This window comes from Canis aureus, unplaced genomic scaffold (assembly GCF_053574225.1).
Source record: "Canis aureus isolate CA01 unplaced genomic scaffold, VMU_Caureus_v.1.0 ptg000132l_RagTag, whole genome shotgun sequence".
Lineage (NCBI taxonomy): Eukaryota > Metazoa > Chordata > Mammalia > Carnivora > Canidae > Canis > Canis aureus.
The window spans coordinates 153,423-258,210 of record NW_027554443.1 but is presented as its reverse complement, the minus strand read 5'-3'; the positions used below and the strand labels follow the sequence as shown (position 1 = coordinate 258,210).

The following is a 104,788-nucleotide window of genomic DNA, read 5'->3' as shown; positions in this document are numbered from 1 at the left end:
GAGGCTGCTTCTCCCTCTGCCTGTGTCTCTGCCTCTCTCTCTCTCTCTCTCTCTCTGCCTCTTATGAATAAATAAATAAAATCTTTTAAAAAAAGATCAGAAGGAAGAGAAAATACATTTACAGTACTGTGTTTTTTAAAAATTGGCATATAAGTACACCCATTCAAACTATGTTAGGTATACATTATGTTTTTAAATTTAAATTCAATTTCCCAACATTTAGAAGGGTCATCGTTTTCAGATAAAGTTTTCGATAATTCATCAGTTGCATGTAACACCAAGTGCTCATCACGTCACATGCCCTCCTTCATGACCATCACTGATTTACCCCATCTCCCCATTCACTTCCCTTTCAGCAACCTTCAGTATGTTTTCTGGAGTTGAGTCTCTCATGGTTTGTCTTCCTCTCTGATTTTTCCCCATTCAGTTTCCCCTCCTTGCACTATTTCTTATATTCCACCTATGAGGGAGACCATATGATCATTGTCTTTCTCCAGTTGACTTGTTTCACTCAGCCTGATACCCTCTAGTTCCATGCCCATTGATGTAAGTGGTAGGTTTTCATCCTTTCTGACGTCTGAGTAATATTCCATTTTGTATGTATATCACATCTTTTTTTTAAAAGAATTCATCTATTTACTCATGAGAGAGAGAGAGAGGCAGAGACACAGGCAGGGGGAGAAGCAGACTCCATGCAGGGAGCCGGACATGGGACTCTTCCCGGATCCCAGGATCATGCCCTGAGCCAAAGGCAGACACTCAACCGCTGAGCCACCCAGGGGTCCCATACCACATCTTCTTTATCCATTCCTCTGTTGAAGGACATCTTGGCTCCTTCCACAGTTTGGGTATTGTGGATATTGCTACCATAAACATTGAGGTGCAGGTGCCCCTTCATTTCACTACATTTGTATCTATGGGGTAAATACCCAGTTGTGCAATTGCTACGTCAACTATCCCCTCTATCATCTAAACCTCATATTCTGGGCAGCCCCGGTGGCGCAGTGGTTTAGCACCGCCTGCAGCTCAAGGTGTGATCCTGGAGACCGGGGATCGAGTCCCACATCAGGCTCCTTTCATAGCATGGAGCCTGCTTCTCCCTCTGTCTGTGTCTCTGCATCTCTCTCTCTCTCTCTCTCTGTGTGTGTGTGTGTGTCTCATGAATAAATAAAATCTTCTAAAAAAATAAAATAAACCTCATATTCTTTTAAAGCTCTGACATTTGTCTGTAGTATCCTTTATAGCAAGGAAGGTCCTATTCAAAACCATGTACTGAACTAAGATGTTGTGTTTCTTAGTCTCTTTCAGTTTAGAACAGTTCCTTAGTCTTTCCATTGATTTTTGTGACTTTTAATCCTTTGAAGAGTTCATTCCAGTAACGTAGAATGTCTTTTCAGTGTGGGTTTTTCTTACGTATCTTATGTTTCCTTATGATAAAATTAAGATTATATTTATATACATATACATATATGTATTTTAGCAAGAGCACAACTGAACTGGTCCTCTACTCTTCTCATTGCATCATATCACGTGACCTACAGTTTTGATTTGTCCCATGGTTGGTGACGTTGATCGCTGGAGTAGTATCTTCAGTTTTCTTCCCCAGAATGTTAACTTTGCACTTTACAATTAGTATTTTATGGAGAAGTACTTTGAGATATATAAAAACCTCCTTTCTGAGATACCCTGTACCAGGCCACTTCTGCAGATGATGTGCCTCACTTACAGGCTCTGAAAACCCATGCTGGGCTGTTCTTTCCCTGTGTGGATGCCTCCTGAACCTTTGAAGTCTGTGATACCTCATCCTAAGTTACTCACCTTTCAGAGATGCTATGTCTTGAGCTCTAAGACTGTTCAGGTGGCACTCCTACATTTATGCCTTCCCAATTCTGTGCCAGGCTCCAATACCTCCCTCTGGGACACCACCGCTCCTTGTTTCTGTTCCTGTGCTTTTGGACTGAAATCTTTGGGAACGGAAAGGATAAAGGGGGAAAGGGCTCCATAGGTCTTTTATAATCAACTTATGAAGCTTTACAATGCAAAGATTTGGATTGGGATTGCATTGAATCTATAAATATTTTGAAGGGAAGAGACATTTATAATACTGAGTTTTCCAAACAATATTTTAATTGCTCTACTCTCAGTGTTTAAAAAAATTTCTTATAAAGATCCTGCAAGATATATTTTAGATTTATTTTCAGTTATTTGATACTTTTGATCCTATTTTAAATTATTTTTAAAAATCAACTTCATTTCCTGTTTATAGATTATAGAAATAAAAATACTTTGCATATTGAGCTTCTATCAGCTCAGCTATCTTTTTTTAAGATTTATTTATTTATGATAGATGTAGAGAGAGAGAGAAAGAGAGAGGCAGAGACACAAGAAGAGGGAGAAGCAGGCTCCATGCCGGGAGCCCAATGCAAGACTTGGGCTTGCAAGATGCTGGGACTCCAGGATCATGCCCTGGGACAAAGGCTGGTGCCAAACCGCTGAGCCACCCAGGGATCCCCAGGATCAGCTATCTTGATAAACTATCTTACTATTTCTCATAGTTCTGGAGTCTAGGAAGTCCAAAATCAAGGCACTGACAGATTAGTGTCCAGTGAGGGTCTGCTTCCTGGTTCTGAGTGCCTGTCTTCCTCCTATGTCTTCATAAGGGACAGGGTCAAGGGAGCTCACTCCAGCCTCCTTTAGAAGGGCACTAATTTCAAATCAGGAGGACTACACCTTCATGACTTAATCACTTACCAAAGGCATCACCTCCAAATATCATCACATTGAACACTAAGACTTAAAACCTGAGTTTGGAGGTGTGGGTATAGAAATATTCAGTGAAGAGCAAGGCTGTTCCTTGTTCTTGGCCATATAGACTTCACAATATGGGTGCTTGCAATATGGTTCACAATAATCTCTTGTGATACTTGTATATCTGTGGCATCAGTTCTTTTATCTCCTATTTTATTTTATTTTATTTTATTTTATTGAGTTAAAAGTTTTTTCTACTTGAGTATAGTTAACCCGTTACAGTAGTTTCAGGTGTACAGCATAGGCATTCGGTTTCTGTATGCATTATACTATGCTCACCACAAATGTAGCATCCATGGATTTTTTTAAGCCACTTTTAAAATAAAAAGGATTTTACTTAAGAGAGCACAAGGAATTCGGCCTGAGATTTAAAGAGAAAACAGCTGGAATGCTACAGTGAAAAGAGTTTTCACTTCTATCAAAGTAGGAAGACGGAAAAAATAAAAAGCATCCAAGGGGGAGGAGGCCCCGCAAAGAGCCTGGCTCAGACCTGGTGGCAAGTGACCCCAGTACAGGAAAGGCCAGTCCCAGAGATGCAGGTTTACCAATCTTCCCGGAAGGAAAGGCACTTGCAGGGAGTTCGGGCAGGATCCCAGGATGGGCAGGGATGCCCTCAGGCTCCCAGGGGCACTAACAGAGGAACTGCGCCCCAAGGGAGAGGGCGCCACATACTATGGGCCGAGCTCCCTAAAGGGCTGCAGCATGCGCCCGGAGGGGCCAGGAGCGGCTCAGGCGGCGGCTCCGCTTCGAGGGGGCTGCATGGCCCAGGAGCATGATTCCAGCGGCACAGGCCCCAGATCCCAGGGCACCAGGGGAAGCAGCCCAGGATCTGGCACTCCCCCCGGAGACAGGCGGAAGCCGAGAGAACACAGGGCAGTAAGGAGGCTCCTGCTCTGGGTGCAGCCCGCCTGTGGAGCACCCAGGCCCCTTCGGACTGGGAGCTGTGGTAATTACTGCGGGAGCTGACTCCAGGGCTGGAGACCTGGCCGCCACCACTGTTGTTCCTCCTACTGTCACTTTTTACCAGGGACTCAGCAGGGGCCTCATAGGATAAACAGCTCCCACTGAGCCCTGCACCTGGCAGGGGGCTGGGCAGCTCCCCCAGGTGCACACACCTCTGAGAATCAGCATTGCTTGTAGAAGCAGGCCCATGCCCCAGAAGACCAGCTGGAAGGACAGGGAAAGCAAGTTCTTGACCAAAGCAGTGCTGGAAACTAACAGGGGAAGTCGAGGGATTTACAATATATAGAATCAGAGGATACTCCCTCTTGTTTTTTGTTTTCTGTTTCCGCCTCCCCCCCCTTTTTTTTCTCTCTCTATCTTTCTCCTTTTTCCAGTACAACTTGTTTCTGGCCACTCTGCACTGAGAAAAATGACTAGAAGGAAAAATTCACCACAAAGGAAAGAATCAGAAACATCCTCTCTCCCATAGAGTTACAAAGTTTGGAATACAATTCAAATTCAGAAAGCCAATTCAGAAACACAATTCTAAACCTACTGGTGGCTCTAGAAATAAGGATAAGGGATTTAAGATACTTCATGACTGCAGAATTGAGATCTCATCAGCCTGAAATTAAAAATCAATTAAATGAGATGCAATCCAAACTGGAGGTCCTAACAATGAGGGTTAACGAGGTAGAAGAACCAGTGAGTGACATACAAGACAAGTTGATGGCAAGGAAGGAAGCTGAGGAAAAAAGAAAAAAAAAAAAGATCACAAGGAAAGGTTAAGGGAAATAAATGACAGCCTCAGCAGGAAAAAATCTACGTTTAATTGGGGTTCCAGAGGGCACCGACAGAGACAGAGGACCAGAAGGTGTATTTGGACAAATCATAGCTGAGAACTTCCCTTACTTGGGAAGTGAAACAGGCATTCAGATACAGGAGATAGATTCCCCCCTACCCCTGCCCTGGGGAAATGAATAAAAACCACTCAACACCTTGACCTTTAATAGTAAAACTTACAAATTCTAAAGATAAAGAGAAGATCCTTAAAGCAGCAAGAGACAAGAAATCCCTAACGCTTATGAGCAGAAGTATTAGAATAACAGCAGAGCTCGCCACAGAGGCCTGGCAGGCCGGAAAGTGCTGGCAGGATATAGTCAGGGTCCTAAATGAGAAGAACCTGCAGCCAAGAATACTCTATCGAGCAGGCGCTCATTCAGAATAGGAGAGATAAAGAGCTTCCAAGATAGGCAGAAACTGAAAGAATATGATGAGCACCAAACCAGCTCTGCAAGAAATATTAAGGGGGACTCAGTAAAAGAAAGAGGTAGTCCAAGGAAACAATCCACAAAAACAGGAACTGAATAGGTATCATGATGACACTAAATTCATATCTTTCAATAGTAATTCTGAACGTGAATGGGCTTAATGACCCCATCAAAAGGTGCAGGGTTTCTGACTGGATAAAAAAGCAGGCCCCATCTACTTGCTGTCTACAAGAGACTCATTTTAGACGTAAGGTCACCTACAACCTGAAAGTAAAAGGTTGTGGAACAATTTGCCATTCAAATGGTCCTCAAACGACAGCAGGGGTAGCCATCCTTATATGAGATGAATTAGTTTATCCCAAAGACTGTAGTAAGAGATGAACAGTGACACTATATCATACTTAAAGGATCTATACTAGAAAGGACCTAACAATCATAAATATATATGCACCTAATGTGGGTGCTGCCAAGTATATCAATCAGGTAGTAACCAATGTTAAGACATACTTAGATAATAATACACTTATACTTGGTGAGTTGAACACAGCGCTTTCTATAATCAACAGATCTTCGAAGCACAACATCTCCAAAGAAACGAGTGTTAAATGATACACTGGACCAGATGGATTTCACAGATATTTATAGAATCCTACATCCAAACACAACTGAATACACATTCTTCCCAAATGCACATGGAACTTTCTCCAGAATAGGCCACATACTGGGTCACCAATCAAGTCTTAACCGATACCAAAACATTGGGATTGTCCCCTGCATATTTTCAGACCATAATACTTTGAAATTAGAACGAAATCACAAGAAGTAGTTTGGATGGATTTCAAACAGGTGGAGGTTAAGGACCATCTACTAAAATATGAAAGGGTCAACCAGGAAATTAGAGAAGAATTAAAAAGATTTGTGGAAACTAGTGAGAATGAAGATACAACCATTCAAAATCTTTGGGATAGAGCAAAAGGAGTCATGAGGGGGAAATACATCACAATACAAGCATCCGTCTCAAAACTGGAAAAAACTCAAATACAAAAGCTAACCTTGCACCTAAAGGAGCTGGAGAGAAACAGCAAATGAAACCTTCACCCAGCAGAAGATGACAACAAAGATTCGAGCAGAACTCAATGAAATAGAGACCAGAAGAACTGTGGAGCAGATCAACAAAACCAGAAGTTGGTTCTTTGAAAGAATTAATAAGATAGATAAACCATTAGCCAGCCTTATTAAAAAGAAGAGAGAGAAGACTCAAATTAATAAAATAATGAACGAGAAAGGAGAGATCACCATCAATACCAAGGAAATACAAACGATGTTAAAAACTTACGCCAATGAATTAGGCAATCTAGAAGAAATGGACGCATTTCTGGAAAACCACAAACTACCAAAACTAGAACTGGAAGAAATAGACAACCTGAACAGGCCAATAACCAGGGAGGAAACTGAAGCAGTCATCAAAACCCTCCCAAGACACAAAAGTCCAGGGCCAGATGGCCTCCCAGGGGAATTCTATCAATACTTTAAGAAGAAACCATACCTATCCTACCAAAGCTGTTCGGAAAGATAGAAAGAGATGGAGTACTTCCAAACTCATTTTATGAGGCCTGCATCACCTTAATTCCAAAACCAGACAAAGACCCCACAAAAAGGAAAATTATAGATCAATATCCCTGATGAACACAGATGCAAAAATTCTCAACAAGACAGTAACCAATAGGCTCCAACAATACATTAAAAAGATTATTCACCATGACCCAGTGGGATTTATCCCCGGGATACAAGAATAATGTCATGAAAATACTTTGTATGATACTATATTGACAAATAGATTTTACCACACATTCTTCCAAACCCACAGAATGTATAACACCAAGAGTGGATCATAATATAAACTATGGACCTTGAGTAATAATGATGTATCAGTGTTGATTCATCAGTTGTGACAAGTGCCCCCCTCCCCTGCCCGCTGGAAAATCTTGACGTAAGAGAGGCTCTCTCTCTGTCTCTCTGTCTCTCTCTCTCTCTCTCTCTCTCTGTGTGTGTGTGTGTGTGTTTTGGGTGAGACAGGTATGTGGGAAATCTCTACTTTTTCCTCAACTTTTCTGTGACTCAAAAACTGCTCTGGAAAAAAAAAAGCCCTAATAATTAATTAGTTGAGCTGCAGAAGAAAAGTCTGAGCTAGCAGAGGTTATTTCATGAGGTTTAAGGAAAGAAACTATCTCTATGACATAAAAGTGCAAGGTGAAGCAGCAAGTGCTGATGCAGAAGCTGCAGCAAGGTATCCAGAAGTTGTAGCAAAGAGAATTAATGAAGGCAGCCACACTGAACCGCAGATTTTGAATGTAGATTAAACAGCCTCATAGTGGATGTTAGGACTTTCATAGCTAGAGAGAAGTCAATGTCTGGCTTTAAAGCATCAAAGGACAGGCTGACGCTCTAAGTTAGGGGCTAATGCAGCTGGTGACTTTAAGCCAAAGCCAATGCTCATTTACTATTATGAAATTCCTAGGGCCCTTCAGAATTATGCTAAATCCCTTCTATCTGTGCTCTATAAATGGAACTGCAAAGCCTAGATGACCGTACATCTATTTATGACATGGTTTCTTGAATGTTTTAAGTCCACTGTTGAACTGACTGCTCAGAAAAAAAAAAGATTCGTTTCAAAATATGACTGCTCACTAACAACGCACCTGGGCACCCAAGGGCTTTGACAGAGAGGTACAGTGAGATTAATGCTGTTTTTCTACCTCTAATACAACATCCATTCTGCAGCCCATGGATCAAGTGGTCATTTTCAACTTTCAAGGCTTAATATTTAAGAAACACATTTCATACAGCTATAGATGCCATAGATACTGATTTCTCTGATGGATGTGGGAAAAGTCCATTGAAAGCCTTCTGGAAAGGACTGACCACTCTAAATGCTATTAAGAACATTTGTGATTCGTGAGAAGCATTCAAAATATCAACAGAAATAGGAATTTGGAAGAAGTTGACTCTAAACCCCAGGGTTGACTTTGAGGGGCTCAAGACTTCAGTGGAGGAAATAACTGCAGATGGGGTGGAAACAGCAGGAGAACTAGAATTAGAGGTAGAACCTGAAGATGTGACTGAACTGCTGCAATCTCATAATAGAACTTGGATGAAATAAGTCAGTTAGATAAAGATCAATACCATATCATTTCACTTATATGTGGAATTTAAGAAATAAAATAGATGAACATAGGGGAAGGGAAGACAAAAAAGAGAAGCAAACCACAGGAGACTCTTATCTACAGAGAACAAACTAAGGGTTTCTGGAGGGGAGATGGGCGAACAGGGTGATGAGCATTAAGGGGTGCATTTGTGATGAGCACATGATGTTATACATTAGTAAGGAATCACTGTACTCTACTCCTGAAACCAATATTGCACCACATTCTAACCAACTAGAATTTAAGCAAAAACTTAAAAATTTTTAAAAGTACTAATGCCAAAAATGATGGCTTTAAAAGTGGGGGGAAAAAAACCTCAACCGATAGTGAGTTGCTTCTTATGGATGAAAAAAGAATATGATTTCTTGAGACGTAACCTATTCCTACTCCTGGGAAAGAATCTGTAAAGACTGTTGAAATGGCAATAAGGGATTCAGAATATTACATAAACTTAGTTGATAAAGCAGCAGCAAGGTTTGAGAAGACTGACTCCAATTTTGAAAGAGGTTGTACTGCGGGTAAGATGCTATCAAATAGCACCATATCCTACAGAGAACTGTTCATGAAAGGAAGAGCCAATTGATGTAGCAAATTTCATTGCTGTCTGATTTTAGCAAATTGGCACAGCTACTCCAACCTTCAGTGACTACCAGATGCGGACTTTAAAATAACTGTGATTGGGCAGCCCCGGTGATGCAGCGGTTTGGTGCCGCCTGCAGCCTGGGGTGTGATCCTGGAGACCTGGGATCAAGTCCCACGTCGGGCTCCCTGCGGGGAGCCTGCTTCTGCCTCTGCCTGTGTCTCTGCCTCTCTCTCCCTCTGTGTTTCTCATGAATAAATAAATGAATTCTATAAAAAAAAGTCTCTTTTCTTCTCTCTTTTTATTTTCTCTTCAAATATATTCATCTCTTTTGTTTCTTAAATTCCACATAAGTGAGATCATACGGTATTTGTCTTTCTCAGACTGACTTATTTCACTTAGCATTATATTCTCCAACTCTGTCCATAGCATGACAGATGGCAACATTTCATTCTTTTTCATGGCTGAGTAATATTTCTCGCTCTGTGTGTGTGTGTGTGTGCACGCGCGCACACACATACACACACACACACACACCCAACACCTTCTTTATCCATTAATCCGTTGATGGACATTCGGGCTTTGTCCATAGTTTGGCTTTTGTTGATAATACTGCAACAAACATTGGGGAGCATGTGCCCTTTCTGATCACTGCATCTGTATCTTTGGGGCGAAAACTCAGTAGTGCAGTTTCTGGGTCATAGGGTAGCTCTATTTTTAACTTCTTGAGGACCCTCTGCATTGTTTTCCACAGTGGCTGCACAAGCCTGCGTTACCACCTACAGTGGAAAAAGACTCCCCTTTCTCCACATCCTCACCAACATCTGCCATTTCCTGATTTGTTCATTTTAGCCATTTTGACAGGTATGAGGTAAGTAGCTCATTGTGGTTTTGATTTGCGTTTCCTTGATGCTGGGTGATGTTGAGTGTCTTAACATGGCTGTTAATTAGCATATTTACACCACTGATATTTAACATGATCCTGAGTATAGTTAGATCAATATCTACCATATTGGTTACTGTTGTCTGTTATTGCCCTTGTTCTTTGTTTCTTTTTATGTCTTCCAGTGTTTTCCTGCTTCCTTTGGTTTTAATTCAACATTTTGTGATTGCATTTTCTCTCCCTCCTTAGTATCTAGATTATGCTTCTTTTCTTATTTTTTAAAGAGTTTGCAGGATGCATTTGTAAAGAATCCAAGTGCCCTCACAGGCTTCACACACAATACACATTCCTCAGAACAGAGTATTCTCAATTCCTCCTTCTCATGCCGTAGGGCCCTCATCTCACTTACTCATAAGCTGTGATCGCTGAGTACTTGGTTGCTGGTTTTTGAGCAAACCATTGTCTGTTGGGTCAATTAGGAATTCAAAAATTGTTTTATTTCACTTTTCTTTACTCATTTTCTTTTTTTAATAATAAATTTATTTTTTATTGGTGTTCAATTTGCCAACATACAGAATAACACCCAATGCTCATCCCATCAAGTGCCCCCCTCAGTGCCCATCACCCATTCACCCCCACTCTGGATAGTACATGTATTTTAGAGTAACTTTATTATAGATTCCAATGGTAAATTGGAACATATTAACGTTGAGAATTGAGAATTAATTTTGAGACTTGAATTTGAGAATTTGAACTATTGAAATTTAGGGAGCCTTTCTCAATCTTAATTACATGTATGAAGAAACAACCTGAGGATTAATTGTGAGAACAGGTGCGAGAATATCCAGTGTACCGTTTTGTGTAAATATTTGCATATGACTTTTCTTTTATGGAATTAGCCCGTGGCACTTATTTCAAGCAAAGGATTGGCATTATGCATGGAGGAACCCACTTTCTGTGATCATTTATTATTTATTTATTTTTAAAGATTTTATTCATTTATTCATGAGAGACTCACAGAGAGGCAGAGACACAGGCAGAGAGAGAGAGAAGCGGGCTCCCCACGGATGTGGGACTTGATCCCAAAATTCCGGGATCACGCTCTGAGCCAAAGGCAGAAGCTCAACTACTGAGCTGCCGAGGCGTCCCTCTGTGATCATTTAAATTTAGATCTGCATATCATTTTCCATTCATGTCATGCTATGTTCTAACTCTTCTCCAAAGAGTTTTTTATAATAGAAACTAGCTATGGCTGCTTGTTTAAGACAGGTGACACACATACAGTCTTCTTTCACTATTGTTGTTACCGGTTTCCCTATATTTCCAGAGAGAGCTATCCACCTTCAAGGGAGTGGACATTTTTATGAACATTCTGTGCAGTGACTGTTGTTATGTTTTGAAACAGTAAAGAGATATTTCTCTAATTTCATGAGTTGGTTGAAGGCTATTAAGATTCTATTGATTAAAACTAAAAAGCCACCATCTTAATCAAGTGATCAAACTTATCTGACCCATAATTGGATCCAAGCAATAGCATGCACCTCCTGGCTGATCACTAAGAAGGGCACAATATCATCTCTGTAGTAATCCACCAAATAAAGTTTGTCTTTAATTCAATCTTGAAGAAACAAGCAGAAAAATTTCCATTGAGGAACATCGTAGCTGGCTTAGACTCTTCAAAAAAAGTCAAGATCATGAAATGACCAAAAAAAAAAAAAAAAGACTGATCTATTTTAGATTAAGGAGACAACAGTGATATGAAAAATGAATGATTCTTTATTGGATAGCAGATTTTGAGGGGAAACGAGGTTCTATAAGGGCTGTAAGAAACAATTTTGTGGGAAACAGAAATATGAAGAGGGCTTATATGATAGATAATAATTTCACATTAAGGTAAAAATTCTTGGGAGTGAAAACAGAACAGCTTTATGGGAGAATGTCCTGTTCTTTGAAGATATGTGCTGAATAATCAAGAGGGGAAGTGTCATGTCTGCCACTTCCTTTTAAGTGTTTTAGTGAAACTGTGTGTGTGTGTGTGTGTGGGTGATATATAGAGGGAAAATGATATAAGCAGATGTAGCAAAATATTGACACTGGTGAATATAGGAAAAGGAACCTGTGGGTGTTTACAGTAATGTCCTTGTAATATTTTCAAAGACTTGAAAGTTTTCAAAATAAAATGCTGGGTAATGAAACAAATACCAGGTTTACATTTATGTATGAATACTTCTCAAGAGAAGAATGTTAACTCTAGTAAGATGAAAGAAATATGATCGAGAATGATTTTTGGTTTACGTATCCATCTAGTTGGTCAACAAAAAAATCACAATTATCCTTCATTATTCTTTCCTGATCTTACTCTGACATTCTATTTATCAGCAATCCCATCCACTCTCCCTTGACAGCAGTTACATCGCCTCCCTCTCTACTGCTACCACCTTAGTCCAACCTCCACCATCATAGGTAACCTGGTAATAGAGGTGACTCACCTGGAAGCTTCCCCTCCTGCCCTCCCTCGATCCACTCTCCCAAAAGCAGTTAGAGTAAATTTTTAAAATTATAAATTAAATCATGCTCCCTACCTCTGCTTATAACTCTCTGATGGCTTCTAATCCCACTTAGAAAAATAAAGTTCAAATTCCTATCTCCATGACCAGTCTTCTACCTCCATCCCTGACCTCTGCTCAGGAGGAGCTTTTCCTTTCTGGCCTCGCTGTCCCTCCACTATTCTAAACTTCTTCCTGCCCAAGTTTCCCTGTCTCTACCTGGAGTGCTCCGTCTCTTCTTTGTGACATAGCTGGTCCCTTCTTGTCCTTCATAGCTCAGTTCAAATGGCACCTCCTCTGTGAGGCTTCCTGTAACTCTCCAAACTAAAGTAGTGCTCAGTCTCTCATCCGCACATTGCCTAGCCTTCTTCCTCTGAATTTTACATATTATTATCTGTCATTTTACATTTTTGTTTATTGTCCGTCTTCATGAAACTTATGGAGCTTCACAAGAACAGGCATACTGTTGGCCTTGTTTGCTGCTGTACTTTTAGCCACTCAAGCAGTACCTGCTACATTTAGATGCTCTAGAATTGTTGAATGAACTAAAGAAAAGGTAACAGTCTATAAATTACTGTGGAGGTATATCAGGAAGAGGCTAGCCAGAAACACAGAGTCCATGCTAGTTATTAAAACAAAAAGGAATGTGTTTCAGGGGATCGTGTCTAGGGGTGACGAACTGAGAAGCCAAGCAAGCTCCGTGAGATTATTAGCCACCATCACCCCTAGACTGGGGGCAAATGGAAGAAGTTATGCAGCTGAAGCTCCAGAAAGGTGTCGACTGAAACTGAAACTACAGAGAAGCATATTACTGATAGAGAAGCCTCCGAAGGCAGGGAAGAAGGAGGGGATAACCTATATATTCCTTTTCTTTGCTGTCTAGTCTCTGCTCAGTTGGAACCCAGGCAGAAGCTAGCAGACCCAAGAACTTGGGAAGCATAATCTGTGTACCAGGTCCCCTCCCTAACAGGCGGCAGGATGGGGGGCAAGGTTGGAATGAGGGCAGACTGAGCAGATCCCTCCTGGAGCAGGAACCTCTCATTGGGACGCCTGGGTGGCCCAGCGGTTGAGTGTCAGCCTTTGGCTCAGGTCGTGATCCTGGGGTCCCAGGATCGAGTCCTGCATCAGGCTCCCTTCAGGGAGCCTGCTTCTCTCTGTGCCTGTGTCTCTGCCTCTCTCTGTGTCTCTCATGAATAGATAAATAAAATCTTTAAAAAAAAAAAGGAACCTGTCATTGAATGAGAAAAATAAAAACCCATCCCAAAGCATTTATTCTTTTTTTTTTCGCCTTTTTTTTTTTAAAAGATTTTATTTATTTATTCATGATACAGAGAAGAGGGAGAGAGGCAGACACACAGGCAGAGGGAGAAGCAGGCACCATGCCGGGAGCCCAACGCGGGACTTGATCCCCGGTTTCCAGGATCACGCCCTGGGCCAAAGGCAGGCGCTGAACCACTGTGCAACCCAGGGATCCCCTAAAGCTTTTATTCCTTATCAGTGAAGGACGAGTTCTATTTAGGGGATCGGGATTGCTTGAGAATATCCAAAACATCTGGTAACAGAAAAAAAAAAATAGACTATTTATTGTGGTCTTTTTCTGGGTGAACTGTTGACCCCTTGTTTTAATTTTTTAGCTATTTCAACTGTCTGGAGGTTAGCAAAAATTGTGTTACCTTACTATTAAAACATAAATAATATATTTTAAATCCTGTGTTTCCTGACTTGAAAGATACTGAGTAGTGTTCTGGCCCACATCTTTCTGGATTTTTAAGTATACACATTATTAGAAAGTAAAAATCACCAAAACATGCTTAATCATAAATTGCATTGATCCCAATCCACTTAAACTCTAGAATTCCTTAAAATTTGCAAAGATAGGAATCAGCAATTGAAGGAGGCCATGTCTATCTGGTCAATTGTGTCCTTGAAGCCACTGGCCCAACTGTGAGGTTGTGAAAGCAAGCCAGCTTGTGGACCTGCAGCTCCTTCTAGCAGGGTCAACCAGTTCTCCTCTTCCCACTCTTCCTCTACATGCCTGTCGTTTTATTTATCTTCCTGTTCCCTTCAGATGCAATAGGGATAGGAAGTACAATATCTCAGTACCTCCTCATGCCTCTGTCCTTCTCAAAATATCATGAAAGAAAACACAAAACAGAAAATATCGCAGATAACAGCTGTCCTAAGGGAAGCTACACTTCTACAAAATGAAAGTAAATGACTTTATATTTTGGTATATAAATATACCTGTGATGTTATATGGAACAGGCCAAGATTCTACTTAGGGTTCTAATCCCCCCAAGCTCATTAAGTAAGGGAAGAGGGAGGTTAGAGGAGGCACTGTTCAAAGGGTATGTCAATGTTCTTTTAAAAGTAATGGGTTGGACATATAAATCATAGGAGTAATGTTGTACAAAATAGTGAATGAAATATTTATACATTCCATTGAAGCTTAGCATGTGTTCCAGAGGGAGATGTCCTAGAGAGATGGGTTTTCCCCTTTGTTCTGAATCTATTTTTCCAATTGCTCTGACACAGCTGTTGGCTTCACAATCATTCTGAAGTTGATTAGATCAGAAAGCAAAGGCTTGCCTGCTCAGCATGACCAAAGATAAACATCAAGGTTGTGGGTATTCCAGGCTTGTAGTCTATATATTGAAGTTGTTTTTGGTGTTTTGTGGGTCTCCGAGTGGTTCTCTAAATTTTCATCCTCCTGTATTTATATATCATTTGTAACTGAAAGAGTACAGCATAATGTGCATTGCATACACTTGCATAAACTCTACCAATCAAGTTTGAAAATGGCTGTCAGATTTATGGAGCACAACTACAATTACATTCATACACATGTTCAGCTACAAAGCAGAAATAGAACCTTGTTACCTTTGTTTTGTTTGTTTTAATAAAACAAAACATTTGAATTTCACTTCAAGGAAGTAAATTCCTACCTGCTGAGAAATTCTTTTGACTTGCTGTTGGAATGATTTAATGTTTCCAAAGCATGGTGTAGGTGAGCCTGAGTGCAGATTCTTTTATGTCCAAAGGTCAGAGAGGTTTATAAAAATTCCTAAGAATAATCAGAGATGGGGATCCCTGGGTGGCTCAGCGGTTTGGTGCCTGCCTTTGGCCCAGGGCGTGATCCTGGAGTCCTGGGATCGAGTCCTGCATCGGGCTCCCAGCATGGAGCCTGCTTCTCCCTCCTCCTGTGTCTCTGCCTCTCTCTCTCCCTCCCTCCTTCCATGTCTATCATGAATAAATAAATAAATAAATAAATCTTTAAGAAAAAGAATAATAAGAGATACTATACTAAGTGCTTTGCAATCACTATTTTATTTAATTTTCACAAAAACTCAAAGAGGGAAATACGGTTTTTATTTTCTGTTTTATAGATGTGGAGATTGAGGCTTTTAGATGTCTTCCTGAGACCTGGGTTAGCCTTTAGCACAGGTTCTGACCTCAGGTCCATCTGAGAACAAAGCTGCAGGTAGGGTAGTATTTTAGTGAAGTGCTTTTCTTCTTTTTAAAGAATTCTCCCAAGTGAGTATTGGTCTCTGGGTCTCTGTGACTATGAGCTTGGTCTGGAATGATTTGAGGTGGCATGGAGAACCAAACCTGGGTCTTTGCCAGCAACAGCATTGCTTCCACTTGCCTTTCTCAAGTCCCATTGCCAGCTTGGCTCCTTGAATGCTTTATCTTGCCATAGGTACCCAGTCTCGAAATGTAGGCTCTAAAGTCAATGTCATTTTAACTATGTCATCGGGAATAGCCAGCTGAGTTATTGAGTCATACAATTGTAGGGTTGGACATGACCTTATAGACCATCTGATGTAACCTCTCTTTCTCCAGGTGATCAGGCTGGTGGTCTCTAGGGAATGAAGAATTTGTCTAAGTCAAACTAGTGGGGTGGGGGCAGTCTGAATGAGAAACCACATATATTCACTCTTTCAACCATAAGGTATTAGTACACGCCATGTACTTTACCTTGGCAATAGATATTTTCCTCTTGACACTATAGTATACTATGTTGAGACGCCATTAAAGAAATAAATATTGAATAAGATTTTTTTTTACTTTTTAAAAATATTTTATTTTTTTATTCATGAGAGATAGAGAGAGAGAAAGAGGGGGGAGGGAGAAGCAGGCTCCAGGCAGGGAGCCTGACATGGGACTTGATTCCGGGTCTCCAGGATCATGCCCTGGGCTAAAGGCGGCACTAAACCGCTGAGCCACCTGGGCTGCTCAAGATTTTGTTTTTTAATTTTTAGAGAAAGGAGCTGTTTTTCATTTATTTTAAAATCCTTACTTGAAAAATCATTGATCATTCCTCATCAAAAAGAGAAACAGAAAATGAAATCGTTGTCTTAGAATATCCAGCAATAAAGATAAGCTCACAGGAGACCAAGACAACTCTTAAGGGTTTTTTTTTTTCTACTCATTCAAATATTACTACTTTGTAGGAATTTGGGTAAGAATCTGGAGGCTAAATCTCGATACATAGTTCCTTTAAGCTAATATAATTGCAACAACAAAAAAATGAGGAGTGGGCACGGAGGAGGATATCATATCCTAGATACTGACATTTCAAATAGCAGTAGTTGTGTGTTTCAGATGGGTACAGGCCGATGGGACACATGCCCTATAATAACCAGTACATTGCGGGTGTGTTTTGATGTCCTCTGCTCTTCTCACAAAATTTAAATCTGTTTATATAGTTCTTTGGCACAGTCATAGGACAAGAAGGCTACCTCCCCTGAAAGACCCTTCCTAATCACCAAAACTAAATTTAACCATCCTGTCACTACCAAATGGTTCCCTCTCAATCAACTCACCTTCTTTATTTTCTGCCTAGTGCTTATGGCTATCTGGAATTGTCTAGTTAGTCTACTTATTTACCTGCTTCTTGCCCATCCCAGCCACTCACATCCAAATGTGAAAGTGGGGATTTCATCGGTTCTGTTCACCACTGCTTTTCTGAGTCCAGCTGGGAGCCTGACACATTACCACCAAGCAATAAATGTCTGTTCAATAGATGCATGAGTTTGCAATGGCACAGACTTGACCTGAAGTATTTTCTCTGAGGGAGATAGAGTAACATAGGGACTGGGGAGGAGAACTTGGAGCTCTAAGTGGCTAAACAGCAAAGTGCGCTGTCCTGAGAATGTCGCAGCACCTCGGGAACCTGCACTTGATCTCCAGAATACCATGGGCTTACATTTCCCTGGACCAGGAGCTGCCCTGCTGAGAGTTCCATAGAGACTCTGGTCTCTTTGCCTACCGAGTCTAAGCATACTAGCATGTAGGTTAGCAGTGGGACAGCAATATGGTAATAATATGTGTGGGATGGATAGAAGGTATGTCTAGAAGGGATACTCCCCTGAGCTGTGAGAATCATCCTGGTGTGACTCAGGATCTGGGATACCCTATTAATTCCCCTTTGACAGATAAATAATAGATACCAGAACATACTCTATGGGATAGTACATTGTTAATTTTATAGTGATTCATCTGTAATCAGAAGTTCTGGGATACTCTCCTATTCTACCATAATTTAGTTATGATTTGATAATATCATTAGTACTTACCGAATACTGAATCTGCTAATATATTAGTAGGGATATTATAATCTGCTATTGTATTAATTTTTAGTTTGAGAAGGGGCATATGTTTTAAAACACAAGTGAAACATGAAAGTGGCATCGGGTTATCTGAAATTTATCATCATGTGTAATATATTTCTAATGTAAAACATATTTAATTAAGATATATCATCCATTGGTGTCAGAACTAGCAAATGATCCTATATATAAAACATATATATTTATGAATAACCGCGATATTGATCCCTTCAAATAAAATTGAGAATGTTCTTTTCTTCTTCTTCTTCTTCTTCTTCTTCTTCTTCTTCTTCTTCTTCTTCTTCTTCTTCTTCTCCTCCTCCTCCTCCTCCTCCTCCTCCTCCTCCTCCTCCTCCTCCTTCTTCTTCTTCTTCTTCTTCTTCTTCTTCTTCTTCTTCTTCTTCTTCTTCTTCTTCTTCTTTTCTTCTTCTTTGCTTTAAAGCATTCCACTTTAGAATGTAAAGTCCTAAGTCCATCTTTAAAGATTTATTTGAAATTCTTGAATTTTTTTTTAAATTTAAGCATCACTGTTTATAGGGCTCATTTGGTGGCAGGCAACAGAGACTATCTTTGGCTAACAGCAGTAGAAGCCATTTATTGAAATGATAAGTAGATTGTGAAATCAAAGGCCTCTCAAAGAAGAGCTGAATTTGAGAGATCAAGGAGCAGGAACTAATGAGGATTTTGTTCAGAGCATCACTGTGATGAGGAAGAAATGTCAACCATTTTGCATCCTGTGGTCACTCAAGACAAACAGTTTTGGGAAATACATCTGATTGGTTCAGCTGAGTCAGATGCCCAGCCCTCCTATGGGTGGGAGACCATCTTTAATAAAAATTTAGAAATACAGAGGGACTTCCCCAGGGAAAAATTAGCATGCTGCCACCACTAAATAAACATGAGAGAGAGAGAGAGAGAGAGAGAGAGAGAGATATGCTGGGCAAGCAAAAACACAAATATCCACTATAGTAAATGAGCTAATCCTGTCAGTTTCCCATAATTTGTTCTCAGAAGCATGGGAAATAATCTCTCATACTGATCACATCACCTTGAACAATGATAAAACAATAAACTTAGATTAAATCTTAGTGTTGATTACGGTACAATACAGCCAGTGCGTTAAAAAGAAATATTAATTGATGGTGACATGGTAGGAAAGTGGAAGGAAATTAATATTTGGAGAGAGCCAAGTGTTATGCTAATTGCTTTGCTGGAGCCTCTCATTTAATATTCATGATGATTACAGGAAGAAGGCATTTTAAACTTATCTTGCTGATAGGGAAACTGAGGATCAGAAAGATTAAGCAACTTCTTTTCAAGGTCACATACTTAATGGCATACAAATAGAACGATGTGGTACAAGTGTTGTATTACTGTCAATACAATTCCAAAGGAAAACAACATGTAATTGTTAGTCTGCCTTGCTGATGTGATGTTGCTGTTGTCACGGATAATTACTACATAACTCCTCTTTGTTGGACCATCATGTTATCTTGAGACCTAATGAAATATAAGCATCTCTTCTCTTTTGCCAGTATTGTTAGGTTTATGAATATTACCACCAAATAGTGTTCTCCCTCTCTTATTTTGCTGAAAATCTCAGTTGCCAATTTTTTATTTTAGGTCAGCCATATTATTGTTAAGCCTTTTATTTTAGGTCACGTTTCCTAAAAGCAGGCCTTGGGGGAGACATTTGGGTCTCAGTGATTTACTGTAAGAGTGCTTTTCAGGAAGCAAATGGGAAAAAATAAATAAATCAGGGAAGTGAGGGAAGCAGAATAGGAAAGAGAAAAGAGTCAAGCAAGGATGTGCTCTCAGGGGAAAACAATCAGCTCTGTCCTGATCTTTGGGGGTCCTGGAACCTAAGTCATATTAGAAAGTATTTCTCTCTGGAAAGTGGGGACTCTGGGTAATTATCCAGAGGCAGGGCAGCTGTGAGCTCTTATGCACAGGAGCTGGGGGATGGGTGTACCGGCTCTATAAAGGGGATCTGGGTTGTTTTGTTTTGTTTTGTTGTTTTGTTTTGTTTTTTAAGATTTTATGTATTTATTCATGAGAGACCTAGAGAGAGAGGCAGAGACACGGGCAGAGGGAGAAGCAGGCTCCATGCAGGGAGCCCGACTTGGAACTGGATCCAAGAATACTGGGGTCATGCCCTGAGCCAAAGGCGGGCACTCAACCACTGAGCCACCCAGACGTCCCATATAAAGGGGATCTGTCTACACTCATGTGCATTCAGGAGAAGAAGCATTGCCAGGCACTTCCCTTGGTCAAAGGGGGAGTATCTTTGCTTCCTTTTCCCTCCCTCCTAGTAAGATAAGTCACTAACAACTTGCTTACAGGAGGATACAACTCACAGCTGAGCCTGTGAATTTTTGGCAGGAGGGCATGGGTCATTGGATGCCTAAGACAATGTTTAGCCGTTGGCTGGGCTCAGACCTGCTGTCATAACACAATGGCATAGTGGCCTCTCCCAGAGGAGACTAGAGTAGCGTAGCATCAGTGCCATGTAGCTATGATTCATGGCCATTGTTAGCAAACCCAGAGTTTAATGATGAAATTTTACAAGAGAAAAATGACACCTTTTTTGTTGTTTTCCTAGCTTTCAGACCTAGCTAAATGTTCATATCTTACTTTTATGATTTAGGAAGATAGCTTTTGTTTATGTCTCTCTCTATTTCCCTTTTCCTTATCTGCCTCTCTCGAATTGAGTTTTGCAAACTGATACACTTTTGTGGTTTAACAAACAAGAAGCTATTTAATATTATTTTAGTGTGCTAACACTGTGGCATTTCTGAGCATGAAGATTTTTAAGGTGGCATAAATAGGTATTTTCTACTTTAGCCTATCTTACTTCCAAAGGATAGCCAGTTTGCATTTATTTTATTTTTACCAAATAAATCTTTCAGTGCCCCATCGTGATCCTCCCATCCCTTTCTCCTTCCCTAGATCATTGTCTTAGTTTAACCCTTATCACTTCTTCCCTGGGATATTGTAATGGGTTGCTGTGTGCCTGTCAAAAGCATAATGGTGATTTACAGAGAAATCAAAGAATACAAGTCCCTTTAATATAAAGAAAAGATGGAAGATATCAACTGCGTGGGAATGGTTTCACAGAGCTGGAGATTCAGAAACATTCACCCCATTGGAGAGACAAATGTCTTTTTTTTCACAGAGGGATCCTGTTGCTGATAATAGGACCTGACGGATGACTGAGAATTTTTCTTTGCCATTCTCACGTGGAGTCCCATACTCTCTGACCTATCCTGAAAGATGTAGGGGGTCTGGCTTTCCGCCTACTTACCTACTAAGTGCAAGAAATAGAATGACCCCAACACATCTGAGTGTATAAGTAGATTTAATTACAGACCAGTTCCTCTAGAGCCTGCATCCTCCCAGCCTGCAGAGTTTCTGGCACCTTTACTCCCATCGTTCAAATGGTTTTTCCTCCTGCAGATCCACTCCATTCCCTTACATTCTCTATATTGTTGCTAGAATCTTCTTTAACTAAATGTTTATATCATGTTATACATTTTGAGTTTTTTTCTCATCCATATTTCACCTAAACTAAAATAATTAATTTAAAAATTTTTTAAAGAAATCTATGTCATTTTCCTACTTATCTTTCTCCGGTTCTCCATCATGTAATTGATCGAAAATTCTATGTAATTCTATGTACGTGCATATGCACAGACACACATTCATCTTGTACCAATTTGCACCTTATTCCCTCTTAGCACATTACGTGCAGATTTGTGAACACAACATGTTTCTCAAACCTCTTTTAACTAAACATGACATTTTCTCTCTGGTTCAGCCTTACCCCTTGTCTACCTGAGCAAATCTCAGCCACTTTCATGTCTTCATGATTGAACCCAAATTTAACTCTCTCAACAGAGCTTTCAGTGACTTCCCAGCATCATTATTCACTCTTCTCTCCGGTATTTCTTAGCACCCTTCATCTATGTGCATTTTACTAATTTGTGATTGTTCATTTACGTATCTGTTTCCCCCTGAGGCCGTGAGGGCAGCCGTGTAAATCCCTAGGTCTGGTTCCCTAAGGCTCAACTGGTTGTTTTCAGACGATGATGCTGGCCAAACCTCTTGTAGACACCAGTAGAAAACCTCACCCAGCCGAAACCTGCGCAAACATGCTCTTAGGCAGGGCTGTCTAGAAGCTCTTGTGATTCGTGTAGAAGTGACTCACTGAAGGTGTGCTCTCACGGAAAAGCTTTGAGTCAGGGAAGCTGAGTAGGACGGGGAGGCGTTAGGCAAGGGCCTGCTTTCAGAAGTCCAGTTTAGCTTTCTCCCTGGGGAAGAAGCTCTGAAGCAGTTGCATCGCCTGCCTGTAGGCAAAAGAGCTGGGATTGTCTACTCTGGTCACGTGCGCGCGCCCACCCCCCACCCAGGGGGGCAGATAGTTGCAACCTCCCAGGCTACTCTGGGTAAAGGGGGTTTTTTAGACCAAAGCACGCCTCCAGAAAAGAGAAGGGCCTGGGGACAGGAATTTAATAAAGGAGATTAGCAGAGTCAGGATCGGCATCTGCGCCACATACTCAGATATTTCATGCCAAAGAAGGCAGTTGTTCTCATTGGTTGAAAGCTTGCTTTTTGCCAGGCGAAGTGCTAAGTACCCTCGCGTGTGGGACCGGGGACCCATCTGTCCTGGAATATAGTTAACCAACTTTCGGCCAGGTATAATATCATACGACAAACCTAGTTAGTGAGCCAGGGAAACAGTGTCTGTTCCTATAGTTCATTGAATTCAAGAAGCAACGATTACAAGAAACATCATCATTTTATGTTTTATCGCTCCAACTGGGAAGGAGAACAAAAGGCATCCTATTAAGCTAGTGTGCGGTACTTTCATATCATCCATTATGTGACACAACCTGCTCTCAGAGATGCGGAAATGAAAATTAAAAATAAAAGTGCGCATGAAATTTGGAAATTTATGAATATTGATGACCAAATGACAAGTAGAAAGATGTTTATATTTAGAATTTCACAATATTAGATTATTAATAAGTTTAATCTCTTAGAAATAAATTCTATAATGGGTTATTTAAAATGATTATTACTAACTTTATTTTATTTTATTTTAAGATTTTATTTATTTATTCATTAGAGATGCAGAGACATAGGCAGAGAGAGAAGCAGACTCCACGCGGGGAGCCCGATGTGGGACTCGATCCTGGGACTCCAGGATCACTCCCGGGGTCGAAGGCAGGTGCTCAACTGTTGAGCCACCCAAGGATCCCGATTAATACTAATTTTATTTTATTTATTTTTTTTTTTGATTAATACTAATTTTAAAATAATATAGTACATGCAAGTGTTTGTAAGAATTATATGTACTTGTGAGTTGATCAGAGGGATGGACTTTTGATAGAATTTACAAATAATTTTTGAAACTTATATCTAATTGAGGGCAATTATATGATGTTCTCATACACAATCATTATGTGTCCTAAGAAAAGATTAATTACATTTATCAATTGTTACTCAATGACTACTATGATTTGCAAGAATGATATATATGGTATTGAAAATAGTGTTATCACCTGCATACTTAAAAAATCTGCAGCCATAACATACAACCAGTGAGACTATTGATAATTTCAAGATTTTTAAATAAATGGGACCACTCATGTGTACTTTTGTATGACACACCATCTTTCATTCCTACCCATTGCTTGCCTGGCACCTGCCACATTTCTAGAGGTAAAAAGCCAAGGACAACACCATTAATTCAATAAAAACAAGAGTTTTAGTTGGTGTAATGGCCCTTCTATCTCAGATTTGTGTTTTTCTAATTTTCCAATATTAGTATGAACATTATAGTATTAGTTATAATGTTTATGTTAGTGTGAACTTTATAAATATTAACAATGAAACTTTTTTGAGTGAACATTCTTTGAGCAACAGCCAAATGAAATGAAACAGTCATGCTCTTTATGATTTGGTTCAGTTAGTTAATTGAAATATGAGAGATTTCTTTATTTAGTCTTTGTTAAAAAGGGCTTATTGCCTTAGCCAGCTGGTTGCTATTACCAAAATTAAAAACTATATAAATTATATAAAGCTATCCACTGAGGCTAGAGTAAAAGTGATTCTCCCTCCTACGGACGGAATGATGTCTTTGGTTGAACTGCCAGATACAAAATAACAGCACGAGATAAATTATTTTCTGGACCATTATTAAAGGATTAAAGGTAGGTCCCATATTTCTGCTGACCAGACTCATTTTCTCCTCCATGGTTGGTATGTCTTTGCTCGATTTTGAGTTGTTTATTACAGAGGAAATTGCTGCAATATTAAATAAAGCAAAGAGTGGCAAAGGATGAATCTCATATATGGTTTTTGTTTGTTGGCTTGGTTTTATTTACCATTGTCAGAGAGTCAGGTCGGAGATATTTTGCAAATTATCAAAATTTTCAGTGGGTTAATACCTTAACTGACTTTAAAAATACTTAAAAGCAGATTTAAAGATGGGTTCAAATGCACTTGGTCATTAACATTTTTAGAGCTGAAAGTCTGAGTCTTCAGAAGGTTTTCTGCCACGTGTGAGGGTAGGAGGACTCGTAAAAGAGAAAAAGTTTCATCGTATAGTATGTCCTTAGATATAAGCTTCAATTTTTCTCCTAAGAAACACTATCTTAAAAGAAAGCCCAAAGGATAACCTTTTAAGAGAATGTGAGAGCATCTCTCTGCTGGACCATTCGACTTGGCTCATGATGGAATCATATCATAGAAAAATTGAATAGCTTCAGATGTTATGAAATTGGGTCATCTCCTACCATCGTGACTGATCAGAAACTACACCAAAATCAGTGGGAGTGAGGAAAACCCATGGAAATAACTGAAGAGCTTAGAGATGCTTTACTGGGTATTTGATTCAATGATAGTTTAAACAGATAATCTTCTTTAGTTGTTCTTTAGTGTGAGTCCAGAAGAAATTTACTTTCCAGGCTAAGAGCAAGAGAAATGAAATGAGTAGTAGTATACATTTTTCTTTTTACTAATTATTTTCTAGTTAATATAAATAATAGGGGAAACAGAGATCATTTACAGAAGAAAATAAAAATCACTTTTATTCCTACTATCCTGTGATTCATTCATCCAGTAGCAGGTGCTACATGCCAGCATTATTCTAGAAACTGAGGTGAAAGCCATAACTGCTAAAGACATTTCTGCCCTCATGCAGCTGACAGTCTCACGGGGGCAGGGGGGGAGAGTAAAATAAAGTGAGGTCTTTACATTGCTCACAATGTCAGAGGGCATGGTTCACATTCTACTTTATGAGAATCTCATTCCCTGTAACTTTGCAACATGGCCCCAAGAAAGTAAGTTGTGGAATCTTGCTTACAGGAGGGAGGAAGAGGGTGTTTGGGGCGATGGCTAGGCTGCTAGGAAAGGAGGCATTAAAGACTTGAAGATGGTGCTATTGAAAGGAAGGGTGTTCTAGGCAGCAGGAACAGCCTGTGCAAATAGAAGGGGATGTTTGGCAAGTCTGAAGACTGGAAAGAAGACCCATCTTATCTTACTAGATTCTGTACAAGGATGATAGCAGGAGAAATATGTAAAGTAATAAAGAGGTTTATGAAATGAGCATGATATGCAGCCACCGGAGAGTTTTGAGCAGAGGAATCTGACTCACATTTTTAAAAGCTTACTCTAGCTGCTGTGTAGTGGATAGACTATGAGAATGGAAGCCAGGAGGCCTATTAGGAGGCTAATGCACTAATCCAGGTGAAAAATGATGGTGCTTCTGACCGGGGTATTTGCAGTGGTGAATAGAGTATAGGTTCTGGAAATATTTGGAATGAAGGGCCAATTAAATTTCTTTTCTCATAACATGTAAAATAGAAAGAAAAATAAAGATAACTTCAGAATTTTTTTTTGGTTATTATTACCATAATGGAGTATATCTTTCTACTACTTTTGTATGGATTTATGTGTGTGCTGTATGTATAAAATATTGTGAAGTTGTAATCCAATACCCCTGACTCATGTATGCACTTTTTCATTCACTTAATACAACATATATCATGACATGAGGATATTCTGCATCATATTCTGCATCCTTGAATATTTAGTTGAGAATATGGCATTTAAAATGAAAGTTATATAGCATTCCACAAATAGAATATATTACCCAATACATGGAACTGAGAACTGGGTTGGGTGCCATCAGAGATTGAGGGGTGACCTACAGAAGTCTTTCAGAGAAGGGACCAGCTTCTGCATGCTATGCTCCTATCTTGCCACTCTAGAGCCCCTTTGCCTGGAGATTTGCTGAGCAGTGTACTCCTCAAGTTTGTGAGGAAGCCAAGAGTTAGCTGATCAGAGCTCTGTTCTTTGACAGGCAAGGATACCCTTGTTCTGAGGTCAAAGTCTGAGGTCAGGGTACCCCGATCTCCCTTCAGCACTGACTGGGCTATGCTAGCATAACACAAGCCTAGGAAGGCTGCTCACGAAGGTGTCTGCTATCTTAGTCTTCCCAGAGATGCTGCTAGAGTCCAGACATACACTACCATCACTGTCTCCACACAGGCAGTGAGTGTGATCTAGGTTCTGCTGGAACCTCATTCTTATTTATCTTAGTTTTTTTCCCTCTCACTTCCCTGTCACGGTGGTGTGGTTGCCTTTCTTTTAATCTGGCATATTTACACCAAAATGACCAGAAATCATGCCTGCTCTCTGGTACATCTATATGGTTCCTAGCGTGTCCTTTTCCCAAGTCAAATATAGGCTTTTTCATAGTTTCATGTGGGTGATTATGTCCACATATTCATATCACCATTTTGCCTGAAAGTCTCTAAAACAGTGTGGGGAGGGGATCCCTGGGTGGTGCAGCGGTTTGGTGCCTGCCTTTGGCCCAGGGCGCAATCCTGGAGACCCGGGATCAAATCCCACGTTGGGCTCCCGGTGCATGGAGGCTGCTTCTCCCTCTGCCTATGTCTCTGCTCTCTCTCTCTCTGTGTGTGTGACTATCATAAATAAATTTTTAAAAAATTAAAAATAAATAAAAAATAAAACTCTGTGTGTGTGTGTGTGTGTGTATCTGTCTCAACCAGAGCATTAGATGGGAGCTCCAAGTCACATGGTAATGTACTTCTTAAGTTATTGTTGAATAATTACATTACCTTATTTCCTTGTAGCTTTTAGATATGCTTTTATGAGTATTTCTGGCACTCAAGATAAATTTTAATCAGAATTGAAACACATTTTATTAATTAGATAGTATTACAAGTTATAGGATGTGTCTTAAGTTGGGACTTGCCTTTTATTTCATAGTAGAGAGATAGATACTGTTCAGATTTCAAGACATACACAGCTACACAGTGCATCCTGGAAAATGAAGGTCTTGCCTACAGGGAAATAGGTGAAAAAGAAAATATGACCTCCTTAGACTTACTGTGGGCATCAGAGTTATGACAGAAAGATGACTACACAGGATTAGGTCCCATTGGCTTCTATTCTTTTTTTTAATTTATTTTTTATTGGTGTTCAATTTACTAACATACAGAATAACCCCCAGTGCCCGTCACCCATTCACTCCCACCCCCCGCCCTCCTCCCCTTCTACCACGCCTAGTTCGTTTCCCAGAGTTAGCAGTCTTTACGTTCTGTCTCCCTTTCTGATATTTCCCACACATTTCTTCTCCCTTCCCTTATATTCCCTTTCACTATTATTTATATTCCCCAAATGAATGAGAACATATAATGTTTGTCCTTCTCTGATTGACTTACTTCACTCAGCATAATACCCTCCAGTTCCATCCACGTTGAAGCAAATGGTGGGTATTTGTCATTTCTAATAGCTGAGGAATATTCCATTGTATACATAGACCACATCTTCTTTATCCATTCATCTTTCGTTGGACACCGAGGCTCCTTCCACAGTTTGGCTATCGTGGCCATTGCTGCTAGAAACATCGGGGTGCAGGTGTCCCGGCGTTTCATTGCATTTGTATCTTTGGGGTAAATCCCCAACAGTGCAATTGCTGGGTCGTAGGGCAGGTATATTTTTAACTGTTTGAGGAACCTCCACACAGGTTTCCAGAGTGGCTGCACCAGTTCACATTCCCACCAACAGTGTAAGAGGGTTCCCTTTTCTCCGCATCCTCTCCAACATTTGTTGTTTCCTGCCTTGTTAATTTTCCCCATTCTCGCTGGTGTGAGGTGGTATCTCAAGATAAGAAGCTTTTGCACAGCAAAGGATACAGTCAACAAAACTCAGAGACAACCTACAGAATGGGAGAAGATATTTGCAAATGACATATCAGATAAAGGGCTAGTTTCCAAGATCTATAAAGAACTTATTAAACTCAACACCAAAGAAAGAAACAATCCAATCATGAAATGGGCAAAAGACATGAACAGAAATCTCACAGAGGAAGACATAGACATGGCCAACATGCACATGAGAAAATGCTCTGCATCACTTGCCATCAGGCTTCTATTCTGATGCAGCTCAATCAATGTTTAGCAATGGAATGCCTGCTTTTTAGGCACTGTGTCTAGGCTCAGAGGAACGAACAATGAATATACATAAACTCGGGGATCCCTGGGTGGCGCAGCGGTTTAGCGCCTGCCTTTGGCCCAGGGCGCGATCCCGGAGACCCGGGATCGAGTCCCACGTCGGGCTCTCTGCATGGAGCCTGCTTCTCCCTCTGCCTGTGTCTCTGCATCTCTCTCTCTCTCTCTCTCTCTGTGTGTGACTATCATAAATAAATTAAAAAAAAGAAATCAATCTAAAAAAACATAAACTCTAGCCTCATAGGATTTACTCTCTATTTAGGAGAAAGATAGTAAACACCTACATACCATGTCAGGTGGTTATAAGTGCCAAATATGTGGAAAGTAGGTTAATAGGCTACAGAGTGAAGTGAAGGTACTATGTTATGTAAGAGGATCAAGGAAAGCCTCTTTAATAAGGTGGCATATGGGTAAGAAAACTATAAGAAGCAAGGAATTAAGCCCTGAGGCTATCTAGAGAAAGCTTGTTTCAGGCAGCGGGAAGTCAAGTGCAAAGGCTCCCAGGTGTAAGTATCCTGGCTTCCTGGAGAGACAGCAGGGAGGCCAGTGTGAGTGTAACAGAGTGAGGAAGGTGAGCAAGGTAGGAGGGTCACAGTGGGTCTTGAATCCTTTCTTGCCTGCCATACTACCATTACTACTTTGGTCTTATAGATCGTGAAGATGATTATATCTTTCAGAACTGCCTTTTAGAACAGAAATGCCCCCAAGGAGAGCAAGACCTTAAACTCATTATCATTATGATGTTAATTTTTCAGTTAACTTTTTAGAGATTCATGGATAACCAGCACACATTTGATTAAAAAGGAGTGTCTAGCTGGTAAATTAAGGAAGGACAATGTTATCGGGGAAGAGAGCGTGATAATGTAGGTGAGAAGATAACGAAACAAGTTTAATTTATATTGGAGACAATTGCTTCTTGCCTCCCTGAATATAGTTCCTCTTTAAGTCCCCCTTTCTTTTCAGGAGGACTCCACTTCTTGTCCACAGCACATGTTCCATTCTCCAGCCATATGCCGCTGTTTGCTTGGAGCCAATGATCTTTTGCCTAGGCTCAGAGGGAGGTGTGTCTTACGTAGTCTAAACCAATCATTACCCTTCCATCTGCATCAGTGAATGAGTTGGGAAATTGCACGTGACCCGTTTTGTCCAATGAACTGTGAGGAGCAGACTGTTGGGGGCACGAGCCTTTAGTAAGATTTCTTACATTTTTAAAAGATACCAGAGGAAGAAGAAACCACTTGAGGTGGGCGATTATAACGTGGCCAACACTGCTGTGGTCATCTTGTGACCATGAGACTAGATATCAACACACAGAAGGTGGCTTGTCATGGTCATGTGGATGACCCAGACACTGCCCACTGATGGATATCTGGCCCTTGTTGCAGAAAGGAATCCCAGAATCCACACTGAGGGGGGGGATTTCAAAACATGTATATATGAAATATATATAAATATAAGGTTATACATAACAAACATTAAGAAACCTTATACATCCCTAACAGAGAATTACAAAATATTATGATTATATATTATGCCCCCATTAAGTGCTGTGTTCAAAGAAAATGTTCATGGTATGTTGTCAGAAGAAGGAAGTGCACAGAAATACAATATTTTTTCTAGATCTCACATATATGGACAGAGGGACAACACAGAGAAAGAGAGAAATATATATTCATTATTCAAGGAAAAACTAGAAACAAATAGAGCAAATATTAATAGCTGTTACCTCTGTGTGATAGGATCAGATAGGATCAGAGATGTATTTTTTTAAGTGCAGCTTTTATTTATTTATTTTTAATGTTTTTTAATTTTTATTTATTTATGATAGTCACACACACACAGAGAGAGAGGCAGAGACACAGACAGAGGGAGAAGCAGGCTCCATGAACTGGGAGCCCGATGTGGGATTCGATCCCGGGTCTCCAGGATCGTGCCCTGGGCCAAAGGCAGGCGCTAAACTGCTGCGCCACCCAGGGATCCCAAGAGATGTATGTTTAATGTAATTTTTATACAATTGTTTTAATGCAATTTTGCATTTTATAGTGAGAAAGTAGAGCTTTTACAGTCTTATAAAAAATCATCAATTTTATGAAAATCAAAGGATGAACCATATCCCTCATGGGTCTTCTCTAATACTACTTTTAAGGTACTACAGTCCTTTCCATGAACTGAAAGACTGGTCCCTCAGCTCACCTTAGGCCCACTCTGGCTACTATATTAGGCACTGGCCTCAATTTGCCCTTAAAGAAGCCAGAGGTCTAAACACCGGTGTCTTCAAAACTGCTGAGAATTCCCTGCATTTCTCTATCTAGTGTGGCCAACAGGGTAGCCCTCCAGTGAGTATGAGGCAGTCAACTCAAAGATGGCTTGGCCCTCCTCTGTGGCAGCCCGTCCTTGGCTTCATGACGTGCATAGTCATTACATGGTGGACCCAAGTCTTCATCAGGCTGTATTCTTAGGTTAGGACACTACCCATTGATGATCTACACTAAACAGGGATGGCAGAGACAGGTGCTACTGCAAATATGTTTTTTCCAAGGGCCAAGAGAGCAAAAGACTTAAGCATGCAAGTGGCATTGCTAAGGTTGCTGCATAGTACAAATTAGGATTCAAGTCAGCTTGAGTCATACAGAGGCTTGGGGCCTCTAAGCTAATTTATGATGACCTGCAGAGGCTAAAATGAGGCAGAATCTGGACTGTCCTACTAATTATGAGACTCTGGGAATGCCTCTTGAGCCATTGGTAAGGTAAGATATTTAGAGCTAAACTAATATGGTTAGAATACATCAAGGCACAATCTTAGTTCTCCTCCTTTTTCCTGGCATAAATATAGCATATAATCTGTCAGCCTATATATATATCAGAGTGGTCTTGGTGTATGGCTTATCTGTCCTATGATAGGGAAAGAAAATGAATGGTGGGGGAATAGGTACTCTATGTGTTCATACGTGGATAGTCTGCTGGTGTGACTGTCAGCATGGTGATGTCCTAAGTCATTAGAGTCTGGGTTCCCCCAAATTCAGAGCCTGAGGCAAGGGGGCAGATAGTCCATTTGAGAGGTGATTCCCTGAAGCAGGAGCAAGGGAGTGGGAAGATGGGAAGGAGAAATGTCCAATACAATGGTGTGTTATCAAGGTCACAGAGAAAAAGATTACAGAAAAAGAAAAAAAAAACTGAGGTTGGTCAGTGGGATTCAGTTTTATGGAGATATGCAGAGAAGGTATGGAAGGACTTCCAGGATTGTCTGCCTGAAGTCTGGAAGGCAGGAGCATTTCTCTACTAGCCCCTATCTTCCACTGGTTTACTGTTGGTTTGGTGCACTCGCCTTGAATCTGCAGACCAGCATCTCTGGCAGTCACCTCTGAGAGATGGTATTGGTCGTTTGCAAGGTGAGCCTATGCTTGCACGTAACTGTTCCTAGAGCTCAGGTAGCCAAGGGATGTGACTTTGGGGCCACCAATGTTCCCGGAGTTTTAAGGTGTACCTTAAAAAACTATACCTTGACCTGCAGTCCTTAAATTGCATTTTGGGTCTTAGAGCTAAAGATTAAATAGGTTTGTCTACGTAGTCTATATTTTAATCCATTAGTTAAGTACCTACTATGTTCTAGGTGCCAGGGAAACAGAAACGGATAGGATACCTTCTAAGATTCCAGTTTGTTACAGGAGATAAGCTCTTTACAGTTAAATGTATTACCTACTCAAATAAGATATGCATAGAATGCCTAACATGGTATTTTTGTGGGGAAAGCTGTTTTTATTCCCAACTGAAAAGGACCCTTCAGAGGGAGGTAAGAGTTGGTATACCCAAACACACACACCCCTATACGTGCATGGAAGGATGTGTGCGCATACCCATGTGCCCCCGTGTGTACATGTATTTGTGTGTAAAATTCTTTGAGAAAAGGAATGATTGCTTTATGTGAATTATTTATCCTTATTGTCAACATTCAAATCTAGAAGCATTGTAAGATTCACGGAATGCAAAATGATCACACAATAGATTGGTTTTAGTGAACATGTATTTTCTTTTCCATTCATATTGATGCTTTGGATGCTTTTATATTTTTGGTTCTGCGAAAGTTATGTTCATTGAGAAAAATAAAAATAAAAAGCATCCAAGAGGCTCATTCCTATGTTAGAATTTGTATTCAGCTGAAGAAAACCTTTGCACCTGCCACTAAAATGTATCCACTTCTGGGGTGGAATGCACCAGGTGTTCCCCAGCCTCCATCGGCACGCCAGGCAGTTCAGGACCGAGAAGGAGGCACCATATCCCAGGCAGGTTAAACTGGTGGGGAAATTTCAAGTCGACAGAATGCAATTACCCAAATTGAAATTAGGCCAGGGGCATATCAGGAGGCCCTTCCCATCTGTTGGGTAAAAGGATCACCAGATATTTAACAAGGGCAAGTGGTCAGGATCTCAGTTCTAGGAGTCACTTAAAAAGCAGGCACTTAAAAATGCTAAAGGAAAACTGTACCTGGCATAAAAATCATATCCCTTCACTGGAAAATAAATAACATTAGGCCTTGAGAAGATCAGCCTTTTTCTGCTCTGGGAGGAAAGAAATGTTTATGGATGGGGTGGTTAAATATTTCTACATCAGCTTCTCTTAGCAAGGACATGGTATAATGGACAATTGGTTATCCTGGGTTTGACAAAAAGAGATTTCCCAAACCAAACATATTGAATCGAATACATTTATCCCTGGTCAAAATGGATAGATCCTCCCATTAAGATCTTACAGAATAACACTGTTTGATTTTTCCAGGACCTTGACACAACATTGTTTCTTTACCAGGAAACTAATTTTTAAAGTTTTCAGCAAAAATAAGTAAGCTGGATCTGGACACCAGATCCCATTTCAGACCACCTTTGGTTTCCCATTGTCAAAACCTTTCCCATTGTCAAAACCACCAGATCCACAGGTCCACATTAGCACAGTGGTCCCTGACTGTTTCCCTCTCTCTGGACACCTGTGTACCTTTCTCTCAGGAGGGGAGAGAAGACTCTGTCTTAATCTTAAAATCAGAATGAACCCAAGCATTGGCATGAGCCTCCCACCCCCTAGTCAGAGAGAGATGAAGAATGGGCATCTGACCCCAGATGGTTGGATGGCATTCTAGGACATTGAGAAATAGACGGGCTTCCCTATGGCCCTTTTAATAATATGTCCTCCTTTATAGACCAAGAGAACTCAATGTTTTCAGCCTAAGGTCTGGGAGGGGAGGAAGAAAGAGGCATCTCTGGGCGAGATGTCTCCTTTTCCAGATGCTGCTTTTTTGGAGACTTGCTGACACTGGGTTCCTATGGGCCACTCCCTAAAGCAAGGTACCAGGGAGTCTCTTCTCTGTGCCTTCCCTGGGAGGGACTGTTTAATGCATGCAGCTAATCCTGACAAGCTCTCAATTCTCTTTCCTACTGAATTTGGAGAGGAAGGAAAAGAGATGAGCTGGTAAGGGGTCTTATTCAGCATTGTTATTTTTTTCCTTTGTTGGGGTGGTTCACTTTTAACTCTCTTTGCTAGCCAAGAGGTGACATCCTGGGGACCCTGACAGTACGGCCACTCCTGGAAGGGGTAAGGCAAGGTTAACTGACAAATTTAGCAAAGCTGCCCATTGGGGGGTTGGGGGAGAGCTACAGGCAGGCCATGTACACACTGAGTTACTTGCAGCGTCTCTGTCCCTCCTCCCCTGCACACACATATGTACCTGTCATTGCAGCAGTTAAGGTAGGAGAGCAGTAATCCAAAAGTCTAGGGATTTCACACTGGTTTCTCCCATTCTGCAATGCCAAGCCTTCCTGGACGGTCTCCTAAAAATGAGCTCAGTGTGACCTAATGGTCCATCCTAGTCATAAGTGACCATTATTCTTAACTCTGAACAGGTGTAAACATTTGCTTGCACTTGCTGAATTCTGACCTGAGCTGCTTACCTTTTCTTTCTTTCTTTCTTTCTTCTTCTTCTTTCTTCTTCTTCTTCTTCTTCTTCTTCTTCTTCTTCTTCTTCTTCTTCTTCTTCTTCTTCTTCTTCTTCTTCTTCTCCTCCTCCTCCTCCTCCTCCTCCCCCTCCTCCTCCTCCTCCTCCTCCTCCTCCTTCTTCTTCTTCTTCTTCTTCTTGTTCTTCTTCTTCTTCTTCTTCTTTCTTCTTCTTCTCCTTCTCCTCCTCCTCCTTCTTCTTCTTCTTCTTCTTCTTCTTCTTCTTCTTCTTCTTCTTCTTCTTCTTCTTCTTCTTCTTCTTCTTCTTCTTCTTCTTCTTCTTCTTCTTCCTCTTTCTTCTTTTTTTTTCTAATTAGCCAGAACCAATTTCTTTGTTTTGTTTTCTATCTTGATAATTTGTGAATAACAAAGTTTTTTCTCACAGAGGAAAACAGAGAGAGGAGTTATTAGTTAATGTTGATCCAGAACTCTGCAAATGTTAAAACTTGACATTATTATTTAGAGGTTTGGTTTGTACTAATTACCTCTTAGTTTTACTAGCCCTATATAACAAGCTACCTTCTGCAAATTTTATGGGAAAGCCAGTTTTCTGAAAGGATGAAAGTTGTTGGAGCATGGAATGAAATAGGTGCTAAGTTTTATTTTCCACTAAATAATTCTCCTCAAGGTGGGTAAACTTTCAGTAGTTAAATTGCTAAAAATGAAGATTCTACACTACAAGAGCAGATCTTCAGGAGACAATTATATGTCTGTGTTCATAGCATTTATGAGTGTCAGTAAACAGTCAGTACATTTATGTTCCCCCCATTACCTTCGGTCATAAACTTCCTTAAAGAAAAACGAATAATTATGTTTCCTGACTGCAGAATGAGCATCAACATTCAAATACTGAAAGCCCTGGGTGGGATGGATGGTACACCTAGACTTCCAGGGATTGAGCTGTTTTCGAGGCATTGGCTAGAGTGTCAGGCTAACTGCTTGGCCTTGATTTAGTGCCATTCACAGAGATGTCATCTCTAGAAGGGAAATCATAATTTGTGGGGCTATTTTTGGACTTGGGGCCTCCCAGCCTACAGCTGTTGGGAATGGCTGGGCGTCACATAAAGCCCCTGGCTGAAGTGTGTCAAGCTTGTGCTATTGGCCTGAAGCTCGCCATCCACCCCAGGGGCCAGCCAGTGTATCCCTGGAGCTAAAATGATGCGGTGTCATCGGAGTTTAACAAGCACATCCCGGCATCATGGACTATTGGAGTTAGGAAACGACCTTAGATGACCTCATTACAACCTGCATTTTACACAAGAGGCTTTGGCTGGGGAATCATTCTATCCAGGGTCCCAAGCAACAAGTCTCACATCTCCTGGCTTTGGGTTTGGTACTCTTAAATATTGTCCTTGGGGTCAGGAAGGTGACATAGGTTAGAGGGTAAGGAATAGATTTTTAAAAAGTGAGTTAGGAAGACAAGAAAAGTAAATCTGAGAGAATTGCATTTTTCCTTTGTAGTTCATATGAGTTTCATTATTCCTTGTATCTCAATCAGAAAACACACCGATACAACTTCTCCACCACTAGAAATGTGCAAATGGAAATGAAAGGAAATAAGACAATTGAATATTTTCTAGATCAGCACTTTTCAAACTGTCATGAAAGACAGGTTTTTGTTTATTTCTAATTGACCTCAGCTGATATCTCTGTAATGTGCGATAGAAATTACTAGAAAAAATGAAGTGTAGACTTTCAAAATACAAGTCCAAACTTTTATTTCTTGGAGACAAGAGACATAAACTTCTGCTGACAAATTACTATATAGTTGCTAGACACTTATTCTTGATCGCAGTACACACTGATCATGGACACAGGAGAACTGCCTTGGTCTCCTTTTCTCTATTATTTTGTGCTTTTGTCTGGTTCTCTAGGTTGCAACTTTCTGATATCAGGGATAGGATCTAGGCATCTGTCATTTTTGATAGTTACTTTATTGCGTTGAATAACAACTTAAGAAAAAATTTAAATGTTTCCTCGTGTAAAAGGAAAAAAAAAAACAAGTTTACAATCATAAAAAAAAAAACAAAAAACCCAGAGATCAGTGTATGGATTCTTCTTAAGAGACTTAAAATGGGGACATTTTTGGTTTACGTGGTTTGAGTGTAAAGAGGATTGAATATATTAAGCATTTCCGTTGTCATTAAGTTTGAACTTTCTACCAATTCTTATATCCTCTAAAAGACCTGTAGACCTTCTAAGTGCATCAATTAGGATTAAGTTTGTTAGCTTTAGGAAATAAAAAGTATGTAACACCCAGGTACATTTAAGTCTCAGATAAGCATTGAGTGCTTTTTAAAAGTATGGCCCAGATATTTCATGAGAAGTGCCATGTGCAATATTTGGGCGGGACATAATTTGTATTAAAAATGTATTAATCGGGATCCCTGGGTGGCTCAGCGGTTTGGCACCTGCCTTCGGCCCAGGGTGTGATCCTGGAGACCCGGGATCGAGTCTCACATCGGGCTCCCTGCATGGAGCCTGCTTCTCCCTCTGCCTGTGTCTCTGCCTCTCTCTCTCTGTCTGTGTCTCTCATGAATAAATAAATAAATAAATAAATAAATAAATAAATAAATAAATAAAAATCTTTTTAAAAAATGTATTCATCGTTTGTCTGAAATTCAAGTTTAACTGGATATCTTGTATTTTATCCAGTAATTCTTCTTTTTTAATTTCTTTTTTAAAATTTTTTAATTGAAATATAGTTGACATACAATATTATGTTAGTTTTAGGTGTACAGCATAGTGATTCTAATTAGTAGTGAACTTTTAGCCTGGACTTCTGCAGATGTTTCTAGAGAGAAGGCTCAGCCCAGCCAATCAAATGTGGTCATATTGACCTACCTTGCTTAGCTTTTGGCAGCTGGAAGCTGAATAGTGAATACAAAGTAATGATATTCCTTTTAGGAAAATGTGTTTCTCATGTGACAAAGCAGCTACTCATCTGTCCTGACTTTGAGGCTGTTAGTTGGTGTTTTCTAAAGCTCTGGTTCACTGCTGGCAAAAGTCATGGCGGAAGGTGTGTTTGTAAGAAGGCCACAAGAATCTGCCACCTACATGAAGACAAAGTTGGCTCAGTGGTCTGCAAATAGTGGAATTCTTTGCACGGAAATATACAAGGAGACAGTGATAGCCACCCCCCCAAAAAGAAAGAAAGAAAGAAAGAAAGAAAGAAAGAAAGAAAGAAAGAAAGAAAGAAAGAAAGAAAGAAAGAAAGAAAGAAAGAAAGAAAGAAATTCCCTGTTTCTACAGCATATTGTAAGCAAACTGATGTTTACAAATAAACTTATGAGAAAGAAATGCAAAAAAAAAAAAAAAGAGAAAGAAATGCAAAGGCAGAATTAGTGGATATTAAAAAAATTAATGTTTCAGATACTTATGTAGGTTTACTGTAGTGTCTGCAAAGATATGTCCTTTGCCGTTGGTAGCTGTTTTTCTTTCTTTAAATGAGGATATTTGGTTATAGGCCTTAAATCAGAGTTTTGTCATTGTTAAATTATAGAATTTATGCTCCCAGTCTTTAAAGAAAGTTAAACTTTTCTTAAAGTGATGTTTGATTCAGGTAAGAAGGAAATGGCTATTTCAAGTGCACACACAATTTATTTTAATGTCATATCTGGGTGTTTTAAAATGTCCTGTCAGCTAACAACAACAACAACAACAACAAAAATCTTTTTTTTTTAAATTTTTTATTTATTTATTTACGATAGTCACAGAGAGAGAGAGAGAGAGGCAGAGACACAGGCTCCATGCACCGGGAGCCCAACGTGGGATTCGATCCCGGGTCTCCAGGATCGCGCCCTGGGCCAAAGGCAGGCGCCAAACCGCTACGCCACCCAGGGATCCCCCAACAACAAAAATCTTAAGAATATACTTACCTAAGAGAATTCTTTAAAAATAATATTTATTTTAAATAATGAAATATATGCTCATTTTAAGACAAATTTGAAAAATGCTGGGATTTCTGGAAGGATAAGGAAAAAAAGTAAAATCACCAATAACACTATCATAGAGGAAACATTTCCACTATTGTTACTTCGATGTAGTTGTTCTATTGTCTTGTCTATGTGTTTTTAGTTCATAGTTGGAAACCTACTGTATATACAAGGTTGTATTCTGATTTTTTCTTTTTTAAAAAATATTTTATGTATTTATTCATGAGAGATAGAGAGAGAGACATAGGCAGAGGGAGAAGCAGGCTCCATGCAGGAAGCCCTATGTGGGACTTGATCCCAGGACCACAGGATCACCCCCTGAGTCAAAGACAGGCGCTCAACTGCTGAGCCACTCAGGTGTCCCTGTATTCTGATTTTTTCATTAACTATTTGACTTAAGCATTTCCCATATGTTAAAGTATTTCTTAAGTATCATTTTAATGGTTGAATCATACTCTGTACTGTGATTTACTTAACCAAACTAGAGTTGGATACTCAGAGTTCTCCAATTACCTATTCCTAAATGTCTAGTGATGATCTGTTTGGATTCCTAGAACCGAAATTACTGGGACTGACAAGGATGAAAAGTTTTAAGGCTATACATTTTGTTAAGCTCTATTAGAACCATTATAGATATTTACTAGGAATGTGTAAGAGTGCCTATATCACTGACCTTCATTGCTGTCATTTATTTCATTTTATTAACCTAGTGTATTTGTCTGGGTTTTCCAGAAAAACATAACCTGTAAGATGTGTTTGTATGCAAAGAGAATCTTAAAGGAATTGGCTCATGTGATTCTGGGGGGTGGGAGTGGATCCCCAAACTTCAGGTCAGGTTGTCAGGCTGAAGACTCAGGAAGAGCTGACGTTGAATCTAGAAGCCAAAGGCAGTCTGGAGACAGAATTTCTTCCTTCTAAAAGGATCTCAGTCTTCATTCTTAAAGCCTTTACGTTTTTGGATGAAGTTCAGTCCCATTGTGAAGAATAAGGTGCTTTACTCAGAGTCTACTCATGTAAATGTAAACCACATCGAAAAATACCTCACAGCAACATCTAGACTGGTATTTGACCAAATGACTGGGCACTATAGCCTAGCCAAGTTGACACATACAATTAACCATCACATCTGTGGTCCAAATAGAGTTTATACTATTTGATAGAAGGCCATGTTCTTTCTTTCCAGTTTTTTCTCTGTTCAGTACCATCTGTTTCTATGAAAACACACTGACTTATTTAGGACTTTTATGTATACTGTGAGTTTTCTGTTGTAAACACAAAGATTATCTTAATCTAGTTTTGGAATAAAACATTTAAGATCTCCATCAAGTGATGCTGAGAAAAAAATCTGGGTTTGGGCTTTATGCAGATGTGACTTAGGAATATTCCCCTACCACGTTACAACTGTATTAATTTGGTTTGGATAGCTAAACCCTTTCCTTCTTAATTTGCTCAACTAAAAAGTAGGGAGAATCATACCCATTTTCCAGTAACTTGTTAAGTTCTAACTGGGGAAACATTTCTGAAATTCTAGTACAGCATCTAGTATATGAAAGGCCATCTATATGATCAGTACAGAAAAACCTTCCTTGTCTCTGAACATTTAGTAGTTCCACTCGTAGCAATTTTCCTCCTAGAAGACTTAAACATTTTTTCCATTTTAAGTATAAGCCTCATTTCCCTTCTATTTCATGAAGTATTGCATTTTAACCACTGATAGATAAATTAGATGATTTTAAATTAATATTTTACTCATTTATCTAACAAATATTTATTAAATGTCTATTAAATCCCAAGGATTGTTCTGGGTGCTGGAGATTTAACAGTGAAGACGATAGATAAATTCCTTGCCCTTTTAGCTTGGATATTAGTGGGAGAGACTCTCAAAGAAAGAAATCAATAAGCATAAAATCACACTACAAGTAATATCATATTAGTCAGGGTAGGCTAAGTGATGCTGTGGTAAGTCACTAAATCTCATTAGCATAATTACAACAAAAGTTTATTTCTTGCTCGTGACAAGTCAGTGGCTGGTTCAGGTGACTATTTGAAGCAGCTATTCTAAGCCTTCCAATATGCTTCCTCCATCTAAGCACATGCTTCCATCAGGGAAGAGTGGACCAGTGAATCAAACAGCAACAGTTAAAAGCTTCTACATGCATCACTTTTGCTTCATATTTTTATTGGCCATAGCAAGTCACATTGTCATGCCTAATTTCAATGAAGAGGAGAAATGTGACTCTTGGTAATCCTAGTGGTAAAGGAGAAACATATGTGACTACCACAGTATTAAGTATATAAAAAACAAGAGAATAAATAAGTATTTTTAAAAAGATAATAAAACAAAATAAACATAAGTTTTCAAGTATATCATTGTTTACATTTATAATAAAATATGTATTTAAAAAATTGGGTCAACTTAAAGTTATTTAATAACAATTATTAAAATTTAGTATTTAGATAAGAGGAAAGGCATTTAGGTCATTTATGAATGACTGATGTTTAATAGATATTGAGATGTTAAGTCTACTTGAGGACAAGGGTGATGGTTTTTATATTGCTATTCTTGGTTATTTAGGCACATACAAGATGCTCAGTAAAACTTCATTGAAGTTAATAATGTTCATTGTTTTAAGTTATTCTTCTCCATTTGGTTGACTGTCTTAAAATATAGTCCATTATAATTTTGCTCAGAAGCAAGGCCAATTTTCATTGTTTTTATCTACATTAAAATTTTACATTTAATTATAGTTTAAATTTGGACCACAAATGCTTGAATCACTAGTGGTCTCTTTCTCCTAGTTTGTCTCGGGTATGTTCCTAAACCATGGGTATGTCCAGTAGGACAAAAGACTACTACTTTACTGTTGGAGTTTGTGATCTACCATCTTGTCTTCTAAAAACAACAACAACAACAACAACAACAACAACATTTACCTTTAATATCTGTTTGGCAACTGCTGTGTTGAAGAGATTTCACAAATTTGAATAAAGAGGGCAACAAATACCGAGTGGCAGTTTTGTTTGTTTTAATTTATTCATGATCATGAATGTAAGAATAGTATACTTGCTTTCAAAGATAGCATATGATGATGATGGTGATGATGATGGTGATGATGATGATGATGATGATGCCTCTCTCTCTATTGTTCTTTCCTTTTGCTTTTGACTAAGTCTTTGTCATTTAAAAAATAAATCAGCCAGAGAGAGGACCCAGTTATTCTTTGACTGGATAGATCAAGAGCAAACCAGAAGAGAATCTCTGTCTCTACCCAACTGAACCTCGTTTCGGTACCGTCACTTCTCTATTTATGGATGGTATGTCTGAGATGTTGTCTCTATCCTAGAAACCAAGAACTTGTCTTAAATCAGTGCCTCTCCAGTCTGTGCCATGAATCCCGTGAATCTGTAAGAGTCCATGCCCTTTGATGAGTTTGCTGCTCTTGGATTTGTACAAAATTTGTTTGTTACTTGGCAAATGGGACACAGCTGGCTTCTGATTTAGAGAGTGTTTTAAATTAGTTACCTCCTACCTTAACTTGATCATTTAAATGGAAAGCACTATGGCTCCAACAGAGTAGACATGATATAAAAACCATTTCTGACATGAGTATCTTGCCTCCTCAGTTGTGATGGCTACTGGTATCTCTGAAGGAAAATAAATAATAAACAAACAAACAAACAAATAAATAATAATAATAAATAAATAAATAAATAAATAAATAAATAAATAAATAAAACACAGGTTCTGCGATTCTCACAAGTGGTAAACTGTCTTTGCATTATTTAAGAAAAGCTTTAAGTGTTCGATGAATGTGCTTAGACTAATGACAGTTGATGCCAAGAATATAGCAATAATCCAATACCATTTTGTAAAGTGGCAATTTGTGTAGAAATTGCAGAAAGCATCAACACATGCTGGGAACTTTACATATAAGTGAGCTATAGCGTGGGTGAAGGAGTTATTTATTTGGCCTTTCATTTGTAAATAAGACACTAATCTTTTCCTTCCAAGGAGTAGCTAGGCCAGTTATTAGTAAAAGAATATTGATAGCCTTTGCTCATCATGGCAAAATTGAGGATCCTGACCTTAAAAGTCTTAGTATTTGGAGGAGCCTTAATAAGTCATTTAGGAGAACAGCATTCTATAGTTGAAGATGGCTAGATCTATAATCAAAATATTTGGGTAGAGTCCAGGCTATACTATTACCTGTCAGTAATTTAGCTTTCCTCATCAAGGCTTATATGATCTGGTCTAGGGAACCTCTCTAGTCTTGTTTGATAGTCTTTACTTCTTACTTGCTCCATTTCAGTCCCTATGCCATTTCTCACACATTTCAAAAGAAGTGTTCTTGCTGCCAGGCCTTCTGTTCTTCCTGTTCTCTCTGCCTGGGATGATCTTCCCCCAGAGACAAGCTGACATTTATTGGGCAGATCCAGTATGTTCCAAGGCGTTATAAATGCTTTGCATGTTTGTTGTGGTGAATTTTCATGATAACCGTATGAAGTGTGTAGTGACACTGGATGGATGAGAAAGGAGGCAGAGTGATCTGGCAAAGGCAGGATTGGAACGAAGGCCTTGGCTCTCACAAGAAGTGCTCTCATAGTACACAACACCCAGGGTGTGGTTCCCACTCTTCCTTTAACCTCAGAGCTCTTTCTTGGTGAGCATTTCCTGACTATCTTATTTAAAGTGGAATTCCCGTGACTCTTTCTGTTTACTTAGCTTTATATTTATGAACAGTACTACATATTACCTGATTGATAATGCCTGTTTACTTGCTTACTTCTTTGCTTATCTCCCTCACTAGAATATATATTCTATGAGGGATGGACATTGTTCTGATCCGTGTTACCACTCTATCCCCTGCATCCAGAAGTGTACTGAAATGTACTGAGAGAGGATACGAATTGACTTAGAATTTTTATCGGGTTTAAGGTATCTTACTCTTCAAACACTTGCAGAGCACCATTTTGTGTCAGATTCCATGACAGTTTGTGGAAATAGGAACGTGAATGAGAATGATGGGGACTCCTACTTTTCTGCTTTTCCTGATGCTTTTCCGGCATCCTAGAAGAAACAAACATGCAATTAACAGACAGTTGCCCAGGATAAGCATCCTTTTAGGGCAAATATAAGGTGCAGCAGGGAAGGGAGGCTTTAGGGAAAGCTATTCCGAGGGGTGATATCCATGTTGAGAGCTGAAGGATGGGCTGAATGGGGATGCAAGACCATTTGGGGCAGAGCAGATGAAAGAAGTCCCTGAGAGGGCACATTCCAGTTTATTATTTTTTTAAAGATTTTATTTATAGAGACAGAGAGAGAGGGGCAGAGAGACACAGGCAGAGGGAGAAGCAGGCTCCATGCAGGGAGCCCGGCGTGAGACTCGATCCCGGAACTCCAGATTCAGGCCCTGGGCTGAAGGCAGGCGCCAAACCGCTGAGCCACCCAGGGATCCTCCGCACATTCCACTTTAAAAGCAGTTCACTGTGACTCAGATATAGACTACGAGGGCCAGAGTTTACTGTCTGAGGCTGGAGAATAAAGTTGGGTTTTCAAGGGTCTTGAAAACTATTCCAAGAAGCCAAGACTTTATTGTCTGAGCATTGAGATGCCACTGAATGATTTTTAAATCAATGTAGTTTTGATTTAGTATCTGATTCCGTTTACCACCTTCAGCCACATAAGTTGGCAGCATTTCCACTTTCTGGATGGGACGAATAAGGCCCAGAAGAACACATTTCAATGTTGGTGGAATTGATTTAATTCTCTTAATGACAGTGATATCAGGGCTTCTAACTCCTACCTTCCCACCCTCTCTCCTTCCTTCTTTCTGGTTGTTATTCTTGTCAAACATAAAGCTATTTATCCACCATCCTTAACTTTTTCCAAGGAATATCCATGCACTCACACAGCTTCTAATAACCAGACCCCTGAGTGAAAGCCAGTGACCTCACGGGCGGCAGGGCTTGTTTGTGGCTGGATACCATATTGTGCACCGGGCTGGAATTCTCTGTTCTTCCTCACTAGGAAGCTGGATTTGTACCAGGAACCTCTTATCTGAAAAGGCAGCTCTAGGCTGGGGAGAACAGAGCTGGTTTGACGAAGTGGAGAGGCGCTCAATGTTGGTCTGGCCACGCTTTGGGCATGCGTGAGCGCTCACAGCAAAACACAGCTGGCATGTCTAATTTTAGCCTTGACTGCCTTGAAAAGGGACCCTTAAAGGAAATATATTTTCGCTGAAACCATTTGTATTATAATGTAACAGCTGACAGACATGTCAGAATATTACTTATTATTGGTGGGGAAAAACTCTGTCAGGTAATTGTGCTTTTTTTTGTGATGACATCGGGAAAGTGATTAAAGCATCCCTGAATCAAAATCATCATAGATAGACAGTGAGAGAACCAGAGCTTTTATTTATGAAGACGCCTGTAAACCTAATGGGATACCTCCTTTGATGCTTACAAAACGGATGTAAGGGTAAGAATGATCATTTCGGCTATGGCAAGTGGGTCCTTGTGATCTGACGATGCAGGGCTTGCTAATAGTAGTCCTGGCATAGACTCTCAAATTTCTTCAATGCTTAGCATCCTCCGTGTCCTCCGAGAAGTAAAAGGTTAGTTTCTGGACCGGGTCTTGGATTCATCTGGCTTTCGTATGTTAACAGGTTCTGAAAGCATCTGGGACACACTTGTTCCATTTTAACCAGCACGGGTCGTCCGTCTGCTTTTATTTTTGTCTTTCTCTTCCTTCCTCCCTTCGTCCTCTCTTCCCTCCCGTGGTCTTCTGTGTTTGCTTTAGCAGTGTGGCTTACCTTGCCACTTGGCAAGAAAAAAAAGGCAGCTCTTGTGTGGGGTAGATGGAGGGAAGGATAAGAAATAATCCACCGCCCGAATTTGAGTTCCCTGGGTTCAGTTCCAGCGGCAGCAGCTTTGCTGCAAAAATTGCTTTGCTGTTCGAGATAGCCAGCAGAGGGAATCAGGACTTTGCTTGCAGCAGGGGTTGAAGCAGGCTTTTTTTTTTTTCTTGGAGGAAATACTGCAGCTTTCTGGACTGCATACCCTGCTCCCTGGAGAGGTTCCACCCACCAGCTGGAAGGAGAGGAAGTGAATGAAAGGACAGGAGGAGCCCGAACACCATGTCACTCTGGAAGGGAGACAGCAGCAACCAGGCTGTGCAAGGTTGTTTTGTTTTGTTTTCTTTTCCCCTTTCTCTTTCTTTTTTTTTTTCTTTTTCATTTTTTTGTTTTCTTTCTTTCTTTCTTCTTTCTTTTTTTCCCTTTTTCTTTAAGGTGGGGAAAGAGACAAACAGGAGACAGGAAGCTGATCTGCAAGGATTCGGAGTTGTGCTAAAAAGACTTTGATTTTTTTCTTCTCTCCCTCTTTACAAACGCTGGCAATTGACATCACTACAGACAGCCTGGGTAGAGAACAAAGTGCCTCATCCCAAGTGGACCCTGGCAGCTGGGGGAAGGAAGGCAGGATCTGGGAAGGCTGTGTGTGTGTGTGTGTGTGTGCGCGCGCGTGTGTGTGTGCGTGTGTTGTTCTACCAATACCTTTCCTTTTTTCTTTCTTTCTTTCTTTCTTTCTTTCTTTCTTTCTTTCTTTCTTTTTTCTTTCTTTCTTTATTTTGTGTTTCTTTTTTAAATTCCTGCCGTGTTGGAACTAGTGAGTGGTGGAAGACGAAGGATCTCTGAAGCCTCATCAGTCATCGGGACCATCAGGAATAGTGGTTTAAGAGGACGCTCGGCCTGGGGCACCATACCGTGTCATCGAGTTCCCTGCCTCGGAGATAAAGATTCCAGCTACATGGGTAAACGCCTGGATCAGCCACAAATGTACCCCCAGTACACTTACTACTATCCTCACTGTCTCTAAACCAAGGTATGGCTCGACCCACAGTCTGGCAAGCAGTGTGTATCCTGCACTTGGGATGGGAAACAGGCATGTGGATTATTATTTACCTCCCCTTTCCCATCACCTCTTCCTGCTTCTTTGAAATTAGTAACATAGCAATGGAGTTACTGAGGCAGAGGAGAATATGAGAAGAAAGCAAGCCCTGGGACTGTGGTTTTTCTCTTCTAGCGGAGATAATAGTTTCGCTCGTGTTCCTTTGTTGTTATTTGGCAACATAAAGATGTTCCTGATGTCCGTAGTAAAGTGCTTTGCAGATGGACAGGGTTGTTAGAAAGGAGATTGTGACAGTGATTATCAGGAACAACAACGATTTCAGAGGCTTTTCTGGTGAGCTGTTCTTTGTGGCTCTGAAAGGGTTTTTCTCACTGGATAGGATGCACCAGGGTGGGGGCAACTCAGACTTTCAATCACAGAGTATAGAATGAAAGAAGGTGTGGGAAGGTATAGTACGACTAACTGACGTCCCGTAGAGTTTGTTTGGGTGTGCTTTTGTTTTTGTGTATTTGCCTTACATATTTTATTTTATATGGAGGGTGATCAAGACTCTAGAGACTGAAGTTTGGAGCTTTACAATAGATGTTCTTTACTTTTCGAAGCTCTGTTTTTCTGTGCTGGCTGCCATCAGGAGGCCTGTGGGTCTTGAAACGGGATGAAATATAACTGATGATAATTGGACACGAATTGGTTAAATACTTTAGTCTTGGGATCCCTGGGTGGCGCAGTGGTTTGGCGCCTGCCTTTGGCCCAGGGCGTGATCCTGGAGACCTGGGATCGAATCCCACGTCGGGCTCCCGGTGCATGGAGCCTGCTTCTCCCTCTGCCTATGTCTCTGCCTCTCTCTCTGTGTGTGACTATCATAAATAAATTAAAAAAATTAAAAAAAACTTTTAATACTTTAGTCTTTATGTGTGTGCGTAAATGACCATTACGGGGCCAGTGGAAAGCCCACGTAACTAAGCAGTGGGCAGTGCCAACCATGAACTTGATCCTGCAGTTCAGACCTGAAAGGCTCTCAGGTGTGAAATCACTGCTCCAATTTGTCAGTTAAATTGGACTTGATTGAGTTGGGGGGGAGGGTGTCGGTAGAGTTATCGCTTTGAATGTATGGGTTATGTTTCTTTACAGGTGATATTAATTTTGTATCGCATTAGCCAGACTCCACTGTCTTCTTAATAAATAAATATGCGGAGAGTGACCAAGGCGTGCCTGAGTGATCTGTGCTGCCACCGGGACTCGTTGATGGGATTAGTGTTCGGTAATCCATGCTGTAGTTAGCTCTTATTTATTCTGTCTCCTCCAACAATGCCTATTTGTAAACCAGACGAGGCAGCAGACTTTCCGAATTCTATTAAAAATTGTTGCTTTTTTTTCTTTCTTTTTCAATCGCTCCATGACTCGCCCTGCCCCTGCAAGGTCTCCTCACATTGCTTTTTGCCCTTGTGAGCATTTAGTTTGTGGGGCTGCTGCTTTAGTAGACCAGCCCTCCTGCTCCCGTGCAGTGCAGTGTGTTTTAACTCTTGGGGGATTGGGTGGAGAATGCTGTCTGCCTTCCTCAAGGAAATGGCAAAGCAAGGGCTAGTCTAAAAGAGGAAATTTATAGTCATTCCTCATCCCCCCCAAGAAATAAAAACAACAAACCCAAGGGTTCCATGAAAAATATCGGACATTCCATCCCTTTTACTCATTTGGCTAAATTTTTCCAAATGTTTCAAAATTCATGCTTTCTTTTTGGTTCTTTTTTTGACTATGAAGCATATTCAGAAAGGAAACTTTAGATAAAAATGAATGGAATAATTGCTTTCCTGACTGAGATTTCTTTTAACTTATTGCTAGCAGGAAATAATGTCTTGCACATTATATTAAGGACAGGATGTTGGATGAGCTACACTGATGGGAAGTGTGTGTGTGTGTGTGTGTGTGTGTGTGTGTGTGTGTGTGAAGAGAGAGACTGGGAGAGGGAGAGAGAGAGGGATTGAGGTAAAGAAAGTGCAGTGGTGAGGGAAAAGAGGAGAGCCTGAAAAACATAGAGGGAATTTAAAAAAAATCTGTTTTGGGGTCCTGTGTAGTTTAGTGTGTAGACAGGCAGCATCTGGATCTTGTTACTTTCAAGCTAGTCAAAGCCATCAACTTCTGGAACATTTTTAAAGAAGGTAGATCCATTAGGTGACCTAAACTGATATTCGGGCAATCAGATCAGGGTGATGGGGAATATAGGATCAGCTACTTTGGCTATCATGGTAGTTCATATTGATTATGTTGCAAACTTTCGACAGAGCTGTGAAGTTGTCGAATACTGTTTCGGTGGCTCTGAAATGATAGACATTAATAACATTCCTGGAAGCTGAAGATGTGAAAACGTGCCCTGCTTTGAAACTTGGGCACACAGGGAATGAGAATAAGGATCAATCATACTTTAAAATGTGGGGACTTTCTGGCAGCATGAATACTATGTAAGAAAGTACTATCATGACCCAGTATAGCATGAAAACAACTGGGTTATTTCAGTGTTGTCTTTTTGCTCCTTTTATATTTTTATCTTAAAATATTACCTATAATAATTCTGAGGGGAATACATGCTGCTCATGTTTATTTGGTAAGCAAGCCTTGGTGGAATTCACAAAATCTACAGTCCTAGCCTTGGCTTATAGTTATAATCTATTTTAAAAATCAGAGCTATTTAAAATGATACTGATACATAAAGAATACTTATGGTTGATAAAAATAGAGTTCTGTGGTTGACTATAAAAGTCATATTCTGGTGACATCATAACTTAAGCTGTCCTGTAAAACCAGGTGTTCTTAACTAATCAACAAAAGCCATTTACTGACATTAGTTTGGGGTGAAGAATCTTTATGGGGTTCTTAAAGAACTCAAGGTGTATCATTGCATTTATTCAGACAGTACAAAATACTGAACGTTTTCTTTCTACTTAAATGTGTGTGTTAGATACAGCTGCTCTTTTCTTATGATAAAACAAAATGAGAGTAGGGTGTCTAAATAAATGGAAAGGTTTCCCTTTCCTCAAATGCAATTAAAGTTTTAGAAAAACTTGGGGCCCTTCCCTGCTTTCTCTGCTCCTCTTATTTTCTCATCACATTAGAACTAATTCACTACCTTTGTTGCTTAAAAAGAAAAAGAAATTAGAAATAAGTTACTTATGCTTCTCTCCCTTTGAATAATTTTCCAAATGCTTAAATTATTATATTAGATAAATGTACATAGAAGTAAAATGAAAACCCAATGACTAGCTGATAGCTATCTTGTAGCGGTATTGTTCTAGGATGCATGTTTTCCAAGACCTTGCATTAAAAGCTGTCATTTGTCAATTTTCTTTTGGCCATTTTTCCCCCCTATTAAAAGAAGCAATTTAAAAAAGAAACACTGTGATTGAGCAGAAAAGAAGCAATCTTGATGACATGCTTTAATACTTACATAAGAGCCATAGCCAGATTTAAAAAAAAAAAATCTTCATCAAAACGAATTTGCTCTTTGAAGGCCACCAGGATAATCAGCAAACTTTAGAGAAAGGGGACCAAAAAATAGCTCATTAGCTTAATGATAATATCCATAATCACGTTTGATTGAGTCACAACCTAATATTTCTCAGCAATTTTGTTATAGCCCATTCAAAGCAAGCAACCTGTTGCTATTGCATTGTGAGACCCAGGGTGAATCGCAATCTGAGTTATTTTGTGGAGGGTTTCTTGGAAAGGCAACTTAATCATAACTAGGAAGGCTAAAAAGAGTAAAACATGGTCACAGCCTGGTGAATTGATACTTTGTTGCTGAGAAAGATATTTCCCTCATGTGTGGTATCTGGAAAACTTTATCACCTCCCCAAAACTTTAAAATGCATCCAAACGCACACAGCAAGCTAGTCCTTCCTTCCATTTCCTTACCCTGACCGGGTCACGATGTTTCTACCGATCCAGGGCATGGTTTCTACTCATGCTGCTTTTCCATCAGCCTACTGCTTTCCCGCCTTGGACCATCTGCTTCCCCTGAAGATCTTGCAGAAAGATCTGTGGGACCCAACAGAGTTTTTCTGGCTGCTGCTACTCAGATCGTATTCAGAACCTGGTGTGAAGTTGGAGTTGGGGTCAGGTATAGGGAGTAACTCATCAACTACACACTGACTTCAGGCTGAGTTTCCAACCATCTGCAGCCTGGACAGCTGCTCATCTCTCAAAGTCTAGCTAGAGCCCGATTGATTGTGCCATAGAGAGAGCAAACACTTGAAACACGAAGGACTAAGGAGTAGGGAAAGGAAGAGAGAGGCTCCTATGGGGCAAGGGATATTCTCAAAGATGTGAATGTACAGATCCTTCAAAAGCAAAACAGGACAACCCCTTAACATGCTTCTTGCACATGAAAATGTAGAAAATCCTGCAGAGGGAGGGAAAGAGTTTAGGATTTCCTTAGTACTTCCTGCCTCAGATTTGCATTGATAGCCAGAGTTGGTAACTTGCCAGTTTTAAAACAGCCTTGAAAACTCCCAAGTTCTGTTTTCCTTTGAAAGGCTGAAACATACAAAACTGGTTTTCTAAAAATTGTCCAGCAATAGAACCTTGAGGTACAACTCCAAATATGTCTTTCGCTTCAGGGGGTAATATGAGAGCATGAAACTATGATAAATCTTGTTTGTCTCATTTGAGAATGTACACAATTTTAATTGGTTTTGAATAAGAGAAAAATAGTAACAAGGGGCCACTCTCCCTTTCTAGTTGTCCTGTTTTCTTTACCTCCCCCCCATATTAAATTATCTTTGGAATTGTCTTTTCTATAATGCAGCCATTGTTTTCACAGTACTAAGTTTAGTGCCTAGCTAAAAGGAGGAGCTATGTGAAAAGTTCATGTTGTTGTTGTCTTTCTCTCCAGAATCATTCTTAATTCAAAAGAAACCTCATGTCAATTTGTTCTAACAGTATCTTCCTAACAGCTTCCTTTCGCTTTCTCTCAGTTTGGGAAAAGAACAATAGAATTATAAATCAAAATTATTTCTCTGAAGTAATTAAATCTATTAGAGGGTTGGAGGTAGGGGTGATTTGCAGGGAGGGAGACAAAAGAAGAGAAGTAGGATGTAAGTTCATTTCAGGTCTTTCTGGCTCCAGGAATTCTGGAAAGCGTCATTATTGCACTAATATGATTTTACACAATCCTTTTTGACATTATCAGTCTTTTTGGCAGAGAGAGGGCTCAGTCACAATTACGTCCATGCCAAATTCTAAGAAAACCAGTCTTTCTTTAAAAGAAAATCTTTGTAGTGTTGGACTTCTTATTTGGAGTAAATGGTTGATGTTTATCCACAATTGGCTTCGAGTACTACATTAAAATTGTGTTTTGTAGCAGTCTTGTAAGCCACAGCTGTATGTGATTAAATAGTGTAATATCAAAAGCGTGTGAGAATAGGCTTTTTTATGCTATAGCTGTTGCACAGCAAGAGAGTAGATGGAACCAGAGGGAGAGCCAGGGCAACAGTGTATTTATGTGTTGTAATACCTGCGTCGAGGATACACATTGCTGTTTTTTGCAGTAGTGGGAAAATGCTGACCTATCTTGGATGTCATTGAAAAATACACTTTTTGAAAATGGACATGGACCTATCATACCAATTTTTATTTTAAACAGAGAGTTACTGTTTAATTAGAAAACACATATTTACCGAAGGGTCCGAAACATTTGCAAGTGGAAGGATCATAATGATTTTCCATGCAGCACACATTCAAATAACAAAAGTGAATTTCTCATTTCTGTTTTGAAATCATAACTTTTTTGCTTTTTTAAAAAAATTTTAAATGTTTTTTGCTGCTTTAAGCTGTGGAACTATTGTAAGAAAATCATCAGGCCATTTATCCCTAAAAAAGAGTGACAGGTAATGAGGAGAACAAAATAGGCGGTGGTATGATTCTTTTTTTTTTCTTTTCAGATATTTGGAAATATAGTATTTGGTTTTGTATGCCTATTGTTCCTTTGTGGCCACTGTTAAGAAGTACATACTTGTACAAAGGGACACACTTTTGGGTCTATCTCTTTAGCAGGATATCATAATAAGGAGATTTATTTTTCATGGGATGGTTAAACTATAAAGTTCTTGAAAGAAAATATTCATGAAACCTGTCATCTTGAGTTTTCTTGAGCTTGTGAATCTATAGGATACTAATAAGAGATTTACTAGTACGTCATTGTTTTCAGGGCCTTGAAAAAGCCTGTAGAAGTAGCTGTTGGTTTTCAAATTTCAGGCATTAAAAAGCAATTTGGAAAAGGAAAAAAAAGAGGGGGTTGACAGATAAGTTGGATTCTGTTTGTTTTGTTTTTCATGTTGATATAAGCAGCAAATTTGTTCACATTTAAACTTTTTTTTTTCATGTAGATTTACTGGTCAGGAAGTATATACCATGTGGAATCAGTAACTGGGTATAGCTTTGGAATTCAGAACATTGACATCTAATAGATAACAAATTTCAAGAGTATGGATAACAAATGCTGAGTCATGGAGTCTGGTTTTGTTTTATTGTTGTGGAGGGAGGGAATTCTCTGATTTGTGTGTCAATGGATTGGTTTCAGGTTCTCTAAGATCTCTTCCAGGCTTAGTATTTGTGACTCACACTTTGAGACTAAATGAGCCTGCTTTGATGTATTCGTGGTACTGGGAGATGACCTTGGTTTTGTGCTGTCAATGAGTTTTGTTCAGGTCCCCATCCTTTCTCCAGAGCAGATCAAATACTGCTTTGCCCACTCTGGTGATTGATGAATTTAACTGTCTGCTTCCTTTGCCAATCTAAACCCAGTGTACCAAGAGAAACACATTCATCACCTGGGAGTGGGTGGAGAGCAGCTCCCAGGGGTAGGACAGAATGACAGGCATCATTTAATCATGGTCATTGCCAGCTTTGTTATCGTGGTTAAAGTTTTCTCCTTTGGGTAAAATTAGAGCTTATCTAAAGATGGTGACAGTGTGATGCTTTACTTTTCTTCATTTAACTTCCTCTCTGCAGGTGGTTTCAGAACTGAATGAGTAGGCATATGTTAGGCCTAACCAGTGGGGTGATGGAGGCAGAAGGATTGCCTCATTAAGGCCCTGACAACCCTAGTTTTGTGAATGAAACTAGGAGCTAGTGCCAATATGGAAATGACAATTGATAGATGAAATACTATTTTGACTGGAGGTTATAAATCCTTAAAACCCCTAAATTGCTGAATAGTAGTCTTTAAAACATGAGAAAAGAATACTATAGTAACTCTAGTATATGGAGTAGTAGGAGGAAGAGAATTACTTCTCCGGGACACATAAGCACAACCGTTATCTTTCTCTCTTTTTCTCACTAAGTACCCTTCTCATTCCCCCAAAAGCTCCTATTAGCTGAATTAATGAAAGTAAATAGAGGGACGCCTGGGTGGCTCAGCGGTTGAGCGTCTGCCTTCAGCTCAGGGCATTATCCTGGAGTCCTAGGATCCAGTCCCACGTCAGGCTCCCTGCACAAAGTCTGCTTCTCTCTCTGCCTACGTCTCTGCCTCTCTGTCTCAGTGTCTCTCATGAATAAATAAATAAAATATATTTTTTAAAATAAAGTAAATAGAACCTTGAATTTTGTTTTTATGAATGATAGCCAGATAGAAAAAAATAGACTTGACTTCATACATAGTTCAGGCAACCCTGATAATGTCCTGTCTTATTGTGTGGAAAGTAAGAGACAATGGAAGAAAAATAAATCTTGCTATATTCTAAGTATTGGTACTAATTATTTTAGGTATGGAGTTTTGGTTTCAGAGTTAGCTTTCCTACCATTATATTGTAGGGTTAAGAAGTTGGTATACATCACACTTCATATGCTAGAATCTTTGGCTATTTCATTCTTAACTAATGGTTTTCAAGCTGAATATGAATCATGCATAGAATTTAAGGAGAGTTTTTGAGGAGCCTTCCTATTTTTATCTCGTGTACTGCTGTCTATTTATCTTAGTCACATTGCTGATTGAGGACGATTTAATGAAAACGAAAATGGAAAACAGAATACTAACTGTCTGGGTTTCTGGACCGGTTAAGATACCTTAAAAGGTTTCCTTACATATGCGAGTCATATTTGAAGCTATTATCGATGTCTGTAAACTCTCATATTGCCCCTTTTAAAACTTATCAGTCACATAAATTGGGTGGTGGCACCCTGACTATAGCTCCTGTTGAGGTCACTTAGCATTCAAGCAAATATACTTTTGAGCTCCTAGCTAGTTTCGAGTGGATGAAGTATTTGAAGGAGTGTGTACAAAGCTTGGAATAAAATCTCAGAGATTGTTTTCTAGTGTATCATACAAAAAACCCATCTGACATACTTACGATGTTTCATTTCTTCATCTCTTCTCAAGAGATAAGAAAAACACTTTTTTTGACTTGGTACTTGTCCCTGGAAGGGTTGTGACACTCCTGAATTACCCTCGGTCTTGCTTTCGGCCCCTAGGCCTCTTGTCCCTTGCTGTGCATAGCAATTCAAACTGAGCCATTAGAAATAAGGATGTTGTATTTCAGTATAAGGCAGGAAATTCTGGAAAAGCATAAAATTCTGATGTCCTTTTTAAAGTTATTCCGAAAAATTAACCACTGCTTTTTTTTTTTTATGATAGTCACACAGAGAGAGAGAGAGAGAGAGAGGCAGAGGGAGAAGCAGGCTCCATGCACCGGGAGCCCGATGTGGGATTTGATCCCGGGTCTCCAGGATCACGTCCTGGGCCAAAGGCAGGCGCCAAACTGCTGCGCCACCCAGGGATCCCTTTTTCTTTCTTTCTTTCTTTCTTTCTTTCTTTCTTTCTTTCTTTCTTTCTTTCTTTCTTTCTCTTTCTTTCTTTCTCTTTCTTTCTTTCTCTTTCTTCTTTCTTTCTTTCTTTCTTTCTTCTTTCTTTCTTTTTCTTTCTTTATTTCTTCCCTTTCTTTCTTTCTTTCTTTCTCTTTCTTTCTTTCTTTCTTTCTTTCTTTCTTTCTTTCTCTTTCTTTCTTCTTTCTTTCTTTCTTTCTCTTTCTTTCTTTCTTTCTTTCTTTCTTCTTTCTTTCTTTTCTTTCTTTATTTCTTCCTTTTCTTTCTTTCTTTCTTTCTTTCTTTCTTTCTTTCTTTCTTTCTCTTTCTTTCTTTCATTTTTTCTAATGAAAATTTATTTTTTATTGCTGTTCAATATGCCAACATACAGAATAACACCCAGTGTTCATCCCATCAAGTGCCCCCCTCAGTGCCCACAACTCAGTCACCCCCACTCCCCGCCCTCCTCCCCGTCCACCACCCCTAGTTCGTTTCCCAGAGTTAAGAGTCTTCCATGTTCTGCCTCCCTTTCTGATATTTCCTACCCATTTCTTCTCCCTTCCCCTCTATTCCCTTTCACATCTTCTTTATCCATTCATCTTTCGATGGACACCGAGGCTCCTCCCACAGTTTGGCTATTGTGGACATTGCTGCCAGAAACATCAGGGTGCAGGTGTCCCGTCGTTTCACTGCATCTGTATCTTTGGGGTAAATCCCAGCAGTGCAATTGCTGGGTCGTAGGGCAGGTCTATTTTTAACTCTTTGAGGAACCTCCACACAGTTTCCCAGAGTGGCCTGCACCAGTTCACATTCCGACCAACAGTGCAAGAGGGTTCCCTTTTCTCCGCATCCTCTCCAACATTGGTGGTTTCCAGCCTTGTTAATTTTCCCCATTCTCACTGGTGTGAGGTGGTATCTCATTGTGGTTCTGATTTGTATTTCCCTGATGGCCAGTGATGCAGGGCATTTGCTCATGTGCTTGTTGGCCATGTCTATGTCTTCCTCTGTGAGATTTCTGTTCATGTCTTTTGCCCATTTCATGATTGGATTGTTTGTTTCTTTGGTGTTGAGCTTAATAAGTTCTTTATAAATCTTGGAAATTAGCCCTTTATCTGATACGTCATTTGCAAATATCTTCTCCCATTCTGTAGGTTGTCTTTTAGTTTTGTTGACTGTATCCTTTGCTGTGCAAAAGCTTCTTATCTTGATGAAGTCCCAATAGTTCATTTTTGCTTTCGTTTCTTTTGCCTTCATGGATGTATCTTGCAAGAAGTTACTGTTGCCGAATTCAAAAAGGGTGTTGCCTGTGTTCTCCTCTAGGATTTTGATGGAATCTTGTCTCACATCTAGATTTTTCATCCATTTTGAGTTTATCTTTGTGTCTGGTGCAAGAGAGTGGTCTAGTTTCATTCTTCTGCATGTGGATGTCCAATTTTCCCAGCACCATTTATTGAAGAGACTGTCTTTCTTCCAGTGGATAGTCTTTCCTCCTTTGTCGAATATTAGTTGACCATAAAGTTGAGTGTCCACTTCTGGGTTCTCTATTCTGTTCCCCTGATCTATGTGTCTGTTTTTGTGCCAGTACCACACTGTCTTGATGACCACGGCTTTGTAGTACAACCTGAAATCTGGCATTGTGATGCCCCCAGCTATGGTTTTCTTTTTTATTTTTTTTTTAAACAAGCTTTTTTTAAATTTTTATTTATTTATGATAGTCACAGAGAGAGAGAGAGAGAGAGAGGGAGGGAGGGAGGCAGAGAGAGAAGTAGGCTCCATGCACCGGGAGCCTGACGTGGGATTCAATCCCGGGTCTCCAGGATCGTGCACTGGGCCAAAGGCAGGCGCCAAACCACTGCGCCACCCAGGGATCCCTGGTTTTCTTTTTAAAAATTCCCCTGGCTATTCGGGGTCTTTTCTGATTCCACACACATCTTAAAATAATTTGTTCTAACTCTCTGAAGAAAGTCTATGGTATTTTGTTAGGGATTGTGTTAAATGTGTAAATTGCCCTCGGTAACATTGACATTTTCATAATATTATTTCTACCAATCCATGAGAATTGAATATTGTTCCATCTCTTTGTGTCTTCCTCAATTTCTTTCAGAAGTGTTCTATAGTTTTTAGGGTATAGATCCTTTATCTCTTTGGTTAGGTTTATTCCTAGGTATCTTATGCTTTTGGGTGCAATTGTAAATGGGATTGACTCCTTAATTTCTCTTTCTTCAGTCTCATTGTCAGTGTATAGAAATGCCATTGATTTCTGGGCATTGATTTTGTATCCTGCCATGCTACCAAAGACATGGCCAACATGCACATGAGAAAATGCTCGGCATCACTTGCCATTAGGGAAATACAAATCAAAACCACAATGAGATACCACCTCACACCAGTGACGATGAGGAAAATTAACAAGGCAGGAAACCACAAATGTTGGAGAGGATGTGGAGAAAAGGGAACCCTCTTATACTGTTGGTGGGAATGTGAACTGGTGCAGCCACTCTGGGAAACTGTGTGGAGGTTCCTCAAAGAGTTAAAAATAGACCTGCCCTACGACCCAGCAATTGCACTGCTGGGGATTTACCCCAAGGGTACAGATGCAATGAAAGGCCAGGACACCTGCACCCCGATGTTTCTAGCAGCAATGTCCACAATAGCCAAACTGTGGAAGGAGCCTCGGTGTCCATTGAAAGATGAATGGATAAAGAAGCTGTGGTCTATGTATACAATGGAATATTACTCAGCCATTAGAAACGACAAATACCCACCATTTGCTTCAACGTGGATGGAACTGGAGGGTATTATGCTAAGTGAAGTAAGTCAATCGGAGAAGGACAAACATTGTATGTTCTCATTCATTTGGGGAATATAAATAATAGTGAAAGGGAATATAAAGGAAGGGAGAAGAAATGTGTGGGAAATATCAGAAAGGGAGACAGAACATAAAGACTCCTAACTCTGGGAAACGAACTGGGGGTGATGGAAGGGGAGGAGGGTCGGGGGTGGGGGGTGAATGGGTGATGGGCACTGAGGGGTGTACTTGACGGGATGAGCACTGTGTGTTATTCTGTATGTTGGTAAATTGAACACCAATAAAAAATAAATTTATTATTAAAAAATAAAAAATAAAGGGTTAAAAAAATAAAAAAAATGTAAATGGTCTAACAGCTCTAATCAAAAGATAAAAGGGTGGCAGAATGGATAAGAAAAACAATATCCATTGGGGTCACGTTGGTGGCTCAGTGGCTGAGCATCTGCCTTTGGCTCAGGTCATGATCTCTGGGTTTTGGGTTCGAGTCCTGGATCAGGCTCCCCACAGCAAGCCTGCTTCTCCATCTATGTCTCTGCCTCTATCTGTTTATCTCTCATGAATAAGTAAAATATTAAAGAAAAGAAAAACAATATCCATCTAAAGATGCCAACAGGAGTCTCACTTCAGACCTAAAGACTCATAAAGATTGAAAATGAAGGATTAAAAAAAAATTCACCATACAAGGAAAAGCAAAACAACAACAACAACAACAACAACAACAACAACAACAAAACAGTCCAGGATGGCAATACTTATATCAGACAGGACAGACTTTAAAACAAAGAGAGTAGCAAGAGACAAAGATGGTCATTACAAAATAATAAAGGGATTAATCCATAAGAGGATATGGCAATTATAAATATCTTGATCATATGCTATAAAACTAGAAATAAATCACAAGAAATAAGTGAAAATGTCACAAATATATGGAGACTCAACAACATACTACCAAACAGTCAACAGGGTAATTAAAGGAGAAATAACAAAATGCATAGACACAAATATAAATGACAACACAATGGTCCAAAATTTTGGGAAGGCAGCAAAAGCAGTTCTAAGAGAGAAATATATAGGGATATCAGCCTACCTCAAGAATCAAAATAAAGCTCCAATAAACAATTTAACATGTCTACGGAACTAGAAAAATCCCAAGTATTTTTCAAAGAACTACAATAAATAATACTGAAATTTGTAGGAAACCACAAAAGACTGAATAGCCAACACAATCTTGAGAGCGAATAACAAAAGCTAAAAGTGTCATGGTTCCAGATTTCAAGATATATTGCAAAACTGTACTAATAAAAAAACTATGGTACTGGTACAAAAAATCAACACATAAATCAAAAGAACAAAAGAGAGAGTTCAGAAACAAACATAGGATTAAATGGTCAATTAATCTATGAATAAAGAGGCAAGAATATGCAATGGAGAAAAGATAGTCCTTCGATAAATGGTGCTGTGAAAATTGGATAGCTACATGAAAAAGAAGGAAATTAGACCACTTTTTAACACCACACACAAACTCAAAATGGATTAAAGAACTCAACATAAGACCTGAAACCATAAAAACCCTAGAAGAGAGCACAGGCAGTAATGTCCCTGGCATCAGCCATAGCACTATTTTTCTAGATATGTCTGCTGAGGCAAGGAAACAACATCAAAAATAAACTATTGGGACTACGTCAAAATAAAAAGCTTTTACACAGCAAATATAATTATCAACAAAACAAAATGACAACCTACTGAATGGGAGAAGATATGTACAAATGATATATGTAATAAAGTATTAATATCCAAAATATATAAGGAATTTATACAACTTAATACCAAAAAAGCCAAACAATCCAATTAAAAAATGGGCAAATGACATACATACATTTCTCCAAATACATATAGATGGCCAACAGACACATGAAAATATGTTCAACATCACTAATTATCAGGGAAACGCAAATTAGAACCACAATGAGATATCACTATAAACCTGTCAGAATGGCTAAAACCAAAAATACAAGATACAAAAAGTTTTAGCAGGACATATAGAAAAAGGAACCCTCTTGCACTGTTGGTGGGAATGCAAGAGGAGCAGCCACTGTGGAAAGAGTATGGAGGTTGCTCAAAAGCTTAAAAGTAGAAATATCTTATGATCCAATAATGCACTATTATTTACCCCCAAAACACAAAAACACTAATTTGAAAAGATGAATGCACCCATATGTTTACCACAGCATTATTTGTGATAGTCAAGATATGGAAGCAAACTAAATGCCCATCAATAGACAAATGGATTAGAAAGTATTATGTATATACATACACACACACACGGAATATCATATAGCCATAAAAAGGAGGAGGTGTGCCATTTGAGAAAACATGGATTAACCTAGAGGGTATCGTGTGAAGTGAAATACCTCAGACAAATACTTAAGTGGAAGTTTTTAAAAATGAGTAAACAAACAAAAAGCAAAATGAGATGCATAAATCCGGACCACTAACTGGTGGTTGTCACAGGAGAGGAGTGTGGGGTGTTGGGCAAAATGGTGAAGGGAAGTGTGAGATATAGACTTCTAGTTATTGAATGAGTAGGCCATAAGAATGAATGCCCAGCGTGAAGAATACAGTTAAAGATGGTGTAAGAGCAGTGTGTCAGGACAGGCCGTAGCTACACTTGTGGTGAACATAGTATAATATATGGTCTTAAAAATATATATATATATATATATATTTATATTTATAAAAAACATATATATATATATATATATAGTCTTGTTGAATCACTATGTTGTACACCTGAAGCTAATGTAACCTTGTGTGTCAACTATATATACATACATAGCTCCTGAAAAATCCTTGGATTTTTCTTTTAAACAAACATTTAATGAGCACATTACCTGCTGGACTGACACTAGCTAATTTCACCTACAATATCACAGCTAAGTAAAATCTTGGTTATTTCTGCTCTCACCACAACTCTGTATACTTATTATTCAATGAAGGAATATCTCTGGTCGCTGAAATTGGACCCAATTTTTATTATCTTAACTACACCACAAGCACAATCTGATTTTACCTTCTCAAGCCTGAATGTCATTGGAAAAAAATAAAGCCTAGAAGAACCATTGGATAAAAACAGAGTACTGCATGTATAACCCAAAATTGGTTCCACACACCAATTTCTATATTTTTGATTCATAACTAAAGGATTCCTTGGTTAGTTCTCTGTTCATCTGAATGTGAAACAGCTCCCTTGCCAAGGTGATTTTCTCCTGGCAACCAACTCTTGAGTAAATATCAGAAGGATACTAGTTTGACCCAACTTACAATTCATCTGATTAAATTTGAAGTGGGTGATCCATTATTAAATAAAAGTCGAAGAACCTTCCTTCCATTTCATTTCTTGTGATTACATGCACCTGCCACATGGCTGAACAGCAAAATAACACTCTACATATAGCAGACTAGTTCTCATAATTTCCGCCTGTGTCTATCTGGACAAATCACCCATTTCAATGTATTCTTTAGTGAGTCATATACAACGTATATCTATGATGGCTTTTTAAAAAGCTTTTATTTATTTATCTGACACAGAGAAAGAGAGCATAAGCAAGAGGAGTGGCAGGCAGAGGCAGAAGCAGGCTTCTTAGTGAGCGGGAGCCCAATGCAGGGCTGGATCCCAGGACCTGAGATCATGGCTCGAGCCCAAGGCAGATGCTTAACTGATGCAGCCACCCAGACGCCCCTCTATCATGGCTCTCAAGATATTTAGGTTGAAACAGCGCTTTAAATAAGGGAACAGAGAAATTCAGTACATGTAAAAAAAAAAGTTTAGCCAGGAGTGGTAAGGAGTTCCTCCCTGTATATTACATCTAGATCTATTGGAGCAAAGAGAAAAAGAATATTCGACCCTCCTACACATGACAGGCTGTATGATATATTAGAAAGGGAATGAATGTGAATTAATTGGAAACTGCAGATTCCATTCCAAGCCCCCATCCTGCTGTGCACCATCTATTTGGCCAGATATAAATAACAACCTCTCCAAATGTTTTATTCATATTTGTAAAACTGATAAAAAAGATCCTGACTTACCCACTTCAGGGAATTGCTAAGGGAATCCAAGAGATAATAGAAATTGCCTTCATAAAATCTTAAAAGCCACGTAAGCATTTAAACCCACCATTCCAAGTTTTCCTTTTATTTATTTTTTTAAGATTTTATTCATTTATTCATGAGAAACACAGAGAGGAGAGAGAGAGAGAGAGAGGCAGAGACACAGGCAGAGGGAGAAGTAGGCTCCTCACGGGGAGCCTGAGGTGGGACTGGATCTCGGGACTCCAGATCAGCCCCTGGGCTGAAGGCAGCGCTAAACCGCTGAGCTATCCGGGCTGCCCCCAAGTTTTCCTTTTAGGAGAAGGTAGGTGAGAATCACAGTAAAGAATATTTCAGCAGGAGTGAGGAGACCTAGCTAGACCTCTGGCTCTGCCCCAGAGTAGCTGTGTGATTCTCCAACACAGCATGCACCCTTCTCGAATTTCTGCTGCTTACCTATAAAAGGTGGAAAAGTCTGATGGAATATTTAAAAATCACAGATTTTAGAACCTGAACATTTGGCAGAGTACCATATATTGCGCAAAACTCTTTTTCCCTCCAGATTTTTTATTTCAAGAGAAAAATGACTTAAAGTCAGAGGGACCTGTAGCTGCTGCCAATGCCATGTGTCCACCTTTAGAAATTTTAATCACAGATTATTGGGGGGAGTCAAAGAGGAAAGCAACTTAACATGCTTTGGCACAACCTTAATTGCATGATAAATGTACTTCCAAATAACTCTGACCAAATTCCACTGGCTTTTAATTCAAGGATATAGTGATCTTTCATATTCCTTAGACATTCTGAATGCATCTTAAATACACATTACGAAAGCCATTATCTATACCTGAAAAGGCTTCCTGCTGGAAAGATTGAGGCGTTTCCTCATCCATCTGTTGCCTTGATTCCCAAATATCTGCCACAGCAGCTGTCTCTTGTGTTACTCCAAACTCTCTGGTAGATGGCCAGCCTATAAATATGCTTTCCAAACATGTGGTAATATAAGCGGAAGGTGCAGCCCCCTGCATCGGTGGCATTGAGGACAGGGCTGAGGAAAGTAGCTCTGTTTTGGAAAACCTGTGGCTCCGAAGATTCTATGTAGAGATAGTGTCCTTTAGCTGTGCCCAAGGTATGAGCCTTCATTGGCCCTGTATTAAGTGTTGAAGTTGGACCGTGCTTCCTGGTCCAATCAACGTCGTCTTCTGTATCTTGTTCCCAGTTACAGATTCCATTTTCAAAGTTACATTGGAACTCAGGTACTGAAATTGGCATGAAATAACAACAAAAAAATAATTAAGGACAAAAAACATGATTAAGAATACTTGTTGATATTTGGCTCCTGCCAAGGTTAATGATTTTAATGTTTTTTAAATGCGACACTAAAAGTTTTTAAAAAGTGAATAAATCCTAGATTTATATCAAGTAATAATATTTTATAGACTGGGGGGGGGCATTACTTCAGCCATTATTTTCCAAATGCCTTTTATACCCATCCTTCACCATTTCCAGCACTATAACTTTATGCAAATGATGAGGGCACCATGACTGACTCAATACTATAAACTTCTGGCTCAGTCGATTTCAGCCTTAGCCAAATGTCCCAATCACCAGTGAATGTTAAAAATCAAAACAAAACAAAAAACATGAAGTTCCAGAACTTATCTTCAGAGATGTTGATTTATTTTTTTAAAGATTTATTTATTTTAAAAAAAAAGATTTATTTATTTTAGAGAGAGAAAAGGGGGGTCAGGGGACAGAGGGAGAGATAATCTCAAGCAGGCTCTCCACTGAGCACAGAGCCCTACAGGGGCTCAGTCTCACAACCCTGAGATTATGACCTGAGCCGAAATCAAGAGTTGGATGCTGAACCAACTGAGCCCCCCCAGCCCCCCCGGAGATGTTGACTGAACTGCCACAAATAGTGCGGTTGAACATCAAGATAATTCATTATCTCCCTTGGCGATTCTAACATGCAGAACTGAAGAGTCATACTTTAATAGAGTCCAATCTTTCAGAATCACCTGATGTGTACAGCATAATTGCTTGCTCCATGGCGAAGCTCCATACCAGCACTACCTGGTTAGATATGGGGGACCGAGCAATCCATATTTTTAACAAGTATTCAACATGATCCTGATGCCAGCATTTTCCAGACCTCAGGCTGAAAAACTCCTCCCTTTGGTTTCATCTTGCCCCAATTCCACATTTCCCTCCATCAGTGCCAGAAAGACCATTCTTCTGCCTTCCATGGCAATTTATCATTTTCTTCCTGTACATACATGCTCATTTAATCCAAACTGAAATCTAAGCTCTTCTTTCAAGCTTTACGTTTCCCAAGTTAAATTAACTTCCTGTTTGTCCCTGGCCAGCCTTTTCTTAGCATACACCACCTTCCCCACTTGCCTTAAACACCTCACTCCTCTCTCCTTCTCTATTTATGCCTCCTGTTGTGCTGCGGGCTCTTGGCAGCATCTCCTGAGAGGCAGTCTTTTCTTCTCACTGGATTGCAGCTCCTTTGAGCTGGAGCTTTTAAGCTTAAAACTCCTTCCAGGCACTAGAAGAATTCAAAGCACTTATAAAGGATTGACTAGCCCCTCGTCACCTAGCTTATCTACCACAATTTCCAGAATATAGTAATGTAGTCATTTTCAGGATGTGAACATTTTGTTGACAACAAGGATTTGTTTTTAGAATAAAAACATTTAGCATTATTTGGGTAGAAGGAACAGGAGTTAGAATTAATGCATAGTTTTACATTTTAGCTTCATTCACCAAAGTTAATATTTTTTAAACATATAAATGTCAGCTGTCCTTTCACTATTCATCTTAGTAAATGCACTTGGTGCCAAAGGGGAATAAATATTCTGAAACAATAAATATAAGCAAATGTGGATAAATGCAGCCGGGCTAGAACAAATCATCTGTCTTTGAAAACCACGGAACAGGAGCTTAGAACTAATGATGGGAGCCCAGTGAGTAAATGTCAAATGGGAGATGAGCTTTTGTTTGATATTTCCTCACTTGTGACTAATCAAGCCCAGCTGTGACGTGAACTGGGGACCCACAGCATACTCTCCGGGTGTCAATCTTTGGCTGTGGAGCAGAAGGAGAATGTCAAGCTGCTAAGTTTTTTGACATAAAACTGGCACTAAAGCCAACAGATTTTGATATTGCCTGTCTTCATATTGACTGTATGTTCAATCTCTATTTTGAAAGGGAATGCACGTAGCTCCACCTTCAAATAAAAAACCCTATCTCTAAACGTAGGAAGATTTAGGAAATAAAACATAGATTTCTGGATGCCTAATGCTTTCTATGGAATCCAGGAACACATTTATATGGAAAGCTGCGAGAGAAACTGACACTCTGATACCACTACTGTTCTCTTTCACTAATATTTAGTCACAAGTAGTATTTTGATTATTATAGTTGTACTGACATAACTCCATCTAAGTTAATAGTAGTTTTAAGGATAATTTGCTTTTTTTTTTTTTTTTTGAGGAGTGGGCTTCGGAGAGCTTCAGAAAGATGAAAAAGCTTTCTAAAGCCACAAAAATAAATTACCTTGGGGACAAGTTACACTTCTTATGTTAGCCATTGTCTAAATTATCAACTTTATTTATATCCACTCAAAGAATTAGTTGTGTAATGAGATGCATGGTAATTCTGACTTCAATCCACCTGACTGTATCAAAGATCACATATATGCAGCATGCTGTACAATAATTTATATGGAAGTTTCTTAATGCAGTGTTTCCTATGATGCACCAAGCATTTTATGGCTTCACTTTGGTTTATAATTAGCCTCTCAATGTAATAGGCATATAGCTTGAATTTTAAGAATTGTTGCTATTTCTGGACAAAGAAAGATGCAAATTCTTTTTCTGATTGATTTTGTAATTGAAGTAAAAAACAGCTATAAGCTTCTGATTCATTTTCAGGAGCAAGTGCAATGGGCACTACCTGGTGCTAGGTTTATTAAATTATAAAATGTATACAATCATCAGATACCATAAACTTTCTGGTAATTTAAACCAGAAACTCAAGACTTACCTTTGACACAGCACTCCCTGCTCCCTATAGCCAAAACATCATCAAATGTCCCTCCTAAGTATTTCCCCAAACATCAGTCCCTCCATCTCCATCACTGCCGCTGTGATACAGGCTGCCCACCCCTCCTCAGTGGATTATCGCAATGGCCTCCTGATGGGTCTCCCAAATCCACTCTCCTCCAATCCACTTATCACTCTGTATCTACACTGACATGTTTTAATATGCCAATTTTATTATACCACTTTCCTTCTTAAAAACCCTCAAATGAAGAAAAACTTTCCTAATATAGACTATAAATATCTGCAAATCTGGCCTCCTTCACATTTCTGTCCTTATACTGCACCCTATCTCTCCTTCACCTCCTCGCTCCTACCGCACTGGCTGGCCTCCATCTGCTACACGGTCACATATCAGGGCTTTTGCATATATATGCTTTGACTTTTTTATTTTCAGATCTCAGCTAAGTCATCTCCTTTAGAAAGTTTAATACCATTATTATAAAGTCACCGCACTCCTCTCCGTATCTCCCATCAAAGCTTCCAGTTTGTATTTTTAAAACAATATTTGAATAATATCTACTTCTCAATTAGACTGTAAATTCCATGAGATCTGAAACTCAGTCATTGTGGTTAGCACTTTATCTATAGTATCTAGTTAATAAGTCCACATAACAAATATCGGTAACCTGATTAATCAACCACTCATCACGGTCGTCAACTCTGGAACAATGTTTCCTGTCTTTGCCTTGATTGGCTAGAAAACAGTGAACAAATCAAGATCTCCACTGTAAAAATACGATGGACCAAAATAATAATAATAATTAATAATAATAACAACAACAACAACAAAGCACTTACCACAGTCAACCTCATCAGTATGATCACCACAATCATCTACCAAATCACATAACAGAAGTTTTTCTATGCAAGCCTTGCTGCGTCGACAGCAGAAAAAGTCCAGCTCTTCACAGCTCTCTGCAGGAAGAGAAAGGGTACAATTTTCAAATCTGATGTCATCAATAGCTGAGACTCCATCATAAATGCCAAGACTGACTTTATCTAGTGACAAATGGAAGGGCTGAGTAAGGCGTCCAAGCTGAATAGTGGCCTGTGACCACTGGTTGCCCTGGTTACACAATACTCTCCAGAGTACTGTAGAGTCGTTGGAATCTTCCACATGTAGCTGTAGCTCAGCTGCTCCCACTGACAGACCATGGTCATAAAACCTGAAAAAGAACAAACACAAGGAATGGAAATGATTTATTGCATAGACTAAATATTTAACTTATAGGCTCTTCCACTCAGTCAACCGTTGATTAATAATTAGCTACAATGGACGCCTTTATTTCTTGCAGTAATCATTGCTGCTCATATGTGAGAGCTTATCTGCTGAGGTGCATACTCTGGCTCCAGGACCCTGGGAGCCTTTCTCAAGGAGTTCCATCTAGAACAGAGGAGGCAGAGTTAATTAAATTATAATCCACTGTTGGAGGGAAAGAGTCTCTTTCATCTAAAGAAAGAACACAACAAATACTGATAATGTGCTTCTAAGTAAAATGCTAATTGTATAAATATAACAGTACCTATTTTTAAAGGCAAACCAAGGGCAAATCATAAAGTCTAACAAGTGCAGAAGTACGCCTGCAACCACCGGGTTGCTGGGGTAGCTGACCACAGTTTTTAGTATTTACCAGAAGGAAAGTATGCATCCAGGTCCTGCCTGGCTAAACGTTGGGCTCTGGAGTTTGGCAACTTGTGACAAGCTTCTGCTTTCTTCAGAATGAACATAAAATGCCCTATTGAGATACAAATACAAATTGTAAGTTAGCCGACTGAGTTGAGGCACCTGCCTCTTAACCTTGTACTAAGCTCTGTGTCTGACTAAAATTAAGACTATACAATCAAAAATCAATAAATATGATGAGTCAAATTTGCTCTTATGAAAACTAAACTAGTATCTACCTCCAGGTTGAAAATCATGCAAAAAGTTAATAATTTAAGTGAATTCAGCCAAAAGCATATCTATACTCCCTCCCCACCACCCTTAAAGGAGTCATTTCACACTAACAACATAAACGTAATTGACACTATTTAGCTATTTGTCACACTATTTGTTGCAGTAACATAGAGCTTTAAATGCTTATCTTTCTCTTAACAGGCCTGACCAAGGGTGAACAAAAGCCTCTCCTTGCTTATTACCTTCAGTTGTGTTGGGAGTATGATCCCTAGGTGGAGCCTGTTGCTCAAATTCAGCCAAAAGGTTACTTCTAGAGTTCCATACCCAATCAAAATGGTCACCACTAATTGCTTCAAACCAACCACAGCTATCTGCTTCAAAGTCACATTTGGAGCCTGAAAAACAAAATGTGACTCCTAGGATGGCTCTCCGGAGTATTCATATACTTTAGAATCGTAAAGCTCAACTGAAATACCTTGTTATACTTCTCTAAGTACATTAAAGGATACATTTGAGGAAAAAATGGATCCTATCTGATCTGAAAGAAATAAAAACCAGAGTTGTGCTTTCCATACTGAAAAATTAATAAAGCAGAATTATCAATTTAAGAAATTACATTTTTACCAAATAATTTGTCAAAGAAACAGCATTATTCAGCTATATTGAGTATAGAATTGCCAAGGTCTACCTAATTTATTCGATACTCATGTTATTTCTCTGCCACTATGACATTATTTGGAAGACTTCATTGTTCCTACGGATTATTTTATACTAAAATATGAAAAGTAGCTACTTCAAAAAGATTAAAATTTGAAAAACCAAGATTATTATAATTAATATTACGTTCACCACCAATTTTGTAGAGCTTAATATTTCCCAAAGTATTATATGCATTGCATAATATTTATAGGGCAGAATAATTTGACCCACTTTTCAGGAAATAGGTAAGAAATAGTTAATTTCCACAAAGCCATTAGAAAAGAGGAAGAGAAAGACAGGACTGAGAAGTTATAATAATAGTATGAATTATAGCTAATATTTAATAGATACCTATGTCATAGACCCTGTACTAAACACTTTATATAGATCCAACTTTCACAATAGCCCAAGGAAGAAAGGAAAGTTCAGGGAAGTTATTAATCTAACTAAGGTCATAGAGTTAGGAAACTATGTAAATGGATTGAAATCCAAAGATTTTTCACTTCAATGATAATTATGACAGGTTAGGGGAAAAATACTAAGAATATTTAAAACTACATTTTTATAGGCCATCTCTGTTTATAAATACATAATATATAAATAACTCATAAATATACCTAGATTTCAGTGGTTTCAAAGTATGTAGTTGCCATTTCAATCCCTGAGAAAGTAATGCTTTTGATTCCTTTTTCAGACAATTAAAAAAAAACAAAGGGGGACACCTGAGTGGCTCAGTGGTTGAGCATCTGCCTTCGGTGCAGGGCATGATCTCAGGTCCAGGGATCAAGTCCCACATCAGGTTCCTGCGGGGAGCCTGCTTCTCCCTCTGCCTATGTCTCTGCCTCTCTGTCTCTCATGAATAAATAAAATCTTAAAAAAAAAAGGATCCAGGAGTTCTTTTACGAAAATACAGAAAGAAAACAAGTTATTGCTACTATGGAATAGCTATCACACATAGTTCCCTGGAAAGGGAGCCTTATTGTCTATTGTCTGCTATCCAAGGAGATACCAATGTAGAAATAAATGAATATACTAATGGTGGTAAAATTTCAGAAACCACTGTGGCAATTTTCTAGTTTTATTAGATAAGATCCATCAAAGACAGCAATTTTTAACAGATGCTTTGCTGCTAAAATTTAAATATGCCTATCTAATATACTGTGTTCCCAAATATTTAGATTTCTATACACATTTTAAAAACTCACCTCAGCTGTTCAGAGATGTAATAAACCAGCTGAAATTAATTTAGCTAGCTGTTAACCAAATATACACTTCATAAGAACAGCTATTAAAAATTCTGTATGTCGGGACGCCTGGGTGGCTCATCAGTTGAGCAACTGCCATCAGTTCAGGTCGTGATCCCAGGGTCCAGGATTGAGTCCCACATTGGGTTCCCTGCAAGGAGCCTGCTTCTTCCTCTGCCTAAGTCTCTGTCTCTCTCTCAGTGTTGTTCATAAATAAATGAATAAATAATCTTAAAAAAACAGTCTTTTCTGACTTAGAGATATAATATTCTGGGTAAATTTTAACAATTGAGGTTCAAAGATTGTTCACTTTTCTGGAGCCTCACTATTGACTTTCTTAATTATCATCATTATCAGAAACAGCATAATTTGCAAGAACCATAGTTATCACTACTTCAGGGTTTATTGTATACCAAGCTTTGTGCTAGAAGCTGTTATGCTCATCATAGGATATCTGTTGACATAGTTTCTTTTTTAATTTTTTAAGATATTATTTATTTATTCATGAGAGAGACAGAGAGAGGCAGAGACATAGGCAGAGGGAGAAGCAAGATTCCCACAGGAGCCTGATGCAGGACTCGATCCCAGACCCCAGGATCATGCCCTGAGCCAGAGGTGGACGCTCAACCACTGACCCACCCAGGTGTCCCTGACATAAAGTTTCTAAAACTTATTTGTCTATTTCTATTTCTATGGATATGAGTAAAAAACCTAGTGACTCTATAGCAGCTTTTAATTATTTTCAGTAAAATTACTCTTGTTGCCACTATTAGTTATATAAATATAATTATAGTAGCTACCCCCAAAGAAAGGATGTTAGGGGATATTTGGTAGAAAGACACACAGGCTCCTACACTATCACTGTCACGTTGAGAGCTTTTCACTAGGAGAGAAGAAATTAAATTTATGTAGGAGCCAAGGAACCTTGGCAGGGTGATGGATACAGAATCAGATGGTCTTATATCAGACTCACTGTTAGAACTTCTTTGATGGTTTGAGATGATTCCTACAGAGAATCATGTATAAGAAATAAACATGAAATGAGCAAAGCACTGGAGCTGATAATTTGGGTCTCATGCAAAGACTTAAAAATTTAAAGAAGGGTACTCTTTGATATATACCCAAAGGAGCCCAAAACACATCCACACAGAAACCTGTACATGGCAATTCCTAACTGCCAAAACATGGAAGCAAAAAAAAAAAAAAAAAAAAAAAAAAAGTCCCTCAATAGGTGAATGGACAAACTGTACTATACCCAGACAGTGGAGTGTTGTTCAGCACTAAAAATAAATGAGCTATCAATCCATGAAAAGCCATGGAGGAAACTTAAATGCATGTTACTAAGTGAAAGAAACCAGGCTGAAAAGGCTCCATACTGTAGGCTTTCAACTATTTAACATCTGGAAAAGGCAAAAATATGAAATGAGTAAAAGGAGGAGTGGTTGCCAGAATTTAGAGGTGGGGGGAAGGCTGATGAGGTGATTCACAAGAGTATTTTCAATACAAGAGCAATGTCATGAAAATACTTTGTATGATACCATATTGACAAATAGATTTTACCACGCATTCTTCCAAACCCACAGAATGTATCACACCAAGAGTGGACCATACTGGGCTTTGAATAATTATGATGTATCAGTGTCGAATCATCAGTTGTGACAAATGCCCCCCTCCCCTGCCCGCTGGGAAATCTGATGTAGGAGATGCTCTCTCTCTCTCTCTCTCTGTGTGTGTGTATGTGTGTGTGTGTGTGTGTGTGTGTGTGTGTGTGTTTAGGGCAGGAGAGGTATGTGAGAAATCTCTACTTTTTCCTCAACTTTTCTGTGACTTGAAAACTGTTCTGAAAAAAAAAGTCCTAATAATTAATTAGTTGAGCTGCTGAAGAAAAGTCTGAGCTAGCAGAGGTTATTTCATGAAGTTTAAGGAAAGAAGCCATCTCTATGACATAAAAGTGCAAGGTGAAGCAGCAAGTGCTGATGCAGAAGCTGCAGCAAGGTATCCAGAAGTTGTAGCAAAGAGAATTAATGAAGGCAGCCACACTGAACCGCAGATTTTCAATGTAGATTAAACAGCCTCATAGTGGACGTTAGGACTTTCATAGCTAGAGAGAAGTCAATGTCTGGCCTTAAAGCATCAAAAGACAGGCTGACTCTCTAAGTTAGGGGCTAATGTAGCTGATGACTTTAAGCCAAAGCCAATGCTCATTTACTGTTATGAAATTCCTAGGGCCCTTCAGAATTATGCTAAATCCCTTCTATCTGTGCTCTATAAATGGAACTGCAAAGCCTAGATGACCGTACATCTATTTATGACATGATTTCTTGAATGTTTTAAGTCCACTGTTGAACTGACTGCTCAGAAAAAAAAAAAGATTCGTTTCAAAATATGACTGCTCACTAACAACGCACCTGGGCACCCAAGGGCTTTGACAGAGAGGTACAGTGAGATTAATGCTGTTTTTCTACCTCTAATACAACATCCATTCTGCAGCCCATGGATCAAGTGGTCATTTTCAACTTTCAAGGCTTAATATTTAAGAAACACATTTCATACAGCTATAGATGCCATAGATACTGATTTCTCTGATGGATGTGGGAAAAGTCCATTGAAAGCCTTCTGGAAAGGACTGACCACGCTAAATGCTATTAAGAACATTTGTGATTCGTGAGAAGCATTCAAAATATCAACAGAAATAGGAATTTGGAAGAAGTTGACTCTAAACCCCAGGGATGACTTTGAGGGGCTCAAGACTTCAGTGGAGGAAATAACTGCAAATGGGGTGGAAACAGCAGGAGAACTAGAATTAGAGGTAGAACCTGAAGTTGTGACTGAACTGCTGCAATCTCATAATAAAACTTGGATGAAATAAGTCAGTTAGAAAAAGATCAATACCATATCATCTCTCTTATATGTGGAATTTAAGAAATAAGACAGATGAACATAGGGGAAGGGAAAACAAAAAAAGAAGCAAACCACAGGAGACTCTTAGCTACAGAGAACAAACTGAGGGCTGCTGGAGGGGAGATGGGTGAATTGGGTGATGAGTATTATTGGTTGCACTTGTGATGAGCACATGATTTTATACATTAGTAATGAATCACTGTACTCTACTTCTGAAACCAATATTGAACCACATGCTAACCAACTAGAATCTAAGCAAAAACTTAAAATTTTTAAAAAAGTACTAATGCCAAAAATGAAGGCTTTAAAAGTGGGGGGAAAAACTTGAACAGATTAGGAGTTGCTTCTTATGGATGAAAAAAGAATATAATTTCTTGAGACGTAACCTATTCCTACTCCTGGGAAAGAATCTGTAAAGATTGTTGAAATGGCAATAAGGGATTCAGAATATTACATAAACTTAGTTGATAAAGCAGCAGCAAGGTTTGAGAAGACTGACTCCAATTTTGAAAGAGGTTGTACTGCGGGTAAGATGCTATCAAATAGCACCATATCCTACAGAGAACTGTTCATGAAAGGAAGAGCCAATTGATGTAGCAAATTTCATTGCTGTCTGATTTTAGCAAATTGGCACAGCTACTCCAACCTTCAGTGACTACCACCCAGACCAGGCAGCAGCAATCAACGTAGAAGCAGGACCTTCCACCAACAAACAATTATGACTCCTTGAAAATTTGTATAATAGAATTTTCTAACAATAAAGTACTTTTTAATTAAGGTATGTACATTGTTTCTTTAGACATAATACTACTGCACACTTAACAGGCTAAGGTATAGTGCAAACATAATTTTTATATGCACTGGAAAAGCAAAGAATTCATTTTATTGTGATACTTGCTTAGCTGCAGTGGTCTGGAACAAAAACCACAATATCTCTGAGGCGTAGCTATGATAACTGTAAGTCCACTAGGTTAACTCTCCCTGTTTATCTCTCTTTCTTGCTAGATTTCATGACCCTCCTTGAAAGTTACATGAAGGAGGACAAAAGTTATTTGAGTGTTCTAGTACATTGAGGTTCTACTTTATTTGATTTGATTAAGCAGAGGTTATTATAAGCTTTAAATACATTAAAACTATGCATACTATTTTAGAATATGTTCTCTACTCATCGTATTTCTTTGAGCTTCAGGCTTTTTCACGCATTCAAAAGGAGTTATAATAATTTTGGAGTTGTAATGTTAAAATAACTGTAGTCTTCATCAAAAGTTAATATTCATTAGTTATTTAAAGCATAAAATAGTCAAATATTTGTAAAAGTACCATGAAATCAAAAAGACTGCTATATGAATAAATAGATGAAATCTTTTAAAGGAACACCAATGCACAAACAGTAACACTTTACATTCAAAATTATTGCATTTGAAGTAGCAATTATTAATTACATTATTCTACACATGGTTTTAAGGATCTCCTGTAATCTGACCAGCAGAGGTACTATTGGGACATAATTCTCCAGGGTCTCTCATGTTTCTGCATGTCCTATAAGCTGAGCCATTAACTGCCCCTTTGTTCCAGACCATCCTTTTAAGGATATTAAAATAGTAAATGCTCATGAAAAATAGAGGTAGTGACTCCATCTATAAGAGAGGGCAAATTATTGTCTTGTATAATATAATAAGGAAAATGTACTCCTCTTAAACATAGGTCAGACACATTTGCTTGAATCCCACTATAAGATTTGGGTTCCATAAACACAGGCTTTCTTAGCTGTGATGCATAACCTATTTCTCATGCATATCAGCCTGGGCCCCTCTGAGCTGCTCCTGGGACTCAGGGAGCAAGAGGAACTAAGGCAAACAGGACATTTATGCTGGGTGTTACACCATTAATAATAAATCCTTTAGTCTCTGAACCAGAAGTCTCACCTATTTTGGCAGCATCCATAGAACTACACAGGCTAACTTGCTAGCTTATAAGTAAAGTTTCAGACTCTTCACATTTCTCAACACATCCTACATTAAATATTATGTATATACATATAAAATACATATATATATATATATATATATATATATATATATATATATATATATATAGTGCTCACCAATAGGGAGCCTAAAATCTAGCATGGGAAATTTATAAACAGGAAATTATGACAACAGAATAACAAGTACTCATTCATTCACTCTTCATTCACTTGACAAAGATGTACTGCGTACACACTATATGTTTGGCACAGGTATAGAGTCTTCTAAGAAGACAGAAAAGTAAAATGGGGAAAAGAAAACAGAAAAAAATCTCTGTCTTCATGGCATTTAAATAATGTGAGTGAGAAAGGTAGGGATACTAGGTGAGATATTGAAAAACAAAAGAAATAGGTAAGACATATATAATTCATTTAATGATAATAAGGCAAAAAAAAAAGAGAAAGGAATAGAGCATGACAGAGTAGGGTTGAAAATTCACAGATGGTGATCAAGGGAGGTGTCCTAGAAAACCTGACAACTAGGTAAACTCAGAGCAATCACTTTAATTTTTTGGCCTTAATTTTGAGGTATTGGAAACAATTAGGGATGCTTTAACAAATTCTGACTTAATCCCATCCCCATGGCTACTGTACTGAGAAAAGATAAAAATAAGGTGACATCAGCAAGAAAAGGAGATTTCAAAAATTCCGATAAGGAATGATAATGGTCTGGACCAGGGAGGTAATGAGGAGATAAAAACGAGGCATTCTGGTTATATTTTAAAGGCAGACATGATAGAAATAACTGGCATCAGTTACAAAATGTAAAAAAAAGATGAATCCATATGATTTTGAAGTCTTTGACCTGAGCATCTGAAACAATGGCAACGGGGGCGGGCCAGGATGCAAAGGAGTGGGGTCCTCCACACACGCCCCACCAACACCCCTAGATAACTTTCAAACCATCCTGAACACCTCAAATTCGAACTGAGATGTAAAGAACGCTACAGAGAGAAGGCTTTTCGCTTCTGACAAGGCAGGAAGGCGGAAAACAATAAAATAAAAAAGAATCCGGTGGGGGAGGGCCGCGAGGAGCCGCCGAGGCCGGGGAGAGCCTCGGGACAGGGCGCCCCGCCCGGGAAGCGGGCACGTTGACAATCCCCACGACTCTTCCCGGACGGAAAGGCGCTCAGCAGGGACCCGGGCGGGATCCCGGGGCGCCGGGGAGAGCGCGCCCCACAGCCGCCCATCTCCGTAAAGGGCCGGAGCGCGCCCCGCGGGGCCTGGGGGCGCAGCCGGAGGGTCGGGCGGGGCTCCGGGCGGAGGGGGCTCCCCGGGAGCGCGACTCCAGCGGCGCAGGCCCCGGACCCCAGGCCTCCGGGGGACACAGCCGGGATCCTGCGCTGCCCCGGGACGGGCCGAGGCGGGGAGGGCCCAGGACAGCGAGGAGGCTCCTGCTCCGGCGCCCCGACCTGTGCAGATCGGCGCCCCCGCCCCGGGAGCACCCAGGCCCCTGCGGACTGGGAGCCGCGGTGGTCACGGCGGGAGCGGACTCCAGGGCTGGGGAGACCTGGCCGCCGCCTGTGGGGTTGTCCCTCCTGGTGTCACCCTGTGCCTGGGAGAGGCGGGGCTGCCAGGGGACAGGGGCCTCACCGGGGCAACAGCTCCCCCTGAGCCCTACACCCGGCAGGGGGGCGGGGCAGCGCCCAGGTGCACACACCTGCGAGTCAGCACAGCAGCCCCTCCCCCGAAGACCAGCTGGAAGGTCAGGGCAAGAGCAAGTTCACCGAGCAGCACTGGAAAGCTCCAGGGCAAGTCCAGGGATTTACACGATATAGAACCAGAGGGTACCCCTCCTATTTTTTTCCTGCCTATTCCACTACAACTTGTTTTTATATCAGACTGTAAATTTTCTTTTTTTTCCTCTTTCCCACCTTACTACAATATTTTACCAACTCTTCATTTTTAAGATGCTTCCTTTTTGACTTTCAAATTTCTACAATGACACGTCCTAGATATACTTTCCACTTCTAGATTCCCTACAACATACTCAATTTTGGGATATATACAAGATATGGTTTTTGTTTTGTTTTGTGTTTTCTCTCTGCCTCATTTTGTTCTACAATGGCACAAGTTCATACCTTCTAAACCATGCCAGCATGCACCCAGAACCAAGTGGTATACCGTGCTGGTTCATTCTGTGAGATTATACTCTCTCTGCATTCCCATTCTGCCCCCCTCTTTTATTTCATTTATGTTTTGGTGGTCATTGGTGGGGCTCTCTACATGTATTTCTGGTTTATATAAATTTAGAACTGAGCATCTTCTAACATACAGAACTTAATATACTCAGAACCAAGAGGATCAACCAATCAACATACAGAACTTAATATACTCAGAACCAAGAGGATCATCCTCAACCAAGAGGATCAACCTCTAGGACCCCTCAGGTAGACTACGTTCTCCCTCCACTACAACTTCGTCACCACCACCATCTCCCTTTTTTCTTTTCTTTTTTCTCTTTTTCCTCTTTTGTTTTTTGTTTTGTTTTATTTTATTTTATTTTTTTACTTTTTCCTTCTTCTATGGTATTTTTGGCCTTTTATCTTTTATTGCTTTGTTTAAAAATTTATTTTTCACTTTAGTGGCCCTTTCCTTTAATTTTGTTCTCATCTTCGTTTTCATTTTCTGGTCTCTGACCTCATCAGAATCATCTACGGTGAAATTTACTTAGGTCGTGACTGATATTCCTGACTCAGCCCGTTCACACAGCCACTGTGCACTGAACAAAATGACTAGAAGAATTAACCACAAAAGAAAGAAGCGAAACAGTACTCTCTGTAACAGAGTTACAGAAAATGGGTTACAATTTGATATCAGAAAGCCAATTCAGAAGCCCAATTATAAAGCTCCTGGTGGCTCTGGGGAAAAAAAGCATAAAGGACTCTAGAGACTTTGTTACTACAGAATTTAGCTCTAATCAGGTTGGAATTAAAAATAAATTAAATGAGATGCTAGCCAAACTGATGTCCTAACAGCTAGGGTTAATGAGGGGGGGAGAGTGAGTAACATAGAAGACAAGGTGATAGCAAGGAAGAAAGCTGAGGAAAAAAGAGAAAAACAATTTAAAAACCATGGGGAAAGGTTAAGGGAAATAAATGACAGCCTCAGGAAACAACTGGGGTTCCAGAAGACGCCAAGAGGGAGAGAGAACCAGAAAGTATATTTAAACAAATAATAGCTGAGAACTTCCCTAATTTGGGGAGGGAAACAGGCATTTAGAGCCAGGAAATAGAGAGGTCACCCCCCAAAATCAATAAAAACTGTTCAACACCTTGACATTTAATAGCGAAACTTGCAAATTCCAAAAATAAACAGAAAATCCTTAAAGCAGCCAGAGACAAGAGATTCTTAACTTATATGGGGAGAAATATCAGATTAACAGCAGACCTCTCCACAGAGACCTGGCAGGCCAGAAAGGGCTGACAGAATATATTCATGGTACTAAATGAGAAGAACATGCAGCCAAAAATATTTATTCAGCAAGGCTGCCATTCCAAACAGGAGGAGAGATAAAGAGCTTCCAAGATAGGCAAAAACTGAAAGAGTATGTGACCACAAAACCAGCTCTGCAAGAAATATTAAGGGGAACACTGTAAAAAGAAGAGGACACCCAAATAAATAATCCCTAAAAACAGAGACTGAATAGGTATTACGATGACACTATATTCATATCTTTCAATAGTTTCTCTGAACATGAATGGGCTAAATGATTCCATCAAAAGACACAGGGCTTCGGCCTGGAAAAAAAATAAAATTAAAAAACCCATCTATTTGCTGTCTACAGGAGACTCATTTGAGAGCTAAGGACACATCCAGTCTGAAAATGAAAGGGTGGAGAACAAGTTACCATTCAAATGGTCCTCAAAAGAAAGCAGGGGTAGCAATCCTCACATCAGATAAATTAAAGTTTATCCGAAAGACTGTAACAAGAGATGAAGAGGGACACTGTATCATACTTAAAGTGTCTATCAAACAAGAATACCTATCAATCATGAATATTTATGCCCCTAATGTGGGAGCTGCCAAGTATATCAGTCAATTAATAACCGAAATAAAGACACACTTAGATAATACACTAATAGTGGGAGGCTTTAACATGGCACTTTCTGCAAATGACAGATCTTCTAAGCACAACATCACCAAAGAAACAAGGGCCTTAAATGATACACTGGACCAAATTTCACCTATATATACAGAATTTTGCATCCAAATGCAACTGAATACACATTCTCCTTAAGTGCATGTGAAACTTTCTCCAGAATAAACCACATACGGGGTCACAAATCGGGTCTCAGCCAATACCAAAAGATTGAGATTGTCCCCTGCATACTTTCAGACCACAATGCTTTGAAACTAGAACTCAATCACAAGGAGATATTTGGAAGAAACTCAAACACATGGAGGTTAAAGAGTACCGTGCCAAAAGATGAAAGGGTCAACCAGGAAATTAGAGAAGAATTAAAAGATTCATGAAACTAATGAAAACGAAGACACAACCTTTCAAAATCTTTGGGATACAGCAAAAGCAGTCCTAAGAGGGAACTACATCACAATACAAGCCTCCCTCAAGAAATTGGAAAAAATTCAAATACACATGCTAATCTTGCACCTAAAGGAACTGGAGAAAGAACAGCAAATAAAACCTACACCCAGCAGAAGAAGAGAGTTAATAAAGATCTGAGTAGAACTCAACGAAATAGAGACCAGAAGAGCTGTAGAACAGATCAAAAAAACCAGGAGTCGGTTCTTTGAAAGAATTCATAAGATAGATAAACCATTAGTCAGCCTCATTCAAAAGAAATTAGAAAATATTCCAATTATAAAATCATGAATGAAAGGGGAGAAATCACAATCAATACCAATGAAATACATACAATTTTAAAAACGTATTATGAGCAGCTATATGCCAATAAATTAGGCAATCTAGAAGAAATGGACGCATTTCTAGAACACCACAAGTTACCAAAACTGGAACAGGAAGAAATAGAAAACCTGAACAGGCCAATAACCAGAGAGGAAATTGAAGCAGTCATCAAAAACCTCCCAAGACACAAAAGTCCAGGGCCAGATGGCTTCCCATGGGAATTCTATCAAATGTTTAAGAAGAAACAATACCTATTCTACTAAAGCTGTTCCAAAAGATAGAAAGGGATGGAATACTTCCAAAATCATTCTATGAGGCCAGCATCACCTTAATTCCAAAACAAAAGAGCCCACCAAAAAGGAGAATTATACACCAATATCACTGATGAACTCAGATGCAAAAATTCTCGACAAGATACTAGCCAATAGGATCCAACAATACATTAAGAAGATTATTCGCTATGACCAAGTGGGATTTATCCCCCGGATGTAGGACGTTCAACACTCGTAAAGCAATCAATGTGATAGATCATATCAACAAGAGAAAAAACAAGAACAATATGATCCTCTCAATAGATGCAGAGAAATCATTTGACAAAATACAGCATCCATTCCTGAACAAAACCCTTCAGAGTGCAGGGATAGGGGGAACATTCCTCAGCATCTTAAAAGTCCTCTACAAAAGCCCACAGCAAATATTATTCTCAATGGGGAAACACTGAGAGCCTTTCCCGTAAGATCAGGAACAAGACAGGGATGTCCACTCTCACCACTGCTACTCAACATATTGTTAGAAGTCCTAGCCTTAGCAATCAGATGACAGAAAGAAATAAAAGGCTTTCAAATTGGCAAAAAGAAGCCAAACTCTCCGTCTTTGCAGATGACATGATACTGTACATAGAAAACCCAAAAGCCTCCACCCCAAGATTTCTAGAACTCATACAGCAATTTGGCAGTGTGGCAGGATCAAAATCAATGCCCAGAAGTCAGTGGCATTTCTATACACTAACAATGAGACTGAAAAAAGAGAAATTAAGGAATCAAACCCTTACAATTGCACCCAAAAGCATAAGATACTAGGAATAAACCTAACTAAAGAAGTAAAGGATCTATACCCTAAAAACTACAAAATATTTCTGAAAGATATTGAGGAAGACACAAAGAGATGGAAAAATACTCCGTGCTCATGGATTGGAAGAATTAATATTGTGAAAATGTCTATGCTACCCAGGGCAATTTACATGTTCAATGCAATCCCTATCAAAATACCATGGACTGGGCAGCCCCACTGGCACAGGAGTTTAGTGCCGCCTGTGGCCCGGGGCCTGATCTGGAGACCCTGGATCGAGTCCCACCCCAGGCTCTCTGCATGGAGCCTGCTTCTCCCTCTGCCTGTGTCTCTGCCTCTCTCTCTCTCTCTCTGCATCTCTATGAATAAAAAAAATGCCATGGGCTTTCTTCACTGTGTTGGAACAATTCATCTTAAGGCTTGTGTGGAATCAGAAAAGATTCTGAATAGCCAGGGGAATATTGAAAAAGAAAACCAAAGCCAGGGGCAACACAATGCCAGATTTCAGCTTGTACTACAAACCTGTGGTCATCAAGACAGTGTGGTACTGGCACAAAAACAGACACATAGATCAATGGAACAGAACAGAGAACCCAGAAATGGGCCCTCAACTCTATGGTCAACTAATAATTACCAAAGCAGGAAAGATTATCCACTGGAAAAATGAAGGTCTTCATTAAATTCTCTTCAATAAATGGTGCTGGGAAAATTGGACAACCACATGCAGAAGAATGAAACTAGACCACTCTCTTGCACCAGACACAAAGATAAACTCAAAATGGATGAAAGATCTAAATGTGAGACAAGATTCCATCAAAATCCTAGAGGAGAACACAGGCAACACCCTTTTTGAACTTGGCCACAGCAACTTCTTGCAAGATACATCTATGAAGGGAAGGGAAACAAAAGCAAAAATGAATTACTGGGACTTCATCAAGATAAAAAGCTTTTGCACAGCAAAAGAAACAGTCAACAAAACTAAATGACAACCTACAGAATGGGAGAAGGTATTTGCAAATGACATATCAGATAAAGGGCTAGTATCCAAAATATATAAAGAACTTATTAAGCTCAACAGCAAAAAACCAAACAATCCAATCATGAAATGGGCAAAAGACATGAACAGAAATCTCACCAAAGAAGACAAAGACATGGCCCACAAGCACATGAGAAAATGCTCTGCATCACTTGCCATCAGGGAAATACAATTCAAAACCACAATGAGATACCACCTCAAAGCAGTGAGAATGGTGAAAATTAACAAGGCAGGAAACAACAAATGTTCGAGAGGATGTGGAGAAAGGGGAACCCTCTTGCATTGTTGGTGGAATGTGAACTGGTGCAGCCACTCTGGAAAACTGTGTGTGGGTTCCTCAAAGAGTTAAAAATAGAACTGTCCTATGACCCAGCAATTGCACTGCTGGAGATTTACCCCAAAGACACAGATGCAGTGAAAAACCGAGACACTTGCACCCCGATGTTTCTAGCAGCAATGTCCACAATAGCCAGACTGTGGAAGGAACTTTGGTGTCCATCAAAAGATGAATGGATAAAGAAGATGTGGTCTATGTATACGATGGAATATTACTCAGCCATTAGAAAGGATGAATATCATTTGCTTCAACGTGGATGGAATGGGATGGTGTTATGCTGAGTGAGGAAAGTCAATCAGAGGAGGACAAACATTATATGGTTTCATTCATTCAGGGAATATAAGAAATAGTGAACGGGATTATAGGGGAAAGGAGGGAAAATGAGTGGGAAATATCAGAGAGGGAGACAGAACATGAGAGACTCAAGTATTGGAAATGAATGAGGGGTAGTGGAAGGGGAGACAGGTCGGGGGATGGGGTGACTGGGTGATGGACACTGAGGGGAGCACTTGACAGGATGAGCACTGGGAGTTATATGTTAGCAAATCAAACTTCAATTAAAAATATTTTTAAAAAATGAAACAATGGAAACACCATTTATGAAATGGAGAAGACTGTGAAGAAGTAGGTTTTCGGTGAGTTGGAAACAGGACCTATGTTTTGGACATGCTATATTTAAGATCCTGTTAGGTATTCAAGTAATCATGTCTAGCAGAGACCTAGATATATTAATCAGTCTGTACCTCAGGTGAAAATTTCAGGCTGGAGATATAAATCAGAAAATAATCAAAGTGGCAAGAATAAGGCACAAAAATAAGAGAAAGATTAAGAGTGATTCCTAATGTCAAGGACATCAAGTCAAGTAGCTATTAAACTATCAATGTCAAAAGCTGGTGATAGGTTTGATGAAGGTTGAGAAGAGACCCCTGGATCTAAATCACTGGTGACTTTGATGAGAACAGTGTCTGCTTGATGGTAACAGCAAAGCCCTCACTAAAGTGAATTAAAAAGAAATTCTAAAGATAAAAGCTAAAGGCAATATATATAATTATTTTTAGGTATATATTTTATAAAGAAAAGGGGAAAATGATATAATAGCTGAGGAAGAATTAGGATGGAGAGAAAAACATTTTTTTTAAGATGTGAGATACAAAAACTGTCTTTAGGCCAATAGAAAAGTCTCTGGAGTCATGTCAGGCAGGCATGGGTTCTACTTACAGGAGAAAGGGGTGACAATTGCTGGGAGCATGGACAGTTTATCCAGGATAAAGGAGAAAAGAGAGTTTGTAGATAGGTTGAAGGCTTGTTGGAGCTTACTAAAATCTTTCTGATTGTTCCTCTTTTCTCAGTGAAATAAGATATAAGATCATCAGCTGAGGCTAGGGACACGAACGCTGAAGATGGATATTAAAGACAGGAGAAAAATGTGCTATACCCTGAGGTAAATGGGTGAGTGAATGGAGTAGAGAAACACAATGATTCCTCGGAAGTACAAGAACAAAATTAAGGCAGTGATCATCCATATACAGTGAGGACAGACAACACTGCTTTGTTTTCTTCCCCAGCCACATTCAGCTGGGCAGCTGAGGGGGCTGAGAGGCACAGTTAATCTGTTAGTGCTGGGCAGCTCAGGTGGCTCAGCAGTTTAGCACTGCCTTCAGCCCAGAGTGTGATCCTGGAGACCCAGGATCGAGTCCCACATCAGGCTCCCTGCAGGGAGCCTGTCTCTCCCTCTCTCTCTGTCTCTTTGTGTCTCTCATGAATGAATAAATAAACCTTTTTATGAAAATCTGTTAGTGCTTTAGTGACTATCAAAGGACAACAAGGAAGTTGAAGGTCGACGTAAGGCAGTCATTCCAATATGAAGCAATGGAATTTAAACTGCCTAAGAAGGGAAGTTAGATATGAAAGGATGAGAGACACTGAAGTGTTGGTATGATCAGCAGATTGTAGGTACTGGTAACACTGGTATATTGATGGAATGGTAGAAACACAGGAAGAGAGCTAAAAATGGTAGGAAGTAGCTAAAAAAGGAAGATGGTTGCAGATTAGGGGTTCTAGTTACTGCTAAGAAAACACATACTACTTTTCATGCAAAAGGGAGAATGACTCAGAAGGTGGAACCAAGAGTCCAGACAACAGAAGTAAGAACCCATATCTAACAACCAAATTAAAGAACTCCAGCTCAAGTTTTCCCAGCTACATTTCAAAACTGCTTTGAACCAATGACTTCTTTTTCTACCTTCCATTCTCCCTCTCCTTTTTAACTAAAATGTCAGGTGTTATCCTGATGTCAATCTTATGATTATATGTTAAGAATTTTGGAAGCAGATAACTTCTATAGTTAATTTCACAGGTCAACAGATGGAAGGAATTGTGTCTAGGAGATATACTACATTTACCTGATAATTTGCGTGATGATTTCTAGACTTACAGAGAGACTAGATTTAATTGAAGATTTGGGCTTTTTATTGTGGCTATAATGGAGTGAGGTCCTTGGAAATCATGGGAAAAGTTGAATGCATTTTGTATATGAGAGGAATCACAGGGACCAGCGATTAAATTACAGTAAGCAGATTTGTAACATAGCCCTCATGCTCTCCAACCCCTGCTGTTATAACATTATTAAGTTATGTTACATGGCAAAGGAGTTTTGCCAATGTAACTAAGGCTACTAATCAGTTGATCTTAAGATATGAAGCTATCTGTTTAAACTAACCTAATCAAATATAGTCATGACTACCATTATTAACATGTTAATTAACATGTTAAATTAATGAAATTTCACAATCCAAATATAATTATGAGATCCTGATGAGCCTGAGTTAATTTATATTTCCATATATACATATATGGAAATATGTGTATACATATATCACAATTTATGTATGTGTATATATAGCCCAAAATATATAGTGTATGTATGTGTGTATCCCAAAGAAGATAAATTTAGATTCTTGCTAACTCTGAAAATTTAAGAGACAGTGGCATCACCAAGATGCTGACATAGGTCATTTCTGCTTTATTCCCCTTCAGAAAAACAACTACTGATGAACAAGACACAGCTGAGAAAATCCTAGAATAGAGATGATACTGAATCATCCCCTGCATCACAGAGACCAAGATAGACTGTATTAGAAGCGTAAGAGAAGCAACTCCTTTCTGACTACTTTGTCTTTCTCCCAGACAGGAGCAACACCACATGGAAAGGTCTTCCCTGAACCTCCAGTTCCCCCCAAAAGAAGCGAACTCAAGGGGACAATCAGCACCACCACCACTGCAGATTACTTCATGAGAGCCCCTACTCTGGTCTCGTGCCATGAGAATTGCAGGGGAAACTGTGAGGCTTGCAATAACCAACACACAGATCTTGGCAGATGCAATTCATGACTACAACTCCCTAAGTGATTAGTAATCCAAGTAGTGGCCCCAACCAGCAGCTTTGCTCATCACCAGAACCAAGTGTGGGACAAACTGTGATCAGAGAACTCACTGGAGTACATATCTGCTTGATTTGGGTTCTCATACAAGTTTTGCTGACTCTAGAAACTATATCCAAGCAAGAAGTTGTAGCTCCATTTGCTGGGGAAACTGTCTTCTGGTCCATCTTGCCAGAGGGCACTGACAAGAAAACCTAAAAGCTGTATAGCTCAGCAATACTCCAACCAAGAGGTGTGTGGGTGGTTCGGACAGTCCCCGAGGCAAAGCCAGTACAGGGTATGAAAAATTCCCCTGCTGCACCCAGGCAGGGGAATTAATTCACAGTGAAGGCTGAGGGTGCATCATGGCCTCACCCATAAGAAAAACTCGTTTGGGGAACATGTGAGCAAGGCCAGGAGGCACCCCTCCCAACCCCACCCAAGCAAGTAACCTGAAACACAGCCACACCCACTGTGGCTCCCAGGCCCCATCTGACCAGAAGGGCTGGCAAGGATATCTGGAAGCTCTGTAACCAACAATGTGTAAGCCAATAAGCAGAAAGGCAGAGCTAACTGTCTAGAGCAAAGCCAGTACCAGGTGTCGAGGGGTGGCCTGCTGTACCTAGGCAGAGGAATTAACTCATAGCCAAGGTAGAGAGTAGCTTCTGGCTCTTACTGAGTCAAAAGACAGAAAAGCAGAGAAGCCTGGAGCAGCACCTCTCCATCCCATTCAGAAAAGGGAACTAAAACAGCCCCACCACTGAGGATAGCATCTCCCAGCCCCACCTGACCAGAAGGGCTGGTGAAAAAAGGGAGCTACAAAAAGCCAGCAATACTGTAGCCAAGAGACAGACAGGCATATACAACAGTGAGCAGAACAAAGCCAGTGGCTCATATTTGGCCAGGGAACTTGGGACACAGGTCAGGATAAGATAACACACAAAGAGCTTTATTGCCTTTAAAGGTGCCCCTCCCACTGCTCCTGGGCAGAGAAACTAATTCATGGCCCCAATTATATTAATATAGCCTTCAGCTTTTGTGACCTGGGAACTTAACAAGACCACATGGGGAGCTGCTGTACAGGCCATCCAAAAGCTCTGCTTCTAGCTGCACTTGAAAAGAGAGAACAGCCCATGGCTTTCTACATCTGCAGAGCAGATGACCAAGAAATTCAGTGCACACTCTTGTGTTGATTCAGGTACCCTCAAATGAGCCATGCGGACACTGGGTCCTCCCCTGCTAGTGAAGGGAAATGAATTTACAGCCCTGTCTACTAAATATAGTACCCAGTTCAGACCATCTAGTAAGCCAGATGGAAAATTCATGCAACTGGGGGGGGGGGCATCCTACAGATTTCCACCTCTTTCCCTATACCCAAACTTAGAGCTTGGAAAGTTGCCTTGCCAAAAACTAGACCATAATAGCAGGTACCACCTGCCCAGTGACTTAAACTGAGGTGACTATTGAAGATCTATCTCTGCCAAAGCAAATCTATAGAGTCTAGAAGAGGAGCCAAATTATTCAAGTGTGCAGATACCAATGTAAGAAATCAAAGATAACAAAATCCAAGTAAATATGAGACCATCAAAGGAAACTAATAGGGACGCCTGTGTGGCTCAGTGGTTGGGCACCTGCCTTTGGCTCAGGGTGTGATCCTGGATTCCCAGGTTCAAGTCCCGCATCAGGCTCCTTGCATGCAGTCTGCTTGTGTCTCTGCATCTTTCTCTCTCTCTCTCTCTCTCTCATGAATAAATAAATAAAATCTTAAAAAAAAGGAATCTAATAAAGTTCTAAAAACTGACCCTAAAAAAATGAAGATCTAGGAACTATCAGATTTATAATAATTTTCTTAACTTTAGGTAACTACAATAACATACAGACAATTAAATGAAATTAGGAAAATAATCCATGAAAACAACAAGAAGTTTGACAAAGAAATAGCAACCAGAAAAAAAAACAACAAACCCAGAAATAAAGAGAAATCCTAGAGTTAAAAAAAAATAGTAATTGAGCTGAATTAGTTAGTAGAATTTCAAAAGTACACTTAGCCATGCAGAAGGAAAGAATTAGTGACCTAAAAATATAAGACATAGAAAAATTATCCCGTCAGAGAAACAAAAAGATAAAATGAGAAAGAGTGAAAAAATCCTAAGGGACTCATAAATACAATGGGAATTCCAGGAAAAGAGAATGAGAAAGGGCAGAAGCAAACTGAAAGCAATAGTGGTTAAACATTTCCCAAACCTGGGAAGAGAAATGAACATACAGAACCATAAGGCTCAAAAGACTTGAAATAGGCTGACTTTGAAAAAGGCTGTACCTGAAATAGGCTGACTTTGAGAAAAGCTGTACCAAAAAGGATCAATTAAATTGTCAAAGCCAAAGAAACCATTTTAAAAGCATTAAGGAAAAAAGAGAAAAGTACATACACGGGAACTTCTATGACTATAAGCAGATTTCTCAACAAAGACTTTTTAGGGCAGGACAAAATGGGATGACATATTCAAAATATTGAAGAATAATTAAGAATTCTATACCCAGCAGAGCTGTCCTTTAGCAATGGAGAAATAAAGACTTTTCCCAAACAAAAGATGAGGGAGTTCATTACCACTACACCTGCCTTCTAAGAAACACTAAGGGAATTAAGGGAATTCTGAGTAAAAGTAAAACATAAGCCTTATAAAAATATAAAAAGAAAGTATAGGGATGCCTGGGTGGCTCAGTGGTTGAGCGTCTGCCTTTGTGGTTCAGGGCATGATCCTGGAGTCCAGGGATCAAGTCCCACATCAGGCTCCCTGCATGGAGCCTACCTCTCTGTCTATGTTTCTGCCTCTATCTGTGTGTGTCTCTCATGAATAAATAAATAAAGTTTAAAAAAAGAAAGTATAAAACTCACTGGTAATAGTAAACAGTTAAGGTTAGATTCTGTAATATGGTTATGGTGGTACATCATTCACTTACAACTCTAGTTTAAAAGTTAAAATAAATGTAGTAAAAATACAATAACTACAGTAATTGTTATTAGTTACAAATACAAAAATATGTAAATTTTATAAGAAATTACCTAAAATATGAGGGGGAGAAGAAGTAGAAGTATCAACTTTAGGAATTTCAGGAAGTAAAGTTGTTATCAGCTTAAAATAGGGTTTGTGATTTTAAGATGTTTTATGTAAGCCCATGAAAACCACAAAGGAAAAAACTGTAGCAATCACACAAAAGAACAGGACAAAGAAGGCAAAGGATACTAGTACCAAAATACATTAAAACAAAAAAGAAAACATGGAACAATACATCTCCAAAGCAACTAGAAAACATTTAGACATGGAGAGAGAAGGAGAGACATGGGCAGAGGGAAAAGGAGGCTCCCCATGGGGAGCCAGATGCAAGACTCGATCACAGGACCCTAGGGTCACGCCCTGAGCCAAAGACATATGCTCAACCACAGACCACCCAGCATCCCAAAAGCAAGTTTTTAAAGGGCAAAAATAAGTCCTGATCTATCAATAGCTACTTTAAATGTAAATACTTCTCCAACCAAGACAGACAGAATAGCTAAATGAATTTAAAAGAGAAAGAAAGAAAGACCTAATATTTTAGCCTCAAAGACACACATAGACTGCAACTAAAGGGAAAGGAAGAGATATTTCAAGAAAATGGTAATGAGAAAAAAAAGCAGGAATAGCTGCATTTATATCAAACCAAGAGGCTTTAAAATCATAAAAAAGAGAGGCACCTGGGTGGCTCGGTTAATTAAGTGTATGCTTTGGGCTCAGGTCATGATCCCCAGGGTCCCCAGCAGGGAATTTGCTTCTCCCTCTCCCTCTACCCCTACTCATGTTCTCCCTCCCTCTCTCAAGTAAATAAGTAAAATATGTGAAAAAAAGAAAAAAACAAAGTAAAACTATAAAAAGAGAGAACAAAAAGGTCATTATTTAATGATAAAAAGGTCAACACATCAACAAGATATAACAACTAGATATTTATGGAACCAACATCAAAGCATCCGAATAAATAAAGCAAAAAAGAACAGAGGTAAGAGATGAAATAAACACTAATACAATAACAGTTAAAGACTTTAACATGTTACGCTCAACAATAGTAGATTATCCAAGGAATCTATAAGTTAATAGCAGATTTGAACAATGCTAGAGGCCCAATGGACTTAGACGTATACAAAACATTCTGTGCAATAACAGCCAAACACATTCTTCTTAAGTGCACATGGAACATTGTCTAGGATAGACTATATGGTAGGCCATAAAACAGGCCATACCAAATTTGAGAAAATTAAAACCATATCAAATATTTTTCTCTGACCACAATGATGTGAAAAGAAGTTGAGGGCAGCCCGGGTGGCTCAGCAGTTTAGCGCCGCCTTCAGCCCAGGGCGTGATCCTGGAGACCTGGGATTGAGTCCTGCATGCTGCTCCCTGCATGGAGCCTTCTTCTCCGTCTCCTGTGTCTCTGCATCTCTCTCTCTCTCTCTCTCTCATGAATAAATAAATAAATAAAACCTTTTTTAAAAAAAGACAATAGAAGTTGAAAATAAGGAAAACAGGAAAATTCATGAATACTCAGAAATTAAATAACACATTCCTGAACAATCAATGAATCCAAAAAAAATGGGGGGGAATAAAAGTTCCTTGAGACAAATGAAAATGGAAACATTACAAAAATTAAGGGGTGAAGCAAAAGCATTTCTAGGAGGAAAGTTCATACCAATAAATGTCTACATTAAAAGGCAAGAAATATTCCAAATAAATAACCTAACTCTATCCTTAATGAACCAGAAAATAACTGAGCCCAAAGTTAGCAAAGAAAATGGAAAACAATGAAGATTAGAGCAGAAATAAATGAAATGGAGAAATTAAAAACAATAGAAAAGTTAACCAAACTAATAGTTGTTTCTTTGAAAAGATAAACAAAATTGATACATTTTAACAGGAAAAAAAAGAACTCAAATTACAAAATTATAAGTGAAAAGGGAGATATTACAATGAATACCACAAAGGTACAAAAATTCATACAAGGTTACTACAAACAACTATACACCAGGAAACTGACAACTGAGAAGATATAAAAAAATGTCTTTGAAACATACAACTTACTAAAATGGCATCAGGAATAAATAGAAAATAAATAGACTAATTACTAGTAAGGAGAGTGAATCAGAAAAGGAAGAAAGGAAGAAAGGAAGGAAGGAAGGAAGGAAGGAAGGAAAGAAGGAAGGAAACAGAGAACAAAGGAAAGAAAGAGAAAGAGAAAAAGAAAAAAGAAAAAAGAAAAAAAAAACAGAAAAAGAAGTTCCTATGAAGAAAAGCCTAGAACCAGATGGCTTCACTGGTATATTTTACCAAACTTCTAAGAATTAATATACCAATATTCTCAAACTTCTCCAAAAAAACAAAAAGCAGAGAACATTCCCAATAAGCCTTATGAGGTCAGCACTATCTTCATGCTGAAAGACAGATGAGAACCCTACTAAAAAAGAAAACTATAGGCCAATATCCCTGATGATTATAAATGTGAACATTCTCAGCAAAATACTAGAAAAGATATCAGCAGCCTATTAAAAGGACCATTCACCATAATCAACTTGGATTTATCCCTGGGATGAAAGGATGGCTCAAAATATGGAAATCGATCAATGTGATACATCACATTAATAGAGTGAAAGAAAAGAATCCTATTATCATCTCAATAGACACAGAAAAAGCATTTGACAAAATCCAACAGTCATTCATGAAAAAAACAGTTAACAAATGAGGTATGGAAGTAACATGCCTCAAAATAATAAAGGCCATATTGACAAGCCCATAGCTGATGTCACACTCAATGGTGAAAGGTTGAAAGCTTTTCTTCCAAAATCAGGAACAAGATAAGGTGCCCACTCTCACCACTCCTCTTCAATATAGTACTAAAAGTCCTAGCTAGAGCAATTAGTCAACAAACAGAAAAGGCATCAGAATTCAAAAGGTAGAAGTAAAATGGTCTCTGTTTGCAAATAACATGTTTTTGTATAGAGAAAATCCTAAATATTCAACAAAAAAACTGTTAAAATAATCAACAAATTGAGCCAAGTTGTAAGACACAAAATTGACATACAAAATAAAATTTCTATAATAACAAATTTTCTGAAAAGGAAATAAAGAAACATATCCAATTTATAATTGCATGAAAAACAATAAAATACTTAGGAATAAATTTAAGGAAGTGAAAGATCTATGCTAACAACTGTAAGACAATGATGAAAGCAATTGAAGAAGACATAAATGAATGGAAAGATAGGGCAGCCCAGGTGGCTCAGCAGTTTAGTGCCACCTTCGGCCCAGGGTGTGATCCTGGAGACCCAGGATCAAGTCCCACGTTGGGTTCCCTGCATGGAGCCTGCTTCTCCCTCTGCCTCTGCCTGTGTCTCTGTTTCTTTCTCTGTATCTTTCATGAATAAATCAATAAAGTCTTTTAAAAAATGGAAAGGTATCCTATGTTACTGGACTGCAAGAATCACTATTATTAAAATGTCAATACTACCAAAAACCATCTATAGATCAATGCAGTCCCTATTGAGATTCCAGTGGCTTTTTTTATTTTAGCAAAATTCGAAAAAAAAAACCTAAAATTTATATGAAGCAAAAAAAAAAAAAAAAAAAGCAAAGAAATCCCGAGAAAGAACAAGGCATGAGGCATTATTGTTCCTGATTTTTTATATTTATTATAAAGCCATGGTCACTAAAACAGTAGAGTACTGGCACAGAAGCAAAGAGAACAATGGAATAAGGAATTCAGACACAAATCCAAGCATATATGGTCAACAAATATTTGACAAGCGAGTCAAGAATGCTCAATGAAGAATTGTCTCTTCAATAAATGATGTTGCAGCAAATGGATACTCACATGTAAAAGAATGAAACTGGGCCCATAGCTTACACCACTCACAACATTAACTCAAAATTAAATAAATGCTTAACTGTGAGACCTGAAACCATGAGACTCCTAGAAGTAAAACACAGGATAAAAGCTCCTTGACACTGGTCTTGGTAATTATATTTTGGAAATCACACCTAAAATGTAACCAAAAAATAAAAAATAGACAAGTGGGAATACATCAAACTAAAAAGTTTCTTCACACCTGAGGAAGCCATCAACTAATTGAAAAGACAGCCTACAGAACAGAGAAAAAATATTCACAAACCATATATCTGATAAGGGATTAATAGCCAAACCAAATAAATAATGCACATAACTCTATGGCAGAAAAATCACCCAATTTAAAAATGAGCAAAAAACCTAATAACCATTTTTCAAAAAAAGATACACAGATAGGCAACAGGTATATGAAAAGATGTTCAACACTTCTAGTCATTAGGGAAATACAAATTAAAACTACAATGAGATACCACCTCATGCCTGTTAGAATGGCCATCATCCAAAAGACAAAAGATAACAAATGCTGGTATGGATGTAGAGGAAAGGGAACCCTTGTGCACTCTTGGGGGCGGTGTGTGTTGTAAACTGGTACAGCCACTGTGGAAAACAGAATGAAGGCTCCTCAAAAATTAAAAATAGAACTAGTTACAGTCCATTTCTGGGAATGTATCCAAAGGAATTGAAAACACAAGAAAAGATAAATGAACCTCCCGATACACAGCAGCATTATTTATAATAGCAGAAACAGGGAAACAATCGAAGTGTCCAATGATGGAGGAATGGTTAGAGCAGTTGTGGCATATATGGTTGACTCCTGAACAACGAGGTGTGATCCTCCACATAGTTGAAAATCTGCATATAAAATTTGACTTTCCAAAATTAAGAGGCAGACTCTTAATAGCTTACCGTTGACTGGAAGCCTTACTAATAGCATAAACAGTCAACTAATACATACTTTGTTTACGCATTATATATTGTATTCTCACAATTAGGTAAACTAAAGAAAGGAAGGCGCTATGATGTATACCTTAAACCTCATTCAGTGATGTATGTCAACTATCTCTCAATAAAAGTGAAAAGAGATGAAAAGATACAATTGTCACTTGCTTTTTTGAAATATTTGCAGTAGCCTCCTACTGACTCCTCTTTCCTGAAGGACCCTAGAGGTCCAAGTTGGGAGTCATTAATCCAGTGAGGGAGGGGGGGAATGTGCTTCTCCCCCCGCCACTATCAGAGTCTTTAGTATCACCCAAGAATCTTCTATTTCTCCATTAGTCCTAGTTTCCAAGGCAAAATTTCCATAGTGATCACCACCACAGCTCCCCACCTTGCAGAGTCTACCCCTGTATACTCCATCACTCCTCTGTTACCACAGATAAATTGTTTGGGTTCCTAGCAGAGGCCATTCTCTACTCATATACTGGGTCACATCCTCTCTTGGCTATTCAACAACTCCATCTCTCCAGAAAATCCTCCCCCCTCTTGCATCATGCACACTATCCTTCTTTATTCTCCACACCTCTTCCACAAGCCTAGAGAAACATGTTGGTAAACTCTCTTGGCCCCATTTCATGTAAGAGCCACCACCTCATTTATCAGTTTTCCTAAATGAAGTCTTAGAGGTTGATGAAAATTATAACTTTCCAATTTTCTCTTGAGCTCCCTCCAATCAAGCTTTCTCCTCTTGCTAAGATCCACAATTACTTCATAACATTGTATCCGAAGTCAATTCGCAGTCCTCATCTTGGTCTATCAGCAATATGTGACAGTTAACCAGGTTTTCCACTATCCTGAAACACTGAGAACTTGCCTTTCAAGACAGTAAATTTTCTGAATTTCCTTCCTTCTTTCCTCATTGTTCCTTTCTTCATCTCTGCTGGTTCTTCCTTTGACCTTGTTTCTAGATCTTTGATCTTCTATCTTCATTACTTTAGAGAACTCTTCTAGTTGCAGGATTTAAGTGTCATCTCTATGCTGATGTCTCACCAATCTGTATCTCCAGCCTGAACCTCTTCCTTGAACTCCAGATTCATATATCTAATTCTCTATTAGACATTTTTTTTCTGGGCAGCCCAGGTGGCTCAGCGGTTTAGCACCACCTTCAGCCCAGGGTGTGATCCTGGAGCCCCGGGATCAAGTCCCATATCGGGCTCCCTGCATGGAGCTAGCTTCTCCCTCTGCCTATGTCTCTGCCTGCCTCTCTCTCTCTCTCTCTCTCTGTCTCTCTCTCTCTCTCTCTCTCTCTCTCTCACACACACACATAAATAAAATCTTTAAAAATATATATTTAAAAAATACATCTTTTCCTGAATATCTAACTGGCATCTCCAATGTAATACAACCAGGAATGATCTTCTGAGCTTTTCCTTCAAACATTCAAACATAAGTTTTTCTTAGAGACTCCTAAGGTCTTAGCAGACAGATTGTGAACCTTGGTTGCATGTTATAGTCACATGGGGGGCCTGAGTTCCACCTCCCAATGATTGTAACCCAATTGGTCATGGCATCCAGAGTTTTAGAAGCTCTCTATGTAGCTTCTCCAAAGAAGCCAAGATTGAGGACTGTAGCTCTGGATGGGTTGCTTCTTCCTTTAACCTCAAATCCTATTATTTTTTCCCCATAAACACTCTCCTCCAGCCACACTGGTCCCCTTGCTATTGCTCAACTCACCAAATATGCTCCCCTTTCAATTCCTTCTTTGTGCCTGGAACACTTTTACCTAAAATAGCCTTAAGATTTATTTCCTTATCTTTTCAAGTCTTTGCTTTAAATCACTGTGTCATTGAGATCTACTATGACCACCCTATTTAAGTTTGCAAAGTTCTCTGCCAACCACATCATTTCCCCATTACCCTTACCAGGACTTTTTTTTTTCCTTCAGCATTATGCCCTTCAAAAAGATGTAATTTACTCATTTATTATAGGTTCAGTCTCTCCCCAGTTAGGAAGCAGACTCTGAGAGCAGAGGAATATCTGCATCTTTGCTTACTGTGGGATCTCAGATCATGCATGATATATAGCAGGTACTCAAAAAACGAGCACTAGTGACATTCCTTTTTCTAATATGAAATTTTCTCCTTTCTCATTTTCATCAAATTCTTGGTTCTGTTTAAGAGTTAGACCTATTTGCTGGTATCCCAAAACAACCCTACTTAATAGTTCATCCACTTCTAATTTTTTTCCAAAGGCTTATCTTTCCTTACATTTCCTTAATTATGAGCTTCTCCTTAGGGTTTAGTATTTGACCCTTTATCCTTATTTATATTTACACTTAACAACCTCTCTCCTTTGAAAAGAGGAGACTTCATTTTTCAGACTTCAGCTAGAATGGAAAATTTAAAGTGGTGCCGCCATGTCAAAGTTTTAGTTAAGAACACTGGACCTTCCTCTCACCCAGGTAAATCCAGTACAGTATCAAAGCTTCAATTATTTATGTCAATAAATCCAAATATTGTTTCTCTAATGCACTGTTCTCTTATTAGTGTCAAAAAAAAGTAATGATCTCCTCCCTCCCTCCTGCTCCCCCCCCCCACTCTATATCTTATAAGTCAAGATAAAAATTCAGGAGTATTACTTAAAACATCCCTTTTCCCTTTCTCCCAAAACTCAGCCAAGCGTTTCTTTATTCTACTTATTAAATTTTTATTATGACCTATCTCTTCCATGTCATTTCTGTTCATGATAATCTCTTACCTTTCCTCTTAAAGCCTCCCAACTGAAACCATTATTTCCCTACTTTCCCCTTCAATACATTCTACACACTGCCAAAGTATAAACATTTAAAGACCTTTAAAATTCATGCAATTGCATTAAAATCCTTAAATGGCTTTCGTATTATTTAGTATAATAATCCTTACCATGGTTAAGCTAATACTCAACAAACTTCTCTTGCACATAAGCTCAAACTATCACAGTTTCTTTAATAAATCAAGATTACTTTCCTCCTCACTCATTTTAATGCCTTACCACAGTCCATTTCTTCTGTTTGGAACCTCCCATTTATGTTCACTTAGCTATTCAAATTCATTCTATCACATCCTTTTAAAAGTTAATGAGATTCATATAGTCAATGGATCTTGACAAAGGACTAGACAACACAGTGAAAGAAAAGGACAGTATTTTCAACAAATGATAATGTAAAACTGGACACCACATGCAAAAATACTGAGTCCAGACACAGACTTCACATCCTTCACAAATATAAACTCAGATCACAGTTCTAAATATAAAATGCAGAATTATAAAACCTCTGCAAGATAATGTAGGAGAAAATGCAGGTGAACTTGGGTATGGCTATGATTTTGATCCAACACCAGGGCATAATCCATGAAAGAAATAACTGATACACTGGACTCCATTAAAATTTTCTGTTCTGCAAACAGCAATGTCAAGAGAATAAGAAGACAAAGCACAGAGTTGGAGAAAATATTTACAAAAGAACCATCTAATAAAGAACTGTTATCCAGAATCTATATAGGGAGCGGAGGGACGGCCGTCGGAGCCGCCGAGGCCAAGTGCTGCCTGGCTGGGCCTACAAAGGGGATGTCAGGCCTCCAAAAGGAGCGCAGTGGAAGCGAGGGCCTCCCTGAGCCGCTGCTGTGACGGCCAGTGAGCGAGCCGCGGAGGATGTCCACCACCAGGACGGTCGCGCCCGCGGGGATCCCGGGGAACCCGCGGGAGGTCTCCAACCCCGCCAAGCCTGGCCGCAAGACCAAGCAGCTGCAGTACGCGCAGAACGTGGTGGTAAAGACGCCCTGGAATCACCAGCTCGCCTGGCCCTTCTACCAGCCCGTGGATGCAATCAAGCTAAACTTGCCCGATTACCATAAAATCATAAACACCCAATGGATATGGGGACTATTCAGAAGAGACTAGAAAATAATTATTACTGGAGCGCCAGCGAATGCGTGCAGGACTTCCACACCATGTTTACAAATTGTTACATTTACAACAAGCCCACAGATGACACAGTGCTAACGGCCCAAGCCTTAGAGAAAATTTTTCTGCAGAGAGTGGCCCAGGTGCCCCAGGACGAAGTTGAATTATTACCCCCTGCTCCGAAGGGCAAAGGCCGGAACACGGCGCAGGAACCCGGAGTGCAGGTGGGCAGCAAGTGGTGGCCGTGTCCTCTGTCTCCCCAGCAACCCCCTTCCAGAGCGTCCCCCCACTGTCTCCAGACGCCTGTCATTGCTGCCCCCCCTCTGCCAACCATTACCGCAAACATCACGTCGGTCCCTGCGCCCCCGCCGCCGCCCCACCCCCTCCCTCGACGCCCATCATCCATCCCTGTGGTCCCTCCCACAGCGCCTGTCGTCAAGGAAAAGGGTGCAAAGCGGAAAGCAGCCACCACGACGCCCACTCCATCCGCGAGCCGGAGCGAATCGCCGCCGCCATCGTCAGACCCCAAGCAGGCCGAGGTGGGGGCTCGGCGAGAGAGTGGGGGCCGCCCCATCGCACCGCCCTGGAAGGGTCTAGAGGACGGCGAGGTGCCTCAGCATGCGGGCCGGAAGGGCGAGCTGCCGAGCACTCGCGGCACTGTGACAGCGTCCTCGAGGAAAGGCCGTGCAAGAAGCGTGCGGCCTGCGCCTGGCCCTTCTCCAGCCGGTGGACGCCGAGGCCCTGGAGCTGCACGACTACCACGACGTCACCGAGCACCCGATGGACCTCAGCACTGTCAAGAAGACGGACAGTCGCGAGTGCCCAGACGCGCAGGGCTTCGCTGCTGACATCCGGTTCATGTTCTCCAGCTGTTACCAGTACAACCCCCAGGCCACAAGGTGGTGGCCGTGGCCAGGAAGCTGCGGCCGTGTTTGAGGTGCGGTTTGCTAAGATGCCGGCTGAGCCGGGGGAGGCGCCGGCCCTGCCTGCGCCCGCAGCCCCCGTGCTGAGCAGGGGCGCCGAGAGCAGCCGCAGCAGCGAGGAGAGCTCGGAGGAGGAGGAGGAGGAGGAGGAGGAGGAGGAGGAGGAGGAGGAGGAGGAAGAGGAGGAGGAGGAGGAGGAGGAGGAGGAGGAAGAGGAGGAGGAAGAGGAGGAGGAAGAGGAGGAGGAAGAGGAGGAAGAGGAGGAGGAAGAGGAGGAGGAGGAGGAGGAGCAGGAGCGGGCCCGGCTGGCGGAGCTGCAGGAGCAGCTGAAGGCTGTGCACGAGCAGCTCGCCGCCCTGTCGCGGGCCCGGGAACAAGCCAGAGAGGAAGAAGGAGCCGAAGGGAAAGGAGGAGAAGGAGGAGGACGCGGACGAAGACGAGGACACGGAGAGGCACAAGGCCAAGTCTGAGGACGAGAAGGCCAAGGGGGCCCCGCCGCCAAGCAGGCCCAACCGAAGAGGGCTCCCGCCGAGAAGGCCGGCAGCGCAGCCAGGCCAGCAGGCAGCCGAAGCAGGGCGGCAAGCAGGCATCGGCCTCGACGACCCGGAGAGGAGGAGCGAGGCCTGCCCGTGAGCTAGGCCGAGGGCGCCAGCTCAGCCTAGACCACCCGGCTGCCCGGGGACACGGGGCTGCGGGGTCCACTTCATCCAGTCCCGGAGCCCTCGCTCAGGGACCCAGGCCTGAGCAGAGAGAGATTGACTTTGAGCCTCTGAAACCCACCACTGTGCGGGAGCTAGAGAGATGCGTCAAGTGTTGTTGACAGGAAAAGCCAAGGGAGCCTTTCTCCACGAGCGGGAAGAAGCAGGCGGCCAAGTCCAAGGAGGAGTTAGCTCCGGAAAGGAAGGAGTCGGAGACGCGCGGCAGGACGTCCGTGGGCAGCTGAACAACAACGAGAAGCCTGCCAAGGAGGAGAAAGCGGGCTCTGCGCCCTCGGGAGGGCCGCCCGGCTCAGCAGCAGCAGCTCCTCGGTCCGGGAGCAGCAGTTCGGCGGATCCAGCTCCACTGCAGCGACTCAGACTGAGCGCTGGACTCGCACATCAGGACAAAACCAGCGAAGTCGCACCCGCCGGAACTCTGCAGTGTCCCTTGCTCTGGTTGATCTGCTGCTCTGGTTCCGCGCCTGCAGGTTTTCTTTAAAACTCAGTGTTACGGAATCCAGGGATCCCGGGTGGCGCAGCGGTTTGGCGCCTGCCTCTGGCCCAGGGCGCGATCCTGGAGCCCCGGGATCGAGTCCCACGTCGGGCTCCCGGTGCATGGAGCCTGCTTCTCCCTCTGCCTGTGTCTCTGCCTCTCTCTCTCTCTCTCTCTCTCTCTCTGTGACTATCATAAATAAATAAAAATTAAAAAAGATAAATAAACTCAGTGTTATGGAATCTTCCAGTTTTGGCTTTAATAGGTCTAAGATCTTTCTCGTGTGTATGTGAGGCTTTATGAGAAGGTGTGAACCCGCATAAAGCCTTCCCTTCCTTACTGAGTTGAGTTGCTTGGAGACGGCAACTTCAAACGCTGACCTGATGACCGTAGAAAACCATGTCAGATGTGATCTGAAGTTTCTTGCAAAGCCCCTTTCTTATGCCCAAGCTGGTCTGTAGCTCCAGAAAGCATTGTTTGAAAGGAAGTTTCTCTGAGATGGTACTGCACCGAAGGCTGTCAGCTTTGCAAACAGGCGATGTCTCTGTCCCCCCAGCTCAGCCCCGCGGCTGGGGTCACCTCTTGCTGCAGGGTGGGGGGACTGTGGAGGTGCTGCGGGCTCCAGTCCGGGCTTCTGCAGGGGTGGGGAGAGGCGGGTGGGCACCGAGGGAGGGGCCTCGGGAGCTCCTGGGAGGGAACACGGGGGCGCGTGTGCCACGGGCAGCTTTCCATACACTGAAACTTTTACCTCAACTGAAAAAAAAAAAGATAAAAAAAAAAAAACAAAACTAAACTAAAGGAGACTTTTTTGTAAGGTTCAGCAGTTTTCTACGAAAATCTAATGTAAATTTCACTATCTACATGGTAAAGTTCTGCAAGGCAAGGAGACATGGGCTGCTAAGGAAACTTGGTGTTGACTAGGGGAGGATCATTGTCTCTTCTTATACTTTTCATACACACTGCTAGTATGAAAATAGAAACAAAATGGACCAGAGCGATACTTACGGGAGAAAAGAAAAAGACTTGAGAAGTTCTGACATACAAGCAAAAACAAAAACAAAAAATGCCCCTTATAGTTCTAATTTATAACTTTTTGAGTGAAGAACAATGATCTTGCAGAAAAATAAAATCCAAAGGAGCTCAAAGAAAAGGCACAGGAAAAAAAACTACTCTCTCCATAGACATCCTTGATAATGTAACTCATTGAAATTTAATCTTGAATAATCATAGAAAAATACTTTCTTATTAAATATGGATCTTATTCTCAATAGAATTTTCAAATAAGAAAAATATTTTATTTTTTTGTCTTGACTCCATAGTATATACTTTATGTTTTATTATTTATTTCTACTGACCTGAATTTCTCTAATCCAGCAACATAATTATCTACGGCAAAGATTCTTCAAAATACCATGGGTTATTTACCAGATTTTACTTGTCTACAAAAAATATATATTTTCCCCCAGTCAGTGATCAGTGACTCCATAAATGGGAAGGAATGGACTTTTTCTCCATTTCTTGGTTTTATGTCACAGTAACGATGAAACTTTTACCTCAACAACTTCTCATTCCAGTCTTTTACAATCACTTCTGTCGAGGGACTGTGTTTGTTCACTGCCAAACAGTGTCTAAATTATAACTTGAGGACAATATGAAGATGACAATGAAAATCCAGTTTACTAAGAAGAAAACAACTAGATACCCTTCTTTCTACAAGGACTTATTTATGAATATGCACTTAATAAAAAATAAGATGCTCGATAATTAACAAATTTAGGTTTATTCTGCAGTTACGTTTATAGAAAAGAGCATAAACTGGAAAAGAAAATAGTCGCTTCATTCCCCATCTTCTATTTTAGGAAGACTTTAAATCTATAATGAAGTTTAAAAATGCCAAATCTCACACACAAAAAAACACTTTCTTGAAACATTTTTTTCACAATATATGCAGAAAAAGCACAGCCCTAAATAGAAGACCAAGACGCACACACACACACACACACACACACACACACACACACACACACAAATCCACATGCTCAATATATTCACAGCAAAAAAACATAAGGGGTGGGCAATTCAGGCTTTCTCCCAAAGCATACATGGGATGAAAGAAATTCCTAAATCTCAATGCAGAATAGAACAATTACTACCAGAGGGTAATGAATTAATGAAAACATGAATACAGTTACTACTGGAACTGGCTTCCGAAGCACCAACACACAAACTCATTCAAGACTCTCTTTTAGATCTCAGCTACAGAAATGCCAACCAACATTCCTATATTTAGCAGATATAGTAGTTTGAGGAAAAGTTACAATTAGTATTTTTAGCTTGAAAATGAATATCAGGGATCCCTGGGTGGCGCAGCGGTTTGGCGCCTGCCTTTGGCCCAGGGCGCGGTCCTGGAGACCCGGGATCGAATCCCACGTCGGGCTCCTGGTGCATGGAGCCTGCTTCTCCATCTGCCTGTGTCTCTGCCCCCCCCCCTCTCTCTCTCTCTTTCTCTCTCTCTGTGACTATCATAAATAAATAAAAAAAATTAAAAAAAAGAAAATGAACATCATAAAAATAATAAATCACTCCTTTTTCCTATATTGCTCCACCTGTCTTTGCTTAGCCTTTACTGAATCCAAATGCTAAGTATTGACTTATGTGGTTTTCCTGTGAACAGATAAAGTAGAAAATGAGAAATAGTTTAGATCTCAAAAAAAAAAGCACATGACTCAAAAGTTTGCAGGCAGAAATAAATTACAGTGATCAAAAATATTGTTTGGGAATATTAAAATATCTTTACTGTGTACAGAGTTGTTTATGAAAACTTTGGCTTTCTCATCTACATTATACCATGGAGAATAGAACAAAATAATGTAAAAATGTCCTGTTTACACAACGTAGACTTGAGAAAATGCACCACTGGTGCTACTTGATGTATGAAATCTTCATTTTCCAGTATATGGGTTATTTTCTGGGACTAAATCAAGCTCAGTGTATTTTAGTCTGAGAAAGCTAATATGTTTTCACAAAAATAGAAACTTCTGAAGAGTATCTTCATGACCATGAGAGGATTAAAAGCAAATTTCAAAATGCACTTTAAGCACAGACAAACTAGAACATTTCTATTTTGTTGCTTTGACTGTTTTTTTTTAACACAGTGACCCTTAAGGGAAAAAAATGGGTGGGGGGCAAGGTGGCAGGAAGATAGGCTTCATAAAATACACTTAGGTTGAATTAAAGTAGTTGTAGTTTAGTATTTTAAATAAGGAAACATTCAATTAAATAATCAAGATTCTCAATAATCTGCAAATTGCTATAACCTCTAGTTTTGAAATCCCCAATTTTTGAAAAAAATTCTTTTTTCATGCCAAAATTGTGTTAAAACATATGTTTGGTATTCTCTTTCCTAAAAAGTTTGGAGATATTTTAGAAGCACCCAAAACCTAAATCCATGGCAAATTTAATAACTCTTTGGAGGTAAGTAATAGTCTCATCTAAAAGAAAGAGAAATCGAGTTGGGTTACAGATGCTTACAAAAATGAGAAAATTAGGATAAATTTCATTAAAAATATTAAATATCTGAAATTCTAGATTGCCAGTATTCCTTTTAAGGAGGATTTATGTTTATGAATAGAAATCCTCAGGGTGGTATTGTGTTTTTCTCCTCATAGGAAACGCCTGTTTTGTCAAGCAATTAAGGTTCTCTGTGGAGAAACTGATATGTCAGTCAGTCCACCACCAGACTCTCAGCCTAAAATCCATGGGCTTCTCTCCCTTTGCTGCAAAACAAAGACCCCTACTCTTATTCTCCTGAACTCTTTGTCTTTTCCTCAACTCAAGTGTCAGAATTTTTAACACATAGATTCATAAAAATGGGGTAAAAAAAAACAATTTCTATAAATAAAACAGATCCACAGTATAACATTACCTCTGCCAAAAAATCAGACAAAGAAATAAAAATAAATACTCTAGAAATTTGGAGCTCATTTGCTAATTTTCTAACTCAATTCACTATGATCGTGGGTCCATAGCCAAATCATGGTCTCCTATCCTCTTTTCAACTATCTTATTAAATGTAATGTGATTAAATAAATAATTACTAAAGGGAAAGGATATTCTTTTTATTTAAAAAAAAGAACATGAAGAATCACATCACCAAGATGGCAACATAGGATATTCCTGACTTCACTCCCCTCCCAAAACAAATGAACAACTATTCAAGAGCAAGACAAAAAAAAAAAAAAAAAAAGCAAGACAACATTGAAAGAACCCTAGAACATGATGGTGAGGTACTCCCCACACCTCAGAGGCCAAGACAAACTGCATAGGAAGAGAAGGGGCCACACGCTGGCTGCACTTCCTCCCCCAAATCCAGGCCATTTCAGCACCAACCTGAGGTCTCAACTGAGCCTCCAATTCTTCCAGTGGGAAAAGAGAGCACAGGGGGGAATAGCCAGCCCCCCAACTCAGCACTGTGGCTGCTTTGTTTGAACCCCTACTCTGATCTCATGCCTACACAGGGATTGCTGGAAAACTATAAGGTTCAAACACTGGGATTCTAACTGTGACAAAGAATAGGAGAGAGGCTTGCAACAACTAGCATACGACCTTGGCCGACCAAGTTCATACTTGCAGTGTCCAAGTAATAATACCAACCAGCGGCTTTCCTCATTATCAGAACCAAGATGGATATATACTCTGACCAGGGAATTAGCAGAATATAGATCTTATTTATTCTGATCAAATGAATACTGTTGACCATAGAGCCAAGTTTGCCTAAGCCCAGGAAGGGAACTGAATCACAGCTCCCTTCCTCGACTGTGGAGAGTATCTTCTAGTCCAATTTGACAAGAAGGGCTGGAGAAAACTCCTGAAAGCTTTGTGACCCAATAGCAGTCAAGCTGAGAAGCTGGTAGAATTGAAGTTGCACAGCGGCCCTGTTTGGTCAGGGAACTTGGGGAATGGATCAGCCTGAGTTGAAACAACAAACAAAGAACAATAGCAGCTTTAACTGCTTCTCCCACTGCACCCAGACAGGGAATCTAATTCATAACCCTGCTCATTGTTGAATGCCATCAGTCTATCCAACCAGAGAATCTAACCAAAGCACAAGGAAAGCTCTGTAGCCCATCCAACAGCCCTACCTACAGTGGCATTTGAACAAAGAGCATAGCCTGTGGCTTCCCCAGTCTGCAGAGCAAAACCAGTAGCCTCACCTGACCAAGCAACTCAGTGCAGACACTACACTGATTCGGGTCCACCAACAATGAGCTATACAGACCCTGGTTCTATCTGCTGTCGTGCTAGGGAAGGGAAACTAATTCATAGTCTTATCTACTGCTGAATATAGTAGCCAGTCCAGAC

General features: G+C 39.9%; 2 long non-coding RNA genes and 1 pseudogene across 5 annotated transcripts; 2 read left to right on the top strand and 1 right to left on the bottom strand.

Moving 5' to 3' along the window:
- Positions 1-27,077: 27,077 nt before the first annotated feature.
- On the bottom strand, positions 27,078-66,912 carry LOC144309640 (uncharacterized). 2 transcript variants are annotated; one of them, XR_013375576.1, is made up of 4 exons: positions 66,813-66,912; positions 62,750-63,161; positions 49,654-49,737; positions 43,060-43,371 (listed from the first exon to the last, which is right to left on the bottom strand). It is a non-coding gene; the product is annotated as an uncharacterized LOC144309640 (long non-coding RNA). The 2 variants fall into 2 exon arrangements; XR_013375577.1 differs by lacking the exons at positions 43,060-43,371; positions 49,654-49,737 and adding an exon at positions 27,078-27,219.
- On the top strand, positions 44,381-85,966 carry LOC144309639 (uncharacterized). 3 transcript variants are annotated; one of them, XR_013375575.1, is made up of 4 exons: positions 44,400-44,784; positions 45,337-45,485; positions 45,973-46,220; positions 46,763-47,067. It is a non-coding gene; the product is annotated as an uncharacterized LOC144309639 (long non-coding RNA). The 3 variants fall into 3 exon arrangements; XR_013375574.1 differs by lacking the exon at positions 46,763-47,067 and adding an exon at positions 85,276-85,966 and having other exon boundaries at positions 44,415-44,784; positions 45,973-46,187; XR_013375573.1 differs by lacking the exon at positions 46,763-47,067 and having other exon boundaries at positions 44,381-44,920; positions 45,973-46,187.
- A 10,594-nt stretch (positions 85,967-96,560) lies between these two features.
- LOC144309638 (bromodomain-containing protein 3-like) lies at positions 96,561-99,610 on the top strand (annotated as a pseudogene).
- Positions 99,611-104,788: the final 5,178 nt, after the last annotated feature.